Raw genomic sequence first — 144,179 nt, forward strand, 5'->3', positions numbered from 1 at the left:
ATAAATATAAACACTTTTAGGAAAATCACCCTTTAACAACAGATCTTATTGACTTACCATCCAGGCAAGTCTCTGAACAGAAAAGTATACTATGAATCGAGCTGGCTTTTACAGCACCATGCAAAACCAATGTTTTGAATCCAATTGTACTCCTTAAAATAGCAGCACAAGCTTTAGGTCAATTAACCTTAAAAAGAAGAAAACACAGAGGTACTATCTGGGTCTTCCCCTGCCAGCCTCTGCATCCAGAGCTATAAAATCTGTGCAGGACCAGCACTGCAGGATCCCTTTGCATAGAGACAGATGTGCCTTTTCCTTTTTCTCTGACGTCGGGCAGAGAGAGAGAGGGAGAGAGAGAGAGGGAGAGCGACTGAGAGTGTTTTATCATAAAACCCCCTAATAAAATAATAATAACTTCATTATGGCGCTCTCAGGCCTTGCTCTAGTCAGGGGGCTGCATTGCTCTTTTGGCTCCAAGACTCACTTTCCCCAGCAGTTTAAAGCCTGCAAGTTCAGCGTATTCCAGGAGGCAAAGAGGGTGAAATGGAGCACGGGGAAGTGCTCCAAGTCGCTGCTTTTTAAATAGAAGCAGAAGGACCCCGAGCCGGGCAAGGCTCAACTTTCTCCCAAGGAGCAGCAGCTGCAAAGCAAGGAGATAACTAAGCAATATATAACCCCCCACCCCTCGCCAGTTCAGTGCCTGTTTAATTTTAATGCACGAAACGCGTAGCTGACATAATTAAAAGTTAACTCACCGCAGTCTTCGGGGCCGTTCTCCGGCGGCCGGAGCCCGGGGGCGGCGGGACCGGCGCGGCGCATTTCAGCACCGCGGAGAGCGCCCGCGGATCGGCGCCCCCGCCCGGCCCGGCCCGCAGCGACCCGGCAATGCCCGACCCGGCAATGCCCGGCCCGACCCGGCAATGCCCGACCCAGCAATGCCCGGCCCGGCAATGCCCGACCCGGCAATGCCCGACCCGGCCCGCCACGGCAATGCCCGGCCCGTTCGGGGGTTAGTCCCCTGCCCGCGGGGACGGCTGTTGCCGCGGCTGCTTCTGGGTTTCTCGGTGCCTCTCCCTCGCATAGCTGCTGTCCTGCGAGGCTGGCACCACCGGAAGATAACGCGGAAATCGCTTTGGGCAACCGCTAGCATTTCTGTAGTAGCCCCTCTCATCTAGCTACCAAAGGGCAGCATTAAAAACAACCCAAAGCATGAAATAACGTGCAGAGGTGAGCGACAATATATCATTAAAAAATATATATATAGCAAAGTCCTTAAAGTATCTCTCTCACATACATTCAAACATATTAGTAGTAGTAGTTACTAGGTCTGCAAAGGAAAGTCTAAATAAATATAATTTTGGATAGCATTTCTGCTGCTTGCTGTGTATCTTAAAGCAAAACTGTTTCTGTGCTGCACACACAAACACATCTCTTCTCATTTTTTCCCATAACAATAAAACTTAGGATTGAACTGATGACCAAAATCACTGAATGGACATTTTCCCTCAGAGCTTTCAGTTCTGAGGGGATTGTCTGCAAAACTCAAGAAACTCTGAATGGCTCAAGTTTGAACAAATGACTCACATGTCTTTTCTTGTCCAAACACTTCCTTTCCCATGATTCCCAATATCTGACCCCTCCCCCCCATACACACACACGCAAAAGACTAGCAGCTAAAAGGTTATTTTACCTTAATTCATGTGCAGTAAAATGTATTTTCCAATTAACCAAATTTGCCGATTTGTCCCGCTTGGACACTCTTATAATTTATAATGTAAAAGTGTTCTTTCTTTATCTAAAGACCAAGGTGACTGCTTTTAATTTTCTGTAACCTCTTTACACTTGATGTTCACCAGACTCATAATGTTAATTGGCTTCATATACGGATCATCAGTTTAATGAAGGAATAAATCCTATGTTGCTTTATGTCCCTCTGTTTTAACAATGATTGCTTTAATGAAGAATGTGACGTGTTTGAAATCAAAGCTGCAGCAGACATTAGAGGGTTTTTTTTTTATTATGACTGAAATGCTTATTTAAGGCTAAAACCATGAGGTTTCTGTATTTCAAAAGCTTGTACTTAAATAATTTCCCATGGAAAATACTGCCACATTCTGCAGCAGAGAACTTTTTATTTCTAACTGTGACCAGGGACTAAGTAACACAGTTTTGTAATATAAACATCCCAATTAAGTTATTAAAATATTTCTGAGCTGAATTTATACCACTGCAGTTTTCATTCAGAGTTTAGGTAAAACTCCTACTGAGTTCAGGCAGACATAACTACCTAAATAAAGATTCTCTGTGGGTAGCAAATACATTTCTTTGTTGTCCTATTGCATTTTCACTGTTCGCATGTAGATGAAGAAAAGGGGGGGGGAGAAAGAATTGTCAGTTCACATATAAAAGCTCTGGATTGCTGTAATCTATTTCTCCCCACGGGGATTTTAAGATTTCGGGAGCAAGGGTAAAATGTAATGAAACATGGGCTCCTAGAGGTAGGTGACTGCAAATCAGAACATCAATTAGGCCAAGCTGGAAAGCAGCAATTAGACCAAACTGTATGTGCCGGTTATACTAGCAGGTTTAAAATGTACAAAGCAAATGCATTCTGATAATTGAACTTTTACGTCTCTGGTCCCACTTACAATGAAAGTAAACCTTTTTTCTTTTCTCTAATGGGGACTGGATATACTGGGTATATTTTTTCTCATTTAAAAACTGCTGTCTGGACTGAAATTACATGATTCTTAGACAAGGTAACAGGCAACATAGAAAAGGAAAATCTCTAATCAAAGCCTGGGCCTGGGCTGAGCAACCAACACACTTGGCCAGAAGTTTCAAGGCATGGCAGGGGAAAGGCAGGGGAGGGGAAGAAGGATATTAGCTTAAATTGCATACCACTGAAAAGTCCTTCAGTGTGCCAGGCCTGACCCCATGACCTCTTAGGTCTGTGTCCCTGTAAGTTTTATAGTTGCTCAACCCAGGCCACATCAAGTTTAAACTAAACACACACACACACACACACACACACACAAAGATAAAACTTACTCAGCAATCTCATGTAGTTATGTTGCCTGTGAGTGCTGTGTGTTTCCTTTCAGAGTCAGTCAGGCCTATACTCCTATGGCCTGAACTGTATGAATATGCAGAAGATAGCCCATAAACCATACTTCACCCTTCCTCTCTATGTAGAACAAGAAGATATTCTGTGGCATCTTTAGTGGTGCAGAGGATTAGTCTGCCAGGAAGCTTTATTCAATACCAACAGTTCTCTGCCTGGAGCTATGCCTTTACCAAACACATGCCTGGTCCCTTTGTTGCTTACCATTTGGAGTGATTCAGAGAGTGCAGACTGGGGGTACATCAGGATTTGCTGGGACAAATCAGCACTGTTTTTCAGCAGGAATATTGGGGTTTTCTAGTGAAGATGTCATATAAAGATATTTCTTCTTAGAAGTGCCCTTTGCCTCTGAAATGAGTCTCCTAACCAAGATTTGTGAGAAAGACTTTCATGGGAGCAGCTGTAAGAGTGAGGCAAAGTAGTAGCATTATTTGAAGTAGGAAAATGAGGTTAAGAAAGACTAAATTTCCTCAGGTTTTTCACACTGGACAACTACTGCAGAAGACAGCAATGGATTTAGAGCATTTAAGTTAATATCTTAACCACCTGACCTTTCCTTTGGAGACTAATTTTTGCTAGAAGCTGTTGGTCCGGCTTCCTGGAATCCAATGTTTTTTGAAATCTAATAGATTTTACAAAAATGTGGATGATATATTTATTGACACTATTTGCTCTAGTCAAAGACAAAAAAGACAATTTGCCCAAAAAGGTATGCAGAGCTACAAGAAGCTTGAGAGCACAGTAGCTCAAAGTTAAAAATGGAAAGACACTTGATATCTCAGATTTAGGTTTGCACTCTCTTTGGGTGGTCCTTATTTCACCATGGCCATATCACTTTATTTGGAATTTTTCAGATGCTTGAAGTCTGCAGGATCTGGCCCTTGAAATTTACATCAGCTGTACTGTTGTACATTCTTTCAAAGCACCAATATTTGGGAAAAATAATCTAATATTCTCAAATATAGCTGATCAGTGTTAGGTTCTAGATCCATATAAAGCCCCTAAAATAATGACCACTTTTCAAAAATACTGACTATTATGAAGAGACTACCTGGGTTATTCCAGATACTCTGAAAAGAGCTCATGTTTTCCAGAGTCATCATCTCTTGACTTCTCCAAGACTTCTTGTGTGAACAAGATAAGGGGCAATAGGCTTTCTAGCAGAATAAACCTGTCTCATGTCTTTAGCTGGGTACAGTGATGGTCCAGCACCATGTTTATGCTAGTTGGATGGGCATTTTTATGCTGTCATGGCCTTGTTCTTGGCCAAGTGAGATATAGCCACATCTTTGTCTTACTATCAACAATGTAATTCCTTGTGCTAATTCTGTGAAATAGCACAAACAAGGATAAAACCATGCTTTCCCCCTCTTTTTTTCCTTCTTCTCATGGTGGATGGATGACAGCTTAAATGAAACTGTGGCTAAAGTTCAAGTCAAGTTCATTCCTGCCCTACTTCTTCACATTTGATCTATGAAAAACTAGAACTAGACTTTTCTCCATTCAAATCCCTCTAGAGGTGTTTCCAAAGATCTGGATGCTCTGGACCAGAGCATTTCTAATGAAAGACATTACTGAAACACCACTGATAATGGTATTCACGGATGTTCAGAGATTTGTTGATTCAGAGAATGAGATGGAACCATTTAAACAAGCTGAATATTACATGAATGAAGGGAAGGAGGAAATCATAACACATTCTTTGGACTTAAGAACAAGGCAATGAAGGTCCATGCAAAATTTAGAGGCAGGGTCCTAAAGCATTCTAAAAAATAAGTCAATTGAGAGACCATCCATGCAGCCTTTCAGCCTTCACTTCCAGCTTCATGAATCTTATCTTTCCCAACATATTTTCTTGAACCAGGACCACAAAGACCGTCCCCCTTCCTGTGTCCTCTCCCTCATTTTCTTACCTTAAAATACTGGTCCAATCTCTGTTTCATGTACTTTGGAGTATTTGGTGAGATAAATCTGGAAGTTTTGAGACAGGGCCTTACAAAGGAACAGGTTATCACATATTACGGTACTTGCAAGGTCACTTATCTATCAACGGAAGGGACATAAACTACCTTGTGAGCATATGTATATATAGGGAGAGTCAGAGCAAGAGTTACCATGAAGTGCATTGCTCATGATAGGATGTAGTGAAGAAGCAGATGTTAGGTGGCCTTGAGGAGCACAGGGCTCTCACCAGCTGATGGACTTCTTGTGCCTATTGGCCTTGTTCAAGGAGCAAGTGGTATTCATGAGCTGTCCTCCAATAAATGACAGAAGTGGAATGGCCATGGTCATGCTGTTAATTCATTTATGCTGGATGGGAGCAGAGAACCCTGCTGGCACTCTCTGGGGTATATTTAGGGTTTGTAATGTTCAAACTCTTTTTTTTTTTTTAATCAAGACATATTTTCTCAGCCTGACTTTGGGCAAGTTACGCTTACACTTTCAAAATTTATGTTCACATTTTATATGTACATTTGAGTTGTAATCACAAATCTCAGAACACATCTCTTGCAGTCCAAAATGAAAAGGAAGTTGTTCTGAATATTTTAATTACCTTGTTTTTAAACAGAAAATGTTGAACTGTGAACACTGAAGCTGTTCACTGGAAAAGCATCTATTTTCATAAGATTTCCCTTTTGAAATTTTGGGGGAAAAATAGAAGTTTTGAAAATGACAAAATGCTCTTGTAAAGAAAAAAGCCCTAAAATTATTTCTATTTACAAATGTAAAATTAATGTTGCTAAAATCAGATTAAAGGATTGTGGAACTACAAAATATTTCAATCTATAAAGTTTTCCTTACAGCTTTTTGGCATACAAGAATTTTGAAATTTGATTTGAGTGCTTGATCCTGCTTTGATGCTTTGATTCTCACAGAATAAGGAAAAAACATTTCCTGCCAATCCTGCCCAGTATCAAAGTAACTGAAGAGCCTGCCACAGGAAGGCTCAGCCTGAAGTTAAGCGGGGATTGAATTGCCATCTGTCCTCCGCTATCTAAAGAGAGGCTAGAGAGAAGATGAAGCCAGACTCTTTGCAGATGTGCACAGTGAAAGGATGACAGGCACCAGGCCCAAGCTGCAGTGAAGGAAATTCTGATTAGACATATGGAAAGAAATTTTCGCACTGGGAGTGGGTGAGCACTGTAATAGGGGCCCACAGAGGTTGTTGGAGCTCTACCCTTGGAGATTCATAATTCAGCTGCTCAGGTCCCTGAGCACGACTTTGAAATCAACCCTGCTTTCAGCAGAAAGTTGGATTAGATGATCTCCAGAGGTCCTTTCCAACCTAAATTTTTCTGTGAATTTATTCTTGAGTAGTTTTTGATAAATCAAGCATAAGTGTATTTTATGAATGTCAAACTAAATCAGTTCTTCCGTTCCCCAGACCTGCTGCATAATCCTGTTCTTTTTGTGATATTTAAAACAAAACTTTCAATAAATAAATGGAAACAATTTCCAGAGATGTATTGGCTTATTTAGTTAGTTTAGATATAAAGAATGGAGTATCTAATATGCTCAAGGCATTATTTTTTTAAACAGAGATGATGCCTTAGAAGATGCCTGCCCTCTTCTGTCCAGAAACCAGGGTTTTAATGCCTATCCCTCCATTCTTTTTCTCACATCATCAACTGTTCTAATACTGATTTTGTTCTGCTGAATTCCCACACCTTTCACTGATAGCTTGGGTCCAGCAGTAAAATGGGAATCTCAAAGATGGCAATGGAGACCTAGAATTCATTGCTTATTATGAAAATTTTGATCTTTTGTTCTCAGTAGCTCTTTGGCCTGTAGGTCTTTCTGCAATAGTTGTGTGGGCACTAAAGTAATTTTTATTTCAAATTTGAATTTGTGTCTTTGTTCTGAAGCTTTTCCTGTCAGGAAAGCTGGACCAAGGCTGAGTGCGATTTAAATCTGGGGAATTTTAGATATGTTTTTGGAAATTATATTGATTTTTTTGTCTATGGCTTTTGAGGACATGGTTCCATGACTATCAACACTGGTTTAGCAAATTCAGTAGCAAATTTGTTGTGGACTAGGTATGGGCAAAGAATTTTACTTCTTTCAGCCTAGCGGAACCACAAAGTACAGAGTTTATATTGACTTTTAAGTTTATATACTGTTTTTATGCTGCCTGACAATTCTAACCGATAGTTCGAAGTTAAAAAACAAGATTTTTTGAGCAGTTCTGAACCAGTAGATTGGGATTTATGCCATAACAGTGCTTTATGTTATGAAGCCATGGCACTTTTTGATCCTAAAATTGGATTTGCAGTATCATCAAATCATGGTTTCAGTTAAATGTCAATCACTTTTCGGTAACAAGCAATTTTCCTACTTGCAGGCAGAACTTACAGCTCTTGTTTTTCACACAAAAAACACAGACTGTGATCTAGCTCTGAATTAGAGCAGTTAGTATCTGCATGAATCTATGCTGGCACATATCCCTGTAACAACAGAAATTTAGCAGACCCTCTTATTCTGTGAATGGCTTCTAGCAATAAACCCGGGAGGAAGAAAGAAAACATTTAATAAGCTGCTTTAAGGCACAATTGTCTCATTCACCAAAGGTCAGTTCACACCTGCTAACTACTCTCCCTGGAGGTGAGCTACCTCAACACCAGCAGGGGACAAACGGCCTAGGCGTGACATATTTTTGTCCAAAGCCATTGAAATGCATCCCCTGGATGTGGCAATGTTCTCAAATTAGCCCTGAGTGCTCCACCTCAGTTATGGGTGAGTGGCACCATCCTTTGGGAAGCAGTTTAGGATGAACCAGGAGGGAGGGTGCCTCTGTATGAACATGAATGCACGTGCCTATGAGTGTACGTAAGAAAGAACAACATGCAAAACATTTATGTGTACATATTTGCAAATGGGTGCATGCATGACCTTAAAGGATCTGGAGCTCAGCTGGACACGAACTGGAGAGTTCAATGTCTGTAAGAAGGCCCTTAGACATATGATAGACACTCAGCTTCTCTCCTCCTTTCAGGAGACAAAGCTCCAGGGCTATGAACCAAATACTACCCTCTGCAGATCCTTCAAGTAAATCACACACATGCCACTTTTCCTGCAAGGAACGTAAGGCCATAACCATAATAACTACCCCAGTCAGTTTGGAAACAACTCAGACCCTTCCTGACTGGATGCTCCATGCTGAATATCATTTTCAAGGTCCACAGAGTAGAGAGAATAGAGCATAGGCCTGTCAGCTGGTTACAGCACTGCATGTGCTCCAGCTTCCTCAAGCAGCAGGTTTAAGTTAGCCTCCTCCTCACAAAGGAAACCACCCCAACCGGTTACACCAGGCCAATCCCTTCTGCCTTAGCAGCCACCAGGACATCCCCAGCATATCTCTCCCCACTCTTCAGTGCCAGCAAGCACATTCCCATTATCTGCATCACAAGGAGCACCACAAAAATCCCTTAAAACCAATACCTCTACAAGCAGGAGACCTATGGAAGTCTGCTCTCTTGTGGATTTGTGCCCCTTTTGCCATTAGCTTTCCCTCACAACATACCCAGGTCCCACCTACATCCCACTGCAGTGCTGCCTTGGCCTATAGGTTTTGTGCTCTCCTCACCCCAAGCATTAATTAGTATCATCACTCACACCTGACATACCTGGGTCTCTTTACTTCCAAACCTGGGCCAACATCTGTACTATGGGATAGGGCATAGCCCTATAGCTTTACCATAGGGCTGGATTCTCTTGCAAGGCACTGACTGAGTCTTTCCGCCTCTGAAAGCCTGCTTTCCATGAGCCTGTAGGAGTAAAGGGCAAGTTGTGTGATTTACCAGAGGAAAATAACAGATGTCACACTGATCCCGTGCAGTGGAGATAATGCAAAGACTCATGGTCTGGGAGAGACCCAGCCAGCAACCCCGCGTGCGCAGCTGAACGCATGCAGATCCACCAGCGTGAACGGGTACTAGGGCATGCTGCTCCCAGCCATGACTTTCATATAGGGATCTCCTCTGTTTACCTCTGAATTTCAGTCTCTTGGATGTAGATAGCTCATAGGGGTACCCTGTATGTGAGCTCTGCAGTCACTCCCTTTTGTTTCCGCTATTTACAGGGTGAGCTCTTCAGGGTTAGGTGTGTCCTTAATTGGTATCTGCACAGCATCTATCCCAAAGGGGTTTTGCTATTGCTCTCACTTTCTCTTGTTGCTGTTGTGATTAAAAAGGAATAATAATGGATAACCTGACTGCATTACTGGTTCTTTTCCAGACTGTCCATTCTGGAGACTCAGTCTATTCCCTCCAAAACCCTAGCTGCTGCTTTTTGTATGCCATCTAAACATATGGTGCTGTGATTAAACCAAGGCTCCAAAGTGCAGTATTTCTTATTTTGGTGTTCTTATTCATTCCAGTTAAATAATAGCAAGAAAATGTACTTTTATCCAAAAAAAAAAAAACAGGGCCTGACTTGTGCTTAATTGTTATTCTAATTACAAGTCCTGGTGTAGTGTAAATTTTTTCCCTTGGCATTATTATGAACCTCATTTCCTTACAAAGTCCAGGATAAACAATTCCAATATATTTTGTTTTAATTATCAGGGTTTAATGGGGCATAATGAGACTATGTTGAGTGGTGCAGAAAAAAATAATAATTTAATGTGTGCAAAACTACTGAGAGCTTCTAGCTTGACTGTGCATATTTCACCTATTGTGGTGCAGCACTGTTAGCTAATATTCAATGTGCCCATCATTTATTTATTAATTATACCTGCTTTTCAATGGAAAAATCTGCCTTTTTTTTCTGGCATCTGAAACAGGAAGAAACCCATTAAGATAGCCTGAAAAAAAATAGGTAATTCTCTGAGTTGGGCAGTGAAGGATGTAGCAGATACGCTACTGATGGTGCTAGAAGAAGCATTTGTCGTGTTACAGACATAAAACTGGAGTGCGCTGGATGCAGAAGCTGTATCAGCCAGTACGTTCCAAACACAGTCCTTCTCCCAGCATTACTTCACAGTGAAAACTTTTGGCTTCATTTCGAAGGATCTCTACTAAAACAAGCATAGATAACATCAGTCGAAGTCACCTTCCAGAAATGACCTTGCCTGGACTTTCACTATAGACACATTTTCCCAGTGCCAAGCTATGGTTTCTACAGACTTAAAATGCCACAGACACTTTTGCAGTAAAAGGGAAATACAGCAAAACAGCAACCTGGGAAATAAATCAGTAAGGCGAGATTATGACCCTTTACTCTTTCCAAGTCCCTTTGCCACTAGCACTGAATCCAATGGCTGGGAGTGGCTAATGGCCCCATTAACCCAAGTAGTTAGCACTACCCAGCTACTAGGCTTGTATTTCACCTTACTAAGGTGACCATATATTGTCTTTTTTTTTTAGTTCTACCCAGAAATTTTACCCAGGCAAAGATTTTGGCCATTTGCCTGGGAATCCTGAATACCAGGCAGTGTGGTCAGCATGGAAATGATGTTTTTTTTCTGCAGAAAGGATGAATGCTTTGGTCCTCTCATACTGGGCACATACAGCAGGTCTGAAACTTTCAGATGTACTGCACTCTCTGTTCCTGTCCAGTATAGCTCACACACCCACAGGTGTACCAGCAGTCTGTTGGATGGAAATACAGAAGCCCTATCATGCAGTTTGATTTTTCTGGCTTGGAGGAATCAAGATTTTTATCCCTAACAGATACAAGGTTTCTGAATGCTCCACTGTCTCTTCTAACCTGGACTGAGCAGAGAGTCCTTTGCCTTAACTGCTGCTCCCAATACCTTCAACCTGAGCAATTTCAGTCCTACTCTTTGTCATTGTCAGGTCTGTTCTGACATTGCAGTGTCTAATCTCTGCTGACTACTTAAAACAGCCTTTGTCACCTTTCAGAGAAGAAACTATGTGGGAGAAACCCTTTATCTCCACATTCACCCATGCACATTTGCACAGCGTCCTTTCTAATTCTTGCCTTGCTCAGGCTCCTCCACCCCACACTGTTGCAGGCTGTATGTCCAAGTAAGTACGTCTGGCCTACACATACAGGACACAGTTTTCTCATCCACATATTATCACGCGTGAATAACAGCATTTCTTTTGTTCTTGCTTTCTAACTTACTGCAATTTTAATGAAAGCATTCCAAGATATCACAATATGTGTGCAAATAAGGCCTTAAACACCAAGAAAAGGGAAAGCATCTCAGGGATGTGAAATTCATAAACACCAAATGTGTCCAACTCTAAAGGGCTTAATCTCCATGCCTCGTTCACCTGAGAGTTACAAGAAGCTTCAATGTGAGTTTTGCCTCAGGAATAATTACTGGATCCTGCCTGAAGGGAAGCTTATTTTACTTATCCATTATATTCTGACATGGAGGCAGAAGGTTTGATTCAATGCTCATTGAAGCCATTGGGAATGACCTCTCCTCCAGAAAGAATTTGATCCACAACTTTAGGAAGAAGGTTCAAATACAGCGTGACAAAACAGACCAATGTTACATTATATACTTTTATTTGAAAATTAATTTTATATAACAGATTAAGTTAATATACTCCAAATATTTGGGTTTTAAATAAAAATAAATTTATTACAGGAATCGGTATTTACAGAAAAACATTTACATAAATATTTTTCTGGTCCTTTTTTCATCTCACTGTAGTAAAAAATTCTCCATAAAGTTTCTACCCATGGGAGGTGTCACATTCTGTCAGGTGTCAGCCTCCTTCAATGAGTAATGGAGGCAAGAAACCTAACTGGGCTTAAGTTACAACTCAGTCATTTGACTGAGGAACTGCTATGGTCTGATTACCTGCATTAAAATGTAACAAGACATGAAGACCTCAGGGGTCCCCTTCCATGCCTGTGTCCTATGTGCCACGGAAAAATGAAAGGGAAGTATCAGTGAGCATCTCCCATCAAACTTTCCTTAGATACAGGACCAGGGCAGCATCCAACATGTTCTCACAGACCTCCAAAGTTTGCTCTTTTTCTTCCTTCCTCCTATACTATACAGGTTCCTAGCCAAGCTGAGGATCCCACTGTACAGCCACTGTACAAACACACACTGAAAGACAGACTGTTTCCCCACAGACAGCTGAACAGCCACAGCAGAGCATGGTGGAAGAAAATGAATATAAAGAGGGGGACTGGCTGGCCCTTCACCGTACAGAAGAGCAATCCCAAGGTCAGGTTTCCTAATTCCCAGATAGCTACTAGCTGTGTGTTCCTTTGGATTTCTTGGTGGCCAGCAAGTCCCAGAGGACTTATTTCTTGCAAGTCCCTCTGCATTCAGTAGGACTGCAGATAGAAAAGTGGGGTGAAGTGCATTTCTGGCAAATGCATGAATTGCAGATGGAAGAGGCCTCTGATGAGAGCTCTGAGCAAACACGCATTCTCAAAGCTCTGTGTAAGAGTGTACAACCTCATTGGATCATGCCGCCAAAGCTGAATAACGTTCTGTTACTGAGGGACCTGCATCCCTGTCTTGGTCTGAGGCAGGAGGAGCCTGTTGAGATGCCTCAATATACTAAACAGGATCTTAATTTGAATGTTCACTTAATGTGTTTGGATTCTTTTATATATCAAGTTCCAGTTTCTCATGGCTTCCCCTGGCTCTTAGGCAGTCAAACTGCTTTCCATGCAGGTCAGCACACCCACTAGAAGCTCTTTGAAAGCCAGCCTTACACTTCTTTCCACATGGCCATGGTGGGGGTAGAAGGATTTGAAGCACAGCTGAGCTTCTGGTTCTCCTGCCCCATAATTTGAAATGCCATTTCCCTCAATATCTTCAGCAGCAAATGGGGTACTGAATCCAGGTACATGTCAAATGTAGACAAAGAAAAAAAAAAAAGAGAGAGGCCCTGTTAATGACATCCACACCTTGTTGCCACCATGTCTTTATAATTTTTAAGAACCACATTCTCTTTGTCATCAAAGTAGAGAAGATTGAGGGACTTCAATTCATCTGGCACACAGCACGGTGTGCTAATATCTTGAGACAACTTAAGTGTATGGACTATGGACTGGACAGTGGCATGGTTGGTTGCATTTTGACTTTCCCCTAAGGGGAACAGACAGGTTCCTCTGCAATAAAATGCATTGTATCCACTTGGGTAAATGATCCATCCTGACCAGCCAATAGCACGGAAGTCAACGTAGAGTTCCCTTCGGTGACATGCCGTTACCTGGCTTTTGGTGGAAGGCAATGCAGCAGCCCGAGGTCTCCTGCTCATGCTTGCATTGCTGTTTTCATTGACATGAGTTTGGCGAGGCACATGTAACAAAGCGTTATTTCTGGCAGGGTTCAGCTCTGTTTCTGAAAGGGAGTTGTACGTTAACCTTTCTCAAAAGAAATCCATTTCTTTTCTAAGCACAGTGAATTAACTGTTCTACAAGAAAGTCTATCTCATGAATTTACATCAAAATCTTCAGAATGGATTCTAAAACGACAAACTATGAAAGTGCTGAAAGGTGTGTGTATTCCATTACCATTTCAGCTGTATTTCACAAACTGCCCATCTTCCCCAAAAGGGAACCCCCCTTTTGTGGCCTGAAAAGCCACAGCTCAGCAGAAACATAAAGCAAAAATCCCAGCATAGTACCTCACACAAAACTTGCTACTGATTAAATCAGGATCTAGGATTTCACTATAATAATTTTCATTTGAAAACAAAACTCAACAGGTCAGCCTCATTTTTTTAATCAATTTCACCATCTGGCTCTTAATATCCATGCAAGTCTTAACTAGTTTCTTCCTAATATGCAAATGCAATCATTTGCTCCTCCCTCCCCCCCAAAATCTCCAGACATGAAACAGAATCATTTTTGCCCCTCCTCCTAGCTCTTCCCCTTTACATGTATCAGGCTGTAAAATTCAGCCTTATTTGGTTTTATTGGGATACCAGTGGGAGCAGTAAGAGACTGTTCTGTAATTTAAGGATGAGGGTGTTGTCTTTGATGAAAACAGCCTTTAGTAACAATACTAATTAGTCACTGAAGTTAAATAGGTGCTTAAAAACCAAGCCAAGGACAGAGAGGTTTAAGCTGCTTATCTAACAACCCCTTCCACTCTTGAAAACCGCACTTAATAACTCTACTTTCAGTCGCATTACCAGCATTTTCACAAAGTTTTCCAGGTCACTGAGGTTTCTAGCCTAAACTGAATCTACAGTTTTCACCACAACAAATATACGTATATATGTATAAATTCCTGTCCTTTTACAAGCAAAATAAATCAAACTCAACTTTGAATATTCCCTGCAAATACCTTTTTTTTTTTTTTTTGAGGGTAGAGATGACTTAAAGGTCTTGAGTAACCTGCTAGTAAGAACTGTATCAAAGCAAACTCTGGTCAGTCATAAAACTGGACAGGGATTCAACACTGCAAGTAAATACTGAGATGAGGTATATATCAAGTAGCAGAAGGTAACAGAAGATGAATAGGAATTTCATATTCTAAAACAGAGCTGCTGTTCTGTGAACCTACTTGTGGAAGAGGGTACAAAGCTGGAAGACCTCCGTTTGTGGCTGTTTGTGAAGAGGACAAGGAGAGCATTTCTACTCTCCTGCAGAGATCCCTGGCTCTTAGCAAACTTCACCAGGTTGTGCTCAATTCTGTTGTTGAATACATGTGTTGTAGTTATCAAAAAGCCATGGTTGGAGCTGCTGTTTCCAACCCATTTGGAAACCTGGTAATGAAAAGGAGATGAGAAAATATTGTTTCAACAATCCCATTACAGCATTAGGATTAAGCAATGTTCATATTGAGAAAAGGGAACAGGCTATGACAGTGTAAGAACATACATATATTATCACAGAAGTGAGGTGGCGGTACAGTTAAGACTGAATTGAGTTTAGTGTTTAAGCCAATAATTCAACATTTAAAAATACAAAATACAGTATATATCCCCAAAATTATATTTACAGGAAAATAATTAATTTTCTGATAATTTCTAGTGAATAGATGAGTCTAGGAGTTAAAAAATTAACATTAAAATTGAATCTTTCCCAGTTTTAGCCAGAACTTTATTTTCCCTAGTAATCTTAGTTACAGGATAACATGAACTCTCCAGATTTTCCATAGCACTAAAACTCATTTAAATCTCACACATACATGGCATTTGAAGAAATTAGCTTGCAATCAAGCAAATTTACTTTATCTAATTGTTATAACTGCAAGCTAATAGATAAAGCCAGGTCATTCTCAAGCAAGGCTACTGTGACCTAAGATGCAACTCTGCCAATCAGCCAAGCACTCTGTTGAATCTGATCTTAAAGCTTGAACAATTAAAAACACTATCAGAGATTATATATTTAAACCCGAGACTTTTTTTTTTAAACTCTGTTTATTTGCTATTAAAAGGAATTCAGATACTGATAGTTTAAGGATATCTACAAGACAAATCTTTAAACTAAAAAATTAGGAATTTTACAGCTGAAGTTAAAATGAAAAACAATCCAAACATGATAAATTCCAGAAACACAATGTTAAAGCACCAAAACAACCACACATCTGCTCTGTAGTAATACCATGAGGATAAGAAAGAAAAACTAAAACCTACTCTTGTCCCACAAACAATGTCATCTACTTTGGCAGCATCAGCACTAACATGTTTTAATCACAGTGACATGTTTGGCCTCATGTCCCTGTTGACTGGGTTTTGGTTACTCGATTCTCATCATGTCTGTGCTGCCAACAACAAATAAACATTTCTCCTTTAATTTAGGTAGCACCACGTGTACCTCTGAGTGTAGAAGGAAAGTTTATCTCTTTGCTGCTGCCCTGGAGCTTGGCTTGACCCAGCATAAAGGCAACGTTGGAGTTGCGACCTGACCATTCTCATAACAGATTTTGAATTAAAAATGAAAGTCGAATTTCTCTGCTTACTGTCTGTGTGACATTGAACACCTCCCAGCCCTCCGTGTACAAGGACAATAATCTTGATGAGATGAGCTGTTTTTTCTGTGGCTTACTTCCACTCTCCAAGAGTTCATACACTTCCACCTTGAAAAGAGCAATACAACAAAACTGGATGAAAATAATTGTTGTTTTTTTTTCAGCAAAAAGATGAGAATCGAGATTATATTCATTTCTGCCACATCACAGCTGGATAGCTATTCTGGGGTCCCAAACTAGGCAAAAAGCTGCTTTTAGCCAGCTTAACAGGAAAGTAAGTACAGGTACATACATCTACTGTTAGATGTGTTCAGAGGTAGGATACTAGACCATTTAAACATACGGTCTCACTCTGAATGAGTACTTGTTTGCTACTATATTATATGTATTTACCTTTAATCAGCAGCCAATTTTACTACTAACTAAGTGTTAAGCGAGCACCACAAGCACAAGGAAAACTACCCCTGCCCTCTACCCATCCTGGGGGGTGACACAAGCATTTGTGTGACAGAGTGGTGAACTGCACCAGAAAACAGATCCAAGTAGAAACTTTTTTTTCTTTCTTTCTTTCTTTCTTGCAGGTTAGTTTTCATGTGAATTAGGGAACTTTTGTGGCTACTCAAATGCTTGTGCTACATGGAAGGAACACTGCAGGGTGGGATCAAGACAAGACACTGAGGGGTGGGGAAGGAAGAAGTATTTGCTTACTTTGATGGCTTTTATTGTTTGTGGAATTACAGCCTAACAAATCAGAGCGTATTTATTTTCAGATCATAATGAAAACATGAAATACGCAGCATAGCATTTGTAGTTGCACATAATCCCCAAGCATTAAGAAAATAGTATCAAAAAGAAGTATATAAAGCACATATAAAAATATCCTGACCATCCTTTTCTCTTTTGAATATATGACGCTATCTAAATCTCCTGTTACTCTGCGCCTGTGTCCTCAAGTTTGCAAAAAGTCTGACCCCAGCTTTTGGAACAGATGAACTGAACTCCAGAGTACTCATCCACCCTATTTTCCTATGAATCCCTGTTATGATGATTTTATCTATCTATTTATCTATCTATCTATATCTATATATCTGAGTGGTGCAAGCAGACAAATTTGAATCTGGGTTTCAAAATATCTCAATACTCTGAAACGTATGGCTACGGTCTGAACTAATTTTTAAGCAAAAATGCCCTGTCAGTTTTACCAAGATAAAACTGTAGATTGTGCGATGACTTTGGTATGTTTAGGGATAGCTTACCACCAGATAGTGAAAAGGACAGCATACTGCCTAACCCAAAACCTTGCATGCACTTCTTTGCATGCTGGAGGCAAAGAAAGAAACTGCCTTCTACTTTGAGGATGATAAACAAGCAAACAAAAGTAAAACAGGTTTATCTGGTAAATGGTCACACTTGCCACTTCGCTCCTTCTCATTTTCTTTCAGTATTATTAACAATAAAAGCACAAGCGAATACTTAATTGACAGATTATTTCCCCACTTACTTTGCAAAAGTGTGGCAAATCAGATCTCCTAGCCATGGCTTTCTTCTTCAGCTTGAAAACTCTGAACTCGGCTTTCAGCATCTGTTCGCCTTTCTCAATCGCGCTGATGTCGAAGTAGAAGTGATACTGATCTACGTGAACTGGGAACAGAACATGCTTCAGGAACAGTTTAAGCTCTCAAAAGATAAAATACACCATTATGTTTTCCGTAGTGGTAGTCAGATCTGTTCAAAAGTGTGTTAAAACTGGTAACAGCGGACCCGAGGTGGAAAGTAAAAACGGCTCCCCGCAGCACGCCCAAATAAATCCCTAAGCAAGCGGCATGGAGGCACGTCCCCGCGTGGGAAACGTGAAAACCCTGCTGCGGGAAGAGGGAAACGGCTCCTTCGCGGCTGCCCGGCCCCGCGGCCGCCTCGCCCCGGCCCCGGCCCCGGCTCACCTCGGTCCTCGAAGCTCCGCACCACGTTGCCCTGCAGCAGGCCGGGGGCCCGGGTGATGCCGTTGGCGTCCGCCACCTTGTTGAAGAGGTCCACCATGAACTGGGGCGGCTTCTTGCGGGGCAGCACGTCGGGCGGCAGCTCCTCGATGTCGAAGACCTCCCGCAGCCGCTGCAGGGCGGCCGCCAGCACCTCCTCCCGCGGCCCGGGGGCCAGCGGCAGCCCCGCCGCCGCCGGGGGCCGGCTCAGCAGCCAGGACAGGCACAGGCACAGGCACAGGCACAGGCACAGCGCCGGCCCCAGCCCCATGGCCGGCTGCGGCCCCGGCGGGCGGCGCTGCGCGGCCCCCGCGGCGGCGGGGACCCTGCGGGCAGCCCGAGCCGCGGCCGCCGCTGCGCTGCTGGCGCTGCCCCGCTCCGCCGCCTCGGGCTGCCCCGCGGGCACAGGAGCGCGCACACGCCTGGGCCGCGCTCGCCCCCGCCGCCGCGGCCCCGCGGGGTGGCCGCGCCCCACGCCCCGGCCACCAAGGACCGCCAAAGGCTCGGCCGGGCACCGCCGCTTCGCTTTTCTTTTTCTTTTTTCGCACGGCTTTGATTCAGGCATTGCTGATGCCAGGCGCTGTTCGAAGGTACTGTTTCCTGTCACTGCCACAATCGTACAAAATAATCTCTGTAACTTCCAGCTTTACGGCCTAAAGAATTCCTTCAAGATGAGTCGTTCCTATAGCCCCAGGTACAAAGGCGGACCCAACCAGGCTGCAGGAACTAGAGCTTGTGGTTCTGCTGGAAGTCTCTAATTCAGGCCCTAAGGCTGGCCGGGATGAGGTTTTAGGAACCAAGTCCTGATTTCTACTGTTACAATGCAGCAAGAGCAGCCAAGTTTCAAAGTAATTAGAGACTGAGAGGGGGGAGAAGGAAAGATACTGTGCGAACATATGCATTTTGAAAGTCTTTTTGAAAGCTTAAATTATTCTGACAATGAAACAAGCTTCCAGTAGTTTACAGTTTTTTTCCTTGGCTGATGAAGAGAATTCTGTCCACCCCACCCCGGCATCCTGCATACTAGTCCTTTTAAGACAGTCTGACTGTTTTATAAAGAACAATGTAAAATTCCTGATAGCTCACATGCCTTGTCCCTCAGCTTGTGCTTGTGCCACATGACCCAGAGTTCCCTTTCCCCAAAGAAAAGAAAAGGAAAGTAGGTTATGTGTCAGGTATAAATGTCTCCTTTCCTTAGGCACACTATGTGAGACTAAGGAGTACTTGCACCAAGCAAGAAGCATGTGGGGAGGGAGCAAGGCAGTGAAGAAGTGGCTACAGCTGTGCTAATTAGGCTATCTGACCCACTCTCAAATTGGCCTTTTGAAGAAAAAAGGTATAATCTAGATTATTCAAACAGTTCTGATGTAGGAAACTCACTCACCTTTTGCTGCTTTAAGACTGAAGTTCCTGGGGCACTTATTTAGCCATGGGGTTTTTGGCTTCAGGCTCCCTCCTACTGCCACTCCTTCGAGCTTCCAGCTGTTGCTGTAGCCACATGGCTGAAAGAATTTTTGGATAGTTATTATTGCAATGTTTTTTTCCCCAGCAGGCCAGTTTGCCACATGAGGTGCAGTGCAAGTGCTGATGGAGGAAAATGAGAAGCACCTTTGGGTTAATCAAACCACTTTAAAGAGCACTATTGCAGCACATGAATCTAAAGCCAACTTTGATGCTCAAAACTCTCAGTTGCCTTGTAAGGGCTGTAAGATGTCTCAGCTAACGGCAGTGCTGGTTTAAGTAATAACCATTGCTACTACCTGCACCAGAGCATTGAAGGAGACTAGTAATATATGGGAAATCATCACTAGACTGTTTTTCAGTTATCCTAAAAACTCTGTTTCCACTCCACTGCTTCTTTACATGCTCATCCTCACAAATGCCACCCTGCCCTTGGGCCTCTTCATTTACTGCTAGTATCTTCCCTACACATATACTTCCATTCCTTCTCCCATGGTGCTGCTTCCAGACATTAATGTCTGGAAATGCATAGCTAGGATTCCCAAACAACCTTAAGTCTGCCCTAGAGGGAAAGATTTATGAAAATGTCCTCCCTGTTTAATATAAGCTGGGACCACAAACAATGAAATGCCTCAATCATAGTAGTACAACCACAGAAATTTCAGCCTACTGTTAGCCAAACATAACCCACTGAGTGCTGTGTTCTTTTATTTTCATATTTCTGATTAGGCAAAGAACATAATGAAAGCCTCACTCCCTATTCTTTCATAAGACTGCATGACTCACCACTTATGTAAGCCTTACACAAGAGCTGGTCTTGACTCCACTGATGGTACTGCATACTGATTTGCAACTAGTGCAAGGCTTCAACCTCCTTGTTCTGCACAAGCAAAATAGAAGGTTATCTCAACTTACATGTTATGACCAGAACAGTTCTGGGAATGCAGGAGAAGTATGGAATCTGTAGGGAACTATGATATTTAGTTAATGACATAACATTATAGGTGAATTCTCTAAAACGTTCAGCACTGGTATCATTTTTCCTTCTCCCTCTTTCAAATGAGTGAACAGCTTGGTCTATACAATTCAAAATCATTTGGCTTTCAAGCATAGCTTATAGTTGAGAATTATATGATTCTTGCATGGTCTGTCACTTTATCTTTGATGCCATTATAATTAATATGGGACAGCAGTACTGAAATACCATGGCTGTCACATCTTATTATTAGCAGGCAGAGAAAAGTTTATTTGGGAGCTTCCATTGAGAATTTCAGAGCCTTAACAGATCTGTATTTAAATGAAAGTCCAACCTTGCCATACAGAGATAAAGAATATACTTCCCCTTCCCCTTAGTTTACCAATATTTGTTTCATTTTAGCACTGACAATAAAGAAACCAGTGGATAGAGGCAGCTGGAAGTTGCTTCTTTCTCCCCGCAGCTGCCCTGACACTTCTCACACACTCTTTGCATCCAATTTCTGTTATTCTTAGCTCAGTAACTCACAATTAATGTCTTCTTTCTGGAAATAAGACTAGTTTTCTGCTCCCTCAACACAGCTTGACACACTGTAGTCTTTACTGTGGCTTTTGCAGGCAGGGAGCAAGAACATGCTTGCAGCGTAGCAGCTGTCTTGTCCTCATTTAAAAAAGAAGAGAGGAATGACCCTTGTCAGACTTGACTTTGCTTTTAACTATAGTAGAGGCAGCAAAAACAAGATTGCCAACAAAATTTAGGAATTACTAAGGAAAGCATCATCTTCTAAGTCTCAGCTGAAGGAACACAACTATGCCACATCAGTGATACCATGTGAAGCAGGAGTGTTGACCTCACCCCAGAGCCTAGAATAGCAGTCCCTTGAGGGGCAGGTAGATTGAGAGAGCTACTGAGTTTGTAAGAGTATATTCAGCATTTAGCTTGAACATTGGAACAGGAAAATTATAAATGGCCCTAAGTAGCAAAGAGTGTTTTTACCATGTATCTAATATATAAATACCTTTCCCTGAGGAGATAAACTCCCAAGTGCAGACTTGCCAGCACATCCTGACTCCAAGGCACGTGCCCTACTCAAGTCCTTCAAAAAAGTGGACTGTCAGCATTCTGTATGATAGTTTTGTGCAAAGTACAGTTGCTGAAATCATGATCCAGACAATAAGTTGCTATATTATCTCTGCTTTTCCATCCAGGGCTTCTTTGCACTCTGCCATCACTTCCTGAAGCATCTCCAAAGGCTTGAAAAATTTTCTGCCTTCCCCAAAGACTGTGCCTTGGTTAGATGAGGAAACCAAGGGAGAAAGTGGTGAAGTACCTCATCCAAGGTCACCCAGCAATTCATAGCAGTGGAATCCAGATCTACTTTTTCTTAAAAGATCAAAACAGGTAGATTACTCCACATTTTAAACCATCTCAGTGACTATGCTACCTAATTCAAACCATCAGGAAAATTTAGGAAGTAATTAAGTAATTTCTTGGCTGATACACTGGAGCCAAACCCAAGTTTGGATAAAGCTGCCACAGAGTCTCTTTACATCTCATCTTCACATATCACCTGAGAAAGCACAGCCACTAGCACAAGAGAACCTACATCGTGCTGGATTGTTTCCTCACCGATTTTATTATTCATGTACCCAGTTCCTCCTTTTAAGGATATAATAATTACGTTGGAGCAAAGCATTACCCTTTTGAAAGGGCATTAGTCTAAGTTACTGTTTCCTCTAAGTTTGTCAACTTAGTTGCTTAAATTACTGATTCCTGTGACAACTTTCCCCAAAAGATGCATTCTGTAACAATAACTATCATGGTGCTTTTTCTAGTTATGTGATGCCCACCTGGACATTTTGTTCAACTGAGAATGTCCAAAATAAGCAATGGATTTATCTAAAAGTATGTTGTATCTTTATATGCAGAATTGTTTTTTTTTTGTGGTGGTTCTCAATAAGTAACATTTTAAGGTCTATTGGAAAATTCCATCCCTTGCCATGAATGCTGTCATGAAGGCTCCCCTCCCTCATTTTCACAGTTACACAATAGTATTGTTTACTGAACAAATTTTGTGCATCTGCTCAGTCTTAGTAAATGTCAAACACACTGCCTCTGTAAAAGTATTTTCTTTACATACTAGTGATGGAACATTACTGATCCAGTAATATCCATTCACTACTGAACTGAGTTAGCTGGAAAAGCCCTAGATTCAATTGCAGACTAACATCAGTATAACCAAGAACTCATCACACACAACTTCATTAACTATGTTGTGATTACCAAGAATGTGAAAAATCAAGATGTAGTCTTTTAAGGTTGGCTGCTAAAGTCACTATCATCATCTATTGACATGGTTTTTGAAAAGCACATCTCAAAAACTGTCTCTGAAATCCAGACAACAGCGGAACCCACGAGGTCATTCTTTGTGAAAATCAACCAAAAAAACCCATGCAACAGACTATTTCTTTTCAATAGCACAACTCACTTGTAACTGTCCTTTCCATACAGCAATGTCAATAAACACACGGAAATTGGAGAAAAGTCAGCATTCAGTGATTGTTTCAATCATGTACATACAGCATCCCTCATTTCCATGTCCCAGAGACACATTTTTTGGTTCTGATGAAGGCTTCTATCAGAAAGCTAGGTCTTCAAGAAATGACACAATAGGTCCATCAATATCAGTGGAGCTACATTTACAACAGCTGAGGATCTGGAAACTTCTTAGCCCTAATGACTTAGTGGCTCAAAGAAGTGAAGTGCTGGAGGGTTTTATGAACAGTAACAACAATTCCATCATATCTTGAAAATTTTGTCCCTTCTGCTGCAGCTCCTTGTAAGAAGAATAATTGTACTACTAATATGACAGTCAAGATCAGCTAAGTTCTAGCAATTTTGGAATCAAAAAGTCAAATAAAGGCGACATTAGAGTGCAAGTGTTTATAGCTGACTCATCTGAAGCCAAGACTTACAAATATAAGTCTCATTCCTCACAGGTTTAGTTGGGAGGATCACATTTATTAGCTGTAGTAGACTCATTTCTCCACATGGTGTAGCCCTTTGAGAAGATGCTGAGCCACAGTGTTAGGTTATGCATTTAGAAATGCTCCCTTCCATTTTTATCACCATTTACCTCCATCTATCCAGTCAGCATCTTTCTAATACTTCTTTTGTGAAGGACCATTGTTGTTTAGAAGAGTCAGACACACACATACAACATTCAGCACAATCACTTTTCTCTAGGTTAGAATTTATGCTAGATTCTCTAGGGTAGTTATTACATCAGAAATGAGTTTTATACAGCCAACCCACTCAAGTGTTCAGCAAATGGATGAACAAAGGAAAAACAAAACAAAACAATGCACACCTGGAAGAATGTGGAAGAAGGAAGGGACAGAGGGGGAAAACCAGAACATCTTATTAAACAAAGCTGGAACTCTCCCCCTCCCTCCCCCCCTCCTTTTTTTAAACAAATGTTTATGTTTTGAAACCAGAAGGAAGAGTTATGGTAATTTCTAACTTCACCTGTTGACGTGTCGCATGTTTAATCAGCAAATAGCATCTCCAGCCGACACTCCCCATAACCCTCTACAGAACAATCCAAGTTTTTGTTCTTCAGCTTTCTAGATTTCATTCAACCATGTTCACCTACTGAGCTGTGTGGGTAATAGGGTACACCTTATATATTTGTGCATGAAATTTCTGGATTACCATGGGGTTCAGTAGCTTTTAGTGTCTTTACAGAAAATAACATTTCAGTAGTTCCTTGTGGTTTTCCTTTTTTTTGAAAGATAATACTCACCGTTTCATGCTGTAATGGCTTTCCTTAATAAGATTTTATGTATTTCTTCAACTGGATTCCTAAATTAACACCTTTATTTTGATCAGTCTTTATCCCCTTCTTGCTAAGAAAATAAAATACAAAATACATGCATTCCATATTTGGAATCACACACAAATTAAGTAACTACTACTGACTATAGCATTGAATAACTGGAGATTGAGAAGGCTAAAAACCAAGCTTTTGAAAGTGTTATGTATCTATAAAATATTTGATGGTGAATACGTATGTCTATGCAACATTATTAGCTGGGAATTGTTGTTTCAGATCTATTTCAAAGATATTGAGAGAAATTCACTTTACACACAGGTAAAGCTAAACAAACACAAATCAGATGAGAGTGGGAGTATTCTGACTAAGAGTGGAAGTATTCCAGGGTAAGAGTAGGAGTATTCTGAAACAACTTTTCTACTCCAGCTATATTCCAGAACCACCACCACCTGCAAATCAATCCACAGACCTTTAATCTCTCTCTCTCTCACACACACACACTTGAAATGAAATGCTTAAAAATATTTTCTGAATATTATACTAATAGCCATTCAGACTTTTAAATCTCCACCAATACCGGGAAAATCTAGTTGCTAGAATTCATAATTTGAAGTTTCATGGAATAAAGAAAATGTACTTAAACATAATATGAATAACTTGGTCACAGAGCCACGGCACACAGGAAAAGACTGTTTCCCCAAACCATCCTACCCATCCCAGTAAGACTTCTAGAACAGATTTTTGGTTTTCTTATTTTAATAACTCCATAAAAGCCAAAGATTTATAAAAGCACATGCAAGTCCATTTACATCAAGAGACCATCAGTGAGAAGTTACAAACTTTCCTTAGGACGGGAACTATGTCTTTAAGACTGAAAGTAGTAAATAAAAGAGGACACATGAACTGACAGCTAAGGTGACAAGAGCAGCTTTGCTGACAGCTGAATTCCTGGATTGCTTCAGGGGGAAAAAAGCTCAAAACCAATTAAAATTCCCTATAGCTCTGGAGAAGAACAGCAAAATGGGTTTGTTTATGCTCTTTTACTGATCCATTATAAGTCATATCAACAGATTTACCATTTTCTAAGCATTTTTGTAATTGAAAGCTAGGTTTTTCATTTCATCTCTCTCCTGAAAGCCCTTATGAACATAAACTGGATCAGAAAAACAGATGTCAGAAAAAGGTGCAACAATTTTGCCTCCAAACTCCATAAGGAAGAGAAACATATTCCTGGACTGTCTGCCCTCTCCAATTCCAGTCGGAAAAGCCAACTACTATGACCAGTTATTGAAACAGTGACGCATCACCTTCTGCAAATCTCTACTGATTCTTTAGCAGAGAGCAAAAACAATAGGAAAAGCTCCTGGAAGTATCTTAAAGACCACCTTTCTTTAGCACAGCAAAGCAACACAGTTTGTACTCTTGCTTCACCACTCATCTTTCAAATTTTGTTTGTACTTTCACTTGAAGTAAAAAAGATACTTTAACCTTGAAGAAAAAAAAAAGTAGCTCAGCTTTTCCCTATAGCTTAGAGAGAAGGACATTAGCCACATTCAGCTGTTACTAGTTTAAACCATACAGTAACTTAATGTTGCTGCAAAAATGTGCAAGAATGTCATTTTGTTCTCACAATCTATTCTTTTTTTGCACAGAGATTTCTTTACCTAGCACATTAATGCCTTGAAGACAGACCCAATACAGTGGCCGGGTTTGCAAAGTTAAGCTGATTCTTTCCTCCTCCTCGGAAGGAAATGGGTATTAATTTAGACCTTGTCTGACTGGCAGGGAGACTGAAATGTTTCCTATTTACAGAATACATATGACTTGTAACTTCTGAATATGCTCCCACTATGCCTCCGTCTGGCCAAAAGTGATTATATTTAGTGACATACAGGGAACTCATTCCCCCTCTCATGAACTAACATCTCAGTCTTTGTCAAGGTAAAAGACTAAGTGCTAACAGGGAACTGCAAAGTTTTTTCATGTCAATTACAATGAGATCCGCAAATGTATTTCACAGGATCCCACTATCAGTCCACAATGTGCAAACATCACAGCTGTTGTTGCCTCAGTGGTAAAAAAGTATTGTGCAATTGCCAATGGTGTACAGGACTGTAATTGAATCAATGATTATGGGGTAAATGGGTTTTCCATAATCCAGTCAGTTTTCCATAATTATCAAACTTCAGAGACATCTCAATACTCTGACAGGCTCTCAATTTTTGAGATTAAACTTCCATGGCAGTAAAATTACTTCCAAGAAAATTAGTCATGTAAGTTACACTGCATATGCTAGCTTCTGGCAACAATGAAAGCAGCAACATCAAAAGCAAATTCCCACCACCGATGCAATCTTCTTACAATGATTTTGTAACATCAGTACAAGTGAATTTCTCTTACATTGACCACCTCTATCTTCTTATTATTCATGTTTCTTTTGGTGGTACATTGTGTGCCCCATGACCATTCAAGTACCATACAGCAAATTGAGAAAAAGTTCTTGGAATTTCACAGAAATCAAATAAAAGTCTCACAACCCATGGCAACATCCATGGCTCTTATTGCAATGAAAAGTCAGTACGTGTGTTCATCATGCATTTATATTTTCTTTTAAAGAAAAGGTGCTGATGCTTGGTATTGTTTTCATCTGTGAGGTAGATGGCACTTTCATATAAATAGCATAAATCAAAGTGAAGTCAGTCCTGAGCCTGCAATGAGTGCTGCACCACTGACTGCTCAAGTCAACTATTAAATCATGACCATTAAATAATTCCTCATTTTGAAAGATAAATAATAAGTCTTTGAAAGCAGATTGTTGGTCAAGTACATGCACAGGTGCCTTCCCTTAGCAAAGGTCAGCGGAATTCTGGCTTCAGTCTCCAGACACCTTCACCATTTGGGCTCCTATGGAAGGTGCAAAGATTGCGGAGGAGTTCTCGAAAGACACAAGACTGTGCCGCTGGCAGTTTGGACTCGAATTCCTGCAGTATTTCCTGAGTACTAGCCTCGCCATCCACATGAGCTTGGAATGCTATGAAGTTCCGTACATCCACTAGCAATTCATCGTATTCTGTTGAACCTGGGGCTGGAGCTGGGGCTTGCTGAAGGTTCTCATCTCCCTCATTCTCTGTCCTTTGTGGCAAAATAAGGTGGTTTCTTGCCCTCATCTTCGATAATAAAGATGAAGAATCTAGTGTGCTGGATGATGATTCTCCAGTCTCTGATTTCCCATCGAAGTGCCCATTGGAATTACTCCTCTTGTCATTTTCTTTCTTTACTGTACCTGTATCCTGCAAATAAACATAAGGACTATGGAAAAAGTTGGATTTTGAGACCCACAGAATCTGTTTAGTGGAATCTACCTACCATTTAGGCTTAAACAACAAATGCGAACATACAGGAGCTATCCCTCTCAAATATGTAATAAACAGGTAATACGCTCTAGTCTCAGATTATGTACTTTAGCCTCGAGGAAGCCAAAAAAGGCAGCACTGGTCTTGAAACAGGGCAAGCAGAGAATGTTTTAATTTGTGACTGCTGTATCTGATTAGACTTTATCAAGATGCCATATCAAAAAAAGAAAAATCAAGTTCATGGGGTGACTAAAATTCTGGAGTTCTATAGAACTGTAAGGCAAGTAGGTATGGGCCACATGCACTTATTGTATACAGATCAGATTTCTTGTGTAAATCAAAACATTTAATTCATCATCTAATAGAAGAGAAATGCCTGCTCCTTCGTCTCACCTTGCACTTGCTTCCAGGTGATGCACAAGCAGAATGTGGAGAAAGCAGCATAGGATTTCTTTTCTGACCAAACCGACTCCTAAAAACGTGCAAACATAGTAACTCATTAAAACATCCTTCTCAAAATGATTAGGATACGTTTAACAAAAACTCTAATTAGATTCCGCTTTGAGAGTTCAAGAATCCTCTGCCAACCTCTCTCTCCTCTACTGTGCAAAAGTAAAGCTTTCTCTGTATGTCAAGATGGACTAGTTGCTGGTCTTGTAATATGCCTTTACATGCTTATTAAATGTAAAGCACAAAACCCCACTTTGATATATGCTACTGCAAATACCAAGTGCAAAAAAAGACAAATCCATGGCATCGTAAGGAACTCTTCTCTTTGGAAAAGCAGTGCAAAAACTGAACTTACTTTATTCCTGATGGTGCACCTGAAAGACCACTTGTGCCTGTCCAGGTTGGCACACCAGAAGCAGCTCCTAAACATCGCTGTCGAGAGACTTTTAAGGCTCTTAAGGCATCCTGGGCCACTCGGTTTGCTTCTGCTTCCACCAGCACATAATCTGCACTGGAAGCTTCCATAATGGCATCATGCTTCATAACACTGTGTACCCCTAACAGAACATAAGAAAAGGTGAGGGAAGAAATCTGTTAATTTACAGGTTAATCTGTAAAAATAAACAAACACTATTTAAGTGAATGCCACAATCACTCCCCCCCCCCCCCTTTTTCAGATTGTTTATATTCTGCACTTCAGTACAGTCATTTCTAGTAAGAGATACCTCTTGCATCAAGTGAGCAACCAACTGACAGCAAACCACTTCTGGTGTGCTAATGAGGTCATTATTCATAACAGATTTAGCAATTATGTGTTTAAACTGATCATTTCTATTGTCATGGACAAGACAGACAGAAGTGAAGCCCTTGTGTAAATAAAGGCTGATTACATCCTTATTTCCAGAAGAAACAACATATTACTTCTATATCCAAAAGTGTTTCTGGAATGCTGTACATCTCCCGAACACTTTAACAACGAACATTTTAACTTTTCATTACAATAACTAAATAGATAGAACCCATCTTCTGTACTGTAGGTTTAACCACCAGAATAAGGAAACCGCTCCTTCCCTCACTTGCTAAGTTTTATACACCTCAATTTAAATAGTCTGGCACTGTTGAATAACTGAATAACAAAGGTTACCTGATTTTTTGAAAAGTTTCTCCAAGACATAATCATCATTTTTCTTTAGCCCTTTCTCCTTCTCTTCACTGTCCTCCTTTCTATACTGCTTTTGCTTTACTAGATGAGGAATACGCTCTCCTTCAAATTTGGCATCTTTGTGATGTTTCTTCCTCTTAGACTTATCTTTGTGGCTCTCGTGTGGCAGCATATCCACCCTGTGCTTTGTTTTTGAGGTGCATTTATAATGATGATTATTCAATTGGCCATCTTCAGTTTTAGCATCCTGCTCTTCCCAAGAGCCAGCTGCACCACATGCAAGACCAAAACCTCCCTCGGCATTTACATTAGCTGCTCCATGTACTTCACCAGTTACCACGGTGCCCAGACATTCTGCATTCTCTGAAGAACCTGCATTATCTGGCAATGACTGGGACACAGACTTCTCAGCTCTTTCCAAGCTCTTCTCCTTGCTTTTACTCCATGAATTTATATTAGTAGTAGCTTGTGCATTATCTTTTGCATAGCTATTTTGGTCAAAGGTTTCCAAATCTCCTTTCATTTCGTCACTTGACTTTATTGCTTTAGAAGAAGAATTTGCCATGTGGCTGGTTGAACTGGATGGCTTGCTGTACTTTCGTGAGCTGCTTTCTGCAAGATGGAGACCACCTTCGGAAGTGTCATTATCAGGTGGCTTTTTAAGTTTCCGTTTCAACTGGTGTTTTGGGACTTGAACATCTGAACCAGTACCTGAGGGATGAATGAAATCAACATCAATTTCTCAAACACTTCAAACATTTTTGCTTTTAACAGATTGGAAAAAAAAATTATACCTGCAAAAATTGCACTAGTTTCTGTCCCCTGAGACACATCCGGGCTGCTCAGAGTAAAAAGCTCATAAAGATCATTGGATTTGAAAAAGCGCCTTTGCTTAGGGTCTTTCAGCACTCTGTTCGTTAAAAACTGTTTGAAGATTTGTCTAAAAAAAAAAAAAAAAAAAGTACTCTGTGTATGAAACAACGTCTAGCTATGTTTAAGTATTGAATAGATTACTTAAACAGAAAACTGTATCAGCACAAATGTTACCCTGCAGAACAATTAAGCAGTGGGAAGATGATGATAGTTTTCAAAAGACAATCTCGAGTTAGTGACTTTCAAACAACCCACTAAATTGTTAAACACAGGGATTTATTGCATAGCAACAATCCCTTAACACAACAGGTAACCACCATTCTGAAATGTCCTATGAGGCATCCCTTATCTAAGTAATAAATAACTTCACAGCTAGAGACTTTTTTTGTCCATTAAAATTGAAAAGCCTACATATATTACAATAAAACCATCAAAAAGCTCTTTCAAAGAAAAACAAGATCTTGTTAAAATGACAACATTTAAATAGTTCAGTTGGTTGGAGGAACCAAAAGCAGCAGAGGAGCTCAGTCTGATGGTGAGGAATATATGACAACCACTGAAAAGAGAAATCAGTTAGGGTGAGAGAAAGGGGAAAAAAGATCCCATCTATAGAGGATGGAAGGGAACAAATTTGGTGGAAAACTAAGCTGCAAAAGTCTGTTGGTATTGGTAAATCTATTCCTATGCCATGCTTATACTAGATAGCTTTTGATTGCAAGTTATAAGCACTGTTTTCCTGTCCAAAAAATATATCCTCAAATAAAGATAGAAACCAGTCCCATGGTTTTGGTCTGCTGGCACCAAGCAGGAAAATTACATCCAAATCCAGCTGGCAAAATCTACCTTCAAAAAAAGTTTCCAGCTACCATAATACATTCATCAGAAGACTTTTATAATCTGTAAGAATTAACTGAGCTTCATAGCTTCCTACAAGGCTGATCTCATACTTGCAGGGAAGAAAACAGAAGCAAAAATAGAAGACAACTTGCTTGAAGTTTGAAGTCCACTGCACTGCTCTGGTAATAAAATGAATTTCTGATGGCTGTCCTAACCCTTTGAGCCCACTTCCTCGATGTGGTCAGTGTTTTTCAAACCAACATATGCCAGAGGGAATTAAGCCAACTAACAGCGGATGCTTTGTGTCCATGTGGTAAAGCAGATTAAAAAAAAAAAAAAAACAAACACTGAATAAGTGTGGGTATTTCATTATTTAGAGCTTTTCATTCATCTGCATTTTCAAAGAGGCTATTCCAGTTCTAAAGTGTAATGCCTAGCCAGAGGATTCCCAAGTACATTCATTTGGAATTCATGTGAATGAAGCTAACTACTCAAACAGTTGAATGAGAAAGCAAACAAAAAGATTTAATTGATTTAGAAATGCAAACACTTTAAGGCTTTAGCTACATTCTGGAATAAATAACCTGACTATGAACAGGCTGCTCTTAAGGGCTTAATTCTTGCACTTCGGAACAATTTTGGAATAGAATCAAACTGTGTTTGCAGAGCAGCAAATGCATGTATGTACCACATACATCTTTACATATCCTAGGGAGAGCATAAAGAACTTGTTGATTTCAAATTGCATCTCATTGTCATGTCTCATATTCTAAACAAGAGAGTCATTTTTCTGGTCTCAGCCTCATGCTTTCCCATTTACAGTGAATTCTGTATGTGCTGGACACAACTGCAGCTGCTGGACAGATTGATGAAGTATGTTTGGCATGTGGGGTCTCGGAGCTAGAGAAGCAGCAGCACAGTCCCGTAGCTGGGAATGTAATACTAGAAGGCCGACTTCCCAACAGAAATTTTGTAAGCTTTCCCTGTCACATGCCCCATCATGACCAAGGTTAGGGGTTACATGCCATGTGAGCACATGCACAGATGTGCCACTGTTATATGACCTGAGACTCGCTACAAAAATTTTCTTGAGCGTAGGCATGTAATCCAAAGAATCAGTTCAACTGACCTGTGGTATATCTTCTCTTCAATAGTACCTGCAGTGAGAAGCCTGTACACAGTCACCTGTTTCTTTTGGCCTATTCTCCAAGCACGCTCCCGAGCCTAGAACAAAAAAGGTTTGATTAGCAGACATTAACCTTCCAGACATGCATTTGACAGGGAGCTATTGATACTATTGATATTGATGCTACTGAGCATTGTTTTAGATCTAGGTTGGGCATTTAACAAATAGTTCAAGAAGTTATATATTTCTATAGCATTAGGAAAACAAACTCAGAAGCAGAGGAAAAAATATTTAGAAAGATTACATATGTAGAAAGACAAAACTCCAATTGTACTAAGAAATCTATGCAAAATCTCAAAGAACAAGTTGGTTTGTTAAAATTAGAACTCATACCTAGGATGCTGTACTTCATATAGACTTGTTCCAAAAGAGACCTATTTCAGAAGTCACTTTTCTTTAATGTGTACATTTCCTATAAACTTTTTCTCTCTTTTTCTTAACTGAAAGGTTTCCTAGAAACATATTGAACCAACAACTAAAATGGACCTGTGCAGTGAGACTGCACACTTGCAGATCCTGAACCTGCGTAGGCTGTCTTAAGGAAATTGTTTTTTCCTCTCAAACACATAAGCCCCATAAACTCTGAAGTGATCTGATAACCTAGAGTCCATCACACATCATCAGATAAAGAACAATTTCTCTAAAATAAGCATAATGGCAGCCTCGAGAGCACAGTTACATAACATGATTTAGTGACAAAGAGGGTTCTGCTGTCTCCCAGTTCTTGCTCCCAATGGTTGCTCTGTTTTTGCTACCCTGCATAGATCACCACCCCCTCAAGTCATGCCTGTTCAACAGCTTGTATAGCTGTACTCTACCTTTGGAAACATGTAGTTTGTTTATTTATTTAAAAAAACCTAGATCATTTTGACTGCTTGTCTGACTACACTCTAAACTGCATATTTGAATTGACAATATTGAAGAGTGGTAAGGTACGATAGCGTAAAAAGGATGTGGTGGGAACCACTTAAACCAGCTTTACCATGAAAGCAATCATAATGTGGAACTGCAGCCTAAGTGACCATTTCTGGCAACAGCAACTTAAGGAAGAGCAACATATTGCTTTAACACATAATTTATTGAGAAAAATGTCATTCCATCTTCAGTTTTATTTTCAACTTAGCTGGTAAATGGAATGTAATGAACCAAACACACCTGTGTGTCTGTACTAGGATTCCAGTCGGGATCATAAATAATAACCCGGTCAGCACCTGTCAAGTTGACTCCAATGCCACCAACACGAGTTGTCAGAAGAAAGATAAATATGGATTTGTCCTATAATACAAGAGAAACTTAATAAAACAGGAATTACCAAAGCACAAGCCTGTTCTTGTTACTTCCTGGATTCTTTTATTAAAATGTTGATTTTAAATTAAATAAAAAAAGGGAAAAAAGTTAATCTCAATTTACCAGTATTATTTGCAAAAATGCAAAGGGAGTCAAGAGGAGGATTAAGTTTCCATGTTTGCCTAATAGCTCTTTTGACAAATAAAAGTAGTTTGGTCTAAACTTCATTTACTGTTTTCCAGTTAAAGCTTCTTTTCCCCTTGCTCAATTGTGGGTTTTTTTCTTAGTACAAAATCTAACTTAAGTATGAGGAAAAAATGGTGACTTCTCTTCATCTCACAAGGCAAGTGGTTTCATTTGATTGAACTTCCCAGATTCATTTGTCAAAACTGAAGTACCGTATTTAAAAACAGATCAAAAAGGAATGCCGAGAACCCTGAACTAAACCCAGGTACCATATCCACTAATAGGCATTTGTGTGGGATACAACATCTCACCTCATTATATCTTGTTATAAGGGGCTGTCTGGAAGCTATTGTTGTGGTGCCATCCATCCTGAGGTAGGAAAAGTTTCTGTCTCTCACAAAGACTTCAAGGATCTGCAGCATCTGTTATGACAGAAAAAAAAATTAATGAAATCCAGACATGAAGACTAAGTGACCAATCAAGTCATAAGAATTTCTGGTACTAACTGCATTGCTAGTCAAGCAAATGAGGAAAAAAAAACCTCTTAGAAAAGAAACAACAATTTGTGAAACCTAAACGAGCAGAAAATTCATTAACTTATGCAATTGAGAGGAAGGAAGAAAAAAAGAGTAGTTATTTTGCTGCTGGAGTGCAAGAGTGGAATGTTTTTTGGGGAACGTGCAAGTGTTGGTAATGTTGGTGTGGAAGGTTAGGAGCTATGGTCTCAAGACAATTTAACCAGATAAGTGGTGGAGCAGTCCACAGAACCCACAGAAACAAGGCAAAGTCATGAATATTTAGGAAAAACAAAGGAAGGTCAGTGGTTGTGCTATTTAAGTCCATAATTCTGAGGTCTACCTGTGCACATGCACTAAACGAAGTGAGCAAAATCACTAGCAGTTCTATTCTGAAACTACAAAGTAGGGATAATAAATACATCACCGCTGCTTCAGCCTGCTATTATATGGGTGTAACTGATACAAGCTTTGATCCAGTACACTGAATTGGGGCAACACGTGTCACAGCACAAGCGTTGTTACAATAAAGCTTACTGAACTAGGGAATTGGTCTCTAATTCCTAATTACTCCAATTATTCCAAACAAAAACATTAGACATTTTGGTATTTTCAGAGACATGTTAATTTTCTGAGAAAGACACCACAAAAGAGTAACTGTTTCTAATTACAAATCTTTCGGGATACACACACACTTTTCACTTTTAGTAACAATGAAAACAATCTAAAAACAGTTCATCTTACCTGTCTTGACTGAGTAAATAACAACACTCTATGACCTTGCTTGTGCCAGATTTTCAGCAAGGACTCTACCACTATCATTTTTCCAGAACGTTTCCAATATCCAAACTGATCTGCTTCCTCCACTTCTGCATCTGGTACGCACTTCAAAGTCCTGGGACCACCAGAGAAGAGATCAGGGTGGTTGCAAATCTTTCTCAGGGCTACCAGTCCCGAGAAAATCTAAAGAATAGAGGAGAAAAAGAAAATTTTTTTTTTGGACAAAAACTTCTATCTATATGGGTTGTGGTTAAGGAAAAGAAACAGTAATGGATTAACCTAATCATCATCAAGAAGGGCAGTTTTAATGTTGGGTTGCTCTTTAGAAGAGCCAACAGACACTAATACTTATTTCACTGAATATTTTGGGAAAAATCAGTAAAGACAGGGTCAATGAAATTCTACACTATTTGGGAGCCTATTATGACAAGAAGATTAAGAGACTTCTGCAACAATTTGCACATTAGCAAAGGCAGTCCCTTGCTGTACCTCAGTATTAAACTTCCTATTCTAAAGGATCCTCCCCCCTAAGCATGTTATTTGAAATTAGTTTTTTTCCCCACGCACATGCTGGTAGATAAAACTGAGAGAAGAAATAGCTTGAGGATGGCAAGTATTTCCACTAGAATGCACAGTAACATGAAGAATAGGTAAGTCAGTATATTTAAACAAACATAAGGAGCTGAAATTGACCACTTTTAATGCCATATTAGAAGGGTTCTTTTCAGTTATTCCTTAAATATTATTCATTCTTCTGATATAATGGAAACTCATACAAAGAGAACTAGTTTGAAAGAAGCAACCCTGCCAATCTTCCACCACTAGAAGTTGGATGAGTCAGCACAATTTATGGTTTATTAGTGCAACATATCACACAATGGAGTTCTGTTTTTTTCAGCTGGGATTCACTGGTGCCATCACAAAACTTCTAATAAAAGCGTCCACATTTACTATCCAAAATTTTCAGAACTCTAGCAAATTTGAGAGCCAATTTTGAAACATCTTAGAGGAATCTCTGCAGATAGTCTTGTACAAGCTGCCTTTTGAAGATCAAGCTCCTTAAAACCATTTTCACTGGGATAACTAAAATTGCTAGCTACTTTTGAAAAACTTGACCACCATATCTGTGCAAGATCAGCATATATGGGGGAAGAGTGTCAAAAGAGTGGTCAGGTCACCTTCTGCTCTGTATGGCACTGCGACACACATGGCTGTACTGACCATAGAGCTAACTGGAGCCACTAGGGATGGGGGAAGAGGGGAGGGAGAAGAGGAGGCATAGGTTAACTGGAATTCTACCGTTTTCACTGCATAGCTTTTATCAAAGTTTCCTGATTATTTCACTTCGTAGTTCACGAGACATAGAAATGTGTAGTAAATAATGCATTGCAACCAAGAAATATTACTTCTTGTCTTAAAAGAGATCTGTGTCCTGCAGCTAAAATGGGAGCGGAAAATGTCCACAGAAGTCAAATGAACCAGATGTGTGAAACGTAGGAGTCACAGGAATTAACAGGCATTTTAGAATGTATTTCACATTACTGCTGGCACCCTGACCACAGCCATTTCAACACTTGCATCGTGAGGATCGACACAAGAGATGTTGAAGTGATTACCCAGACAGTAACAAGGAAGGCTGCTATTTGCTTTGCTATATCATGACAATCTGTGAAATCATCAGCTGTCACAGGAAGAAGTTACCATCTCTCAACTGCATTCTTGTCAGAACAAGTTACTTTTTTCCTTTAATTCACATTTGCAGTTTGTTAAAAGCACACATACCGTAAATTACAGCAGGCCATCTAACAAGTTGTAATTTGTTCCAAGGACCACAGACATTTCAAAGCCCATTCCACTTCTACTTTTATCTTGTCACCCCACTGTATAGGGAACATTAACACTAAGAACTCCACAAAACAGTTGTGAGATAAAAAAGAGCAGACATTCATAAGAGCAGAACTGAGATCAATGTGTTTGGTTCCCTTTCTGCTCAGAAATCAGCTAGAAGTATATGAAGGTCAATCCATGACTTCATGCATCGAACTCCACTTGTCATCATTGACCTTAATTAATGCCAACCTGCATGTCTCCATTGAGAATCTGGTAAACTTCTTTAGAGTCGATGAAATTTTGATAGACTTGACGCTGCTCATCTGTCAAACGACAAAACAGGACCTACCAAAAAAAACAAGAACACCTCAAACCCAAGCTGTAATCTCCAGATACAGTAAGTTTTAAACTTTCACAATGTGGAATATGCTACAATGAAACTTCAGACAGGTCTGACACACTGAAATACTAAATTAAAAGATATTACACAGAGATCACTACAGATTAAAAAAAAAAAACTGTCAGAATTTTTAGAGAATGAACACAATCACTAAGATGAGTTTCAGCATCTTTTCTATGCCCTTTTCCAGTTGTTAATTTTTCCCTCAAATTCGTTTGATTTTGGAAGTGCTGCCATTTTCCAGTTTCAGTTAAGTAACTGTGCAGTGTTAGCATTCTCTCAAAGCTATTTTTATAGAATATGCTTTCCTGTGTGTCTGCTATGTCCCTTACAACTTGCAAATTCTCTTAGTACCTCACAGGAAAACAACAGGTTAGCACATATAATCTGTTCTGTCATTAGCCTTTGAGCGTGAGCAAATAACGATTTTTCAGATAGTCTGATGGGCTAAAATGGAACAAAATCACTTCCTCACATCCTGCAAGACACCCAACATTATGTCATAAGTCAAACGTATATAGAGCTCTGTGACTGACAAGAAGAAAAATCAAATTCTTTTAGTCTACTTATGATTGCATGCTTTAGAGTAAGTAGCCCAGATTCTTTGAAGTATACTGAAATGAGAATTTGATTTAAAAAGCACATGAGACTGCAGAGCAGAAACAGAGAATCTATCCTGTTTATTTATTGTCTGCCTTCAGCACTTAAGAAGGTTTACTAACATGTCTACCTCTCTTTTAGAGGGAGGGCAAAAGAAGGAAAAGAGTCAGGACAAGACAAGAAAGCCTGAAGCACCTGAGAGGAAGAAAAATCTAACCCTTATTACAAGCGAGTATTTGTAGGAGTTTCAGTTGTTCAAAGCATTCTCTTTTAAATCATCCTCTCCAACTCTAATTTGAGTCAAAATATTTCCTAAAAACATCTAAACTCTTTGTAGACCAAATAATAAATTTCAGATCAAAAGACTAACATTTTGGAAACTTATTAGAATATGCAGGTCCAGCTAGCTTGCAATATGAACTATTGCCATCAAGTATTTTTCTACTATTTGCTGTCCAAGTTAACCTTTTACCAGCAAACAACTTTGAAGTGTCCATCAAGAGATGAACCACAGGAAAAACCCCACAGACAGCTCACTTCTATGCACTTATGGCCTATGAGGGCAGCACTAAGAGTACAGTCAAAAGCATAAAATAGACCTGACTACACTTTATTATACCCTTCAATTTAGATGGAAGCATAGTTGTTTAGGCCCTGCAGGACTAAAGCCATTGCACACTCAGAAAACAGGTGAAAAGAGTAAGCAACTTAAAAGTTCTCCATCTTATCCTTTGTTAAACAGTATTTGATCTGCCAATAGTCTGCTAAAGTCCGTGAAAGATGATGGTTTGGGGAGGAAAAGGACTAAAATCTAATAGTAAAGGTAAGCAAACCTGTTCATTTTTATCTGGAAGTGAAAGGCTCATTTTTACATCAGCCTTCATTCTTCGCAGTAAATAGGGGTTTATGGTGTCTCGTAACACACATGCACATTTGTATGCAGTTTTTACCTGAAGAAGGAAGAAAAGGCACAAAATTGTATTTTGGTTCTTGATATCAGTTTTAGCAACAGACAAAATTCACTAATTAGTAATAGGAAAATCCTCATAAAATGAGATACTATAAACAGACACAGTTAATTGTTCAACACAACATAAACTGCAATAAATCTCATGTTAGCAACAATAACATTGAATAGTCTCCCTCAGATATTAGTAATTTATCTTTCCTAATTTAGCAGGATTTATTAAGAGAGAACAGAAATAAGAGATTTTTTGGCTAGCAAGAGCTGATTTCCCCTTTTAGAAACCAACCTATGAGTATAAACCAAAATTCACATGGAAAGAATACTAATACATATACTGAAGATCAAAAGGAAGCCTAGAGCAATGGTGGTTACTAGACAATAAGTGAAGATTAGTGCCCACTTGAGACTAAAAAAAAATCGGTACAAGAAAATCCCCATGATCACAGAAACAAAAGGTCACTCTGGCCTTAAATGGAGCATATGGTTCCATAATGGGTAATGGATGTGTGAGATGGGTATTAACTGTACATAATGGCTAATACCACCTTCATTTCTCTTAACACAAAACAAAGAATACAATAAATTATTGATACGTAAAAACCAAATTGGCTATCCAATTTAGTAAATTACTAAGCCTTCGACAAGGGAAGCACTTAAACTCAGAGAAAATAAAATTTTAGAAATTTACATGCATAAAACATTAAAAAGAATGTTAAAATGGAAACAACTTTATTAGCATTTATATGGAACTTTTAATCTATACAGACTATCACTATACAGACAATTTCTCTATCAGCTAACATGAAAAACGTTTAAGGAGTCATAAATATTAAGAACCAAAACTATGAAGATGAACACACATACTTTTTGCTTTTGAAATCAAATAGTTTAAATACTTTTAGGTTTCTAGTAGCTATTTTAATCTTTTTAATGAAAATAGTTTTCAGGTTGGATTTCAGCATTACTCTATAGCATCTAAAATAATTTACTAAAGCTTGAAATCAAATAGGAAAAATTCTATTTAATTACATCAAAATATAAGATTAATCACACTCCCCTACACATGCTTATTTTTACTTTAAATCAGAGAATACTTCTAATGACTTAAATTTAAGGTTTTCAATGGGCAACACTTGTGTATATGCAAAGCCTGAACAGAAGAAATGGTCTCATTTAGTTAACAGTCCTCTTCACACGCATAGAAGTAAACACACATGTAACTATTTATGGGATCAGTGTCTAGAACATACAGTATGTGGAACCAATAAAAGTCAATTTTGAAACAACATAGCAAACTCTTTCCTTCAACCAAAGTATTATCAAGTACTTAAGATATTTTGGTTGCATTTACCTGCACAGGAGAGGCATTGGAATATCCTCCCATAGTTATGGGAACAGAAAATTGCTCCATGAACACAGGCAGTGTTCCCAATTTCCCTGGGAACACAAAGTCAAAGAGGGACCAGAGCTCCTTTAGGTTATTTTGCATTGGGGAGCCAGACAAGATGATTCGATGGGGTGTGCGGAACTATTGATATATATTAAAAAAAAAAAAAAAAAAAAAAAAAAAAAAAAAAAAAAAAACAATTTCACCACCAGTGAATTTTCTAATTTTAAAATACGTAGCCTAATACTTCTGAAATAAACAAGAGCTTTTTGCAGGATATTGTCCATAAACTGTTAGCAGAAACTGTACTTATTTTGCAGAACATGAACACTAAAAAGCAATTTCATATTTGTCCCTAATGCCAAATTATTACACAATATAACATTTCTGATTCTTTTCTCTATCTTAACTCTGTACATTCATAGATCATTGTGATCTATGCTTTTGTTCTTTAATAAGAGTCAAACTTGTACTTTTATGATAAAACAATACAAAGCTATTAGGTCTTGAACTCCATCCCAATCCCCCAAGCACTGAAAACCTTCCATTTGTTTTATGATAAAGTACCTGCTTGCATGCAAGTGTGACTGCAGCATTTGGATTTCGGATTTTGTGACCCTCATCCAAAATCACATAATGCCAATCATAGCTGTGGATGTTATCCTGCATCAGTCGAATGTATGAATAGGACGTAATTAAAATTCCATGGCATGAAGCAATTTCACGAATTAGTTTCACCTAAAACCAAAAGGTGCATATTGTCAGTAACATACTGAGACAAAAAAAATCTGTCCTAATGAAGTACAGGTTTGCTGTCCAAGATATGTACCAAAAATTTTGAAAAAGTAGATAATTCACTTCACCAAGAATATAAGTCTGGACAAGACTTAGAGTACATGACTCAACTCATCTGTAAAAGAATGAAGCACTCTATATTGTGATATAACAGATCAGAATTTGATTTAAAGTCTGGTCAGAAGGAAATGGTATTTTTTTCCCCAAAGGCCATGTCTGAAACATACAAATATGAAATCTGACTGAGGTAACTGGTTACTTCAAGTTCTTCTACATTTATCTCTCAAACCTAGCTTTGCAAACTGCATCAAAGACACAATACAATGGAAGAGGAAAATAAACAAATAAATTGGAAAAAAAAATCACAAAAATCTATTTGATTAATCCTAAATTCTATCCCACCCTTCTTATTAATAGGGTTAATATATCTGTTATTCATCACCAAATTGTTTGCTTCTCTTGTAAGATATACCTTTTCCCTAGTTTTCAGTAGTTTTTTAGGTTGTAAATTATGTGGGGCAAGGACAGTCTGTATCACTTTCCTTAGGTACTTCCACAGCATTCACAGTATTCAAGAATCTCATCTTTCCTACGTTTATCCTCCACATATAATTGATGTAATGAAATGCCATTATCTTCTGTTAGAAATGAAGGAAAAGAACATAGAACCTAGGGCCTAAATCCATCAGGCGTTTAGGTGTTTAACTGCCATGGAAATCACTGGAGTTAGATGCTAAAATATCTTTGCTTATCAGGGCAAAAATGACTTGGCAGAAGCTCATACAGGAAAGGGAAAACAAAACCAAATTCCTTTTTTCCTCAAATGGATGTGTAAACATAAAACTAATAGACCATCTTTTCTCTGTTACCTTATGTTTACACAGCAACTAGCAAAATAGGACTGTCTTCAGCTGCTGCTGTTATATAAAAAAAATCAATCTACTCAGTGTGTATGAAAAAGTTACTTACATCAATAACTACCAATTCCAAACTTTTTCTTACTTTAAATTACTCTCAAAGTAGTCAAACTACAGCCAGAGGTATTCCACCCCTACAGTCAGAGGATGTCAGTGCTACTTCAAAATCTCTGGGACTTTGAGCCCATCCTATATTTAGAGTTTCATAAACTTCATGCCTGTTTATGTATGAATTCATCACTGGAATGTATTAACAGCTACTCAGTAATTTTCTAAGAGCTGCATATATTAGTTCCTGACATAGGACCTGATCCTACACTAGCAAAATGAATGGCAGTTTTACGATTGATTTAGTGGATGCCATATTAGCATGCTGGGGCAAAAACAGAAAAGATGATGGGCTGTGAGGCAGCTTTGAATTATATAAACACTCGATATAAAAAAAACAAAAACCAAAAAACCCCCCCCCAAACCCCAACAGATTTTGCTAAAGGAAAGACAGAAGTGTTAAACAACAACCACATTTTTAAGATATTTGCACAGTCTAAAACATCAAGAATGCTTATTATTAGAAGTACCTTAAAAAAAAAAGGGGGGGGGGTCAATTTCCTTCTTGTAGTATTTCTTGCTATTACTCTTTCTCATAAAGACATAACCCAAAGAATCAAATAGTTCTCTTGCACTTAACTGTTCTAGATTTTCTACTCTCTGATTATCATTTCCTGATAAAACCATAGCACATAATTTAAAGTTGGCATCATCTTTATTTTCTCAGAAGGATACACAATCTTTAGAATAATCTGTATTACGGAAGCAGTAGGATTCCTAGACAGGTATGAACCTCCAGAGCTTAATTTTACCTGGTGCATTCCCCACAGTCTGCAACTGTGCCCTACAGTCTCAGCAATGGCTTATCATAGAATATTGCAGACATCCCCACCCAAACACTTAAGACAAATCATCTCGGGTGATTTCAAATTAAAAGCTTGTGAAATATGTAACCTCTCCTAGTTTTTGCAATTAATAGGGTATGTCTGCAATTAGACTGACTTACAGAATGCTACACTATTGTCATTAAAAGATGTTTTGTGAAAGTGCTGCTGTTATTACGGAGACTCAAGAGACCAATCCCTCCTAGAGGGCAAACAGTGGACTAGCAGAAAACAACAGCCATAAATCACATTGTCAGGTAGCAGAGAGAACAGGAGTGAAACACAGGCACATGAAGGCCATTCACTGTAAACACACCACAGAAGAATCCTAGTCAGGATTTACTGAACCTGTAATTAATTAAAACTTCCTTCAAGCTAAATCTTTAATAAACAAGGATTTGTGCTGACAATGAAGAAATATAACACAATTTTAACAACTCACTCTACAACATTTATTAACTATCATTTTACTGTTATAGGTTACATAGCTTTAGTTGCAGCCCTTGGAATACTTTAAATCTTTTAAAATATGGTAATAAATTTAAAGCTAAACTGGACGCACACTGTTTTGATGTTGTGGCATTTCAGAATTTATGCTATTTTATCATTTATTCTTTAGTTCACAGTGCCTATTTCAAAGATGTTTTATTAGTTTTTTATTTTTTTCCTCAGGGAATAAACTTCAATATTTCAGGGCACCACCTGTTAAACTGAAAACCCTGAGAAAAAATTCAGCTTAACAGACAGATCCTATTAATGCCAAAAAGGTTAAACAGCAGTTTGGTGGTTTGAAGTTTTGAATGCTGGTCTTTAAAGAGATGCTCACAAATAAAGGCACATGCGAGTGGAATAATTTTAATCTTGTAGTTTTGTTCAACAGAGTATTTCAGGCTTTTACAGTTCAAGAACAGAGTTCTCTCCTAACATTAGGAGAAATTAGTTGATTGGGTTGCATTGCCTTCACTGGTACACAGATGCACTGTACAAAGTTGAGAAGATTTTTGACAGGCAACATTTCTTAAGGCTAAAATGATGCATCATAGGAACATGTCTCTAAGCCAACATTTTCTTCCCGTTGAGCACCTAGTTGTAGCTAGTTTTTCTCCTTTTGAAGCTACATAAATACAGTTGTTTTGAATGAAACCTACAGAAATAAGGTTTAATTTATCCTTTTAGCAGCTAAAGTAGATTTTTTTTTAAGAGAACCTGAACTCTTCTATAATACTGTGTATTAAAAATGGTAATAATCTTAAACAGAGATGTGTACATAAAAGTGATGTCAAGAAATACACCAGTGATAACTATGATATTCTCTAAACATCAGATATCTATTTATAAAGCAAGTCTGAATCCACCAAGATATCTAGTTATTTACACAATCATATATCACTTGTCAATCAAAAATGCATTCTTCAGCAGGTCTTTTCGCTATCTCATAAAAAACCATTAAACCCAGAGAACCATAAATTCAACTGATAAAATCTCTTTACTATTTCCCCACCCTGAATAAAACAATTTAAATGACATCACGAAGAGGCTACAAAAGAACACATTACAATGTTTAATAATGTAAAAGTTGCAATAAACACAGGCATACCTCATTTTATTGTGCTTTGGATAGATATATATATATATATACATACATACACACACACACACATATATATTTTTAAACCAATTGAAGGTTTGTGGCAACCCTGCATCGAGCAAGTCTATTGGTGCCATTTTTCCAACAGCATGTGCTCACTTTGTGTCTGTGTGTCACATTTTGGTAATTCTCGCAATATTTCAAACTTTTTCATTATTATTGTATTTGTTATGGTGATCTGTGATCAGTGATCTTTGATGTTACTCTTGTAATTGTTTTTGGGGGCCATGAACCGCACCCATATAAGACGGAGAACTAAATCGATAAATGCTGTGTGTGTTCTGACTGCTCCACCGACCGGCCGTTCCCCCGTCTCTCTCCTTCTCCTCGGGCCTCTCTATTCCCTGAGACACAACAATATTGAAATTAGGGCAATTAATAACCCTACAATGGCCTCTAAGTGTTCAAGTGAAAGGAAGAGTCACACGTCTCTCACTTTAAATCAAAAGCTAGAAATGATGAAGCTTAGTGAGGAAGGCATGTTGAAAGCTGAGATAGACCAAAAGCTCGGCCTCTTGCGCCAAACAGTTAGCCAAGTTGTGAATGCAAAGGAAAAGTTCTCGAAAGAAATTAAAAGTGCTACTCCAGTGAACACACGAATGATAAGAAAGCGAAACAGCCTTCTTGCTGATATGGAGAAAGTTTTAGTGGTCTGGATAGAAGATCAAACCAGCCACAACATTCCCTTAAACCAAAGCCTCATCCAGAGCAAGGCCCTCGCTCTCTTCAATTCTGTGAAGGCTGAGAGAGGTGAGGAAGCTGCAGAAGAAAAGTTGGAAGCTAGCAGAGGTTGGTTCATGAGGTTTAAGGAAAGAAGCCATCTCCATAACATAAAAGTGCAAGGTGAAGCAGCAAGTGCTGATGTAGAAGCTGCAGCAAGTTATCCAGAAGATCTAGCTAAGAGAATTGATGAAAATGTCTACGCTAAACAACAGATTTTCAGTGTAGACAAAACAGCCTTATATCGGAAGGAGATGCCATCTAGGACTTTCATAGCTAGAGAGAAGTCAATGCCTAGCTTCAAAGCTTCAAAGGACAGGCTGACAGCAAGAGAACTAGAACTGACAGCAAGAGAACTAGAATTAGAAATGGAGCCTGAAGATGTGACTGAATTGCTGCAATCTCATGATAAAACTTTAACGGATGAGGAATTGCTTCTTATGGATGAGCAAAGAAAGTGGTTTCTTGAGATGGAATCTACTCCTGATGAAGATGCTGTGAACACTGTTGAAATGACAACAAAGGATTTAGAATGTTACATAAAGTTAATTGGTAAAGCAGCGGCAGGGTTTGAGAGGATTGACTCCAATTGTGAAAGAAGTTCTATTGCGGATAAAATGCTATCAAACAGCATCGCATGCTACAGAGAAATCCTTCATGAAAGGAAGAGTCAATTGATGCGGCAAACTTCATGCTGTCTTATTTTAAGAAATTGCCACAGCTACCGCAACCTTCAGCAACCACCACCCCGATCAGTCAGCAGCCATCAACATCAAGGCAAGACCCTCCATCAGCAAAAAGATTATGACTCGCTGAAGGCTCAGATGATGGTTAGCATTTTTTAGCAATAAGGTATTTTTTTAATTAAGGTATGCACATTGTTTTTTTAGACATAACGCTATTTCACACTTAATAGACTCAGTGTAAACATAACTTTCATATGCACTGGGAAACCAAAAAATTTGTGCGACTCGCTTTATTGCAGTGGTCTGGAACCGAATCCACAATATCTCTGAGGTATGCCTGTATATAGTAAGTGCTCTAACTTTTTAACAGGAATGTTATTTGCTGTGGCATGATATTAAGTTTATCTAAGTTTGGTACTTAAGACAGAAATACAGTCTTTGGCTAAAATACAGGTTCTATATCCAGTTATGCCAATAATAGTAACCTCTGTAGTTATTTTCTTTATATGTAGATTAAGTATTCTACTGTGGAGGTAGGCAGCTTAAATTTCTACAAAGAAGTGTGCAAAGTTATTCTCAAATAGATGGTGCTACAGATGCAACTCTCATGAAGCAACAATTGCTTCTGAAGGCTGTATTTTGCATCCAGCATTTGACCAGAAAAAAGCAATGTAAAGTTATGGCTTTACAGATTGTATCTAATCACCACCAGAGAGAATCATTAAGTTCAGTGACAGCTCTTCTGAAGTTCAGGAAATTAAAAGTTCAGCATTGACCTTAAAGATACAGCCTCTCTCCATTTTGGACGTTAAACCTAGATAACCAATATTCATGCTGTCTCTTAGATTCTATGGTTTATAAACGCTAATGTGCAGTCAAAATTTTTGAAGCAACAGGACAAGTTGTTTGTACAGAAGGCTCTTCCCCCCCCCCCCTACACTTGGAGGGCTTTTTCTCCATATCTTATGTTCTATACTATAAATAAAACATCATTTATGACATGTTATATCGGATTTACTACCTTATTCTCTCTCATCCTTAGGGGTCTCAGAGTACTTTGTAGTCACAAGTCCCTTTAAACTAGATGAAAGTTTGAGTTTAAACCACTGTAGGATATTAATAGCATACAACAGCACCACTGGACACATTTGGCTACAAATGCTGTACCTTGTTCAAAGTAGAAGTTGACTTCATGGAGGAGGACTACTACTTAAATCTGATTCTTCCTACTACTTCCAGCTTAAGCACATTTTTCATAAGAGAAGCAAATTATCTTGTCTAATCACAAACAGGAAAAAAAAAAGCTTGATATTTCATGCAAAGAGTCTCAGAACTAGCTCCAAACTCTTGGAAACCTATCCAACTTGCTATTTTATCTTCCCTCCATCACCTATAACACCATCTGTCTTTCCTTGTGGAAAGCTAGAGACCTTTAAACTATTAATCATACTTTAAGGGGTGAAACAGGAACTTAAAACTTATCTCCCATATTACCAAACTGTCTACCAATGTTACTTCAGCAAAGGAATGAAGCAGTCTGTCTTTTGAAGCATCGCATATGCTAAAAACCTAGACTAATACTATGGGAGCAGGAGTATTATCTAAGCAGGATGCTTCAAGGACTCATCTGAAGCAGGCTGACCAAACTGGTGGCCAATCTGGTGCTCACAATTCAGGGTGTTATTTCATACTATTATTGTGGAAAACCCTAAAGCTGCTTGCAAAGAAAACCAAAAATGGACTGGGAGAAGGAGGATATACTGAGGGAATGATGGCTTAGCCTTCACTTATCACTCTGCTCAGAATTCCTTTAGTGACATTAAAGAAATGGTAGGTGCTAGCTGATTCATATTAAAAATAATTTCGCTTCCACTGTGAATCACCAATCCAGAAAGGGATGCCTACCTCAACACTGGAACATGAAGGGGGGGGGGGGGTGAGTGGGGTCAAATTTAGCAAGAAAAACAGATTCAGTGCTCTTCAAACAGGCAAAACCATTTATCAATAACAGACCAATAACTGAATAATGCATGCTGCAGGGACTTGTAATTGATATAGAGCCATATTCCTGAGGGAATAAAATAAATCTGGTTACATGTGAAGACAGAGTGCTCCATTGCAAATGAAAATGCAGACAACTGGCACTGCAAGTAAAATTGAGTAACTTTATGCCTAATTTTCACTAGCAGGTATCTGTACTCTGATATTTGGTTCTCACCTTTAAAACTTAGATAACCAAGCAAGCAATAATATCAATAAATGGACAATAGTTTAGAGCAGCACATGAAATATTTTCTAAAAAAAGTCATGCCAGAGTGCTATTCCTTTACCAGTTCTGACAAAAGAATGCTGGTAGGAAAAAACTAGGAACAAGAATATTTTTAAAACAGGTCACAGAATCAAAAAACCCTGCTCTGTTCTTCCACATTTATTTTCTGAACTAGAGGCTCAGTGTCACTAACCAAAATGAAGCACAAGGCTTTGGCCAATATTAATTTATGAGAAAACAATTAGCTCAGAAGAGATTTTTCCCACTCTTCTCTGTGAAGAAATAAATTTATGAACAAGTCCAAAGAACTGAGAGGTAGGATTAATCATGTCAGTTTAATCACCAACACTTGGACATCTTAGAAGGTGCAATTTCTAAAACAATAAATACCTGTCCATAAAGAATATAATTTTACCAGTGTGGTGATACTGAAAGATTTAGTATTTGCAAATATTTCAGGATTTCTGACAGTGAAGTAGTAATAAGTACTTAAAACTTAGTTTTTTCTCTTAAGTGAGATGTTTCTATCAATTGGAATTTCAGGTGCTGCCTCTTGCTGCTATGAAATAATGTCCGCCCAGTAGGACACATGTCATTACTCAACTGGTTTTTCCTCCAAAAATCTCTTCCATTAGTTTTAAGATTAACCTTTCTTTGTTTCTTAGAAATCATTTGTCCCTCTCATTCATAGGTCTGTACAGATCAAGTTGCCCTACTGTGTTTTAACCATGAACACTCTGCTGTCCAGCAAGTACAGGATAAAACTTTTCTAAAAATCCATTAAGACCTTCACTCTCCAACATCCAGTTAATTTAAGTAACAATTACATTCCTCTATTGGTCCAGACCAGTTTAATCTCTGCTAGCCCAGGGGCTGATGTAATCTTTGACTCCAAAACAGGGAACAACATTAAGTTTCCAGACTCTATCTGCTTTCAAGTTAGCTGTCAAGCACAAAACTCTTCTCATTTACATGTTAGCAAACCACAATACACTAACAGAATAACAGGCCAATACTGGAACTGTCAGTTTAATTCCAAGTAAGTCTGTGCAATACTGGGACAACAGGTGCACAGTGATTTGGCTACTGGCCATGTAAAATTAATCTCTATTGAAGAATACATGTTCTTATGCACTCTAATGACAGTTTTCTTATTTATTTCTTAAACTTATTGTTAGCCAGAGCATAAAGCCAGCATGGTCTCTGGATGAATACTATACAATCTGAACAGATGCAAAGCAGTCTCCTCTAATGTCACAGGTAATCAGAAGATGGAACCGTCATAACAAGATTAGATCAGCACTAATGTATTCATAAAAAGAGTGGAGGTCGAAAAGAAATTCTAGGTAGGAATAAAATTTCATGTGACAAAATTTCTGTGTACAAGTGGTATTTATGCTAGTAAATTAGTAGCAAATTCCTTTCTTCCAAGTATAAGGACATCTAGAATGAGAAAGTACTTTTTAAATTTACTTTAGTCATAAGCTTGCTCTTTTTTGATTAAGTAGTAACTTGCGAAAAACGTACATGAGTTGAAGACCACATCAACAGCAACACTTTTGTTTAAAGCATCCTCTTTCAGCTATCAAAAGATGAAGAACAAGTGCAAAATTGGAGAACTGAACCTATTTAACGTTAACAGCTGGTATCCAAATTCTTTAAGCTGTTGAGAACAGGTTTGTGGGATGACAATGGGAAGATGAAGACCTGAAAACTTGACTTGACTGTTCCTCTATTCCTGTAGATGGAAAGATTTGAGCCAGTCTCATTAATTAACAAATACCCCAAAATAAACATACATAATTTAATTTAGGAAGACATGCAAGCATGTTATTGAGGTCAACAGACTTTTAGGGCTTGAAGACATACCAAGTTAATTGAACAACAGGAAGCTATTAGCACATTAGAGTGTTCTATTCTTTTTTGCCTGTACTGTAACTGTATCGATTATCTCACAATATGTTTAATCAAGTGCAATTAAGCAGCATACAATTTTAACATTATTACAAGAAATTCAATAAATATTTAAAGAGAAATTTAAAAATGGTTTGCTGAATCCTGCAAATCCCTTTAAGCATCTGAAATATGAGGCCAAGGGGGAAAAAAAAAAAAATCTAAGTTTTCCTTGCTGTGCTCCTTCAAGCTACAAAGGATTGAAGCTTCACAGAAGTCAGGCTTATCATTTTAAAAAAAGGAATAAAAACACACACAGTAAGGCATTGGTTAAGGAAATAAAAAGGCAGAAAGACATCCCTTGAAGAAAAAACAAAAAAACAACCCCCCCCCACCCCCAAAACACAAAACAGACAAAAGCAAAACCAAAGTTACACTGTCTTTAAAGGAAATGAGACTAGGTGATATCAACTGACATACTGACCAATTGATGAGAACTTATCATGCCTGTGCAAATGAAATGAATCAAACAGTAAACCAATGATATTCTGATGCACAAAAAAGCATGGAAAAAATTCACCAGTACTAGAAATAGGTATGCCAATAGGTTCTTAGATTTATCAGTGGCAGCAAAAACAGCTGATAATAACACAGACTGTTTCATAATTGTAAAGTAGATAGTGGAAAGAGATGGATCATGCATTTGAAGACAGCGAGGCACTTACTGAAGAGACTCTTCATGGAAAATTACAGAGAAGGTCTGCAAATTTATCAAAAATATAGAAGGCTTTCCATATTGAATCCAGAGAATGGAGGATACTCTCAGCATCTTTCTTTTTGAATATCTGAACTATAGATTGCAAACAAATTTTTTTTGCATAGGATGCATATATGTGTGCTTAGGTTTTCACTGCACTGTAAAAGTGACTAGAGGAAACTACATAATCTTAAATATTGACTCTTAAATATTGACATCGGTGGCCTTGTGGAAATTGAGACAGAGAAAAAAAGTACACATTAAATTCAACATGAGGGTTTTTTGAAAGTCTTTCTAGTCTCTCTGAGAGTGAACAACCTTCAGACATGTCTACCTTCAGCACAAACAATCTCAGTGAAAACATTCAAGAAAGTCAGCTAGCATTACATGAACACCACCTGAATGCCAAGGTAAAAATACACAATGTATCATATTATGTTGGCTACTGTACATACGTACATAGACTTTTCAAGGGAAAGAACATGTTAACATTAAAACCATTGTACATTTTGTGTTTCCATGACAAATTGAGGTATATCTAACACTGCAGAGGCACCATAGCAAGTTTTAAATACACCAGATCAGTTCATAAGCAGTCTAGTCATGGCAGCATGGACTTCCATACAAGCACAGCTCTCTGAACGAGAAATCTACTACTATGTCTGATTAGTTCAGGTAACTATTCTACACCACAATGCAAGTGTACTCCTTGTTATCTTTTTGTGCAGTTTCCTAAAAAAAAAAAAAAAAAATTTATACATGCAGTGAACATTTTATCCTTTTAAAGCAATCAGAGAAAGAGCACAAATTTTACAGATCAGGAAAAGGGGATACTTTTCTTTAGCTAACACACAAAAGAAGAGACAAGCTTTTGGAATATCAGTCGTTACCTTTTTGTTGGTGTAAGAACCAGTTTCATGGAGAATGGCGACTCTAAATGGAGGCCACCAAGTATGAAATTCTTTTACCCACTGATGCATCACAGTAGCTGGACAAACAATCACTGTTGGACCCAACCCCTGGTACCTAAAATAAAATATTCAAGAATAAAACCTCAATGTGAAATAAATACTCAATATTAAGTGGCCCATTAAAATAACCTGACACAATAGTTCAAGTGGAATATGAGAGCTATGGAAATTGATTGGCATTTTCTTTTTCTAGAAGTCTATTTTTTCAAAGCAAGATGAAAGGAGCACAGCTATAAGAACCTATCCATTGAACAATTAATGTATGCATCTATCAATATAAGTACATAAATAGAAAAGTTCCAAACAATATGGCAAAAGGAACTTCCTCCTGTGATAATACAAATCAGGTTTGGGATGACTGTTTTTTTTTTTTTTTTTTTTTTTTAAGAGAAATGAAATCATTAACAAACAACCATTTTATTACTTCTATTCCTAGAAAAACATGCAGCTATAGTCTCGCAAATAGACTTATTACACATGGGTGTTTTGTTTTATGTCAGTAATACACCGTAGCATTATAACCTTAATTCACAGACAGCAAGATAAGACAGATGCTAAAGCAGCAGAATATACCATCCATAAAAGAAGCTGACATTAGAGCTGGGCTAAAACTTCATCATCTCCAAGTCTTTTGATCAGAATCAGATGATTCTCTCTAAGAATTACTGAGGAGATATTAGAAACAAAGCCTTTCTGTATGATACATTTAGTTCAGAACTGCTCTTACAATTAAAAAAGAAAAACAAGATCTCTTGTACAATAGCCAAACAGGAAATATTACAGTTAGAAACAAATAGCAACCAATCATATAGGAAACATGATCTGTAGGAAAAAATTAAAACATTGCTTGTTAACTCTTCACATATATTTGCTGTTTAAAAAACAGAACAAAATAAGTTTGCAAACAAAGGCAAGAGCTACAGTTATCATGTACTGATCTCTGCTTTTACATCATGCAAAATGGTCATGGATAACTGTGTACATTTCAAGTGGCAATACATAAGCAAATCAAAAGATCACACTATACATTTGAGATCACAAGCATACAGCAATAAAGAACAGCATAAAGACCCTGATTAAAAAAAACCCCCAAACCCAAAACAAAAAACCCAAACCCACTAGTAATGCTCTTCAGAAACTGATACTTAGAAATAACCTTGTTTATTAAAAGCTTATACATCTGCAGAATGACAACCTGGATGTTGCTTATCTCTTCCATCATCAAAAAGTACTATATACAAAACTTATATAGTCTAATTATAGCTCATGAGAACTCCCAGCAATTCAAGGGGAAGTCCGCTGCTTTGTCTTTCCTGATGAAGGGACCATTGGTCTGAAAGCTCATTTGCTTCTTCCAACTACCTCAACTTGTGGAACTGAAGACCTTTCCCCCCTCCAGCTACCTCAACTTTTCTAACAAATGACCTTTTCTCTCCCTACAAATCTTGTTTCTCTTATATCCTTAGATCCTCATGGCTGCAACACTTCTAATAACACCTCACATGACATCTGGCTTTCCCCAGCTGTGTGACTATTATTTTAAAGTAGCTCATTAACTGTTAAAAGTGAAGAAACATATTAATACATCCAGTAACAAAATTGTGTCATACTTCAGCTAGTCTTCAAGCTGCTTAAAAAACAGAAAAATACTGGAATCAGAAGAAGTTTACAAAAAAAGTTTCTACTCATCTTATTTTGAAGCAAGAATACTTTAGAGAATTTCACTGATAAAGTTGTCTATTTTGAATGTTTACAAAAATCTACAGCAGCTCTATTGTCTTAATACCCAAGTGCCTCCTAAATATGATAATCCTGCAGAGTAATCAAAGTAGTATTATCTCCATCTGTAAGAACTGAGGCTGCAAGAGACTATGGGAAAGGCTGCTGTGCCAGATTCATGCAGCAATACACTAGCTCCATCTGCAAACCAAGGTGATAAGATATGAGTTGAGCTGGAAGCATTTAGGCAGGTTGATCACATGACTATGTCCACTCTTAACAATTCCTACCTCTCAGCCAGACTGACCAGAAGGTCTTCTGCTTACAAGACTACAGGGATTTCAGACAGAAGCCAGCTAGTGCTAGTGCCTTCCTAGTTCAGACCGCAAATGCAGAAAATGCTCAACCATGCAAGGATCAAGTCATTTAGACCTTCTGCCTTATGAAACACAAGCAAAACCAGAATAAAAGAATTTTCACAAGAAAAAATTAAAACCTGTTTCTTCCTAGAAGTTACTATCATGGTGGACTTACTAGCTACCTGCACGAGTCAAAAAACTGAAATAAAACACAGGATCTTACACTCAGAAAGAACATTGCAACTTTTATTTTGGCCTTTTTGAAGTTGTTCTGAGTTTCGCTGCAGTTTCTAAGGTCTTAAGCTGTAACTGTTTAACAGTACCTAGAGAAATGATCCTGAAAGATTTCTATCAACTCAGCGGAGCTCCAACAAGGGCAGAGAATATAACTGCACAGAATAAGCAGTAGAGTAGCATCTTAAATCAGGCAGTTGTGTCAAAGAAATCAACTGGCCTGAATGATGGAGGACAGAGCAGTTGTTTTGTACATGAAGACTACAGTAGGAACAAAACTAAAGCAGCTGGAGAATAAAATGCTTCTGAAAGACACCAATGTTTTCTGTTTAAAGCATTATTTTACATTTCATGTCCATGACAAGCATAATTTAAATACACCTCTACATAAAGCAAGGTAAAATTTATTTTTAATATACTCCTACATTTCCTAAATTGTATGTAGTAATTTACATCAGGAAAACAGGCCAACAGAACTAGAATGCATGCACCTGTAAACCAACACCAACAAGTATCTTTTCTCATAATTTCACCTATGAAGGAGGAATTCTTACATATTGTTCAGTAACATAACATGAAAGATCCTTGGAAGAAAGGTCAGTCATTCTAACACATTTTTCAAAAGCAAGGAAAAAAAAAAAAGCAGATGGGAATTCCTCTGTATAAGTTACAGATGTTACTATTATTACTGTTTTCTTTGGCATGAATGATTCCCCACCGATCAGAAACTCTAACTTTCATTGCAAATCAGCTTGCTACTTCCTGTAAAGCATTCACCTGGTGTCTTGCCAGAACAAATATTTTAATGTAAAATTTAATAAATGGAACTAAAGGTATTATATCTAATTTAAAATTCCATATTGTGTAAACTATTGATATTAATGTAATTGAGTTTGTAAACAATCCATTTGTGGAAGCTAACCTTAGACACTGTATTGACCCAAAATATCTAGTGCGGCTCATCTGCAAAATGAAGCATCAATGCCTGGAATTCATTAAAAGTGTTACATGTTTAATTTTTCCTGCCCTACAGCTCCATTGTCTCGTAAAATTTTTCCTTTGATGTCCCCCACTAAAAGAATTAAAGGAATATTGTAATTGAAATGTCATTAATAATTCACAGGACCCTCCTCCACCAGCAATACATCTGATGAAATATTAATTGAGCTCCACAGACTGACAGTCTGCAGAGGAGCACTTGCCTGTAATTTGAACCACGAGTCCTGATCTTGCTGTAGCTCAGACCTGCCAGGAAGGCAATTATCTGGATGGTCTTGCCCAATCCCATCTCATCTCCCAGAATTCCTCCTGCCTGCTGGCAGTGCAATTCCCAGAGCCACCTAACACCTGTCTGCTGGTACCTAAAACAAGGAAAAAGAAGACGGCAAATGTTTGATAATACAGATCATAACAGAAAGTACTCATGAATTAATCATTTGGTAAGGTTCTTACAGTAACATGCTGGATGTGTGTTTTACATGAGTGCTGTATTTACTAGGTCATACATTTTTGATGCATTTAGACATTACACGTGACATTCATTCTTTATGCAATGCTAAAACATTTCTAATTAAACTGATAGTCACAGTAATTAGAGGGTATTTTATTTCATGTATATTTTAAGTGTTAAAAGTAGCTTGAGAAGCTACTCTAACAAAGCACTATCGTTTCAGAAAAGGAGTCATGTAAGGGTCTAATAAATTGTATTATTTGGAATGTATAACTTGAACTGAAAGAAAAGTTAAGACTTCTATGATGTAGGGACATTACACTCCACCGTGAAAGCAGATCTCATCTGTCAAAGTATGCTTTTTTGTTTTTAAACAAATTAATTTAATAACATTAATCTCTTTCAATAAAGAAAAAAGCCAACAAGACAAAAACGTTCTGGAAAGCAAAACAACAAAGCCTGTTCTAGTGAATGGGATGCTACAAAGCATTACTACGTGAGAATATCAGGGTAGTTACAATTTCCAGTGAAAGACTAGGAATAGAATAAGCAATAATGAAAAATTCATTCCAGTTGGAAGAAATAGATTTGAAAACAATCATTTATGACGACAAGCCAAAAAGGTGCAGATAGGGTGCTTGACTGAGAATCATTTTAGGACATGCTTTTTTATAATGATATGAAATAGTGACAGCAGTAGGAATAATACCCATCTTGAAAAGATGCATTTTAAATTGAAAACAGAACAAAAGGAAAAGAAGCAACAGTAGATTTAAAGAACAATATCAAAGACAATTAACGTGTTGCAGCATTTCTGTGTCTTGTAACTTAGAGAAAAAACAAGGTTACTGATTGTATTTCCTTGATAGCATGCATTCCTGGAGTGGAGAACATGGAATCATAGCTTTCTATGAAACAGAGATTGTTCATTTTAGGGCTTTCTCTTGCACACACTTCAAAATTCTGTTTCATTCTTTGAACAAAGAATATTTAGGAATACTGACAGCTAATGACACCAGTGTCTACGAAGTACTATTAAAATCAATTTATGATGTGAGCTGTCTTTATTTAGATGAATGTTGACACAGGAAAAAAAGGACTGAGTAGTTAGAAAAAGATGATTAAAGAATACATCTAATGGTTCAGACATCATTACACAATATGCTGGTACCTCAAATGTACTATACCAGGAAGCCCTTAAAACAAACAAACAAAAAATCCCCACCCTTTTATTAGGGTGGAATTCACCTTAAAAATGAAAGAATCTAAAAACAACTATGAAATGTTTTGCAAGATTAGCTGTGATTGGGATAAGATACTCCTGTTACTATATCTTTCTGAAGGCCAGAACATTTTCCAATGAAAATATTAAAGAACTGGAGAAAATCTTAATTCCAATCAGAAGCTGCTCCTCCAGACTAATACCCAGCACATATCTTCAAAAAACAACCACTCAAAATTCCATTATATTATTTTGTATTATTTCTTAGGATTACACCCAGTGTTTGATAGCTAGTTGCATTTATAAGCATCTCTCTTCCACTCCCCCTCTCTCTGCAGAAAGTTTCAATAGAAGATAAAATTTGGGAGAAATTCTGCTCTAAGTATAACTAAAAATGGAAAAAAAGCAGGTACTTTCACCAAATGCATTCAGATGAACAAAATACAAAAAGTGTATAAGTAACTACTACTAACCATAATAGGTCTAAATAAGCACATCAGTAGATGATAATTTACCAGGAAAAGTTTTGAAACCTGTAACTAAAAGAATTCAGAACTAATTTTTAAGATGGAAGGAGAATAGCAAGAGTCACGCTACCTTCTATAAAATCATGTTTTTTTAAAACAACAGAAAATGAAAACGTCAAAGCATTTTGGTTTGCAACACTTCCTTTTCCTAAGTCAATCTGGTGCGCTATCATAAACCTGCAGAAGCTTTTCAAAGAAGCCTGAATAGTAATTAAGACTTTTATACCTTTCATACTTCAAGAGTTCTGAATGTTATTCATCATTAAGGAAATAAAGCATCCATCCACAGCATCTCTCCATTCCCTATGCAGGAAATCTTGTGTATGCTCTACACAGATTTCAAGACTATTTAAATATAGGGCTTTAATTAACTGCATAGATTTTTATTCTCCCTTTTCTGGATGCAATACTAAAGCACATTCATGAAGCTGGATAGATTATTTCAACTCTCAAATCCTTCTAATACAGGAATACTCTATGTCAGTCCAGAGATGAATATCCTAGAGCATATCAAACAAAACCAGAAAAACATTTTTAGAGACCATCTTGTAAATACAGTTCCAAAACTCTGGGTAGACAGGGCCCATCTATATGGCTCTAGACAATTTTTGATGCTGTTATGCTTCACCTCTGCTGAAGACTGATAGCATTTGCACCCATTGCGCCAGAGTAGTTTTTACACAAACTTCCACCCTAAAATAATCTTACTGAAGTACACCTCCTAACTAAAAACAGTCTTACTAGTTGCATAGCCTTCTTTTTTTAAACATATATTTTCTATTATGCACAGGAAGGATGGAAATGATTCCACACAAAGTACATTTTCAAAATTTTTCAGTTATAAGCACCTCACAAAATGATGATAAAGTATATTTTTCTCAAGGACATAGTATTAGTTCAACTGACTTAAAAAATAAACAGAGAAAAACATTAGCTTGTGAGAACACATAAATTAAGGTGCTTTGTTATACCAGTTCTTTGTTTAATCATCTAGGCTTGCAATAATTGCAACTATACAAAAGTTTAAAAAGTCAAAAAATCATCCTAATTCACTTTTAAAAAAAATGGTTATACAAGGAGATAATCAAGGCTAACTCCTTAATCTTCTGCTTTTGTTGCACTAATTTTATATTTTTTTCATTCTAAAAATACCGTGCAAGTCTAATAAAAATGCTGCTTGGTCTTCCAAATAGTTGTTTGGATTGCATTTTACATGAGTAACCATGCTATGATTAATACTTAAAATTCACTGCTGTAGCTAGCAGTGTTTAGTTACACTGTCACTAAGACAACCTGCATTTCAGTTGTATCAGGAAAATCAATTACTGAGAGCAAGTAATGAAGAAAGATGATTTCTTGTTTATGCACAACTTCTCTTAGGCTTGGTGCAGACAGTGTAAGGCAAAGCTACTGAGTTAGCCTTGCTCACTAAGTTTAGTTTTGTTCCACAGTAGCACTAGTGGTCTTAGCTTAGTACATCTTGCTGAATATTCTTCAGAGCAGACAAACATACAAGGAAGAAACAGATCATCCCCTTTAACAGGCTTACCAGAAAAAAAGAACTTAAGAATCTATTATTTCTAGAAGTGCAAGCTAACTTCTTTGGAATTCAATTCATCAGTGCAGAAAGATCACTTACAGTATAGTGATGCACACCTCCTTGGGTCAATATACTTCCATCTTGTGTACTGAACTTGGTCAGAACTCAAAATTTAATGCCTATTGACTCTGAGCCTTCCTACATTGGAGATTTCAGCATTTAACTTACAAGTCAGACAAATCATTCAACTCATTTGATCTTTCTAACCACTTAGGAAGTTTTGCCAACTGACTCTTGTTTGCAGGGATACCCTTCATTAGTGAGGCTGATACCTCCAAGATTAATTTTTAGTTGTCTGCCTCATTTCAATTCCCTTCAGATTGCTCAGACCACGCATCCGTTCTCAGGATGATTATTTCTGCAGAACCTTTGCATAAACAACTGTAGACCACATATTGACTGCACAGGGTCCTGGCAACACAATCATTAATTCAATTCCATTTCAGAGCCAGTGCTTTGCTTCTGAAGAATTACAGGACAACAGTAATAATTTCTTTGAGGTTAAGACTAAGTGGCCCTGTTGAAAGGGATACCATGCATGCCTGTTAGAAACCATGGCTACCTACAACACTAATTGTAAGGTTTTAGAGTTAGCTTTTTGAAAGAGAAGATGGTTTTCCTGCAGTATGAAATGCTGCCAACAAAAATGAATTCAAGCAAATGATGCATCAAAGTTAGAGAGAGATTATGTAATAAGTTAACTTGTCTGAACTGTCTTTTGTAAATAGTTTACTGAGATGAAGCTGAGTTGCTTGAAAATGTCCCTGAACACAGTCTCAAAAAAAAAAAAAAAAAAAAAACCAAAAAAAACCAAACCAAACAGCAGTCCTATCCAAATCTGTGATGCATCATTAAACAACCAAAGAATGCATTGCATAGCAGTTGTCCATCTACTACAGGAAATAAGAATGCACTCTGTTTTTGAACATTTTGCCCACTGCAGTTTTAAAGAAAAACTATTTTATAATATGACTTATAAAACAACTTTTCAGAAAAAAGTTGTCCACTTTTTTTGCTGGCAGAAAATTTCACTCACTCTATCCAGTCACAGAAACACCTATATTACTTATTTTCATTTATTACAACTTGCCAGCTCTTTATCTTCAATTTAAAGTTATTCTCTCTCCTCTCCACACTTGAATTAAAAGAAAACTTACCAACAAAAGAAAGCATTTACAGAAACAGACATGAACAGCCTCTCAGTCCTTAGTTTACTAACATGTATTTCATAATATTTTCACAAGTCAGTCATTAACTGTATTTTTATATAACTGCATTTAACTTTTAATTTCATTAAGTTCTTTTTGTGCTTGCAATAAATGAGTTTTTGAGGTTTGCTCCTGCAACTTTTTTTTATAGAAACAATCCTACTGAAACCTAAATGATCATTCTCTGAATGAAAGTTGCAGCAAAGCGCGTCTGGAAATCATCACCACTGTTACTCCAATATTAGTAGCATATAGCTGTGTTTGCATAACATTAAAGTGTACAATACATACTTAAAAAGCTTTTTGAAGAGAAATCCTGGTACTTTGAAACCCTCTTCAAATTCAGTATCACTTTCATCAGAAAGTTCCTCAGCCATGTGATGTTCTTTGTCCTTCAGACCTTCTTTTTGCCACCTCCTGGAATGACACAAGGAGTCAACATTTAATTATTGCAATTAAAAGATACTACATGAAAACTAAACTGAATCTTACACCAAGCAGAAAACAACAAATAAATATATTCTGGGAAGATGACATGCATTTAAATAGTAACATGCTGAGGAGAGTTATAATTACGCAATTACAGGCCCAAAAGATTGACATGCTAAAAAGAGCATGCACTCTTGACTATTAGGTTATAAGTCTTCAGAGTTTTATAGATAGTTACAATTTTCTACAGGCAGAAATACTAATACAATGGAATCAAAGGTTAACACTATTAAAAGAAATTGGACATCTTAAATCCATAAACCCCCATTAAATTCAGTAAGGCTTGTTATTCCAAGGTAAAGACATTTTTTATGAATTTAACTAAATACTTAAATAGTTTCCTTCATCTAGAGGAATGTTACAGTAATGTATAATCTTTACAGAGGGCTCACCTGGCAATATCACTGTCTTTGGGGTGATGTCCTCCTCTAAAGCTGTTAAGCAGCCATTGTTAAGAGAGCAAGTATTCTGAGCTTTTGAAATTACACAGTGATTTCAGGTATGCAGCCTAATTGTTGTATTTGGAATCTAGGCAGTCTGTAGAATTACCTTTTTCCCTCTTCCAGAAAAAGTACCGGAGGACTGTCAACACCCAAGGAAATTATGGCCTCATTTTTGTTTTAGTGAAACAAAACCATCTACCTGTAATAGCAAACTGTACACTTGCTGCCAGCTGGAGGAACAGACTCAGTATTGACCAAATAAGTATGAAACAATCAGTTGCACTTCATGAACAATTTGGGTTTTGCTAGAATGCTCCCACAGAAGCGCCATCCACTGTAGCCAAGCTGAATTTGTATAATCTGACAAAATTCCTACATAAACAATTGTTAAACTATAGAACAGATTGAAAACTCACCCTCATGCTACTGCTCTGGGTGCAGCACAAAAGCAGCCATATTTCATCTAATAAAAGGTTGCCATGTTTGTACAGACTGAATGATTTGGGTACCCCCTTACAGACATTGTAGACATATTTATCTTCCTACCAAAATCCTCTTCTCTCCCCAGTGAACAGTCTCTCCTTCCCCAAACAGGCCAGTAAACCAAGTGTGCACTGTTGTCTAAGTCACTGTAGACATTATTACCTGAATACATGTTCCTTACTCATAACTAAAGATGCCAACTGGACTGATGCTTGGAAGGAGGAGCCCTGATAGTCTACAGGCATCCAAAATATAAGACATGAAGAGTGAAACTGTGTGAAAAAGCCATAAGTAGTAGTGATGGGATGAAAAGAAGCAAGTGAAAATTTAGGCCAAGAACTAAGATAAGCCTTCTAGCATTGAAATTTACTGTATTAAGTTACAAAAAACAAAACAAAACAAACCCTCCCAGGTGACACGCTGGAAAACTCAGTTTTTAATCATTCAACTCTGCATTGAAGAAACAGCTAGAGAATACACTCTAAAACAATCGTGCAGTGGCTGGACAGAGGAGGACTTAGCAGGCTGCAACAGTTTTCCAGTACACCTCCAGTTTCTGAATGACAGTCCTTACAGGTGAGAGAATAAACCTGTTTTCCCCTTGGTAACATTCTACCTCTCCAGCCTACCCACTATGCAAACAGCTCCCTGTTGGCTGGACAGCCATGGTAGCAAATAAAATTGCAGCATAATTGATTAACAGGGTTCTTAAAAAAGAAAACAACACCATCCTGTGGGGAAAAATATTTTTTGAAGTTATTCATCCTTCTTTTCCTATAAAGCTCTCCATTTCCCTCAAGCATTTGAAGATACAGTTTACCTAGACGTTGATATGCAAAGTATAATGCATTTCCAGCCTTGCTACAAACAATCCAAAGTGCTTTAAGTTTATGGTCTAAGTGAGTATCTTATGTTTTCAGAGCTACTAGTCCAATTTTATCTATGCCTGGAAAAAGAAGCATCATCATAAAAAGGTCAGTTAACTTATGGCATAAAGTTGACAGTACCACCAGCTACGGAAAAAAATTTAAAAACAATTTTATGTCCTGACTTAATCAGTCAAAGTAGAGAGATATAAGTAACTGTTTAGACATTTCTCAATCAACTGTCTGTAAAGCACCTACCATCCTCGACACTCCACACTTTCAACTATGGAAACAGAGAAGACACTAAGACATTTTAATCATTGCTCTAAATCTTTAAGACTTCGCCCATGCCATCTAGCTAAACCATGTTAAGAATGGATACCACTGGCGTAATGACACATACAGTGCTGTAACTGTTTCCAGCCCAATGAGTGTCTTCTCCACTAGTTAAAAATCCTCTCAGTTAAAACAGTTTAAAATAAAATGTGATTGAAGTTTTCTATCTTGAACACATTCATGGGGGGAGAACAAGGGGAATGAAGCTCTAGTGTCTCCCCTCTTATTTTTAACTAAATAAGCAGTTCAGCAGGCAATTAAACCAAAGAAACCTATCTTTGTAAGGACATATATCCTGTGTTTGCATTTTGTGGTAGGAAATAAGATGAAAACTCAAAAAGAGACTGCTCCCACTGTTAGGTTATTCAAAATCACCTCCCTCAAGGATCTGAAAATTCTCAATACAACTTAAGCTAAAGCTGTGTTTTTCTCAGTGGCAGCATTAATAGGGTCTCTCTTCCTTTCCTGACCACCTACTTTGGGAAAACTTGTAGGAACTTTATTTAAAGGCTTCTGTGTCTCTGTCAACTTTTTTTCTTTCTTTTTTTTTTTTTAAACTTGGGTTAGGAATAAGAGAAAAGGAAAGAAACACAACACTGGATACACAAAGAACAATTGTACACTCTTTGTTTTCTCATCAAAGCTAATTATGGCAGTTTTATAGATCAGCCTTTTACTTGTCTTTTGAGAAAATACTTACAGTCTGCTTTTAAGAACCCAGCCACAAATGAAGTATTTTGGTCCTGCTTTATTTAGTGAAAATAAGCACTAACATCTCCAAATATGTGCAAGTTGCAATAACTGTCAAACTTGGCTGCACTGAAAAATTAACCAGGAACACACAATACTGGACAGGTTTAGAGAGCCGGCTTCACTTGAAAAATATTTTGTCCCTCTTGCTTAAGTCACTCTGCCTTCAGAAGCAAAAATCACAATGAAGAGAAATAACAGTATATGCAGGAAAAAACAGGTGAGACAAAGACAGCTTATATTTTTCAGATTAAAACTGATGGGTTGCTAATATTTGTATGTGGGCACTCAGACTGCTATTATTTCATTAAGTGAAATCAACTTTCTAAATAAAAAAATTCCAATTATATTAATTCTAATTAAAAAAAATAAAAAAGAACTTACTATAAAATATATAAAAGGTCAGAGTTCTCCCCACAGACACTTTAACTTAGCTATATTAACACAGGAATGGAAACCTCAATCTTAGACTAGCAGTCTGTTAAGTGTTTGATTCAGGAAAATAACATTCATGTTCTAGAGGCTAACTCTAGGTCCAAAAAGGCAGATACAATACATTCCAAAGGGATACCATGAAAATGCATTTGTTTTCTTTCTGTACTACAATGTTGTGTCATCAGGCACAGGTGGTCAGTTATTCTGAATTCCAGAAAAAGATCAATGATTCAAACTGACAAATGCTGATAGTGATTGCTTCAGACTTTATCATTACCGGAATTGAGACATGTCTGAATTTGTCAGTTATTTTATCTGACTGGGTTAAAACAAGACTGAAAACAAGAAAGGAAACACTTGGTTATCACACTATAGTCAAACCATTGCAAATTACAAAGCTTCTGAAGTGACAGCTAGGTGAAGAAACCATATTAAAATCAAATTAAATAAATACAGGTGACAAACAGGGCAGTAATTTCTGCAAGAGTCATCCTCTAATTCTATATTCCAGTACGTATCACCACTAGCCAACAGTGAAACTTCATTCTCCCCTGGGAAGAAACAGATTGCCCTCTAGCGTACATTAGAAAAAGTGATCCAGAAACAATGAAGAAGAAACTTTCCTTAGTGCGATTAACAAAAGCTGATAGTTGCCCTGGGCTTAGCTGTCAATCATCATTGGCAAGAATTTAGTTACTTCACCTTAATTTAGCTGATATATCTTTTAGAATTATTAGATGCCTAGAAAATCAGTACATTTAGAATTTGAGTTAAGTTATGCTCTTAACTTTCCTAAAGAAATGTTTCTTTGACACACACTGTATCTGTTATTTTACTGTAGTGCATAACTACAAGAACCATAGAACTGAAGGTTCTGGTGCTACATCTCTATCATAGGTCTGTTCTCCCCACCAAAAAAAGAACCAGTTCAAATGAAGTAGCAGCAATTTGTTGTTAATGTCACAATAAAAAAATTGCAAAACAGGAAGAAGTTATCCAGTTTTTGAAAAGTTGTGAACTTAATGTAAACCACTGTATTAAGGTATAGTCTACAGCAAAACTTAATTATCTTCTTTAAAAAAAGTGTAAATATTCCTAATGACTGAAGCAATGGGAGGACAAACACTGTTTCCTGGAGCAGATCAGATAGTTGCCCAGTCTGGTCCTCCATGCTTCCACAGATGTCATACTTTGGAGGGAAGAATAGCAGTAGCATATATATTTTACTTAATTACAGAGTAACATATTGACCTAATAAGAAAATGCCTTACTAATCTCCGTTAAATCTTATTAGCATGCCGAAACAAACAAGAAACACAGGTTTTACTGTATTAAAGTTTCTTGAAAATACAAGCATGACCTTTGAGAAATCTACTTTTATATTGCCCATGGTCACTAACATGGGTATGATTTTATCCTGCAAGTGCAGTATGAAAGCCATATATCACACAATTAAATCTTTCTTAATGTAGGACTGTGTTCAGATACTAATCTCATTTCCCACTTATTGCAATACCCAAGAAAGAAATTCTACATCCAAAACACAGTAATGAGCACAATTTGATTTAAAAAAAAAAATACAGTCAGGAACCAAGCTGAGTGTTTAATATAGTTTGCATTTTTGAAGCACAATATGTTTTCTATTTTAGACAGCTAAGAATCCCTTACAGATTATTATAATTTGCTAAATTGAGGCATTCAGCATTACTTTTCTGATCTAACTTTTTATGGTCTATATGGGTGGATTTAATTGGTACATCCTAACAGATGAAATACATGCAGTTAGTAGCACAAGTCTCTGCAAGTAAATTGAGACTGATGTAGACAATTACACACTTGAGCTTAGAATGAAAGGTGTACTCAGTAAGTGAGCCAAAATATATCTTCATTTGTGTCTTGGCTTTGTCATTTTAAAGAGCAGTTAGATGCTCTAAGAAAATGTCTTCCAGGAAAGGTAATATTTAATCATTTTTTAATTTATAACTCTGAAACATTGAAAGATTCAGTGACTCAGATACTTCAAAGACAGCTAGCACATGAAAACTGATCTAATCAGAAGAAAATGCAACTAATTTTTTGGCCAATCCTTGCTTTTGGTTTGATTGTTTGTATCAACTGTTCTGTATACTGATAGCCACAACTTCCAGCAACTCAGTCTCTTGGATGTCACTTGGGAAGCATGGAAAGAAGAAGCTTTTTGAGTCTTGTGTGCAAGCATTTGACAGCAATTGAATGAAAAGCTATCCAAATAGCTGTACTCCACAAACTATACAAAACAGACAAGAAAATACAGATTCAGCACTTATCTCCCACAACATGGCATATAATTCCTTCCCTGAAGCAGTCGGCAGATATGTACTGGCAGCTGCCATGGGGATAGTGACTATAAGATCTCTGAAATGCTTTTTTAACTCCAAGCTATTACCTCATGTAGACATTGTATTAGTGACACCCATAATACAACACATTGATTAACTGCATTTATTATGAGCAGCAAAAGTTATTCAGTTATATTTTTATTAAATGCACAGGAAATTTTTGATAAGTATGCAGAAGGGAAAAAAAAAAAAGAATCTTGACAGATAGTCTTGACAGACTGCAGCTTTCACATCTGCAAAATCTTCAAAGAGAGTAACCTAAGAAAATCATGCGGTAGTCTTGTTGCGAATCTGACAAAGGTTTATTTCCTGCACATTTAACCTGCATAAGTTACTTGTATCTTTTGATTCTAGGTAGAAGAAGCCAAAAAAACAGGTGCAGTTCCACTCATTCAACAATTTTCAAAGAAATTGTTCTGTCATGACCTGACAGTTCCACAAGACAAGAGGCAACATGCTAACACTCCATCAGCCCCAACTTTGAACACTTCTAGACCAAAACAGTCATGCTGCACACAACAAAATATACAACTGACATCTGGCTGTTGATGGAGATCAAGCCTCTGAGACCTTTAGCTTCAACCTAGGGACTGCTTACCTAATCCAGGCCTCTGGATTCAGCTGGTAACAGCCAGTATGAAGGGAATGACGATCGACCTTTCATCAAATCCTAAATCTAAATGCTTGAGAGTCTCCTACTTATTTACTTTACCTCTTCATAATCCTGATTTTCCTTGCTATTGTTCATTATTCTTGCTTGATATAACTCATCTTAGATGTTAACCTCTTCAGAACAGAGTATTTTTCCCTGCGTGTCTGCACAGCAAAAACTACTCCAATTACAGCAACTAGAGAAAGGCAAGATCATGTAATCTAAACAAGGACCTGCACAAGGAAAAAGAACTAAAGTTACTTAGAGTGTGAACTGAATTCTGTATAGCTAACTTTCTTTTTTACTATCTCTTGATCACATCTTGCTTTGCGTGACAGGCTTACTGCTGCAGAGTAACCTTTGGAATGAAAGGAAAGAGCTCAGTGCTCCCACTTGCCTGCCCTGTTTACTGCAGAAATACCAGCTCCTATTCCAAAACAGTCTCTTGTTCTAGAGATTCTTAGCAGTCCCACAGTTAGCTAATTATCATGCTTTAACAACATCACAGTATTTTCCCCTTGACACAGACCAATCTCTTCAAGTCCCATCCCTGAAAAGTTTTAATGTTAAGGAAACTCATTTTCAATCTTTAAAAGTGTAGGACTTTATTCAGAGCCCAGCACAAGACTAAATGTTCAGAAAACTAAAGTAATCCTAAAGGATTTTCTCCTGCTCTCTCTGGGGTAAAATATACTATAATCTCACCATTCATTTGCATTCAAAAGTAAAACTGACACGAAACAAGACATAAATGTAAGCAAATGACAGCATTTCTATAGCATTCTTAATATGTTTCTTAATTCACTACATTTTATTTTCTCATGGCATTTCCCATAATGAAGATTACCTGGGGGTGTCAGCATAAAAACGTCAATGTGGACAGCTGCAGCATAACAGCTACAATAACTGTAGCTATGAAAATTTTAAGAGATGTAGTGTTTTGGTGGCAATTACAGTTATTGATATTTCTAAAATTCATTTAGGCTTTTATTGTAACTTTAGTAACCAAAAGAAATGTAGTCTATGATATGACTTTGCTAAGGATAAATTGTCACAATCTTAATGTTATTAAAAAACGCATTTGAATGAATTTAAACTGTGAGTCATATTAAAACTTTCAATCAAAATAAATTACTCTTGATGAAAACACTGAATTAAAAATGATTTAATATTGGTCTAACTTAAATGTGAGGAGAACAGTTTTATTCAGTAAAATAGTAAATATCTTACCAATTAATAGAATTAATTTTTGTTAATGCATTCAATAAAAAAAATTATTTTTAAACCTATGAACCTTGTTCAGATTAACTTCTTGCTCAAATCTCTCTGCTCCCAAGAGCAGTAAACTATGTTCTAACTTTGAAAAGCAGCATCCTGGAATTGCAAGCCTATTGCCTCAATCAGCTCCAGACCTGCCCTGGTAATCCGAGATCTGAAAGCAAAGTTAGGCTCTTCCTACCTAAGGTTTCGTTATCAGCAATAACAATTCTATAACTGGAGTTGTAGTGAGCACCTCTGCTTTCAGGAGAAACCTCTTCTTCCAGCAGTTCAGGTTCTCACCATGGGAAAAGATGAGTGTTAATACCTTTTCTTCTTGACTCCTTCTCTTCTCTTACACCACTTCATTTAAATTCACAAGCTTTTATATTTCTGTGGAAACCTAATTTGATTCTCCCAAGCATTAACTAGGTTCTTGTGCTATGGCCTTATCACTACATCAATCAGCCCTTCACTAACAGCCCTAACGTCTATTGTTCCTTCTACTCTAGAACAGTGGTTTTCAAGTTGGAAGCCATGAATTCTGGAGGACTGTAAACTAGTTGAAAAAGACATTCACAAAAGATAATTAAAAGTAAGCAAGTTGAAGGTTATTATATGAGGTTCAACACTTACACTAGAAAAGAGACAAAATGCCACTGGTTAGAGAACAATTAAACAAACAAAGCAACCATTTTAGTGAACTTGATCTTTTGGTTCCCACTGTGGCCAGAAATATCTCTCAACTTTACTGGCATGTCTAATTAGCAACTTAACAGCTGAACAAATTAGATGTCACTTCCTTGTCCCTTAGAATGTTTTCTAGGCAGTTGTGAAAATGGAAACATTGCAGTCTTCTTGTTAGGAGCTCAACAGATATGAAAAGATCTCAACATCACATTGTAGCTACAGAGATGCCATTAATATCTGGGTTATACAGCTTTCATAAATCACCAGATTAGCAACAAGTCTTTCAGCTGCCATTTTTAAAAGTAACTTGTGTTCCTGACAACTTAGTTATATTTTCCCACCTAACTATACTAGTTTATTTAATACAATATGCTGTCTCTTCTTAGAAATCTTACTAAGTTTACAACCTTAGGTCATCATAGTAGCAAAAGACACTACTACTACCACCATCACCACTACACCTCTTTAAATAACGACATTTTTACCATCACTCTCATCAAAAACAAGAGGAAAAAACACTGTCAAACAGGACAGCTCTTTTTAGGCTTAGGAATAATAGCAACATAAATGTCCAGTCCTCACTACTTAAATCATCCACTATAATTTATGCAAGAGATATTACGTCCTAATAATCAAATAATATAGGCTTTAAATCTTTCCAGTATAATTTTTTAAAAAATTAAATCTGAGATCCATTTTATATTGACTGTCAAGTAAATATGTTAGCCAGACACTTTATAAGTACTTAGGAAATTCATTCTGTGCCTGAAGAGAAAGCTATGAGTTTTGTGGGAGGATACGCTCTCCTTACAAAACAAAGTGGCTGAAAGTATGCTCCGATAAATTCATCTATGAAAGTACGGCTAGCTCTACACAACAACACTGATAACAGTATGTGATCACTGTAACTTTCACTTATACAAAAAAGTAAAAAACAGTTCTACCCAACTGAGCATATCGTAATGAGCACAGGTACACAATTAAACAACATCTGATTAAAGAGTATACACATTTGACATAAGTTCCCCTCTCTGTCCTTATACAAAAGGAAATAAAAGTTTATTTCATAGCATCTTCTAAGACAAGTTCTGCTACAGACAAAAACTTCCTGTGGCTTCAGATTTCAATAAACTAACATATTCTACAAAAATAGTATATAACTACCATTTGTTCAAGTTATTTCTTCTTCATTAGCACAATTAACTAATTAAAGCAGAAAACTAAGAATCCCATCTCAACCTAAACCAGACTTCTCTCATATTGTGTAAAAGTACCCTCCCCTGAAGAATCACAGTCTGTTTGTACTGTAATTTTACCTATCAAATGGAAAACATGACATTTACTACCTTTCAAAAATATATGATCTGCAGATGAAAGCCCTACTTAAGTAAATGGTAATTCAGCCAAATATATTGTTTTATATACTCTACTTTGGTCATATTCACAATTTTACAAACAACAAACACTGATATAGAAATAGCATATTATTGAAGGTCACTATAACAAACAGAAAAATAAAATAGCAAAGTCCTTATAATTAAGACGTACATCTGATTCCTGTTAGAGGGCTGTGATGATTCTGACCGCCTCATTTCCCTTATTTCAATTCCTAGCAGTATATTACAGACATTGCCTTTACATGTGCAACATCATTTGTTAAAGTTACTAATAAAAACTTCTAGGACTAACCTTAGTCTCTGTTTATAATAGTCTTCATCTCCATCATCTCTCCATCTCTTTATTTTGCGCTTCCCTACTGTATGCTCTTCTTCCTCCTCAGAACTTGGAAAGAAGTCAGCATCATCTTCAGCTTCTTTAAAATCTCTCTTCACCAAATACTTTCCTTTTCCTGACAAAGTCCTAAGTTCATAATCAGAATCATTCTCAGCATGAGAAGATGCCTGCTGTTCCTCATCTTCTGCTGCTTCTGGATCAAAAAGCTCCTCATCAGGTACATACTCAGACTCTCCACTATCATCATTCTGTTCATGCCTCAGCTTCTCCTTGGCCTCAAGGTATTTCTTTTCTTTTGGAATCCCTGCTTTTGACTGAATCTGAAGGGCACGCTTCTGAAGTTTGTTCATGTGTTCTTTTAAGCGCTTATCTGTTTTTGATAGAGTTCTCGCTTTACTCCTTTTCTCCTTTGTGATGGATGTGGGAGATGTGCGCTGAACATTTTTGGCTTGTGCTTTCTTCTTTGCTCTTTTCAGAAGTGATAGCTTCTTCCTTTCAGATGACAGCTTAGCTTGATCTGCTAAATACTTCTCAAAATCAGATGTTTCATTTAGCATTAACTGCCGTGGCTGTCTCTTTGGCTTCTGAGGTATTTTAGTTCCAAAAGGAGTCATCTGGCCAGTACGAATAAGCTCTTCCCACTCTGTTTCCTGAACTGGCATAAGCATACTGCCAAGATGCAGTGGACCTGATGATGGCCCAGGTTCTATAACAAAAATTGGAACATCCAGTTAACACCTTCTGAATAACTCAAACACAACAACAAGTTTGTTTTCAAGCTTCAAATGCATGCAGTTCCGTTTTTATATACAACATAAAACTCGAAATTAACATCACACAGAATATGAGAAGAGAAATTCACAAAAGGGGAAAAAACAACAAAACTGAAGGCTGAAATAGATTGTAACTTTAACTTCAAACTACTTCTCAAACTTAACATAGGAAACATTACACCCATTATCAAAATGCAAATGCTTCTGAAACAATACATACCAGCAAGAACTACCATGAAATAATAACCCTTAATGCCACATGTACTATTCTAACGCACTCCTTATGCTTTCAGTTCAACCCATGTCATGATGTTCAGCGAAAAAAACACTGAGTTCCTATATGCAGTAACACTGTTCATTTTTATTTTTATTATTGATTTTTCAGTCTTACTTGTAGGCTTGAAATTTGGCATTTCCATTTACCACACCAGGACATGGACACAAATCTTAAGAAACACATAAAAGACTATCTTCCCAGATACTTAGGAAAAAATAAAATAACCCAAAAAAGCAAACAAAAGAAAAAAACCTCCCCAACCCTCCCCTCAAAAAATACACAACCAGAACCAAAACCACCTTCCTACTCTACAACACTAGTATTTATATTATGAGTTTAAAAGCCAGATTGGCTGCACAGTACATTGCCATACAAGAGCATTTTAGTCAAATTGCATACAGTCATTAAATGTATAAATACATACTTAATGCAAAATATAATTAGTGAAACCAAAGAGGGGGAAAAGTTCTGGAATGCAGGGAGTTGACGAGGAGCTCCAGCTTGAAATCTATTATTAGGGTCCAAAACTTCAAAATAGCTATACCAGAACCACCGGCACGGCATACTACCGTATATGGTTCAATTTCATGCACTGTATTTATCACCAAAATAAGTTTAATGAGAAACAAGGCTGCATCAGACATGAAACTCCTCCCTGCCTACCCCTCATTTCCCCCGCTCCCCCCAAATTCTCAAACCATTGGAATTACTAAACTCCATTTCTTCTGTCTGGGATTCCATTCATATCTTAGCTACATTTCATCATCATACCAGATATCTTGAGTTTTACTGCATGAACCTGTGTAAAAACAAAAAGCCTCAAGATGCTTTTCTACTAAGAAAAGTTTACAAGGGTTTTGACCCCTGTAAGTTTTTCTGAGCTAGAAGAAAACAAGAGCTCCATGAGTTCTGGAACCCACTCCAGCCACATGTCTGGAACTACTGGCAGCACGCTGAGGTTACACCTCTGCAAAGAACACAGCCTAAGGGGGAGGCACAGATGTCAACAGGGTGCAAGCTTGGCCCTTGGAATACTGCAGATCAGTGATGGTGGGCAAGATATGGTCGAGCTGGAATTACAAAATCCAAGCTGTGTTTACAGATGGCAGCAAGAGAGAACACATACTGAAGTACATTTGAGCAGGAAACACTGAGACAACAAATACTCTACTCATACGAAGCCTTTCCTTAAAAAAAAAAAAAAAAGTGCAGCCTGACAAAGAGAAGCACTTCCCCCCTCCATTTCTAGTGATATTTCCCAACAATATGAAAAAACAATTTTGTTAATGCTGATTGATAGCATTCAGCATATAAAATGTAATTCAATCAAGATGTTAGTCATCTTTATCAAATTAGCTGTGAAAATTGTTAAGATTTCCAATTTATTAAGCCCGATACTCTAATGTGCATCAGCCATCCCTACTGAGCTGAACATGGATTAACTTCCATTTTTTAAAACTTCCCATGTGAATATGACAAGATCTGCAATTCTGCAGGTGCAGAGAATTAAGTGTTCTTAAATCTCTCTTTGAAAACAAACCACTGAAATTTCCTCCCATATTGGCAAAGATCTTGCCAATTAGCTTCAAACTACAAAAGGTAGTTTGTACATCAAAGTAGGACGGGACACACTGATTTCAACTTTCCCCCATACCTTCATCATCCTCGATTTCAACATCATTAATTTCATCAAGAATCCCTGTTCCAGCAAGAATTGCTTGGAGTCGCTTTTGCTTTGCTTTGATCTTCTTTAACTGTTGCTCCTTGAATGACAAGCAGGTACATCATTTAATTTTTAATCTGATTTATAAACTTGCTATCCTTTTAAACAATTCTCAAGTTATTATGTTTGCAGCATTTTCCACCAGAAAGTCAAATTCAAATGTTGACAGTATCCCTTTTGGAAAAAAAAAAAAAAAAACATGAAAAAGGGTCACCACAATACTTATAGGGCACTGCCCCACAGAATGCACAAATGTGGTGTGTATGATCATCCTTAGATATGCACACAGTAAGGTCAGATTGCTCATACACACAAATTTGAATTTCACATGCACGTTAGGCATTTTGACGTCCATCTTGTGAGGTCATTTTATGAATGCGTGGATTCCAGTAAAGCCCATTAAAGTGGGCTACTGAGATGCACAGAGAACACAAAAAAAATTGTTCTTAATTTGCAAGATTTGGCTACTATTTAATAAATTACTAAAGCCAGCTATAAAATCTAGTAATATTTACTATCGTAAAAGTTTTGAAATGCTTTGTTAGAAAGAAACTGATACTTTAAATCAGTCATCTTAATAAATGTTTGTTAACTCAGGAGTAGCTAATTTAATTGCAAAAGCTACAAAGTGAAATGCTTTTGAAAAATAGAAGTGAAAAAAATTCAACATTACAGCTGCTGTAACAAGCACAGCTCATTACTGTTATGGAAATGAATTCCACTTAGCATTTCTGCTACACCTTTTATCCAACCCTAATACCCTCAACTGCATATTTACCAGCAATGTTTTGATTCTTTGGTGGTGTTCCAAACCCATAAAGGTTAAAGATCAAGTTTATGTCAAAATGAACATTTTTGTGGAAGAAAGATTTACTAGCCTGCCCATGCCTTCATGCAACACTTTTCAAACTACAAAGGGTGAGTGTACTTGTGTACGGTACAATATACATCCCCTGTGTATGCGCTACTATCCTTGCTACCACAGTATTTATGTTATAAAACACTCCCTATATGACAGCTCTAAGGAAACAGCTGTCTTGCAATAGTCATTAATGTCCATTTTGTCTCAATAAGAGAAGATCTCATCTTTCTTTCAACAGTTTTTTAAATATTGGAAAAGAAAGAATACCTAAAGGAACTTTTACATGAAAAAACTAGCCCAAGAAGTCCAGCTTCAAATAAAGCACCTGATTCCAAACACACTGTATAATGTAACCAAACTCTTGAGGTTATTGGGACCACTCTTATAACTTACAGATTCTATACAGAGATAAATTTTTACACTTAAGGACTGTCAGAGACAGCTAACAACAGACTCCCAATCAGGTCTGAATTTCATCTGCAACTAAAGCCTGAGTAAGTTACTTCAAGTAATATGAAGACAAAATATAAAAGGTCCAATTACACGATCACTCTTCAGTGTAAGTCTGGTTTAATGCGTCTTTACCCACTATCTCCAGCTACTTGTTCCCAATACCATGCTGTAGCTCAGTACCTTCCCCCTCACTGCCTTAATTGGCCAAATGGGAAGCACAAAGTTATCAGAGTTGCTGAAATGATCAAAATTAAAAAGAAAAAAAAGAATGAATGGGTCAGTGGCAAATGGCCTAAGACTAGGAAGAAGTGTCTGGAGGCAAAAGACAATAACTTTTTCAATCAGGTTGATCATCAGAGAAAATATTAGGGTGCATTTCCCTGAAACAATGAGCTCCATTCCTGACAATGAGAAGTTTCCTTTTCCTCAAGTCTCCATTTTCCTATTCACAGCTGTGTATGTCCATTGCTTACCTTATACTGACACCTACTAGATTCCTCTACAAGCTCTTTTAACTTACTACTTTGACAGAAAAAGGCTGGAGAAGTTTCTGCCAAATCAGTGAGTTAAAATGGCTCACAGAAGGGAATGATGAACACTTGTACAAGGATACAGCAATGACAGAGGATTAGGGAAAGGAAGGTGGGGACTGAAGACTGTGACAGCCAAGACTTAGATGAACTATTAAATCATGCCCTAACAATGCTTTGCTAATGCTCCAAATACTACCAGGAGGGATTTAATTAAATCAATGCAAAGTAGTTTTCCAAGCAGGTCCTGGAACTTCAGTTGCAGAGTATGTTCTGAAACTCAGAGTAAAACAAACATAGCTGGCCCTCCCCTCAACTTCACATCTTTAAATTAGATATGAACATTTTTTGGTAGAAAATTGAACCATTAAAAAAGAGAAGGAACAGCAAGTTTAGACTGACTCTGAACTAGATTATTAAGCATGAACTAGATGACATAATCCAAATCTTAAACCAAAATACAAGTTAAGCAATGTCAGCAGGAAATTAACGTAATCTAATCACCTTGTTATATTTTTGCCGTTTTACAGAATCTAGTTTTCGGTTTACATCTTTGTTTGTGGCAGCTTGAGGTGAAAGTTGCTCAATAATTTTATTTATTTGTTTCAGAGATATTGTACACGATCTGAAAAACAAGAAGATTGCAATGTACTGTTCAGCTCTAGTAAAGAAAAAGAGTTTAAAATTATTTTAAATAATTTTCCAAATTATGCAAAAAGAGTTAATTGTCTGCACTACCTGCAAAGCAACCATTATCCCCCCTCTATGCAAAAAATAGCACTACACAGTCTCTAGCTGCTAGTGGGCAGATCATTTGACCACATCTATCTCTTCAAAATTCTGCTCATTTTAAAAACATACAGTTTACAATCCTTTCCTCAGCTTTGCTCTCTGCAAATCTACTCCTAATTTTCTTTAATCTGGATTCTATCACTCTGCTGTTGAGATGTATTCTACCAGCTTCCCAGGTATCATTTGCTGCTCCCTGATTTGTCCATTCTCTTTCAACACTTTTGAACCATCTCATCTTTTTTTTCTCATCTCTTTTCAGGCTTCTTTTTTGCTCTTTAAAGTACACCATTCTCTTGAAAGTCTCTTACCTTTTTGGCTGTTGTCTCCTTGGCCCTACAGTCCCTTACCATATATTGCTACTGTCCTCTTTCACAACGCTTTATTTAACTTTAATTAAAGTTGAAGAGAAGTAAAAACGATTGGTGTGGATGTCATCTCATCATGTACCTTTTACTATGAACTTGGTGCCAGCTACTTAAAAAAACCACACTTCTCACCTGGTTTTACCCCCAGCCATTCATTCACAACATTCTAGGACTCTTATCAACTCCATCATACTCTACTCTCATATCTTTATTTTTGCTGGTCCCTCTGCTCAACAAATCAACTAAATCTTTGCCTGTTTTCTCCAAAATCATCTTTCAGACTTGCACATTGCATCCCAGTCAGAAGAGGTTCAACAGGTCTGCTCAAATCATTTGCATCTCCACATGTAAATCCCTTATTAAGACTGTAAGTGGACAGTGAAATAGAGAGGTAAGAAAAAGATCACAGGATGTTTTTAAAATAAAAACAGGAAAAATATCAACTAATTCACAACACTGTGCACCTCTCTTTGAATAACTACATAATCTAATTACAATAGTTACATCACTCCATTCTTCTTCTCAGAAGCTATCTACTCCTTACCTCCTTGCAGTTACATAGCATTTGAAATTAGGCTCCAGTTTTGCAAAGTTACTTAATCTCACATCTCCCCATGCAAACTGGAAAATTAATCAAGTGCATAAAATTAAGTATATGCATAGGAAGAGAGCTATGCAGGAGCTGACATAGGTATTGGAGGTGTACTGTATTCCTGAGCACTAAAAAGCAACATTAATGCAGTACAGTGAAACAGAAGCACAAGTAGAATTATTTACCTGCATTAGTTCACACAGTAATTCTAAAGTGAAATTAGAAACAGAAAGGAGGACCTAAGGTCAAAATTCAAAGACTTGTGACTGCTATCCCTTGAAGTTTTTTACTGACAACATACCCAGTTAAGCATTTGATTCTTTGAAGTTCTTTGTACAAGAACACTGATGATATGGAGCCATCCAAGTCACATAAAGCACATAACCAGAAGCAGATAACCACATGAAACCTACAGAATGGGAAAAATGGCACTTTTTCTGAATATAACTTTGAATGATGGAGTACAATGCAGTTCTTAACTGCCCAGAAAACAGTAGACAAAGCAGAGAAAGAAGACATGCTCTATTCCTTATGTCTCTATTGTCCTGTTGCATAACTGAGTCAAACAGTCAAATGATACCAATGCTTCACTGATCATATATACATATACATATTTTTAAAGGTGGGTGACTCAGGACAGGAAACATGATCTAGTGGTTGCAAAACATCTCCTCCTCCTCCAGCATTTAAAAACCTGAGACACTAAACATCATTAGATACCAGTAGCAGAAAGTAACAGTAAGAAAGTACACAAAACTTACCTTAAGTCATCCAGCACTGACTGATATTCTTTCTCTGCATCAACTGTTCTTGTTGCTTTGTTAGCTTCATTAATTGCATGATCTACTTGCTGCAGGACTCCTTGCTCCAATACATCCTGATCATAGACATCAACTCCTAAACCTTTGAGCTCTGCAGCCTGAGCACTATATGAAATAGACTGAATCTGCTGCCTGTTGATATGTAAGAGGGGTTGTCCTCTTCTGGGAACCTCCAAAGGAGCAGCCATAGAAGTGGATGGCTGATTAGCAGAGCTGGGAATGCCAAGACTATTACTCTGGTCATCGCTACAAAAGCCACTTTCTTGTTCAACTCCCAAATCTTCAGTATTATGCAAGCAATTATTGCTTGCAGTGGTAACAAGGTCTTGTTCTTGGATATTGCCTGGCAGGCGGCTGTTGTCTTTTGGCATCCTCTGCTCAAACACAAGAAAGAATGATAAAAATCAAGTCATCACGAGAAGGTTCCTGTACACAAAATTCCTCAGAGAGACTGCGCTCAAATAAAAGCAAGCAAAGCAAAGAGCATGTTTCTTTATGATCAAATTCTTATTTCTAAATACCTAGTAGTCTGTTCCTCCATATGTCCTCCTTCTCCCAAAGGCTTCTCCAAACTGATTTTCACAATCAAAAAGTAGCAAACTACCTTGAAGACAACTATACAGGATATTCCTGGTATCAACACAAATAAAATAACCAGTAACAATTGTTCTCCTTGCCAGAGATTGGTCTGGGTCATGCAGATATACAGTTGAATTTCAAAAAAATACTGCTAGATGCAACACAATACATCTGAAAACTGAAAAATACATGCTCTAGATACAGGATGAAGCTCTGGCTTAGAAAACACTGATATTTACTGCTTACTGTAAACAGCTCAATGTAAGTTTTCACAGGAGTGGTGTGGTATGGCAAAATGGTCAAGGTGACTCTGGGATGCAGAAAAGGGGATGAGTCAGGTCTAAATAGGGAAGTGGTTTCGCTTCTGTATTCAGCACTGGTAAGAATATAACTAAAAAAACATATTCAACTCAAATATTCACCCTCTTCCCTTTTGACAAGATGCGAAAACATGAGGTAGATATAAGAAAGAGCTACCAGAGAAATCCAGAGATCTCCAGTGCTTCAGTGCAAATGTTACAGAACTCACTTTACCAGAAAGCTGAAAGGAATCCTGACCAGTTAACAAAAAACAGGCAAGATGTTTGAAAATGGGACCAGTGAACTTGCCAGCAAAAGCACAGCCAAGATCCACTGGCTGTAGACTGAAGTTTCATAAATTCAGCCTTATAGTAGAACATAATTTCCTAACAACAAAGATGCTTTAACAGTGAAATGACTTACCAAGGCAAGCACAGAGCTGGTTCTGCTTGGAGCCTTTAGGGTGAGGCTGCTTTTTAAAAGGATGTATTTCTGATCAGCTTTAGGAAGAAACCAGTTTTATTAATTTGCAGGAAAACATCAATTAGGCAGGTGGGCTGCAGTAACCTTTCCTTGCATGGCAGCCAGTGGATCTGAGTCCCAGCTCACCCCTTTCTTCCACCAGCTCCAAACACACGCAGTAAGTTTGGCCCTGCATTCAGACAACAGACACCATTAAAGCCTCGTGCACCGGCCAGTTTCCCGCTAGGGACCCGGGACCACATTTCCCTCCCGCTGCCTAGACTGATTTCCAAGTTAATGTATTTCATCATCTCTCGGCAAGCCCGGAGCCGGCCGGGGCTGGACGGGACAGCGGGACAGGCCCGCGGGCGAAGGGCTTCCCCCGCCACCGCCACACGACGGCGAGGCCCGCTCGGGACGGAAACGCGAGGGGTCCCCGGGGGCGCCGCTGGCCCCCGCCGCCGCGGGAAGGGGGGGCTAACCGGCCGCCCGGCCTCTGCCCGAGCCGGGCAGGCCGCCGCTCGCGGCCGCGGCGACCGGCGGCGGGGCCGTTGGCGGGGCCCGCGCGCGCGGGGGAGAGGGCGGGGGAGCGGCACGAGCCGCCGCCGGGGCCGCCGCGGGGACTCACCTCTCGTCCGCAACGGGACGCCGCGGCGCACGGCGCATGCGCGGCGCCCGCCACCAGCGCGTATCGACTCGACCGCCCACGTCTAGCGCCTCGTTGTTTCGCCAGCGCGCATGCGTCACTTCCGCAGCGCGTCACACGCGTTGGTGACGGAAGGGACGGCGGCAGGTGCGCGCGTGTGGCCCAGCGGGCGGGCGGGGCGGACATGTTGTGGGCTGAGCTAACGGCTCCCCGCTGTGGGTGGTTCCCCGCTTGGGGGTCTGCCTGGCTCCGCTGTGAGTGGCGAAGCCTCGCTAGCCCTTCCTGTGTGCCTGGGGCCGTCGTTTAGCGTGGTCCCCCTTGCCCTGTGACTTGTGGACCCCTGTTGTGGGATACCTGCTGGCGCTTTGTGTTGCTTGCTCTGATGCCCCAAATGGCGTGGTGCTCGGCCTGGGGCGAGGAGGCATGGGCCCCGATGGCAGCAAGGAGAGGGTTTTGGGGGAGCAGCAGAGCTGTGCTGTCCCCGGGGACAGCCGGCAGCTTCTAACCATATTCACGGGCCACCAGGCCTCGTTACTGTGGTTTCACCAGGCAGTGCATGGGGCCAGCTCAGGGCTGCTTGCCTTGACACCCCGGCCCACAGATCACCTTAGGCAGGTTGGCCCAGAGGTGTTGCTTGTTGGCAGATGTGCCTGCAAGGCCAGAGCCGCAGGAGAACTGCTTAGGGGGCTTATTTGAATAGTTTTGTTCTTCAGCAGGTTACTGTGCAGTGGATTAACTCAGGAGAGAAAACGCAATCTAGTGGTTGCAAAATTAGCCCAGGACTCAAAAAATCAGTGACATTGAGGTAGTCATATGACTTCATTGCACCAAGGTCCTTCCTGGGTAAAATGAGAGTAAAGGATGCTACACTAATTCATGGAAGTTAGCAGCAGGATTAGTTACAGGCAAAGTAAAAAGTTGCCTAGACAAGTTGACTTTTATGGCACAGGAAAAGGATAATAGCTCTGCTGCCTACTGGCCTCTGCTACAGCAGCAGATGCTTTGTTTTTCTCATTACATTTTCTCCAGGCCTTCACTTGCTTTCCATTATTTCTTTCCCCTTCCTTCTACCTCTCAATTCTAATGGCAGAGTCCTGGACACACCGCCTCCTCCTTTGGACAGCAGAACTGAATTTTATTTGCTGAGAACTTTGGGCCAACTCTGAAAGGATAAATACAGATTAGATTTGAAAGTATTTTGCTAATACAATGCTGATGCAGCTAGATTTGAACTCTTGGCTCCAAGGGAGAATTTATGTGATTCAATTTGATCACGGAGTTGCTGTATTCTGCAACTCCCTTTTAGTTGCCCTGTTCTGTGTGGTCTTATTGTCATCTCTTTGCAGTGAGTGCCTTGAAACAAGATGCAGATTTAAAAAAATCTATTACTGTTTTGTAAATTGTTCAGGGATGAAGACAAGGGATATAAAAATAAGTTACAGAATGATGCTATCTTATCCTTCTTGCACTTCCTTTCAACAAAATGGTACAGACCAAGAGAGAAAGAAATCTTGTTCCAGTAATGATGATACATTTATGGTGCACCTTTGATTGAAAGAAACCCCAGATCTAACTTGATTAGTCAGCCTGCATGTAGAAGATGTGATCATAACTATGCAGAAATGCCACAACTGTTTAACAGAGAAATAGCAAAGATCAGGCTTGTGTATGACCAGATGTAATGTCATTTTAGTCATGCAAGTTTAAGGATGTAGGTTAGGGTATATAGCGAGAGAAGATTTCTTTATTAAATTAGTAGTGGAGGTGGAAAAAATTGCTCTTTTCAGCAGCAGGTTTCAGACTAGTATGTGATTTGTGATTTTTTTGACTTCCTACTTATGCTCAGCAAAGGCATTGTTTGGTAATCGTGCTTTACATTCTATCCTTACAGCTCTAACAGGACAAGTTTACTAACAAACCTTTTAGAGTTTGATAGCATTTCACAGTTTGATAGTACTTTATGTCCCTGAGACTTCTGCTTTTTCCTGCTCTTCCAGTCCTAGCAGCAGTGAGGTGTGTTTTGCTTAATTCACTCACTCTTCTAGTTCAGTGTTCACCTACCTGAATCTGGTTTATTGGCGCTGTGGTATATCATTTCCTGAGCTGTGTTTATGTAGAAGTAGCTTGGGAGCAGGTGTGCTCTCAGAAACCTGTCTGCTGGGGATCCTGAGGCAGAAAGCAACAAGGGTTTTTCTAGGAGCCAGTACGAATATGGTGTGGCCAACCCTAAACTGAATATAAAGCTCCTGGCTTGATCTCAGTGGCTAGTTCTATGAGGAGTCTTTTGGGCATTTCACAACTTCACTTCCTAATACTTCCATTATCCTAAGATTTAGGGTTTGGGTTTTTTTTCATTGTCTGGCTCATCCTGGGCTCCCCTTACTCTTTATAATGGACAGATGACTAAATTCAGGATGCAGCAGTCTCTCTAGAACAGTGGTTGTCCGACATTTTCTCAACCATGTCTCTACAGTGCATCAATGGAGCCCACATTGCTGTAGTAAAACTTTGTTGGTAAATGAAGTACCCAGTGATTCAAGCATTTCAAGTGTCATTGAAACTCTTTTGCCCATTTTGTGGCATATATAACACATCTACAGTCCCCACACACTTGCTCTAAGAGTGAGAGTTCTGTTGTATTTTCTCATAAATCACCAGCACAGATAGTTGCATAAAATTTTATATCCTATTGACTTCTCTGGATTGCCAGCTCACTATGAGAAATTATACCATTTCCTTTACCCACTGGTGTTACTACCCACAGCTTGAATGAATAACTCTCAAACATGTTGATGGCCTGACTTTATTCTGAACTACAATCAAAAGTCCTTGGCTAAAGATGGTGCTTTCTCTTCCTTCCATTTCCTTTCTCCCTCCTGCCCCCAATCCCTGGAAGTCTCAAGGAAACACAGAACTGGTCCTCTAAAGTCCATAAGGCCAAGGCTTTACAGGTCAGCAGACAGATAGGACACTGCTTAGAAGGTATATTCTTGTGTGTTTCCCTTGCTTTGAAGTAGGCTATTACTGCAAATTTCGTTTACTTAGTTTTTAATGGCTAGAATGAAGGGGCTTATTTTTAACCTTTGTTGCCATCTTCTAAGTACAAGGAATGATGCTTTGTAATTGCTGAAACAATTGAAAATGTGGCGTGCCAAGCTTTCCAGCAGAGCGAGAAAGGCAGCAACCAGGGAGCATTTAAGGACAGAGCAACATCAAGCTGTTGTCAAAACTAATCTGCTGTTTGGAGGGGTAGGCTCAGTTTTCCAGAAACTGATTAATGAGGAGGAAAAGATAACTTGTCCTGGAAGAAGGAAAAAAGAGCTTTGTATTATTTGCCAGGAGAGGAGTTTTCAAATGAAAAGCTGTTTCTTTCCCAAGCTTGAATGGAAAATGAGTGAAGGTTTTCTTATATGTTAACAGATTTCTAATGTGGGAGATGGTCAATACTAAGTCCAGAAGTAAGAGGCTATACGCCAACATTAAATACTATTGCTAAGGGGCAGGTACTAGCAGAACAAAGGAATTATATTGGAATCCTGACAGTGACTCCAAACTTCCCTGGTGTAGCTTACGCATAAAGATTCCTATGTGCTTTGTATGTGAGGGGGCTACTAGAATATTTGGGACTGAAGATGATCTTTGTGAGAGTGTTCTGAAAGAATAATATAAAAATATGTCAGGCCCTCCAGGCAGAGACTGATCAATGTCATCTGTCTGTGAAACACCATACACACTGGGAATGATGTATAAATAATAAGCATGTTGTGCAATTAGTCTGTTGCAAACTGGGTCAGGCTCCCAGGTGGTGTGAATGAAGGCTGTTCTACTGAAGTCTGTTGAAGCCGGGTCTCCCAGCAGTTGAAAATCAATGTGGCTCCATTAAAATCCTAGCACAGATAGATTCTATAGACCTTGAAAGCTTATCCTGTGGTGGTCCATACTTGATGCAATAGCCTCAACATTGTTAGAGGGGCACATTTATAACACCATGGACATCATTTACCTTAAACACATAGTTGTGCCTAAGCAGGTGTGATCTGTGGTTTAAATCTGTTCCAGCCTCAGCTGTTGCCTGGAACTGTCCACTGTGAGGCTGTAAAAATACAAGATCCATATTATAAAGCAAAATGACTTTGAAGTTATATTTCCCGTGCAGTCATCTTCACAGAGAAAATTAACCTCTGATGAACTAAAGGTTCAATTCTGCTCTCAGCTACATTCATGCATGCCTTCTGATCCTTTCATGCAGTGATCAGCAGAGTTCTGTGCATCCATGTCTCAGTATTTTACTGCAGTATTGCATTTACCCTTGTTTTCTTTTTTTCCCCTATGTGTAGATGACTGTGAGGTGCACTGCAGCTACTCTGCTAAATCACTGGCAGTGTGGTTTCCTGGGTGGGACAAGTTCTTCTTGTTTGGTTAGGTTTTTTTTAATGTTGTTCATGTTGCCGCAATCTTCACCCACTAGCATGCAAGCATTAATGGTGATTCTTAATCCTTGCTGGAGCTGGTTCTGGCAATTTTTGACATAGAGTAATTATGCTCTTGAGTTGAACTAGCAAGGCTGGGAAATTAAACTGTGTGGACCTCTTCCTTTTCCATCAGCCTTGTGGGATTACTGGAAAGGATCCTGGCAGAGTATGTACAGCAACAGTTCAGAGCTCATCTGTCAGTTCTGTAGGGTTGTGAGGAAATGCAAACAGGCTTTCAAAGAAGCTCAAATAGGAGCTTGGAAAGGAAACAGTTGCTGGGCTTCTAAAGTGGGTAATGAAAAAGCATGTTCTGTAATTTATTGTCATGATGAGATGGAAATGGGCAATGTTTTCATTTTTATTCTATCATTTTAATTCAGTTTTGTACTGTAAAATGTTATCCTTGGAGTCCTGGACTCAGAATTCCATGAGAAACATGTCCAGCCTGTGGCTCTACCCAGTAATAACCTGCCTTATTTCCATGTATAAGCCCCTGGTTCATAGCAGGAGATGATTCTCCCTGGCCCCTTAATGGCCTGGTTGTTGCTGTTAATGATGTGCCGTGCTGACGGTTGGCCAAATCTTCATTCTTGCTTTTTAAATTAGGCCTTTCCTGGAGAGATTTTAATATGTATTTTGACCAACTAAAAGCTAAGAAAGGACTTCATGACATGACATTTATGGATTTCATTCTCAGGAAATCCCGTACATGAACTACAAGTGATTGCAAAGGAGCCACCACACAGAAAGGCTAACTAAGAAAAAGGTAATCTAAATCGCTACGTTTTCAGAAATGAATGACCCCAGGATTTGAACATCTTCTTCCAGCTCTCTTCATGCAAATGTATATGTGCATTAAGGCATTCTGAGATGGATGAGCCTCAGGCATGTGATTGTTACTCTTATTTATAGAGCAGTCCCAGTGGATGCAGTGCCTTGCTAAATATTTAAAGATGTTCCTTGTCCCAAAGTGCTTAGGCCTAAGGTTTTCATTTATTCATAGATTCATAGAGCTTAACACCAGACGGGACCATTAGATCATTTTTTCTGACCTCCTGTATGACACAGAGCAAAAAATTTCACTCAGTAATTCCTACATCAAGCCTATGTCTTGGAGCTGAGGTAGCCCAGACGGCTTAATAAGACATCCCATTCTGACTGAAATACATTGAACAACAGAAAATCCACTATGTATGACTTGGTAAGTTTTTGTAGGGTCTAGTTCCCCTCACTATGTAAAACACATGTTTTAGGTAGCCTGAAACATATTAGCATTAAAGAAACAGGTGCCTAAACAAGGGGCCTGTCTTTAAAAATAGAGGAGGGAAAGAGCCCAATGGAATTTTGGAAGGAACGTCACATGCAAATTTGGTAAAAACTTGGCACTGAATTTCAGGAGAACAAACCTTCCCTTACCTGCTTAGAGGTCTGCAATGGCATGGACAACTAAGGGTTCAACTAAAATTTCCCTGAGCAGTTAGTTGTGCTATGGCTGTGCCCAGAAATACTGCCATTGTGACTGAGCTGATTGGCTGGGTACCCTTGTCCTACCTGAGGCCAATTTAGAAGCTGGATATCCCAGCACTATGCTAGAGGGGTTGGTTTGCTAGGCATGAATTACCTTAATGCCCTCAGAGAGCACTGAGTTCTGTTAAAAAACAGATGACTGGTAGATTTTAGTGCATGCCAGTTTAGCTTCTGTAGTTTTCAGTCTTTTCCTGATGAAGTATCAGCTGTGGGTCTACGCTAACACTCTGGGAGGTTTCTGTGCTAGTGGTGAAAATGCTACCAACTGAGGCATGCTGACACTTTTAAAACAAAATGCTAAAACTGTGGAGTTGGGATGAAAATAGATAATAAATGATTTAGGGACTGCATTACTTCTCAGGAGGGTACAGAAATGCTGGCAGCATTGGCAGAAATGGGAATTCCATCAGCAGTAATAAAGCATCTATATCTCTTTGTACCAGCAAGTTGAGTAGCAAATATCTCTCAGAGCCATGCCAGTGTAATAAAGCTAATATATCAACTTAAGAGAGATGCTAAGCTCTTTGAAAATAATTGTGTAGTTGGCAAGCAACAATACTTTTTACTCTGTATATTACTGAGAAATAAAAATGTTTTTTTCTCCCTCCCTCTCCCTGCTGTGGCACATTTAAGAAATTAAATGCAGAAATCTAGTCCTAATGTAACATTAAGTTTGAAAAATCATGACTACAAATGGGAACACATTCCAGAAGTGAAAGTTTCTCCCACTACTTTACTGTGGTTAGATTGCTCACTGTTTACATTTCCTCCTGTGCATGTTAGCAGCAAATATTTCTGAACTAAGGTTCACATATAACCAGAGTTCCTGAGAATACCAATTTTTTAGGAAAGTTTCATGTTTATGCTTAGCTGGGCTGTGTGTTTCTCCAGAGGAAAAAAACAAGTGATCTTCTAGCCAAATCTGCTGCAGCTCATAGAGGAATGTTCCTGACCTTGCAGCCAGATCATCAGTTCAGGTTTTGTCTTTGCTATCTATCTTCTGTAACTCTGCGTGCTCAGCATTTTCAAGGCCCTGTATAGAAAGCAGACAAGTTTATTTCACTTTTAAGTACTGAGTAAGCATGTAGCAGGCTGTTGCCAGAGCAATTGGATCCAACTGCTGGAGTCAGAGAGGGGAGTAGAACCTAGAAGTTCAGTAAGTCTTTGCAAACAGAATCACAGAATCACAGAATCGCTGAGGTTGGAAGGGACCTCTGGAGATCATCTAGTCCAACTCCCCTGCTCAAGCAGGGTCACCTAGAGCACATTGCACAGGATTGCATCCAGGCGGGTTTTGAATATCTCCAGAGAAGGAGACTACACAACCTCTCTGGGCAACCTGTTCCAGTGCTCTGTCACCCTCGCAGTGAAAAAGTTTTTCCTCATGTTCAGATGGAAGTGTCTGTGTTTCAGTTTGTGCCCGTTGCCTCGTGTCCTGTCGCTGGGCACCACTGAAAAGAGTCTGGTCCCATCCTCTCGACACCCTCCCTTCAGATACTTGTACACGAGCCTTTCACGTTTTGTGTACTTCACAGCTGTTCAGTGGGCATCTCATCAGCAGGCATTGGCCCTCATTCCCTTCCCAGAGCCAGGATTTTCTGCTACTGTCTTACCCAGACAGTAGCAGACTGCTACTTTCTCACCTGTTGATGACCTGTGTTAAGTCTCCTTGTAGTGACTAATACTTACTATGATTCCTACAGCTCATTGGCAGAGAGTCATGTTAAGACCATATTTGAACTGTCAGATCATGGCAGGAAGAGAAGCATGTAATATTCAAGTGCTCGAAAATCTTTCCACCTCCTCAAAAAATATGCTGACAGGCAGACCCAATAGCTGCCATCTGCCTGCTTCAACACTAGAGGGAGTCATCGTCTAAAAGAAATCACAAAGGCTTCTGAAATAGCACAATTTAAAATGATTTATGTGTCTTGGAAGGGAACAAAACACTGATTTCTTTTTAAAGCCTCTGTTTTTATTGGAATACATTATGGGAGGCCTCATTTGTTGCCCAGAATGCTCTTGGTCAGAGTGAAATTCAACCTTCATGATGAGGCAGGCAGATTCAGCTTGCACTGCTCTTCTTTGTCTTAGCTGGGCTCTCCTGGGAGAACTTTATGCACAGGGCCTGGAGGTAGTTCAGTCTCTATAAATAGCTCATTGCTGAATTCTTGTGTGAGCAGATTTTGAAGGCTGTGCCAAAGTATAAAGAGTTGTGTTGTTCTAGTTCACTTCAGAGTGACACGCTCAAACAGATTCCACTGTCTGGCCTCTGTTTGTACTCAAAACAGAGGCCAAAAAAGTGACATCTCAGTGCCTCACTCTGTATTTATTTCTCCCGAATTGCAAACCTATAAGCAAAACAATAGGGGTTGACTTAATGAGGGGAGGTAGGGAGGGTTGTGGTTCCTCAGGAGGCTGTTACCCTCCCCATTAGATCCTCCTGTTGCAGTGTGGATCCTGCACCAGATGAGAGGAAGATGATGCACAGCTCCCTCATTTATAGTAGGGTTACTGCTATTTTGCTGGGTTGCACAAAAGGGCCATACAAAAGTTTGAATAGCTATGTGAGGACTCAGCAGCAGTGGAAGGTAACCCAGAGTGGTGTAAGAGATATATTGTGCTGAGTAGAGAGTGGGAAGTTATATTTCTAAGGTAGGGACCAGGTAGCTGAAAGTCCTGCAAGTTAATTCCACCAAAGCGGGGGAAGAAGTCTGATGCCTTTTTTTTTTTTTTTTTTTTCCTTCTTATCCTCAGGAGTAAAGGTTGTTCATGGAGAAGGGAAGTAGAGTAGCCTAAATCCCGGAAACTCTGGATATTCTGCCCATATCTATTCAATGAGCTCTGCTCAGTGGAGATGCTTCTTTCTTTCTTCCTCTCCCAGACTTATATCCCCCGGCCTCAGATGCAGAGCACAGGTACACCTCGGAGGGAAAGGGGAAAAAAATGCTATGATACAGTTTTCCCCAGTCAGGTAGACGGGATGAAAAACAGAGTTGGGGAGGGGGAATTGGGACAGAACAGATGTGAGGGGAAATGTTGTGGGGACTGGAGAGGAAAGAACAGATGCGGAGACTGGGGGAAGGACTGCTATGAGATCTGGGGACCAGAATTAATTGCTGAACAGGGCAGCACAGAGGTGTATGGGTGGCTGTTTTCAAAGGACTTAAATCATTGAATTTAAGTGTGGTATAGCATACATGGTGAGGGGCCCAAGTGCTTTAAGATCTTTGTGATGAAGGTCTTGAGAGACAGAAGGTCTGTTGTAAGAAGGTACGAGTTACAGACACTTCAAATGGATGGCAGGAATTTAAAAGAATAATAAAATGTGTGAGTTACAGCTATTGAGACCCTGTTTAGAGTCACTTATACTGTTGTCTGAATATAGCCTTTAACAAGTTACAGGCAGTGCCCTTTGTCCTTTTGGCAACACTTTAAATGTACGGAGTTCTTGCTAAAGTGGGACTTTATCCACGGTTCCTTGTGCGCTATACTGCTCCAGCTCAGCCATGTATCACTTCTAATAAAGGAACTTTCCCAGTGTCTGTCTGCAGTTTCATTCTGTTGAATCCCTTGGACACCTCATCATTTGTTATTCTCACCTAAGGCCTTGAGATATGTTTTGTTAAACAACTAAAAGAAAATTGCATTGGGAAAGCTGCTGATGTGGTTCCTTTTGCCTTTCAGACTGTAATCCTGCAGATCTGTAGTTATTATAGCAGATCTCTGTTTAGAGCAAGGAAGATTTCTCAAGGTGCTGGTTAAGACTTCCTGGTTTGTGCTGCAAATTGTTAATCAGTCCATGACAGCATAAATAAAATTAAAGGGTTTAATTAAAACTAATGAATGAGTGAATGGAGAATACACAGCATGTTCTTCTTGCAGACCCCTGGTGCTCTGAATAATTAAAATGTCACAGAGTAGGAGATGTCTTAGCAGAAAATGTTGGAGCTGCAAAAATAGAGGCCTCTGAACTTTGGTAGTTTGGGAGGGTTTTGTTTTTTAAATTGGTTGAAATCAGTTTATGTAAGTTAGAGTAAAGATGCAAAAATATATACAACTTCGATTTTCATTAGGAAGGAGTTGAAGTCAGATGCTTAGTGACAAACAAACCCTGCTTCATTTTGAATCAGTGTTTGCATGTCTCCAAAGATCTATTTCCATACTATTTTAGTTCTAAGCCCATATCACCAAGAGGATTATTTTCTTCTTTTGACTCATCTATGACTGTATTCTTGCAAAGCTCAGTTGTTATTACAAGCTATTACACTGTTATTATTCATTACTGTTCTATCTAAATCAAAGACAAGCATTCTTTTGGACTTGAAAACAAACAAAACCACTGCCTGAACTGGATCTGTCTTTGGCTCAGGTTTGGTGTATGTGACATGATCAAATGACAGGCCAGGAAAATTGCTTTAGCTGGACTGTTTTATCCAGGGGGCACAAAATGGGAATTAGAAGGATGAGGCCACAAGGCTGAGCAGATTGTTGGAAAACTCAAGATTACGGATTGGGCCCAGAATATCAGTTGTAGGAATAATGGGAAAGCATCTTCCATCTTGCTGCTTTATGGTGGCTTCCTTTTTGTCTGCGATACATGTTTGATACCACCCCTCTGTGATCTGCTCTAAGGCTGGCTTTCTCCTTCTCCTTAGCTCTGGATCTTTCCCTGGATCCCCTGACCCCGTGACATCTTCTGAGGCAAGGAGCCCATTGGAGGGTGAAATAGGATCTGGATAAATGTCCTGGCTGCTGACATCACTGATGAAATAATAATGCCCCTACAGCCTCCCTTCTGTGGCATAATGACCCAAGGTGAGCCTCAGTGAGGGACATTACTGAGTGTAGAGGTTTAACTACATGTGCTGGGAGGTTTAAAAGGTACAATACCTCCATCAAGTGCCCCTAGAGGCCATTATCTAATGGTAGGCAGTACTGGTTGCAAGTTAAAGTGGGGTGAAAAGGTGAAAATCATCTATGAGGTAAATGGCTATTTTCTTGTATAATCCTAGCTCTGTATGATGTAATTTCCTAAGATGGCCGAGTAAGTTAATTTACCTTGAGAATTTCCACCAATTTAGTCTGATAGGTTAAGAACAGAAGAACAGTGCAACTTCCAAATGGCACCATGGAGTCTTTGATGTCCAGACTGGGTATACAAAACCTCACTACTAATGATATCCACAAAATATTCCCTCTCAATGCTTGGCTGTCTGTTTAGGGGAAGATCAGACTAGATTATGATAAAGGTCCCTTTGAGCCTTAAACATTTATAAAGGAGTGAGTACTTTGCCAGGAACTCAAGTGATTTCTTAATGTTACATTAAATAATATTTAAAGTAACCCTAACATATTTGTAGTTGGCTTAATGCTTTGGCATTATGAATAGTGTGGAGAAAAGGTATCTCAAAAAGTTTTTCTCTGAGAAAAAAGGCTTTTGAAGAATATGGAGTTTTTATGCTTAAAGTTTTCTCTTTTCATATATGTTTTTGGCTTATTTTGGTCAAAAATTCTTTTATTTTGGAAGCAAAACAAAATTGCATTCATGGAGATTCTACCTAGGAAAATACGTTTCCCTGCACCTTATTTTGGATGTGTTTGAGTGGAGGGGGAAGTTATATTCAAGAAAATGCAGACCTTTCAGTGTGCTACAAAATCCCAAATATTCATGGATTATGAAAGCAGACTAGACTTTCTGGTTCACCCTATAATACTAGAGGCCTTAGTTATCCATGAAAATAGTAATTAATAACCAACAATTGGAGTTAATAAGTTATGGTCGCTCCCGCACGTAAATTATGCTGATTTATGTGAATTCTTAGACTTTAATGGATATATTAATAATTAACTACAAATTAAAAATAATCACAAGTGCAAATGAGAAAATATATTCCCACTTGTTACTTTATGATTCAGTTTCGATTAAAAGGCTCAGTACCCATTTTCAATCACTGAGGCTTGTGTGCGGCTCCTGGTGACACCAGTGTATTTTTGGGGTGACTCTTATAATGTCAGTGGAATTACTCCAGATTTACACAGATCTAGCCAAAAGCAAAATAGAGTCCATGGACCAAAGCATTCCGTTCTCTTCAAAGGGAAGATGCTCACATCTGTAATAAAATATCCTAGGTCAGCCTGGATTAAGCCTAGCTATTTGGCGTCGCTGGGACTCTGTGAATGAATCTTGTTAGATTTCAGCCTAAATGGTTGAAATCCATAAGCAGCCTTCCGTAGACTTCACTGCAACAGATCCAGCCCTTTAGATTATTAAAGATTCTTCATATGCAAAGAAGCTTTTCATTACAGCAAGCTGTAGTTAATGTTGTGAAAATTGGTTGAGCTTTTCATAAGCACACATCTAAGAAGAAGTAATATTTTATAGGCTATTATATTTCCTAAATTCCAGAAGCTGCCAAATATGATTACAATGTAGCTAGAAGGAGAAAGGGATGAGATGTTTGGGATTCTCTCCATGCTGGACTATTTTTGCAAGACAATAGGGAGAGTTCTGGTGTAGCTATATGCTCCTGCTCTATTTATCAGCACAGTACATTTTTCTAAAAGTGGATCAAACAGTTGCCTCTTCAGTTTGTTTTCATGCTAGTTGGGAAGTGACCAAGAGCCAAAATTTCAGATCAAGATTCTTCAGTGAATAGTCCCATAATAGCTTTTAACTTAGACTAGTTCAGTTTAATGCTTGCTACCAAAACACAGTCGGATATATGGCATTACACTTCTAGGAGGTAGGAGCTCTGGCCTGTATTTTGCCTTTTGGCCAGGTATAGCAGTGCCTATACAAAAGGTATTGCTGTGCTTTCTTTCAGGGCAAATAGTTGGAACTTCAAGCCAGTCAGTTCTATATTAAAACTTATGTCTTAGTTAAGTCCATTCAGGACTTTGGCACAACTCTTCCCCATTCTTACATATTGTGTGATTAGAGAATAATAGAAAGTAAATCTGGGACTGGTTTACAGAGGTCACTTCCTCCTCCAGCAGAGCCTAAGATTTTTATCTGATGGGTTATTTGCCTCCTTTCTGTGTAAGGGAATGGTAGCATGGTGCAGCCTTTCCCCTGCCTATAGGGCAGGTAGATTGACACTCCTGGAAACATCTGTCTCACTGAGTATCAGGATCACTGCTGTCCTGCACCTGTGTAGGAAACAGTACTCCCAGAGCTCCTGGATCAGAGCAGATGGCAGCACTATGCATTCACTTTACAGAAGGGCTGGAGAATGATTGTCCAAGAATAGATGGCTGACACAGCTGTGACTGCCAGCATTCAGCATGCATCCAAGTTGCTCCCAGGATTTGTCCTAGTGAATCATGCTGGAAGGGTCCACAAGTTGGGCAACCTGATCTGGCTGACGGCACTTCCTCACAGCTCCTGCATCCACAGGAAGCTTGCAAAAGTTTTTTCAACGTACCCATGAGCAACCATGTAGGGAAGGGGGGATTTTTCTTTTGACTGGATAGGATCCACCCCAGGGCTCTAACTGTTAGGGAAGCCTTTTTGTCCTCCAAATCTTTTGGATGAAGGTATACTGCTATATAGTCTTTCTCCCTGTAGAATATCTAGGGGACAAGATTCTTTTATAACCAGAAGTGTTATGACAAAATTAAATAAAAAATAAAATTTATTTTCAAATAACTTCATGACAGCTAAATTTATTAGAATTCAGTCAGCCTAAAGAAACAACAGAGCCCTGTTGCATGGGTCATGTACAACTATGATATACCCAAGCCTGAGAGAATACTGGGTAAGGAATAATCTTAGACTTTTCTATCTGGATGATGGAGAAAAAGAGCAAAGATGGCTTTGTTGTCTTTAAATCCAATATATTTGCCAAATGTATTTCTTTTATGCTGTCTTTCCCCTAGTCTGAATAAAGTCTGGCACTGCTTTATTCCGCATAAATCTTATTCAGACCCTGGTTAGCAGGGAATGGCCAGCCTCTGGTTCAAGCCTGACTCCTGTGCTGCGGTTTATGTTGTGTGACTGGGTCAGAGATCTCAACTACTGAAGGAAGGGAATCAGCAGGGCCTTCTGAGGCAGAAGGTGCTCTAGTATTCACTGCTCACCCAGCCCAGGGCTATGTGGCACTTGTGCAGACATGTACTTGGTGGGCTGTTGCCCTTTCCTATGTGTGAACTACTGCCAGAACTCCCCTTCCCCCTGGTTTTCTGAAGTATTATCCTTTGGCTGTTGGGAATAAATAGAACTTGCTACATATGTTGTATGTGACTTGCAGAGTAAGGAATTTCATCTTTTATGTTTTGTATAATGGGGGCTGGAATATGTTTGTAAGGACTGGCCATCTGATGGGCCTTCCTGAGAGATGACAAAACTACAAAGACTGAGCTTGCTAGCGGAACAAAGATATTATACACCACCTAAAGCACTCTAGTCTGTATTCAGCAAAGAGGCCCTTCTCATCATGTCATAGAATAAATGAGGCCAGAAGGGGCCTCTGGAGGTTATCTCTGCTCAAAGCGGATTATTAGATCAGGGCCGAGCTTTGAATATCCCCAAGGATGGAGGTTCTGGAGCCTGTCTGGGCCCCTCTCACAGTGTTTGAGCATCCCTACTGTGCTTTTTTCTTTTCCTAATATCTAACCAGAATTGCCCTTGTTGCAACTTGTATGTTGCTGATCATAATATTCATCTGATTTTAGATTATGCCAGCGGGCCATGGAGTCATGCAGCTGTGAATCAACACCAATAACTAGAATAGGCTCAATACCTAATTCTATAAAGAAATCCCCTTAAAAGGGACATGAGACCAAAACTAGTATTAATAGAGCCTTTCAGTGTGCACCTCCAGTGGCACATCAGAGAGTTGTCAGTATCCCTAATACAATTTACACTGTATCAAAAACACAAACCTCAGCAAGTACAGAAAGTGAAAGCAATTTTGGAATGATCTGTGCTGGAGCAATTCCCTCCACAATAGGTCTAAACTAACCCAAACTGATGCTTTTTACACAAATGATTATAAATAGAAGCCAAAATTTTGTCAAACCAATAGTGCAAATGTAACATATTGGCCCCTTGGTGTCATTTGAAGAAAATTAATGCAGAGGGCCAAAGAGACAGAGTCTGCAATATGTAATGCTCCGGAGACATGGCTGAGATTTTGTTCCTAGTATAGCAGAAATAAATGCTCTTGGCAAGTCATAAGGGAGAAATAAGACATGTGCGTAAGTAAGATTAATCAGTAAAGCCAATGTCTATCTCATGAGTCATCTCTGACATCAAAAAGCCCAAGGTTGTTGCATGTCAAATTTGTGCTACCACAGGAAAAGAAAAAATAACAAAGAATCTCCCAAGCAAATTGTGCTCTAGATTTGGAGAACAAGCAAGCACTAGTGGTGATGGGGGCAGGGGAAGAATGGAGGCCTTTCTCTCTCCTCCTCAACAGAAAATGAAATGTGGACTCATGGACTGCGGGCATTAGTGGGGCCAGGTCCTACTAATGGTTTGCACATACTGACATACGGTGGAAAGACTGACTTTCTCAGCCTTTACTCAGGTAAACTCTCGAAGAACTAAATGGGAGTGAAACTGGACAAAGAGCCTGATTCTTTCTGATGGGATTGCTAGATCTGTTCGATCAAAGGCAAGGAAACTTTTCCTCAGTGAGGGTCAAATAGGCTTTTCCAACACCTTTGGTGAGCCACCATCGTGTGATTGAATAATGGGGGGGGAGAATGGGCACAGAAGTGTACAGCTTTGGCCCCCAGGCTGCAGGTTCCCTGCTCATCTCCCCTTTCACACAGTGTGGGCATGGGTAGACTGATGCAGAACTGCCTCTTCTCTGAGGTACTAAACAAGGAGGGCTTGATGTGTGCTGCCTTGCCTTACTTTGCAGCAAACCACTGTGCCAGCTGTTTGTCCTTCCTGCAAGGACAGGGAGCTGTAGAGTGAGAGGTGCTCGATTTCTGCAGCAGCATTCTCTGCTTTCCTCCTCAATTTCCTGGAACAGTCCAGGTTTGTGATGCACTGGGGATGGCTTTACTTTGCAGCAAGAACAGGGCTGTCTGCAGAGTTCAGCAGAACATCAGCAGAACCAAGAGCTGTTCTTTCAGATCATGGGACTGTGATCATGGTCTGGCTCTTGTAAAAGAACATCTGTGTTGAAGGGGGCAGATATATGGCCTGTTTATCCCTTTTGTGCTTTTTTTCCTACCTCTTCCCTCCCCAGCACATTTCTAGTTCTTACTTTCAGACCTCAGTGAACCTGTCAAGCACAAGCCACCCTCATTGTGAGCAAGGCAAGGACAGATAGTGCTTTAAGTATAATGGAGCTGACTGTGGGTTGGCTGCATCTCCAGGGCAATCCCATGTTGAGCTTCCCCCCAGGAGATGCAGCACTGTGATGCTCCCAAATGGGCACAAGCCCTGAAGGCACAATCTGGCTATAGTGTTTTTGTGACAGTGGTCATGTGGGCTAGTTCACCTGGGACTGAAAGATGAGGCCTCGTGTACTGAAAAAACATGGGTCTGTTCAGATTGAGCTAAAGTGAGCTCTGTAGGTGGAGTTTGTAACAGGCATATATCCTTTTGGGAATGAGCACAGGGCTTGGGTGGGGAGGTGAACTGAGACTGGCCAGACAGTTGTGTATAGGAAACAGTCACATAAGTATCAAGTGTCGGGAATCCTGGGCACCGGGACAGGAAGGTGGGTGGATAGGGATCCCTGTTTCATTTCCGTAGCAAGGCTCTTACCAGCCGTTGCTGTAGAAAGTGCTGTGGAATAACATTTGCTGCTGCAGTGTCAAAACTGAGCTGTTGAGGTAGGGTTTCAGCTTGCTCAGTGTATGTGCAAAATGCTGTCCTGCTCCCCTCAGGCTGAGATAAGGCTAACCGCTATCTTGCTCTTCAGGATGACTTTTTCCCCTCTGGCCAATTCCCTTTCTCATCTGCCAGCTTCCCCAGAACAGGAAAACAGCGTGGTACCCAAATACAACTTAGAAGATTAACCACTGCACAGCAAAATAGGACTCAGCAGAATAAAATTGGAAGGGGAAGACCCACCCTACTTGCATCACAAGCTCGTCTACTGTGCAGCATTTCCAAATGGTTTCTGCTGTTGAGGCCAGTAGGAAAAGACACCAGCACCCACTGCCTCCTGCTGGACAGCAGTGAGGCAAAGGCACAGCAGGGCTAGCTGATGAGACGGCAATAGCAGCAATGGGATGATGAATGCCTGCCAGCGGGCCAGGCAGCCCCAGCCAGCCAGTGTGCTGGAGCCCAGGGCCTTGCTAGTGTTGCAGCTGAGGGCAGAGTGCCAGGCTCCCTATGTGTGTATTTGCAAGACACTGTTGTCCAGTTTATGAGGTTGTGAGGGGAAGTTTTTTGAGCACTGTGTCCAAACCAGTGTGCAGACATAGAGACTTTTAAAAGCAGCAAGACTTAAGGCTAGCTCTCCTGTGTGTGGGAGCTTTTAACGTAGGAATGTGCTAGCTGTTGTCTCATTCATGTTAAGCATCTTGAATGGAAAGTACAGACAAGTTAAGGAGAGGAACTGGTTGCCAAATGCATTGCTAGATAAAAGATGCAAAAATGGAGTTAAAGATGAAGTTTCATATCAGTCATTTAAAGGTTAAAATCATTCAGGGATGTTGTAATTAGCTGTGTAGTTCCAGGAAATTCTGAATAAAAATTATATTGACAAGATATCCCATCATGTTAAGAATGCACAATTAGAACTTTTGTCTTCAAGTGAAAAGGAAGAAAAGAAAAAACGAAAGCCCAATAAAGACAATAAACTAAGATTTAAAAATCAGTGTCCCCCAGCCTAGTGCTAAAAGCTGTGAGAAGGGAAAGTCCGACTCATACGGTTTCTGCATGGATTTATGCAGTTAATGGACCTAGCAGCTACCCTGCTGTTACTTTCTCTGCCTGTGTGGAGCCACTGTGTGCTCCTTGGATGCAGGAAGAGAATGGATGTACCTAAGTACTGATAAACTTATCTGCTTCTGGAGGCCCGGCATAGTGCAAGTGCCCTGGGACAAAGTACTTGCACTGCATTAGAGAGTTCAGCGATTTGTGCCTCTCTGTTTTCTGGGCCAGCTTTGTATTGTCTCATAGCAGAGACATCCTGTGCTCTGCAGCTGTCATAACACTTGCAAACCACCCACTCTTCACAGGAGCAATTACATGTAACCTAACCCCATGCTGTGTGTGCAAGCTGATCTCTCCCACCGCCCTAATTCAGACTCCAGAATCCCTTTGTTTGTCAGTGCTGTCACCTCTCTAGCAATCACAGTAGACCAGCTTCATTATTTTCCAATTTGTGCTCTGGACTATGAGACCTCGGACCTGCCTGTCACCTCCCATGAGAATTCCACTTAAGGAACTCAGACAGGGTGCTATCCGCTTGAGATTCCCTCGCTAACCTCTTCTGGATTAATTAACAGGCCAATTTATTTTTCTTCTAATTTTATGAAGTTACTTGTCATCCATATTTTTTGCTTCTGGTTTAATTCTGTCTCCCATCTTCTTTTCCACAGCAGAAATTTGGATGACAACTTATTGACACTAATTTATTTGAGCGCTTATTTCAGTTTACCATCACCATCCTTTCAATTTTTCTGCTGCCACATCTCTTACTGTATCCTGGGCCAGTTTGAGTGGAGACCAAGAAGGAGAGCTGTGGCAAAAAAGGACCTCCCATGGAATCCAGTTAGTTTTATATTGTTTCATCCTGCATTTTTAGATCAGGAAATTTGCTATGATGGGCAGACCTTTCCAGAGGGGCTGCAGTTGTGGCCAATTTAGGTTTGATTTGTGCTGAAAAGTTCTGATTGGAATGCAGATTTTGGTTGCTCTGAAGTTTAATGTTTGGATCCACTCAGGATTTAGCTAGGGGGAAAAAAACCCCAACAGAATTGTTTCTAGAATAAATATGTGTGAAGTGTTCAGGTTTGACCAGAAGAGCTTTTCTGTTTCTTGGGAAACTCATTATAGTTCAAACCAAAACAAAGCTTGTATTGGTTTTTTAGTTCACTAATGTCAGTGATAATTTAGTTCACAGTTATCACTGATAACTTATTTATCCAACTTTACTCTGCATAGTTTCTGTAAAAGTTCTCTGGAAAACAACTGGAGCTGGAAATGTCCCAAAGAGACATTCATGTGATAAAAATAATCCTTCTTCAACTCATTTCTTGGGAAGTTAAGTGCCTTTCTCAAGGCTATTAAGGATCTGAACCACTGGTGTCACTTCCAAAAACTGAACTCCGGTTACCTGCAGGAGTGCCTTTGCTGGGGCGCTCTGCTCCTCTGTTACATTTGTACCTCAGTCAGGTCGTTCTGACGTTGTTGTGGGTGAAGGCTGAAAGAGCCTTTCTACCTATTTGGCTTTGAAGGCAGTATTCCAGGGAGAGCACTGGTGCCGCAGATTGTGGCAGTGTCCTGTGTTGTTGAACTCTGCCTGGGCCAGCCTCCTGGGATGTAGGGACAGCATTAACTTCATTTTTATGCCTTTGTGGTGTGTATAATAAACACAAACTGCAATTGGGCAAGAAATAGTGAAAAACTACTTAGGATTTCTTTCCTGTTTCTCTGACCAAAAGTGTTAGCCAGCACTGATATAAGTGTTCCTGAGGGAGTTACGTTTCACAGTTAAAAATAGGATGTACTGGCCAATGCTTGAAATCTAAAATTAGGCACCTAAATAGAGATCTAAATAGAGTCTAAAGATAAGATCAGTTTGGAGTAGGAATCCTCAGAAACAGAATTCTGGGGTCAAACATACACATTCTGGGCAAGCCAGACATCTTATGGGGCCATTTGCGGAGTGACACAAAGATACAGGTGCTGGTATTGTAGCCTCTTCCTCCCCCTTCTATACTGAGACATACAGGAAAATGCTGTTGTTGCTTTTGTATGTGTGGGGGAGAAAGAGGCAGAGGGGCTGATGAATTTGCTCAATGCCATGCAGAGACAATGGCCAGGTGCCCAGTTTGACCTTGGTTTTACCAGGTTGGAATGGTTGCTCTTCTGTGTACTGGACCTTTTCTGGGTGATTGGTTAGTGGTCAGCTAAAGGCAGAATTGGAAAACAGCTGCAGCTTGGTTGTGCCATGAAGTCACTAAACCCAGAGACTGTCAGAAGGGAGGAAGAATGGCAGTGAACCATTAGGATGGCATGGACTGTCTGCCCTTCAGGAGCTGGCCCTTGGGTCACGTACATTCAAGCCACATTCAAGCCAGGATCTTCTCCCTAAGTGTAAATGGGCTGCCTCTGCATGGGGACTGTAGTTGTGGTTGGTCCTTGTGCAGTGGGTTTGGGTCCCATCCTACTCCCTGCAGGGCTATATCAGAGCTAGGCATAGCCTACCTGTGCATAGCTAGGGGAATTGCCTGAGGGAAATCATGGATTCCGGGGTGGGGAAGGTGCATCTGACCAAGGGTTATATAAAGGGAAGAGATGGGAAATACAGCAATTTTTCTGGCCAATAGATGGTGCTCTTCAGCTGATTTTCTGCCTTGAGCAGAGTGTTCTATAACAGCTTGAAGCAAACCCTTTCACATTGTTAGCTCCAGTAAATTTTGTCTGAACTGGGTTGAACTGCCCCATTATGAAAATCAGAACAAGCTTTGGAAGCTCTTTTCAGAGTGGGCCAGTCCGATTAGCAAGGCAGATTTTTTTTCCATTTGTAATTATGATTTTATTTAAACTTAAACAATTGTTACACAATAAAAAAACACCCGCCCCCATGTACAGTTTGCTTCTGGCGGCCTGACAACATGTGACTCTTAAATTACACAATGACAAGCCAGTGGCATTACAGTATCAAATAGGAACATAGCATGTTCTAAACTTACTAAAGCCCTAAGTAATCAGACTGTGACAAACTAACACAACTAGACAGTAAATCAAAGCAAGAATAGTTCCTTCCTGGCACTTTGGATCCTTGTGATGTAGGGTCACATCTGATTTAGGCCAACTGACAGCTGTGTTCTGAGTGAAGATAGTGCTGCTATGCTTTCTTCTGCTCCCAGCTGGGTGCTTATGCTATTTCTGGGTCAGCAGTGACAATAGTGTGGCCACTGAATGAGGTGGATCGGCTCAGGGCAGGCTTGCTAGATCAGCAAGTGGGTCCAGTCTGTCCCACACCCACCCAGTGGTGTAGTCTAATAGAGGAATGTAGGGGGTATTTTGCTAATGCACTTTTGGGTTTTTTTTTTCTTCAGTAGCCTGGGCTTACACTGTCTGATCATACAACTGCTCCTCAGTTTTGCCTCTTTTTACTTCTCTGAAAGTATTTTGGTTAATGTACTTTTCTTGAAAGGTAGTTTGTGTCTCCTGCTCTTGCTCCCAGCTGTGTCATCCTATCACCTTTCTTCTGCCAGCTCTGCTGCTTTTTGGGGACATCTGTGACCTGATTCAGTTCACTAATCTAGGTGAAAATTATCTGTGGAGAAAGGCAGCAAGACCTTCCCTCTTTTAGCAACAGTGAGCCAGGAGATCAGATTAGCTGCTCATGAAACTGCAGCTGGAATCTCCAGGAGCTCGATCTTGCTCTCATTGAGGTCGATGGCAAAATTCCACTTGACTTGAATGCCACAGGAGCAATCTCTGTGCTCCAGTCTTGCACGTGCTTATAAAGAACAGCACAGGCATAGGTTTTGTGCCTCCTCGGAGTTAAGCATACCAATATGTGCTTCATAGAAGCTACCTGTTGCCTGTGATGCCTCACCCTTAGGAAAGCAATATTTTAAAGAACTCACAGCTGCTTACAGGAAGGCAGTATATCACAAGGAGGAGATGTGTTGCATCAAAGACAGTGCTACATCTGAGATTAACTTCCCAGCTGTCTCTTGATTTACTTATAATCAAGGGCATGTGAGCTGCAACTTCCTTTCTTTACTTTTCCTTGTCAGGAGGACCTGTTTAATGCAAAGCTAGGAAGCATGACAGGACATTTTGTTATGCTTTGTTGGTGGTTTATGTGGCCAGCACTAGCCTAAGTCACTTTATTGGAGGTGTGGAGCACAGCCTCCACCATTAGCTCAGGAGAAAGTATCCAATCTGTTCAAGCTGGCAGGAGTTTCTTGTTAACAGCCCTTCCCTCAAAAGTGTTATCACAGCGATCTAATGCATTTTTATGGGTATGAAATCTTCCCCTGATTACCGAGCTGAAAGGAACATGAGAGCAATTTGTTCCGGTTAATAATCAGGAGGCTTAACTTGAAATGAGTTGGAGTGAAAGCAAGTGTAAACCAGATGCAGAAAGAAGAGAGTTGCAACCTACTGAGGAAGTGCTTGAGGTTTCTTGAGCAGATTTTTCTTTAAAACAAAAAATAACATGTTGAAAGTGCACATCAAATCCCTGATGCTTTGTCTTTCCACTGCAAAGGCATAAGTGTGTGCTGCTGAGAACAGGGAGAAGCATTCCTTTGAATAGCATGTGTGGGAGAAAATGAAAATGGTTGAACTGTGCCATTATAACTCTGGAATGGGCCTCTCTTGTGGCTGTTATGAGGTTGCCAGAACAGCACAGACTGTTGCTTTTTCTTTACCTGATGGCCAATAAAGAAAGTTCTTATCAAGACTATCTTGAGTTTTACGTGACTTTGTTTCTGATTCTTGTAGTCTATGCCAACTGATAAATTTAGAAGAGGTGCTTAGATGGATGAATATCTTAGTTTCTAACTATCTACAAAAGTAATAGATCAAAATAAAATCAAATCAGTTCTCTTTTTCTCCAAGATATTGGTCTATTTGATTACGTACCCAAAAGGTCCTGATTTCCTGGTGATATCCTGGAGGTATTTGGAATAATTCAAGGTTCAAGTATAGAAGTATATTGAGGTGAAGAGGGGCAATTCTCTACAGTGTTTAGTCTTACTTGTGTTATGATTTCCATGTTAGGAAGCATCAGTGACCTGTCCTGAAGGAATCTAAAGCATGGAGCCTGGCTAATGGCAAATCCTGCTCTTAGCTCAATAGATACGTTATTGGTTCTGTTAACTAAAACTACAGATTGGTCTGAGACACAAAGTTAGTCAGTGTCTAGATTCACCAGAATTTATGGAGGCTCAGATCATCTTTTCAAAGGCAGATTTAGCAACAGCGCATAGATTCAGAAGCTAGATGGTGTTGACAGCTGACTTGGAGTTGCATCTAACAGCAGCATTTTTCTAAATATTGGATCAGTGCCTGAAAGGGAATCCTAGCCCTGGTTGTCTTAACAGAACACACAGCCATTGCTCAGCTCTGTGTATTTTTGTTGTTACCTTATAAGTTCACTGGTACTGCTGTTCTTTGTCAGAAGGTTTAATATATCCCAGAGCACCCATGAGTGTCTGTCTACTGGAGGCTGTGTGTCCACTCTGTAGTGTTTATTTCCCTGGAGCTGAGTGGGTGGTAGCCATCAGAAAAGGAGTTCACCCTCTTTCTGATTAGAGTAGTTTTTTTCCTCTCTAACATACTTGTCTCTCATCTCGCATTTAACTGAGTCTAACGGATCCTCTCTTTGGAAGCTAGTTGTGAGGCATGGGGCACATCCTTCTTTCCATAAATCTCAGTCTTAACAGAACTTCACATGACTGCTGACACTCCTAGTGCAGAGCTTTGGCTGTGAGGCCAAGTCTGGCCAAGGAGGCCACACAGCTCTAGCTTGCCTGAAGCTGTATATAAAGCATGAGGCCTTCTCTTTAACACTTGCTTTTTATTTTCTGCTACTTCCTTTCTTTGGAGGGTAATGTTGTAGCTACCAGTTTGGCTTGGTGGGTCCTACCCAGTGCAGAATGTCCCTGGTCTGCTTGGGCTCTGCTAGCTTGGATCCTATATCAACATACAAGAAGGATTTATTGCCACTGGCAGATTCAAACTTGTTGTTTAATCTTCAAGATTTTTTACTATTCAGGTGGGACTGGCCAGAGTTTCTTGGCTGCTAAAGATCATTTATCTGCCAATTATCTGGGTGAATTATAGATTTTAGCAGTACAATAGTAGTTAAGCAGGGCTTGCTTTCTTCCAGCTCATTAAGCCACTTAGTGTTGCATTAATCTCCAGATCACGTCAGCCATACAATAATGTGACCATTTACATTTGTTGAGAACTAAACCTTTGCTGAAACACAAAACATCCATGGCTTAGTGACCATTAGAGGTGCAGGTTATTATATTTATTTAACAGAAGGAACATAAATCTGGGCAGAGGAACTTTGGGAAAACATCTCTTAAAGTAAGGCCACATTCTACTGTGCATTTGGGTATATTAGTAAAGCAGTGACTAAAAAATGGTTGTCAAGGAGAAGGAATTCATTGTTCCTCAGATCCTGAGAAGTCTCAGCCACTTCAGGAGAGGCCATGAATAGAAGTGTGATCCTTTGTCTCAGGTAATGGCCCTCTTACCTGCTCCCTGTTGCAGCACAGCGTGCGTGCACAGACAGGGAGGGTGGCAGGTGAAGCAGGTACAGCATTAATCTGGGGGCAAGCTGCATGGTGGGACACATTTTTTCTCCAGGGTGTGTGTAATGGATAATGAATAGTACATGTTGTGGAAGTGGTTCATTTCAGAATGTTTTATAGATCACAGACTTTGGGGTGATCCTGAAGACTGGTTTCCTGATACTATATTTTCCCCACTTCATCAACCCACTTTTTGTGAGGAAAAGCAAAATGTTTCTAATCTTCTTGAGAAGCTGCCCGCAGGCACAAGATGAAATCTGTTGGTGAGAATTGCCTAGTCTGATAAGGATGGCCTCACTTGAAGAGATGTGGTAATTCTGTGTGACTCATCTGATGAAATTGATGCCCTCTCTTCCTTTGGTCTGGCCCAGCTGGGGCATTCTGAGTAGCCCAAGTTCCAAGATCAAAGTTCATTCACTTGGTAGCTTTTGCTGTAGTTGTGCTTCACAGTTTTTTGGAAGACACTTTGCAGGTGAGTTTGCATTTAAGGTAGAGTTGAAAGCAGAAGAAAGGTACAAATGAGCTGTGGTTTAGAGCTGACTGGGAAGAGCTGTGTCCAGGGAAAGGACTCTGATACTGACACTTGTGGCACAGCAAAGCTAGAGATAGAGACCCTAAGCCAGAGGTAGAGGCCATGCTGTGTCCTGAGCTAATGGGGGAGGCTATGCTCTCCATCTCAGTACAGTAGTGCTGTACACATAAACCTGCAGGAAGATATGAGGAAATATTCTGTCATATTGCCTAGCTTTGCATTAAACAGGTCCTTTCAACAGGGAAGAATAAGGGAAGCTGCAACTCACACTGCCTCTGATGACAAGTAAAACAAGAGGCAGCTGTGAAGTTAGCAGGGTCCATTGGAAAAATGGGGATATGAGGAGTGGATGCAGGGAATTATTTGAAATGAGATGTTTCCTCTTGACTCCCTCCTTGCTTCCCTCCTTTCTGCAGGGACAGTTCTACTGACATCTTTTGCCAATCGAAAAACTGTAGTTCAATAAAACTCCATTTTCCAACAGTAAAATACTGAATACAAACCACAGTGGCCGTGCTGACCCTGCTACTTGTCCCAAAAGCCTCTTTATAGTAAACAAAGTTGGATCAATATGAAATTTTTGGGTCAAGCTCAGTTTTTCCTCTTTTACTAAAAGGATACTCCTAAGTATCCTTTAGAAGGATACCAGCTAAGTCACCAGCCCTGCCTTTTTACACCAGTCCAACACCTGTGGAGAACATTGCCTGATCTGTCATAACTAACCAGTCCCATGGTGACTGACAGAAAAATAATTTGAAGAGAAGCATTTTCAAATACAGAATGTGATGTCTCACATGTTTCAAACTGCTGTTTTTTCTGGTACAACAGAAATATTCTTTAGGGACAAATAGGCTGTGTTAAAGGCTGTGTAATTTTTAAGTAAGATTAATCAGTATCCTTTGCTCCTACTCACTGAGTCATTCTTTGCCTTCAGAAACACCAGGCGGTTGCAATCTGCTCCTCAAGTTCATTCTACGGTTGGTTCACAACAAGCCCCTGAACCTGCAGTACATCACTAGCTCTGGCAGTGTGTGGGTAAACATCCTCTGAGAAACTAAAGCATGGGGCTGAAGGAAATTCGCTGTGTTTCTGTTGCTGAGGGAACCAGAGTGCTGTTTAATCTTCCATTTCCTAAATGGAGAACTGGTCCACAGTGACCCAACATTATTGTCATCTGGAAGATTTGAGACTATTTCCTAGTCTGATGTCTGAACTGGAAGCGAAAGGGATGGGATCCAGTTGTCACAGCTGGTGCAAATTGGATCTTGTGCTTAAGCATGAACGGAGTTATGACAACTGAGTGGGAGCTCCTTCTAAATCGGAGGGATTGCCAGATGTAGCCAGAGTCTGTAGCTCTCCTCCACAGCTCCCTTCTTGATATCTGCAGTCTGACCTCGGGGACAGGGTCTTAGTTAAAGTGTGCTGTTTCACTTTGTGTATGCAGTCTCAGTGACTGTACAGTGATATCAGAAAAGCCAGGCAGAGCTGAGTGTCAGCAGGATATTCATGGATGCCTTCTCTTTCAATCACTGGAACAGATATCCTGCCTGGTTTAACTTTACAGAAACTCACGTGATGTTACCATGGCTGAGCTATATGTGATGTTTGGGGGAAAAAAAAAAAAAAGGTTTTGAGTGAGAGGGCAAGACACTCTTTGGGTCCCAACCTGCTAAACCACTAGTTCTTTTCTGTTACCACTCTCTCTAGTTATGTTAGCAGCTGCCTAGGCACTGAGCAACCACTCAAGACTCGATAGCGGTTGTGGAGGCCAGAAGCTGTTGGGAAAGTTCTGATGCTGTCCTGGGCAGTGGTGTGAGACCGGGGCATGCATGTGCTCACGCACGCATGCTGGCCAGCGTGCTACAGTGTTTCCCAAAGGGCCGTGCAAAAAATAACTTAAAGAAGGAAATGGTCTTGTTAAAAATATTTTCAGAATGCAAAATAATTCTCATCCAAGAAAAGGTATTGCTTTGGAAAGAAGCCAGAAACAAAATACACACATGACCTGCAATGACCACAGCTTCTCTCTGCTGACCCTGGCTTGCTTCTAACCCCCTCAGAGAATGTAGTATTGATTAGAGAGAAGGCCAGCAGCTTCTATTCTTAATTATCTGTGCAGTGAAAAGATCAGATTGGCAGGGTGATGAGCTCCGATAGCTCCTTGGCTCAATGAAGAGATTGCCCAGAAAAACAATCCGACCCTGCTCTTACAGGTTTCCTTGTGATGGGGAGGAGATGGAAAGCTGCAGAAAAATCTGCTCAGTAAACAGAGCAAAACATGTAAAATCCATCTCTTCTCCAAATACAAATGTATTGTTATTTAATCAAGGATAGTTATTCTAGCAAGGAAGAGCCAGTCTTTACTGGATTGTGTCAAAGCAATTATTTTTAAGATTCACAGAAAGAGAAAGCATTACAAGATTCATTTAGGAATTTTTACAAGGAGTAGACCCTTCTGTAAATATTATGTAAGCATCTTCAATCTGCACACACTACTAGAGTCAAACCAACAATGTGTCTTTGCCAGAAGTCCAATGCATCACTCTTCATAGTTAATGAGATTCTTTCTCTTGACTGAACAAGTCTTAGACAAAATCTCAACTCCTTTTAGTGAAGGATGGGAGGAAAAAAGGATTGGCAAAATAAGAAACTTCCCAAAGAAAACAAGCAATTTAATTTGTGCAAAATTATATGCCAAACTTAAATTTAGAGCTGTCTGGGCATTTTTCAGCAGAAATACTGAATTGTAGCAACTATGGTATCTTGTGGGAATATCAGGTTTGGGGAAATTTTTGTTCAGAGGAGGTTTTCAGTTTCAGGATAACATTTCTGATGAAAATGAAATACTCACCTGTAGAATTCAAATATCTGGATGATTGGGACATTTATTCTTGGTCTTAGCTCAACAGAGCTGGGATTTGAGCTTACATCTTCCATGTATCAAATGATTACTTGCATGAAAATACTGCATTGTCTCTCCCAGGTTGGAGACTAGATCAAGTTTGCCTTGATCTTCCTGCAAAGTATTGACAAAGCTGCTGTTAAAATATCCAGTAATGAGGATTTCACAGTTTCCCTTGCCAACATTTTGAGGACTTTTCTGCCATGACAGTTACTTTTCCCTAGCATTTCCTCAAAATATCTTTCTCCCAGTTTTTCTCTCTGTCCTACATAGGGTGGCCATGCAAAACAAGTGATCATCTTTTTTATAACAACCTTTTGCTGAAGCTCATTACCTTTAACATTCCTTGCTTGGTTGCAGAAAGGTGCACTGAATCTCTGTTGCTGTACATCAGCTTTCAGTACCTGTGTCAATTCAATGATTTCCTTTCATGCCAGTGGATTTCCACTCTAATCAAACTGGGGGGAAGAATCTCCCTTCTTGCCACACTGTTGCAGTATCAGAATGGCTTGAGCAATTGGATTCTTCTAGGCACCCTGGAAAGCCCACGTCCGTCCCTAGCTGAATTGTAGTGCTTCTCCCAAGACTCTAAACAGAGGAACTTAAAGCCCAACCAAGATGAGTCTCAGTGCTCCAGCTATCTTACCACTGCATGCACTACCACCTATAGAGGATCAGAAATCAACCTCTGTAGCAGACTCTTGTCTCAGACCCTTGAATTGTTCGAGGAGACTCTGTCTGAGGTCATAAGCAGTGTTTTTCTGAGAGCGAGGGTCTCCCGAGTACGATGCTGCATATTCTGTCTCTAGTCTGGTGCTCTTCCAGGTGGCTCTCATTGGGGAACAGCCAGCTTGCATGAAGGCTATTGCTTCCTGGCCTTCAGTGATGCCTACTAGTGGGATGGGCTGGAATGTGTGTTCAGATGTACCTATGGAAGTAGGTGTATGGGTACTCAACTTCCCCTCTTGTCTCTTAACTCTCCATTTGCTTTACAATATCAGTGTCAGGGCAGTTGAAAGGGCAAAGGGAAACTCCACATAAACAGCTGGAGAGAGAAGAACTTTCATTCCCTCTACAAAATAATTCTACCATAAAACACCAAAGAGTCCTAACCAGCCCTTCCCTTCCCCCGTCTCCCCCAAGCCCCTGATTTGCCTGATTAGATTCTGGATAGCAGATTTTCTGAAGACAAGGAGAAGAAATTCTCAACTGACCCTTGTGGAAGACCTTGCAGCTGCCTGTCTGAGCTTGTTAGAGTGGCATCATTGTGACCCTGGTCCTCTATCTTCCAAGGCATTTTGTCTTGATTCAGCAATTCCCCATCACTGGGAAAGGTGAAGGTAGCTTTTCTGAAAAGCTGGGCTTGGGCTTGTGTATCTCAGCTAAGGCTGGCCTTTGCAAATCTAGTCAGGTAGCAGCAGCAGGAATGGGTTGTACCTACCTAGTGGTCATAGTGGAATTGATGTAGTTAAAAAAGCTTCTGGAAATACTTCTGATAAGAATTGTATCAGTTGTTTTAATGGGACATCTTTCAAGAAAAAAATCTTTCAGCATGAGCAGTTTTGCCTCCATGACAGCACAGGTGGGTCAGGCAGAGTGTTTTGTCATCCGTGTTCTAGGGAATGCATGACTTTTCAGAGCCCTGACAAACAGCACACGCCCAATTCTATTGGAGCTAATTAGCCACCAGTGGAGGAGTGTCTTCAAAATGATGTATTCCCCTCACTGAACCCACAGGGCTGCCCTTGTTTCACATCTGTGTCTGATTACACATCTTGAACTGTAAGGCAGCTGTCTTACAGGTTCATTTTCTGTAGGAACTCAGGAAATTACTCAGAAAAGCCACTGACACTACCTACCACTTACTGCCAAATCTCTTTCACTCGTCAAGTGAAGAAGTCTATTGCAGGGAACTGTTGGCATGCAACATGGTCAACAGCAGCCTAACAATTAGCCTGGAATTTATAAAGTTCTGCTGAATGATTGCAATTTACCCTAAGTGTTACCACTTGATGTGTATTCTAATGGCATATGAAGCAACCCCCCAAGGACTATTGCCCTTCTCTCCCACTATCAAATAAGAAGTGATTCTACAAATTACAGTGAAATCACAGTGGGATTGATTAAGTGTAAGAGGGATAATATATGAATGAGGATGTAAAGTGATATTTACATGCAGGGCATTACTATAGTGAGACCTATTCAGCTACAGAAAAGTCTCATTAGGGAACTGATTTTTGTAATGTTGCTTCAAAATGTTGGCATTGTTTTTTACTGTGAGGAGCAGCCTTCAAAGAACTGCAAAAATGACTTTTTCACTTCTGTAGTCCGTTTTAATTCAGGAAAAGATAAGTGACTTGGAACAACTTAAACTCACTCCTTTTCTAGTTATTTTCCTGATAAAAATGAATTGAAGGACAAAAGGTGATTTCTTAAGTGCCTTGCCAACAACTATACAGTAATTACTTCCAGAGGGCATGCAGCCCACCAGTGTTGACTTGAATGAGAATTTAGAGCTTTTGATGATGTTGGTTGACTTTTCCCTTTGATTTCAGCCTTACTGCTTTGGGCTATGATCTCTCAGATCTCAATGTTAAGCAAGATTCAATTCCACCAAAACTTGGCTGGGAAGCAGCCAAGAGCAGGTGTTTCAGGAAATAGTGTTGGTTTACTGAGATATTTTATGTATTAAATCAGCGTCCCAGCAAAGTGTTACAGTCACTGTGCTACTGAAATTGCTTTGGTGGAGATATAAACACCAAAATCTTGTTTTTAAAAGCATAACCTTGTTTGCTGGGATGTACTTGCCAGATAAGCTTTGGTAACTTTTCTCATGAGTTTTCTTCTTGATTTCTGCACTCTAGCTGTTATAATGCTCTATGATTCAGATGACTAGTGATATACAAAAGAGGTCAAAAACCAGGTCAATGCAAATTATTCACAAACAGATCAGAGGCTGAAATTTGTTTATATGAAACATTGACCAAATGGATTAGACTGATAAATTTGTAAGAATCAAGGGATAATGGGAATCCTTAGAGCCACCATTGTCCTCAGTTTGAGTTTGCACTGGCCACAAACTGGCCTCACAGAGTGGATTGGGTCCATTATATAAACAGGAGTTGTGTGTGTGCTAGCATGAAGGAACAAGTCTTCTGAATGTTGCCAAGTTACCTAGAAGACAGGATATATATGTTCTATATATCCTATATGTTCTATATGTTCCACATATAGAACCCCAGAAAGCCAAGATCATTAACTTTTTTTTGAATTCTTTTTGTTGTTTTTTCATCATGTTTCAAACCTTGTGTTAGATGCAAGGAAATGACAAGGATATAAAAAAGAGTAAGGTCTCTTATGAAAAAACATGACTCTAGAATTGAGATCCTCAAAACCAAGTTCCTGAAATCACTATTGGTACAAGGAAGAAAAACAAAAGGGGTGGGAACCTCCTTGGCAGGAAAGGATAGGAAAAAGTATAAAAAATATATATTCCAGGATGAAATGAGCAATCATTAAATACCACCATTTTGCCAGAAAGTTCCACAGATAATATTTATTCCTATTCTGGAAATAATAAATCATTCAGTGTTTTCATTTCTTAAACTTCCTTCCTCAGATTCATTGCACTGGAACTCCCTTCTGTCAAACCAGTAATACAATTTTATAATAAGTAGCCTTTGACATTACTCTCAAAACAAATGAGAAATTTCTGATACTTGGTGGAAAATGTTATACTGATAGATGTTTCAAGAGGTAAAGAAAGAGGATCTGGGGGAGTGCAGATAAATGGACACTTTGCAATCCAGCTTTCAGTGACTGGTGTCTGTCTGCATACTCCCAGCCATGTTTTGCAATTTATTCCATCAAAATTTTAGGCTAGTGCTGCAGTGCTGGGGTCTTGCCCCATGCCTGCTAACCTTTGCACAGACTTCAGGGTGTATGGGGTGAGCCCATGACAAATATCTGTCTGGAAAGCACCTGAGAACAAAAAAAAAGGAACTCAAAAGTTGTATGTAATGTTGACTAAAAGATGACATTCAACTCATGGATCCTGTTTGTGAGTAACCTCAGGCTGGCACACTCCATGGCACTGAAGGACTTCGGTGTTCTGACAGGCACAAAGCACTCATATGCAATCCTGCCTGCATGAGTCAAAGCTAGCGTAAGCTTCCAGCTTCAGAGCATGGCTGGAAAGCTTAATTTCATACTGCAACTTGTGATGTTTAGCTCCAGAGATCCCAAAGCTTGTCAAGATGGAATCTGTTTTCCCAGCTTTTTGTATCTCTTTGACCTTTGTCTCCTTTCAGAGACAGCAGATTTCAGTGCACATCTCCAGTTAAAATTGGTGCAGACTTGAACTGGAGAGAGGCAGGTTAGGGCTGTAACCCTGAAGGGCAGCAGAGGGAAGCTGGGGCTTGCATGGCTGGTTTAGCAAGTTCCCCTTGGCTTGATCAAGACTGAGGGGGAGTTGGGGGGGCAGGTCTGCAGAGGACGGAGGTGAAGGTATCAGGCCACAAAAGGCAGAGAAAAATTAAAATGATAAACCCTTTGAATTGTCAGATGATTCATCTAATCAGAGGAAGCAGAGAAAAGCAAGCCAGCTGCCCGAAGTAGAGGGCCAGAAGAAAAAAGTGTTGTCATCCAACATGTATGTAATAGTCAATAAAAACAATAATTCCTCCAGTGTTTTGGGTGAAAGTGAGTGTTTAAATTCTCCTATTACTTCTTTGGTGGTGCTAGGAGAAGGACCAGGAATAGCTCCTCCTATGTAGAGCCCTCTTCTCTGCTGGCCATGTGCATGATTATGGATGGTCTGTTCCTACTGAGGACAGAGAACTCCCATCTTCCTAGCTGACTATGACTGGAAGTGGTGAGCCCTATTGCGGTGTAAGTGGAGGTGTAAACAACTGCAAAAGAGAAGAATTCATGAATCCAATAACAGCTGCCTAGCTTTTAAAGCTTTACAAGATTTCCTGGAAGCTAGAGAGCTGTAATCAACCAAGACTGAGTATTGAACAAATGAGTTGCAGTGTTTGGGTTGGTTTTTTTATTTTTGCTTTTATTTTAAAAATTATTTGTTGGAGGGAGAGACTGAATTAAATCAAATTGCTAAAAGACCACAGGGGAGCTCTAAGTGATCTTTTTTAGATGGAGTACATGAACTTTGGCTCCCTTTGGTTGGGGGTCTTTGGAGTCTTTAATCTCTGTTGCTGTTTATTTTTCATAGCTGTCACTCTGTGTAATTCTAATTATTAGTTTTGTTAGTGGAGTCATGAAATGCCCTGTTGACTTAGAGTCCAGTGTTTGGGAACCTTAAGTTGACTGGCTGAGTTGTGACAAGTGCATATCATTTGAGTCTCCACAAACTCCTCTGCAAGGTTTGAAACAGCCGTGACAATTATTCGGCCAGCTGAAAAAGACACAGTACCAAAATTAATAAAATGCGTTCCAGAAAAGCAATTTCCTTTGCCTTTCCCTGTCCTACTTCCCTGCTTTATTTCACCTTTTGTCCTTCAAAAAGTGAATTTTCAAATGAAATAATGTATGCTACATGATACAGCTTTGGGTTTTTAAGTGAGCTTAGAGTTGAAATCAGAGAGGTGGTGGGGATTCAGTTTGACCTCAGCACTTGCCAGGCATGTAAAAAGCAAGTAGACACTGCACAGTCACTAAAGGGAGCTGAAGAAGTGTGACATAACAGTCAGAGCAGGGGTGGCTGAGTGGTCCTAAGTCCACCAGCTAAGTAATATGTGAGCTGCCCTTCCTCCTCAGGCTCTGCACCTTGCAGTCCACACCAGGGCCATCCATATGATGCTGCTTTTTCTTAGCTTTTTAAGCATGACACTAAAGATGTATTCTGGACTCCCAGCAGAGTTCCCCTTTAAGAAGTAATATATGCATGTCTTTTACCTCCTGACCCAGACTTCACAGACTTGTTTGTACTTACAGGTAGGTAAAAGAAGTAGAGTGCGGATATCTAGCAGAGAAGACCAAGACTCAGAGATGATGAGATGGTGCTGACTTCATATGTGGGAGTTTAAAAAAATTCCCATGATTGCATTGGATGGTGATCACAAGGAGTCAAGATAAGGGTTTTGCACCTCAGATGGTCACTGAATCATAGCTTAAGGGCTTCTTTGAGGTTGGTCACAGTGATCAGTGTGGACATGCTGTTGGACTGAGGAGCCCAGCCTTTACTTTCAGATGTGGTCACGACTAGCATGCAAGTGCCTAACTCTTTATTTTTGCAAATGCTAACTAGTCCTACTCTTACACTATTTACTGTCTGTGTTGAGGCTGTGATACTAAATTTAGAATGTTCCTACTAGTGTAATGGGCACTTAATTGCCACATGGACTTGCTGTGACTGCAAGCAGGCAGAGCCAGAGATATAAATCTGTATGAGTATCTCAGCCAAAGGCAGTAGTTTATTGGCCTCAAATGGAGGTCAGAATATGGCCCTGAGATATTTATGTCCTGCATATATCAATGTGATATATCAAATGCTCTTAAATAATCAGCTGACGTTTACAGATGTAAATGAATTCTTGACTGTCTGCACCTCCTGACCACAGCACAAAGACATCTGTCAGGCTTGATCCATCAAACTGAAATTACCTGGGTTGTCCTGGTTCTCTGTCCACATATGGCCTTTAGACTCTGCGCAGGGAAGGATGGCCTTTTGTTAGAGAGCCAGCTGATATGATGTACTGTCAAGATATGATCTGCAATTTTTGAGCTTTGCTCTGAGCTTAGCCACTGGCTCTAGCTGTGAGCAGTAGCAATTCATCACCTCTTGCTGGTACAGGACAGCCTAGCAAAGAGATCTTTGCCAGGGATATCCAAGGGTCCCCAGCTAGTATCTGCACCCAGCTTGCATTTCTGAGCAACTAGTGTTATGTCAAGCTAGATCCCCCCTTTACTTACGCTCCCCAAGCTGTATGAGGTAGACTTTTTAATTATTATTTTTCAACACTACCAAAACATTGTGCAGTTGCTCAAGGAATCAGGGCTGGGCCAACGGAATTCTGAATATCTACAAAGAACTTCTAACTGAGATTAGTTATTTGCTTACTTATGCATTGAACATACATAGCCCTAGGCAAACTGTGTTGAAGAGCAAGCTAGACAAACAGCTAACACTGCTAATATTGACCCAGAACTCCATCTAGCTTTACAGACCCCTTTAAAAGGAAGCAATCGAGAGAAAGTTCCATGAGATCCTGAAGGCTGCTTGTTTGTTTTTTCACATGCTGCTCAGCTTGGGAGGTGAAAATACCTTTGTCAGTTTTATTTCCTCTTTTTCAGGCATTGGTCAGTTGTTGATGGCTTTGCATTTTCAGTGCTGGAAGGGCAGTGCTGAAATACATCTTCAAAAATCATGAAAAACATTCTGGTTAAAGAAGGTTTTGGATGATTTTTTAAAAGCTTATTTATCCAATGTGAGTGTCAGCTCTCATTGCTGAGCTTTGTTTTAAGATTTTTCAAATAACCTAATTATTCCTACATGTGATTGTCACTCATCACCTTTGGTGACACACAAATTGTCTAGCAGGTAATTTTCCAGTCTGAAATGTACAAAGTGGATTTTCCAAATCTTTCTCAGCTTGATGATGCTTTCTGGACAGTGGTATATAAATGCCATTTCCAAGTGGGATTGCTGTTATTATTCCCAGATGTTCCAGTTCTTTAGTTGCCTAAATATAGTTGTTGGTGAGGGTTTTTTAGGCTTTCAGGGCAGAGGGTCAGCTTGAAAGGGATTTAGAATTGTAAAGTAAACAATTTCTGGATTTTGAGCCTTATCAGCTCTCACTTTGAGTGTGATGGGAAAGCCTTTAAGCTGCTCTTGTCAACCCAGGGAGATAAAACTGGCATTTCTGAGGTCTCTCATAGAAAAAAAAAAAAAGTTGAGGTCCAAGTCACAGTTTAGGTCACAACTTTCATTGGTGTACATTAGCCCCACTCCACTGGCATCAGTAGACCTGAACTGCCTCACTCTAGTAGGTCCCAGCAGCACTTTACATTTTCTTGTCTCTTCTACTTTTCATGGTCCTCTTTCCTCTCTTGTTTGTGATGGGGCATTCTCTAGTCTACTTTTAAATCTTTTCTTATAGAGCTGTAATTGGATCCCTCTTTACCCGATCTTCCTCTTCCTCTTGCTTCTCCCTCTGAAAATAAAAAAGAAAAAAAAAGTCTACTTTTCACCTATAAACCAGAAAGAGCTAGAGAAGCATTTGGCAAAATTGCTTTCTTTTCAGTCAAAAGGTTATGACAAACATTCCGTTTTCTACAGAAAGCAGGCATTTTTCATATACTCAGAAATTTTCACTTACTCAAGGATCTGAGTTCTGTCCAGAAAAGAGTTTTGACAAATTCTTCAACCAGTCCTAATTTTTCTTCATCAGGATTTTATTTTCTTCTCCATTGTTTCTGTTTCTATAACCTCTTGAGCAAAGTAAGATCCCTATAAACATTTGAGTATAAGATGAACTTTCCAACCTATGGTATTTAGGTGGATTAAAAGCAAGGTGGAATAAGTTTGCCGGTGCCTGATTTTTGACAACTCTGGCCTAGACGCTTCCTTTATAGGTCAGTAAAAGCCTTGTTATATGTTTGTAGAGTCAGCTGAAAAAGCTGTCTTTCCTCATAGACTGAACTAGTGCAATCCTGAAGCTCTCTGAAGTCACTGAGATAAAGACCAGGCCTTGAGAGAGAGCACAAAAAATACCCTAAATGCACAGCCCTGGTCCTTGGATACATCAACATCTTTTGAAGCAAATGGCAGAGGGAATAAATAGAATTCTGTGTCTAGATTCAGACCACACCAGATAGCTCAGCATTGCTCTGATCTGTGAATGCTGCCATCAGTAATAAATTCTGGTCTATCCCCATCATTTCAGAATATGCAATATCAATGTCCGAAACCCAGCCAGTGAGGCCATCCAAGAAATGTTCCAGGCTTGGAAATGGGGAAAGCTGGTAGGGCTTTTTCTCTACAACAGAGGACAGTGTCAGCTGAAAGATTCCCAGACACCTTCTGTGCCTGCTGCATGTTTAAGAGGATGTATATATGCAAATATTTTTAGGCCACTTACTTCCTTCTAGCTGGTATCTAATGACCACAGGTTGGATCTTGGTGTGGGAGACGCCTGTAATACTTGCAGAGTATTGTCTAGTTTTCAGTATGTCTCCCGTTATCTTGCCTGACCAGCCTAATCTAGTTCACAACGTTTCTTATTCCACCCAAGGTTTTTTCTTACTTGCAGGGTATTGTTGCTGGGGGGAGTTGGGAGACAATCAAGTAGCAAAATATAATCAAAACCTGGGAAATGCATGCAGTCTGTTTGAAACAGACTTGTTCCTGGGAGAAGGATTGTGTCTAGCCAGTAAATGGTACATGAGATGAAAAGAATTTCTCTATGAGAAGATTTCTGGTAATTTAATTACTACTAACTGCCATCCAGTGCTGCTAGCGGAAATGGCTACAGTTTTCAGCCAACCTGCTGTGAAGAGTGAATGGGGCATGAGGGTAAATTTAATATATTCTGGCTTAGTGATTAGCATTTGAGTTCAACATTGTAGCCTTTAATGGGAGCTCTGTGACTGAGTGTTCTCTAGTAGCATTGGTTTCCATGACAGCTTCTGTGTCAACTGTTTTTCACACATGCTTTATAACTTACTGTACAGCATGTGTTTAGTTTCACAGTCTCTGCTACAGTTTTCAGGAAACCTGTGACATCTACTGAACCCTGTGTGGCATGGAGTGATTGCCTGCCATAAGGAATAAGAGAACAATAAACAATCCATGTAGGAAAGGTGGGGAATGCAGCCTGGTATGTTAAAAATTTGAGTTTGTCACATCAGAATACACCTGGCAGGACTGCCAGGCTCAGGAACATTTGTGAGGCCTTGGACTCAGAGGAAGTGGTTGCTAGTGATGGTCTTCTGTTCCTTTTTGAACTAACCGTTGTTAGATTTTCAATCTCTGTCACATTCTCCAAACCCTTTGCAAATTCTGCCTGAGGGCTCTCTCATGTGTATGCCTATTTTTTTCCCATGCCCTGTGTGTCCTACTCCAAAAGCTCCTCACTCATGCCGGAAAGATATTTCTAAAAATACCAAAGGAAAATAGTGCCAGGCCTGGCACTTCTATACATGCTGGTGCTGGGTTCAGTCTTGCAACTCTGGCTGAGTTCTCCCCATGTGCTTGCTGGGGAAACCTCTTTTGGGAGCAGGAGGATGTCTGGCCTTGTTCCACTTCCCCCCAGCTTGGATGGCCTGAAAGGAACAGCAGCTGCAGCCTCTTTTGGGGAATTCCCGTGCTGAGAGTCTCCCACTGTGAACCCAAGACAGACAGGCTGAGGAGAGCATGTGGCTGCATCTCTGAATAACGCTTCCTTGCCGATTGCAGCCTGACAGTTCAGGTTCAAGCAGGGCATAGGCTATTCTGCCTTGGCACAGTTGAGGGCATCAGTAAGGTTTAATTTGCTCTCTGAGAGTAGAGGAAGATGTACCAAAGGACAGAAGTCAACTGGAACTCCCCTAACAGAATCTGAGAAAAGTAAATGGTGGATCTGCACCAAAGCATTGAGACTCCGGCTGAGTGTTCATGTTTTGCCTGAATTAGAGCAGCCAGAATTGGCCTGGAGCGCAGTTCAGAAAACAATCCTTTGTCCAAGCCCCTTGGAGAGGAGCTTTCCAAAAAGGCATTGTTTGTTCTCAGTGAGGGAGCGCTGGCTACTGCTCATTTAGAATAGAATTCCTATGAAATACCTGCTTCCTCTGTATGAATAATACCCAACAATTAATGTTATGGCAGGAAATATGTGGGAGATTGTTAACAAATGTTTTGTTGCCGAGTACATTGTGCGGTCCAGCCAAAATGAGCTGTAATTCCCACCCAGTCTGATTATTTCTGCTGTGGCCTAGACCTGTTCCTTGCTCTCCTTTCAAATAAGGTTAACGCCTTCAAAGATTTGGAACTTCCTACGTCATCATGGCCAACATCAACAGGCAGCGCTCTGCCTGTTGATGTCACTCAGCGTTGCTTTCTTGACCATTACCTGAAGGGCCATGCAGTCTTTTTTGGCCCTTTCCAGGTCTGTCTTGGTAGTAGCATTAGTGCCCACATGCATGTAGTGATACCTGATCTAAATTGACAAATCTGTAATCTTATATATATATCGCCTAGCTCCAAACCTCTGGACTGGCCATTCCCACTGCCAAACATGCTCCGTAGAAGCCACAGGGCGATCTGCTGCCTCCTCCACCAGCTCTGCTACATATGAGGGTGGAGGTAAAGCTGGGCTTTCACATGACCTCTGAGGACCTGGAAGTGCATCCGGTTGCCCCCCCCAGAAACATTTTCATTGCTGCAGTAACCATCAAGTCCCTTCTAGGGGGGCCATCTTCTACCCTAGTGGAAGACATGTTCACTGGCCCATCAGGTCAGAAAAGCAGTTTGCATTTTAAGTTTCAGCCAGTTTTCAATCCACCTCACTGTCTGCTCATCTAGCCTGTACTTCATCAGCTTGCCTATGAGGATGTTATGGGAGGCAGTGTAGAAGGCCTTACTGATGACAAAGTAGACAACATTCACTGCTCTCTCCTCATCCACCCAGCCAGTCATTCTATCGTAGAAGGCTATCAGGTTGGTTAAGCATGATTTCATGATTGTTTTTGTGAATCCATGCTGACTACTCCTGATCATCTTCTTGTCCTTCATGTGCTTGGAAATGGTATCCAGGATTAGCTGCTCCATCACCTTTCCAGGGATTGAGGTGAGGCTGACTGGCCTGTAGTTCCCTGGGTCCTCCTTCTTGTCCTTTTTTGAAGGTTAGAGTGATGTTTGCTTTCTTACAGTCCTCAGGCACGTCTCCTGATCACCGTGACCTTTCAAAGATGAGAGAAAGATTGAAAGAGGAACAGAAAGACAAGTGATGGAGAGCAGTATTCTAGCCTGGGATAGGCTAATTTATCATCTGCCAGGTTCTGTTAGATCTTTCAGCCTCTGGGAGGGAGTTTATTCAAAAGTGAAAGCCTTCTGGTGTTGGAAGATTAGTGAAGATTAGTGAAGCCTGATGCAGGAAATTTTGTGTACCTGAATAACCTCAGATAATTTAAAGATGTAAAGATTGCAGCATGAGCTGCTTAACACTCCAGATCCAGTCAGACACTATTTCACACCCAACTGTAACCTCCTCCCTGGCACCCATACAGCCTTGGTTTTGTGTTCCCTGACTCCCACACAGCACAAGACAGACTCAGCCTGGATGTGCTGCCAGACCAGCTGTGGAGGAGAGATGCAGAGCCTGTGATGACTGTGGTCAGACATGGTCTTTGAGAACCCTGGGTGCTCTGGTGGGCTTGCAACCCCACTTGGCCCTGGACCCCACAGGCCCCCATGCTTGCTAGAAGTCACTGTGCTACAGCCCTCCCAGCAAAATCTTTGTCTGGGGCCTGGTTAGCCTGTGGGCAAAACAACCCCAGGGACCACTGGGATTTATGTAAGTTGTGCTAAAGCCCCTTAATATGTGGTGAGGGCACTGTCTGGCAGTTTGTAACCTGGTGGTTATGTCATGCTGTGTCAGGGGTGAGGTCTAAACCTGACTCTTTGTGGGGTGCCTGGTGAGGTGCTGCCATATGTGGGCATGGGCATGGGATAGTGTGAAGGAGCACTGCTGACAGTGTTGTAAGAAAAACATGGTGTTATCTCAAAACCTCCCTGGACAAGATGTCCAAACCTGGGTGAGGCACAGGGGAAGGAGAGAAGGAGGCATGCATTAGAAAAATTTGGTGTGCTGGGGAAGCAAGTGGGTACCAAGGGCCTGTGGATATGGGGCAGAGTGGCATTGCAAGGTAGAGTTTGTGGGGAAGAGGGATGAGTGTAACTGTGTGAGACTGGAGGGCTCAGGGGACTGCTCATGAGAATGCATGTGTGGGAAGGAGGGAAGTGTCAGAGCAAGAACTGCAGGGAGGTGTGAGTGCCTGCAAGCGAGTGGGGGCCGTCTGGGAGCACTGGGCAAAGCGGGGGAGTGCGCTGGGGTGGGCATGTGGGAGCGGAGCAGAGGTAGAGCATGTGCGCTTTGGATTTCTGAGTGAGAACAAACCAGGTCCACATGCTGGGGAAAGATGTAACTGGCACCAAGGCTGGTCTGAGGCGACCCCGTGGCAGGGTGAGAATGCATGTTGTGCTAGGGTAGAAGAGCATGGCGACTGCAGGGGCGGGAGTGTGTCCATGAGCTTCAGGAGGCTGCAGGTCAGTGAGGAGCAGCTTGTGGCCTCCAAGCTTTTCTTCTCACACTTCATTTCACTGTGTCTCATCCTCGGGCTGGTTAGCCTTGCAGTCACGAACCCTGTACATGGCAGACCCTCCAGGAGAGCTGAGCCAGGGAAGCCCTGTTTGCTCTCTCTGCATTCAGGGTCGGTTAACCCAGAGCCCATAACCGTGTGTGGCTGCAGCTCCACCCAGACAGAGCTGTTTATTTTTGAAGTGGCTGGGAGATGCTGTGAGAGAGGTGGGTAAAGTTCAGCTGGGATTATTTTTAATACCCTGCGTCTAGAGGGAAATGCAGAGGTCCTCTTGATTAGAGCTGCTTTTTCCATCCTAAATGTATCTGTTTACACTGTGTGAAATCCCTGCCATATTTTATATCTCCCTGTTCATTTCCACTCTCCCATTTTGGCTGCCCCTCAAAATGCTTAGTTTGGAGCCAAGACACTATGGCAGGCAATGCACTTTGCCTGGTCAGCAGGAGGACCCAGCCCCTCTCTCCTCGGTGCTCCTGTAAGCTATCTTTATGGCTTGTTCCCCATCTTCCCTGGAGGATGAAATCTACCTTCTAGCAGGCAATTCATCATCATACTTGGTGACAACACAAAGCTCTCCTGTTGAGATATCTGAGTGCGTCCCCTGGCTGAGATAGTACTTTCCACAAAGCTTGGGGAATTAGGCTGTATTGTACTGGGCTGCAGCTTTGCTCTGGACCCCTCTGCCAGGCTCCAGAACTGTCAGCAAGAGTGGAGTCAGCAAGACAGCTAGGCTGGACCATGAGGACCTGTGCTCACCTCCATGCTCTGCCTCTGGCCTGACTTGGGTTGGCTCACTTGGGCTACTCTTGGCCTTTGTTTCCCCCTCTGTAAAATGGGATTAACAGCACTGCCCTGTCTCTTGGGGATGCTGAGGAGATAAATGCGTTAATGTTGGCATTACTTGTACAGGGTGTTAAGGAGGGCCACAGAAGTTAAGAGAGAGATTAATGGACAGCCAGATTTTCCCCTCGCTCACACCTCCACTCTCTGAAACCACTGGGATGTTACCAAGGTCTGATATTTGTAAGCACTTGAGTGTGTGTGCATGTGTGTGTGTGTGTATGCGCATGTGTCACACTGTAGCATCGCTCTTACTGTATTCAAAACAGATGTTGAGATGACAATTTGATCCCCTCCTGCTCTGGCTAAGCTGAGTGGGCGGAATCTGGACTCTAGTTCACAGCCGAATGTCCGGCCAAGAATCTCCAGGCCTTTCTCTGACATTAACAGGACCCCCTGGAAGTTTGGGAAATGTTGTTATATCAGTGTACAGCTGGAGAAGCCAGAGCACATGGAACAAAGTGGACTTGCTCTGAATAGAAGGGAGAGCTGGAGCATGAAGTCTGTAGGTGTAACTTCCTTGGCCAAACCACTAGATGGAGACTTTCCTACCAGATTTTGAAAAACGTGTGTACGAAAATGCATTTCCTAGTGGTTTCTCAAGGACCTGACAGTGAAAGTACAGAGATTCTTCACACTGGTTTCACAACGAACCAGATCCAGATAGCAGTGTGGGAAGGGCCTTCTTGGCTTAGTAACAAGATATAGGGGAGCAGCATTTAAAACAATTGGTCATTTGAGCCCTCCCCATGCACTGAGTGCCCTCTCACCCAAACTGGGAAGAAGTACAGTGGTTCAGAGCTCCCAGGCATCATGTTCACTAGTGCACGTGAGGGGATGCTCCACCACCTCTGCAAATCCCAGGGAGCCCAGAGGTGACTGCTTGCAACAGCAGTTTGTGCAGCTCTAAGTTAGTGTGCACTGCTCTGTGGCACAGTAGTGGTGATATCCCCAAGGCCCAGAGCAGCTCATTCTCAGCCACCTCCACCCTGCGTCTGGCAGCTCGCTCCATTCTGCCTCAGCACAGAGGACCATAAATACGGATTAGCATCTCCTCAGAAACTTCATTTTGCTTAGACAAGACTTCTTTGGAGGGGGGGAAAAAGGCAAATGTTGCTCAGTGACTTCAGCTGTGCCTGGTGGCTATTATATCCCGTTATTTTAATGAACATTTGACTTTATTTGCCTCTGCTCTCTAGACTCATTCTTCAAGCAGAAGGATATTAATGAGTTTGACTTCATTCCAGTTCTCCCTTCCCCTACTTCCCCGTTTTTTTCCCCAGTCCTGGCAATGAGGTCAGACATGTCCTCTGAATCAGTGTCCAGTCATACACTGGTATGTCTGTCCCTAATGTTCTGCAGAGTTTCAGGCTGAGATGCTTGAGATTGCTATGAGTCACTGAAAGAGGATCTGTAGCTCTGATCCTTTGAGGAGCAGATGCTGTAGGTGCTCTGCCTCTTCAAGATGACAACCTCACATCCAAGAAGATGAGAAGCCTAATAAGTAATCAGCAGCAAATGTACAAATTAGGTCCGTTTCTTATGGAAGGTGAAGTGTCTGATGCTCACTGAATCACAGGTGTTAAAAAGGCAAAGGATGCAGGTCAGCTAATCCCCCAGGCTGCTGGCCTGTGGCATGCTTGTGTCCAATTCTGAGAACTGCTAATCCCACAGAGGAAGAATTTTAACAAGTGTATGGTTTCCAGGACTGATTAGGCTATACACCCAGTAGCTGCATCTTATTTCGCAGAAACCAGGGAAATAAAATTTACTGCTCCAGAAGCTCAGATTGCTGGTCTTGTATGCTAGGAGAATCCTTTGTTGCCCTTTGCAGTACAGAAGGTCAAGAACACACAGTTTTGTAGTCCTGCAGTTCTGATTTCATCCAGTTCAGGGTGAATGCACTTGTCTGTGACTGCACACAGATGTGCCCCCCACCAGATTCAGCTCAGCCCACTCACTGGTGTGAAGTGACAAACCATGATTAAATAAAGGAAGCAAATGAAGGGTGTTCACAATAGAAAAACCTGAAAAAATGCTGCTTTTGTGGAACACAAGGGTCCAGAAAACTGTTTAATTGAGTTTAGTTTTGCCCTTAAGTCAGGGGGAGACTTCTCTAAAAGCAATCTCTGAGAGTTGTGTGTGGGGATCAGGGGTTTGTGCAGCCCATTTCCCTAGCTTGAGTTGGACTGGTGTTAGCAGAGGCACAGAAAATCTCCCACAGGTCTGGGTCACTGCCAGAACAGGGCTTGCTTTCACTGGCACATGTTAGCTGGAGTTCCTTTAAAGTCATGGAACATATGGGTGTGAAGGAGACCCAGATATGAAATCTTATTCCCTGCTCCTTACCCTCTTCCTGAATTCTGGTGAAGGGACAGATTTACCATGGGAGAAGATGTGGCCTAGGGACCTGCAGCTCTTCCTCTTAAGACTGATTAATGCAGTGCTCGTACTGGAAGAGGAGTCATACAGCTGCACACATTCCCCATGTCCAGCTAGAGCTAATACCCATGCTCAAAATGTCTGTACTTCTCCTTTCTTGGAAATGGCCTGTAATTCACAGCTCTAAAATACTAGCTGGAAAGGGTTTTATGTTTTTTGTCCCCCCTGCCTCACCCCCAGGTTGATAATGCCCATTGGCAAAAGTCCAGCAAATAGCAGATGAGATGGTGAATGCAGTTGGAGATCAACTCTAGGGCTGAACTTCCTCTTGCCCTAGGGGTACATGCATGTGTATAGGAGTAATATCTCCCAAGCTTCTGAGGGATCACAAAGTGCTTTGAAGAATGGAAACAAAAGAAAACAATTATGCTCAGGAATTGCTTTTGTCACTGTTGAAATGCTGCCCCATCTCTGGGATGCAGCAGGGCAGCCTATTTACCAGCAAAGTTGTGCAGCAAAGCAGCATACGAAGGGAACTAAATCACCAGCAGGAATGTGGAAGGGGCTAGACAACACTTTCCTAATCATTACATAGCCAGGATATCAGTGTTGGCATCATGCTACTCACATGTGTCACAAGATCACCAATAGCACAAGCGCTTAAGACCTTGCTGTCTGAAAGAAGGTATTTGCAATGGCACAAAGCTCCTAGTGTTGCGCTGGATCCTGTAGGGCTGAAGAGGAAGGGGAGTTTGCTTTCAGTTTGTGTTGCAGTTGGGGCAGTTCAGTTTTGCAGAACAGTGATTCAGGAATGATTTGGGAAAACACTCCCTGTTAAATCTCCCTCCTCAGATCCCTGCACATCCATGTAGGGCATTTCCAGAAATAGGGTCACTTGGGAGATATGAATAGGTGTGAACACACAGTGGTCCTGCTGCAGCAAGCCCATAGATCTTTTTTATTCTTTACTCCTCTTAATTTCTATATAGTACTCTCCAAAATGCTGTCAAATTCTGAGTTACAGGCAGTCTCCTCAAATCTCCTTGTTTTGAGCTCTAAATCCAGGACAAAGTGTATTAGAACCTTGCAGTATGACAGAAGGCATCCCTAAAAACCTATCCATTAAGGAGGAGTAAATCACTACAAAAAAAGACTTTGACTAGTGCTTTAAATGCGAGGTAAGAATCATGGTGAGACCAGTAGAAGAGAAAGACTATAGACATGAGTTCAATATTCAGCTTTACAACTGGCTTTTGAGGTGGCTTTGAGCAAGTCACTGCTTTTAGTTGTGCCTCAGTTCCCATCCCCCCCTGTAAAATATTATTGACTTCATCTCTAAAATGTTTTGAGCTTGAGGTAAGATCTGAGCCTTATTATTCACTTTCTGGTGGCACCGGAGATTCAGAGCAATCTCTTAATATAAACACCCACCTCATCAAATTAAAAAGAAACTCTTGCACTGTTTTCCTGCTGGGTAGTAAACCATTACACTTGTTGGGATTTAAGGTAAAAATTAATGATTTCCTTCCTGTTCTAAAGGAAGCTCTACTTCCGGAATCTGGGAAATTCTTTTCTTAAACATTCCATGTAAATGTAATTCTTTTAAAAAATAATATGCATGGCTTAAGTCATCATAAGTACAATGGTTATTGTATATAAAAGAATTGGGGCAGTATTTTATAACTAGGTAAGTGCTATATTTAAGAAACTGAATAAATCATGTTCAAATTTGCTGATGTTAAAAATGTCAGATGCCCCCAGGGAAGGTGAAGAGGGTGTGCTAAGGGCCATGAGTGGCTGAAGAGCACAGTCTTATAAAAATACTGCAGTACAATATGGAATTCATTTTATTAAAAAAAAAAATAAAAAATTGAACATTGTTTCATTGTTTCCTGCACTTGCAATCCAAAAGACTTATATTGTTCTGATCTGTACTGCAGTCCCAAAGGGTTTCAAAAGATCCTTCATAGGAAGTGAACTTTTACTTATTGTTAGCTGGTTGATTTGCTCTGCTGGAGGTACTTTAGTGTGGAGGGCTTTGGGGAGTGGGAGAAGGACATTCCTTGTACTAGATTTTTTGGAAGCTCCACCTGGCCATTCTTGCCACCTCTTCAGTGCAGAAAGCCCTTTATTCTGAAAGCTTGGGCACCCTCCATAAGATGTCAGGATGGCAAGCATCAAGGAATGACAAAACTCTAGCGTGACTTGCAATTCATGCTCCAAGGGAGACCATGCTGGGGGGGCCTGGTTTGAACTTCAGAGCGAGCCGGCACTGGGTTCCTCCTTCAGAGAGCAAATGGTCTAGCCCAAGAGAATAGGAATTAAGACCAAACAACAAACATCTGTGTGAGGTGGGCAATGTCTCATGACTCTCAGGGGCCCTTCAGCTCTGACCCTTTGTGGATGTGTGTGGTGCAGGCATTCATTGTGCAGACTAGCTCTGTGACTCAAGTCCATCTGAAACCTTGTGGTTTGGGTTTTGGAGATCTGTTCAGTCACTGATATTGGCCACGATAGCTGTAGTTATTTTAGCATTGTCTGTGAACAGAAGGATCTCAAGGGAGCTAGGTGCTAACTCCCAAAAGAGCCACTGCTTGTGTGGCTTTAGTACTTAAGTCCTTTATCTTCTCAGGGAAATCACACTTTAAAGGATTTATGGTTTAATTCTATACTCCCTTCAGGTTTAATACTGCTTTGAATTACCTTGTCGCCTAACTCCAAGCCCTCCTCACAAAATACAATAAAACACAACAAAATGCTCCTTTCCAACCTGTCCCAGCAGCTATTGATAATTGTGTCTGCTGGTAAGTCTTGTCAGAAGGTTACTGGGCCAGGACTGGGATGGGAATGAACCATAAATAAGAGTCCATTCCCAGGTCTATTTGAGTTAAGGTCTTCAGGGGGTAGGAGGTTTTTCCACAGGGGCTTGCACTTATATAACATCATCCTGGACCATATTGCCCACATCTGTAATGCTTCTCCTTATGCAATGGTGTGGCAGAGGAGAACTACTGGAGCTGCTAGGCTGCCTGTGAAAGCCTACGAGAGGAGCTCAGTGGGTCAGCAAAGCCCCAGATGAATGCTTCCATTAGCACCTGAAATGCATTGGAATGTCTTCCGGTGGTATGAATGACCCCCTCTGTGCAAATCCACAGCATGCAATGGGCTTTGTATGGCAGAACATGCAGCTGTTGCTTGAAAATTTGTACCCAAAGTCCTTGGACACTCCACTATCTAAAAGGTCCACTGCAAACAAGATGCCCAGCTCTCCTTACATCTTTGAATGTGCCAGGCAAGGCATTTCCATGGACCTGAACTATGTTAAATAGTAATTGGTGCCAGAACCTGCTCTGTCCTCTTCTGTTCAGCATATAAGTCTCTGATTGCTTCTCAGGGATGTATGCATGCATCCAAGCCAATGTGGCTTAAAAGACTCTTCCTTACAGGGCTGTATTGGTTTTATTTCATTTCTAATGTCAGCTGCAAAAACAGTCCTTCATTTTAGAACTGTAACCATAGCATCAGTGGAATTAAGTTGTTAGAACCACTCAATGTATCTTTAAATAGAAAGCCCACACTCATCTGATATGCAGTTGGCATCACTTTTTGAAAGGATGAACTTTGACCTTTGCCCCCAAATCACGAACAGGACTAGGGTATATGAAACTTTCACTTTGGAGTGAGTCCAACCTAGGCTGTAACCAAATCTGAAATACTTTTTTCTATGAGTAACTCTTACTCATCCAAGGAGTTCTGTTCACTTCAGTTGCATTACTAATGTGATTATGGGCTGCAAAACTGAATGCTGTGTATGTGATTTGTAATTTGTGGAGGCCCCTGGAAAAATTTCTTCTTACTTAATTTTAATTAAGTCTGGCAAGTTCTTTTTGCCTCAGTAAGAAGACCAGACCACAGAAGAACTGGTGAAATAATCATGGCCAATCCCTACCACACATTGTTGCATGTTAACAACATGTTACACAGCTATGAGTGGTGGGTTCGTGAGAGGCCTGGAAAAAAAAAATCAAGGATTTAAATTAAGAGGCACTTAACGTGGGGAAAATAATAGGATTTCATCTTATGTAATATATAGCAATTTTGTTTGAGTTAAGGCTGATGGATGTTTTAAGCTTCAGGATCTATAAGTTCTTCAGCATTTCCGGAAAATTGGTAGATCTGATGTAAACCACAGCAGAACTACTCAGAGAATCCTAGCAGTCAGTTACTAGAGAAGACACCATCCAAACTGCAGCAGAGACATACAGAGCATCAATGTCTCGCTCCCCTGCAGCTGCCTCCTGCAGAGCATTAGCTGTTTGCTGGAAGACACAGAACAGGAGTGTGTCCCTGGCACACTTCACTGAGCCCCTCTTTCTAGGCCTGATCTGCTAGTGCTTGCTCTTCTTCCCACTCAAGCACTGCTGAGCTGTGTGCCAGGAGACCCCTCACCTCTGAGCTGAGCAGCTAGAGGGTGTTGAATCATAGGTACCCATGGGTTCATCTGGGACAGCTGGTGAAATCACTGTCCTTGCTTGTTTGTCTCATTGCTCTGTTGGAGGCTGTTTCCAGCATGTCTGGAAAAGCCTTTAATACTGTAAACTGTAGTAGTTCAGGAACAGTTTCATGTACAGTTAAGCCACCCCTACTGCAGAGGCAGCAGCCTCTGAGAGCATGAGGGAGTGGAGAGGTTGGGAAGGGTGACCCAGGCTGCCACCCCAATCCGTCTTCTGTTGCTTGTGAGCAAGTTCTCCCAGCTCCCACCACAGGTGTCAGGGATGGTTATGGGTATAAGGGGACCTCACTAAGGTTCCCTTGTGTATGCCTAACCTCAGCTGGCAAAACATCTTCTAGGGGCTGTGGGTACATATGAGAGCATCCTCTAAGGATTGGTTGGGATGAAGGTGGTTAAGAGCCCACAACACATATTTTGCATTGTAGACTACTAGGTCAAGGCACAGACTGTGGTTTTTGGAGGTAAAGGCAGTTTCTTACTGAGTGCTGATGACAGTTTCAGTAGTTCTATATTGGCATAAACTACAGATGACCAGACTCTTCCTTCCTACTCCCAAATCCCTGTCCCATTGTAGCTTTCAGTGACTAAGCCACAGGAATCTAAATAGACAAATCTTGGAGACCAAAGTCTGGGAAGGGCAAAGAACCTGGAGCTTAAATCTTTAAAAACTGATTAAATCTACAAAAGTGTTTGTTTGTAGACAGATTTAGCATGAATATGTTTTATGCCCCATTTGCCCTGAAGTCTGTCTCCCTCAGTTGCCTCTCTACAACTGTGTATGCAGAAGGGTGAGGGAGGGAGGTTCATGAGAAATTGTGTAATGATATGAACATTTGTAATTGCAGGCAGGTATTCCTTTCTGCCTCCTAAAGGTACGAGAGGAAAAACCATGACTCTGAATTTTCTCTTGCCTGTTAATGCAGAACTGCCACTCTTTCTCACTGTAGATCAGCTTTACAGGTGTCTGACCTGGGGCAGTTTTGATTCAAATTGCCAGGATATAGATTTCACATGAGAATGTGGCTATGAAAGAGTATTGACTTAAAGCCACTGGTGAAAGTGAATTAAAATGTGATTCTTACACAAACACAACAGAACAGTACCGTGGTACAGGCCATTCTTGTCCTCTGTTTGCTTAGGATAATAAGAATATTATGGAGAGCAGATTGTCTCCGCATCATCATGTTGTGTCTGCATTTCTGTTATAAACCCCATTTTGACCTTCCTTCTCTGATGCTGAGTTTCACGAGTACTTGATTAAGTTGTCCTGGCTTCATGCCACTCTTTTCTGCCCCCAACATGCCTTCCTTTGTCCTTTCCTTTGTACCAGCACAGCTCTTTGCACACCCTGAGGAGGAGTGGACTGGGGAACTGATCACAACTAAACATTATGTAAATTTTCCTGGGTTAAAAACTTCCACTCTGCTTTCACCAAAGCTTTTTCCTGTCCAAGTTCAACATCTTAAATAGAGGCTGTGCAAAAATGGGATATTTTGTCTCAAGTAAAACCTTCATAGATCAGTATTAATTTTCATTCCAAGCTGTGAGAAGGAGACCAAAAAACTACCTTGTTTCTCACAAGAAAAGAACTGTTAGGAAAAATGGGGAGTCAAAAATCTCAAAATGGATGAAGGATGCAGCCTACAAAGTGTTCAGGTGTGCTGCACCCTGCTTTGTACAGCAGCGGGGAGACACCAGGCCCAAAGGCAGAGGAATATTAAACTAACTTGGAGTAGAACGCTTCTGTTCAGTTGGCTAAGACAAAATGTTTTGATTTCACCTTAATGAGCCTGAAATGGAATAGTCAGCTCTCAGTTAACTGTGGGTGGATTATTTGTGGTGAAAAGGGACCTTTTTTAACATTGTATCATATGAACAGCTGGCTCTGGAAATGAAGTTTGTGTCTTCTACTTGGCTGCAGAGAAGCCTTGCTGCCATGAAATATATTGGTGTGCTTTAATTGCAAAATTGTTCAATCTATCTTCTGATAACCTACAACTGTAATGTTTTTTGCAGCAGTGCTAAGCCTCACAGTATCTGTTTACTCCTTTTTAAAGCACCACCTATGGGAATCAAGTGACTGAGAGAATTTCAGCTCCTCTTAGAAAACATACATAAGCCCTGTAGAACGGAAGAGGAACTCTGAAACAGGAACCTAAACATTCACGCCAGAAGGAAGGTAAATATTTAATTATTTTTAAATGTTCTAATTTTTGGAGAATGGAGCAGAAGGGATGTCTCAGTCTGATTTTCATCATCTGGGATGTCAGTACTAATTGCTGGTTCAATGAGGAGAATGTGACTTAACAAATAGCTAAGTAAAAGTTCAGATATACACAGAAGTTAGTGTATGATAATACAGCAGTGCACATCAGCTCAGTTGTGGTGACTGAGTGTGCCTTTAGTCCTAAAGTGGAAAATGTGATATCATTTCAGTTAGCTTAGTCCTCAGAGAAAGAGAATATTGAGCTAAAATTAACAGATTCATAGCTCATGGCCAGAAGGGACCATTATGATAATCGATCTGACCTCATGCATAACAAAGGTCACAGAAACTCATTCAGAAATTCCTTCAACCAGTCTATAACTTGTAGCATTTTTTGAAAGATATGCACTCTTTAAATAACGACTTCATGTGACTCTTAACCTATTTAGAGATCTCTGAAGAACTGAGTTTATTTACATGCTGCAGTTACATTTTTTAATTTGAATTTTCACAAATTACAAATAGAAATATGTAGCACTTTTTTTTTTCATTTTTGTCTTGGGACATAAAATATTTTTGTCTTGCACTGGGATATACATATGATTGCAGGATACTTGCATCAAGCACACATTTTTGCTGTGGCTGCCAGTGGAGTCCACAGTGACCAAGTCTGATATTAAAACAAAAGTGTAATAAGAATATGCTTACAAAGTCCCAGGTGGCTAATGTGGCCACATGAACAAATTTCTGAGCCAGGTCATGGGAACCCTGTGATGAAATTGGCTAGAAAGAGGAAAGTGAAATAGAGAAAGAAATCATCCTTTCTGGGGAAGGCAGCTTCACGTGCCAAAAGTAAACTTGCACCATGAAAGAGCACAAGCAGGGTTTAAAATAAGATAAAGGACTTTTGTGAAAGTGTAATAAATTGCAAATTGTAACAAATTAGTGTAACAAAGTGTAGCAGATTACAAATAGAAATATGTAGCACTGGTTTTGTGTGCATTTATCTGCCTATTTAATAGGTAACACATGAGGTCACATGTACATCCTTGAGATCTGTGCTACTGTATCAGATATGAAACTCATTCATATTTTTTATCTTGACAAAAATCTCTGGGCTTTGAAGATTTTTTAACAAAAAAACCCAAATTCCAAACTCAGACTGTAAACTCTGTGAGGTAGGGATAGTTTTTACAAGATACTTATACAGTGCCCAGCACAATGGAGATCCAACATCAGATGAGGCTGTAGATACAGAGCCGATCTGAATAATAATCGTTTGGACTATGAATTCATTGGTGTCTGTGAATCAGTGCTGTGTGGAGATGACTTCATTTTCCCAGTGACTTGCCTCCCCTGAGGCTGAGAGAAGAGCAAGGGCTTATCCCAGTGAAGTTTCATTTCTGATCACAGAACTTCAGCTGCGCCATCTCCCATCCCCTGCAAAATAGCGCAGGGGCTGGAAAATAATCCAACGTTAAACAGCATCACAGTGCTGGAAGCCTTTTCCTGCTGCCAGTTTTATGACCTTAATTAACACAGGTCAATCCATAATCAGATCAACACTGGGAGATAACAATGAATCTTGCTGAGGGCAGCTTTAATAGGAGCCTAAGCCCCCAAAGAAGTGGACAGTACCGGCATTTTAAGTGCACGTGTGGGGTTGAAAGGGAACAGATGTCCAGCTGGGGCTGCTGCCTGTAAGGGTAAGTCTGCAGGGCTGTTGAATTTCCAGAGAGAAACCTGTTTTGACGTCTTAATGGCAAAAGTGTCTGTCAGAGGCCGATGGAGTGGTGACAAATACTGCCTCCCTCCCTGTGTGATCTATGGGCAAGATGGGGGTGCTTTCAGGTTCAGCATCTGGTAGGATGCCATCACCACCTAGCTGGGGTGCTGAATGGGTTGAGGAGAAAGGGAAGGAAGACTGTAGGAGTGACTGTTCAGAGTGCATGAGAAACTGAAGGTGAAATATAGATGGAAAAGAAGAATTTCAGGCTTTCCCACCATGGCTTCAGCTGGTAACTTGCCAGGAGCCAAGCAGAGAGTGCATGGAGTGGAACAGACAGCCACTGCCCTCATCTTTAATACAGCCAAGGAATGACAGCAGGAATGGCAGGCCCCGGGACTTGCTGTCTTGCTAGCCTGTAAGGACTAGTTCCCTAAGTGTGTGGGGGCTCATTTTCTTCCAGGGGACCTTCTGTGGCCATTCCAACTGGGAGAGGCTGCAGTCTGCAATTAGGGATGCAAGGTTGCTTTCAGTTTCCTGGGCCTTAATTTGGGCATCTCCCATTTAAGTGCGTTTCTGCTTTGAAAAGTGAGACAAGCAAATGGCTCTCAGCAGTGCCTCGGTTATTGCTGCACAGAGAGACCAAGCTGTAGGCACCCCCTTTGCCAGGAGGGAAATATATGCCTTTCCAGTTGCTCACCCTGCGAACTCAGCTGAAATCTGATGGTCAAGCTGGCTGATTCCTTGCGCAAAGAGATTACCAGCAAAAAACTGCAGACAAATTGTACTTACTTGTCCAGTTTTCTGAGGCAGGCTTTCCTTGTTGTTCCTGACTGGAACTTAGTAGACAATTCTGCCAGTGCACAAGCAGGACTAGACTCCAGGCTGTCTGTCCTTGACTAACTCACTAGCTTAGTTATCTTATGTGTCTGGGTCTGCAGGACTGTGAAATGGAAGGGTGTTTTGGAGTAAACTGCTGCAACTCTGATTTTCACAAAAGGCAGATCAGATTTTGCAGAGAATCATCACCTGTGTAATGAAGAGTGATTGACGGGCCTGAGAAGGGACCTCACATTGAAAACTCTTCTAGTTCTGGGGACTGCAAGACCCTGATCCTTCATGCAGATGTGTCTGTCCTTCTGAAGCAGAGGATATGAGGAGTCCTCTCCTTTGTAATCAGTGTCTTGGTGCTCTGTTCAGCAGGCTTGGAGGATATCCAACTCCTGCTTTTCCTGAGCTATAGTCAATGATAGGCTATAACTAGAGCAATGGAAAGGAACCTGCATTATAATGGGAGATTTTTTAAGGCTGTGTGTGAAGGCCCTCTACATCATACTGACTGAATAGGAAGCAAAAGAAAATCAGATGGAGAAAAGATTTTTTAAATGATGTTGTTCAGCTTCTGGCTGAAGTGTCATTGTTCTTCTATGGGGTCTTGAAATGTGGTTTGGGCAGAGTTCAGCTGAGATGATCAGCAAAAGGGAGTAAACAGTGATGCTGGGACTGACTTTGAGACTGTGTGGTGAATAAAGAAGCCCATCAGGATCATTCCTGTATTCTGCATATCTCCAGTATTCAGTGTATCTCCCAGCCATAGTTAAGCTTTTGTCAAGAGATGGAGGGATTGGAAGGAGGGAGGATTGGGTACATCCCAGCATGAGAGCACTGGGCCATGATATCCTCATATATTCACAAGGGACTGCTGTAACCTCACTCCCTGAAGCTTCTGTGACTTCATTAGGGAACCAATCTTGCCAGTAGCTGAAGGATGAATATCACTTCAGGCTGGAACAGCAAGCATTTTTTTGATACAGTGACTGAAACAAGCAATTGTTGTAAGTATAGTAAACAGATACAGAGAGGAAAAAAAAGGATTTTGGATCAAAATTCAGATCTACCTGCAACAAAGGTTTTGCTTTGCTCTTGAATTAGTTTGATCATGTTAAAACTTTTTTGCCTTTTTTTTCAAGTGTAGATCATTTTAAATGAAAATTTCCATTTTGAAAACAAACTCTGACCTAAATATAATTTAAAAAAATGTCATCATGAAGTGTTTCAGCATTTTCAAAATGAGACTTTTCATTTTAAAAAAAGCCATTAGAATTAAAAAGAAAAATTTTTGGTCAAAACTATTTGACCTAATTTTGCCGATAGTTGCCAAGCTCCTTTGAGGGCATGGCCTGGTCTACAATAAGAGGATGGATTGTATAGAGTTTGCACTAGGGTCTCTGTAATCCCAATGATACAGAGCAGAAAATGTGAAAGTGTGTAGACTTGATATAGATGTATACTTTGGATTACCAGTTTGTTGCTTTGTGATTGGTTGCCTCATGAAGACCTTGCTGTATCCTCTCTAGTGAGCATTTGGTATCATAAATCATTGGACTAACTGCCTGCCAAAATAGCTAATAGCCAGATCTTCAGAAGATGGAGCCATGCAGCTGTTTCTGCGTTAGGCTATTGTAGCACCTAACGTGGCTGGCCACAGCTGCCCTGGAAACCACGGACACCAGGAATGTGGGGTGCCAATGGTCTCCTGTTGAGACTCAACCCTATAGGTCTGTATTTCAACCTGTGGTAGTATTTGCACTGCCAAAGTGCTTTCCTTGACTAGAGTCCATTTAGACAATCTCCTAACCACTGCCCCATGTTGCTGGGTACCTCTCAGAGGGATATTGCCAAGGGGGTGGGTAGGCAAACCACTGCTGTTTTCCTTTTTAGTCTCCTTCCTGTGGTTCGTCTCTAAGGGTTGTATGTATTTCCACCCTAAAGGAGCCTTCAGGTACACAATACTTAGGAATAGGGCAACAGACCTATTTTGGTTTATAGCATATAACTTCTGCTCTTCCCCAGAGCCTCATAAACAAATTTCTTATTGAGTTGCTCCCAAAATAGGTCCTGCTCTCTTAACTACCCATTTGCATTGCTTTGCATTTGTTTTTTCTCTTCAGGTGGTAGGTTTTCTTTCAGTTCAGCCCCATGGGTAGCAAGAAAGCTCAGGAAGTACTTGCAATGTCCTGCCAACCAGAGCTGGATTTATTATAGATCAAAATAAGAATTGTCTGAATGACTGGAAAGCTTAATCACGGGGAGTGTATGAACGTTTGGCAAAAGCACGCAGGAGGGTCTCCTCATCTGCAAATCTGATCAGGCAGGGAGTAACAGAGTATTATAAATAGTAATTGTAAGAATTAGTGTGGAGTAGAAAGGCCTAAGTTGGGAACATTTATACCTGGGGTTTGTTTTGAGGGGATACATTCGTGATGCCTGAAGCCTGGTATAGGGTTTGTTTCCAGGCTTCCCCCTCCAACAGCTGGGAGCTTTAGTTGACTGGGCTCACACTGCAATAGCTGTTTGGTTTTTTTTTTTGCCAACTTGAGCCATGTAAATGCCATCAAATCTAAAGCAGTCATTGAGGCTGTCTCTATAGTCAAAAGAAAGAGACCAGCGTCTCCAGAAAGATCGTTTCAGAGCTGTCCTTCTACCAATGATCTGAATAGACTCTGGATGTGTCTGTGTTGTCCTCTGACTGTATAGAGACCCTTGATATTTGATCTAGATATGACTCTTCATTTTTAAGTGGCTTAATTTAGAGTTCCTGCTTTACGTGTCTTAAAGCCCCAGCAGTGCCTGATCTAGCTAGTCACCATTTGCCAAGCTAATTTGCCATTTTCCCTTGCCTTTTTATAGTCTATGTCTTACTTTCAACTTCATCCAGTTTGGATAGGGTCAGGGTCAGGCAGCACTCATGCAGGAGGTGAATCCTCAGCCTGGGACCATTCCCTTTGTGCCAGTCCAGCACCGCAAAGGGATGGAACAGATGTACAAGGACAGAGCCAAGCATCACATGATGGCTAGAGATCCTTCCAGCAGCCCCTACTGAAATAACACATCAGGGACATGTCCTGGGCCTGTAAAGGGAACAGGGTATGTGAGGCCAAATTCAGAGCACTCCTGAAGTCCCCAGGCAGAGGACGATGCCTTGAAGGCTCCACCAGTGAGGGTGGCCTCATGGCTCCTTCCCCTTGGATGCCCTGGAAAAAGGCCATCCATGGTGGGGTCTCTCCCTGGTGGTCAGAGAGGATGAATAGGGTGGAAGCCAACAAAAAAGCCCAGAGTTGAAGGCCAGTGGGACCTCCAGGAGCACATTGCTTCTGCAATACACCAAGGGCTCATTACTTGGACCCTGCAACATTGCAGTGTAAGCCATGGTCCACACAGAAATGTGCAGTCACCATCCTTACCTTAATTTGACTTTGGAGTGGGGGGGAGTGCTGATGGAAGCGCTCCAGGAAAACAATTGGTAGGACTGGGTAGCAGATGTTGCGCTTATTTAGATAGTCTTGTTTATGAAGCATTTCACAAATGCAGTGCCAGCTGGGTCTCTGTGATGTGTGGCAGGAGGGAAAGTGGTAACCTACCTCGGTGCCCAGGGCTCTTTGGACAGACTGGGGAGGAGTGGCACCCTGAGGTGCCAGGGAAGTCACCAGGGAGCTGAGAGCAGTGGCATGGTGGGGACTGTGGGCTGCACCAGCGGTTCCCTCCTGCTGTGCTGCCAGCCCTGGGGCAGAGCAGGTGGCACACTGGGCAGGCACCAGCCATGCTTTTGGCAGGGGGAGTGGTGGCAGGAAGTGCTTGTACACAGGGTGGGCCTTGAGAGCAAAAATCAGAAGCCCATCTGCTCTCTGCTGAGGAGGCAAGAGCATGGAAAGCCAGATGCAGCTAGCAAAAGTAGCCCCTTTCACACTGGGTTTCCCTGGAGAGTTCAGATTACCAGTGCAGTTTGGATGGTGAAGGCCTTGTTTTTTACCCCCACTCACCAGCTCTCCTTTCAAGCAGGGATGCTGCTGCAGTCACATTGTACCCACCCAGGGCATGGGCAGCTAAGCTCAACTCTGGGGGCTAGCAGGGCTGACCCTGGCCTGCACGCTAGAAACGGTTTGTACAACTAGGTGGGAGGGGAGCTGGGAAACGCAAGCTGGGTCCTTGTGCTGGTGCAGTTGAAAGCCAAGGCAGGTTTTTACCAAAGTAAGAGCAAATACTTGGCTCTGATATCTAGGACATTGGCTCCTCTGGTAATAAGCCACAACTGGTAACATAAAATAAATAAGAGTCGGGTGCATAGCTGCAGTTTCACAGCAAAACACTGTACATGTTGGGAATCATGCTCCAGCTTTCTTCATCTCTGAGGGCCAGAATGAAGCAGGATCGCATAGGTAATATGCTCTGTGAAATGCATTTGGGACTGCAGGAATGCTTCTCGGGTTTTAATACCCTCCATTTCAAAGCTGCCTTTCCTGTCCAGCCAAATTTCCCACTGACTTCAGAACAGGATCCTCCAACCATTTATATTAAATCTTTTCCTCTTATCAACCAAAATAATTCATTGCTATATTAGGAGGAAGAATGTAAACAGAAGATAAATCTGCCACTCTGAAATGTTTCAAAGATAACAGATGAAACATTAATTTAGCCCCTGGGCCAAATCTTTTTTTGAAAAAAGAAAAAAAAAGAAATGCTTTATTTACAGAAAGTGGCCTTTGATATATAGCATAAATTTATTACAAGTGTGTTTTTTCCAATGGTGATGGGATTTCCAACAGCAATAGGATATGTTTTAATAATTAAAGGGGTTTAACTTCTCTATGCAGACAGCCAGCTTCTGTTCTCACTTACAGACTACAAATCAGGCATAGCTTCAGTAATGCTGCTCTTAGCTTGGTGCAAAACCAAGGTTTGTGAGACTAGCAGCAGGCCCTTTGTGGTTTTGAATTGTGGTGACTTTTGGTTGCTTTCCAGGGTTAACTGTAGAAGGAATCTGGCAGTGCCAGGGGGGAGTCGAGCTTGCTGTGGTTTCTAGGCTGCTGTGCAAAGTACAGATGCTGGGATAAGCAACCAAGCTGAACCTCTGAATTTCCCTAAGGGATCTAATCTGGGGAAGAGGATCAAGCTCAGAATTTGAATCTGGCATTTCTCTCTGGCCACCCCATAACATGGGAAACTCAGACACAAGTTTAATTCAGCTTTTTTAGAATGCATATTTGCAATGTACGGACCTTGTGGCAGATGCCCTGCAAAAATAAGTAATGTATTGGACCTGGTGGTTTGATTCAGATCCCTTTCAGGCATGAATGTGAACACTCAGTTCAGCTGGACATCATCGCTACTTTTTCTTCCTGTTGTGGAGGCACCCTTTGCTCTTGTAGCTTCTTCTGACTCCTTTCAAGCACCAGACAGATCTTGCTTGTCTCTGCTACCTGAGTTCACCATCAGCAATCCCAAGGGGACACTATCTCATCTCACATCAGCACCAGAAAGAGGCTAGCCAAAGTCGGCTGTTCATGGCATTGCTGTGTGCATCTGGATTCATGTTTTAACACTGATCTTTGATTGCGTGGCATTATCATAGGTTACCGAAATGGTCCCAGCCAAGAATCAGGTCCTCATTTTGCTTGGCGTGGGAGGGCCACAGTGCATCATAAGTCCAGGGAAAGGCTGCTACTGAAGGGAAAGTAGGGTGGCTGAAGGGATTTATTAGTGCTGTCTCCATGAACCTTCCAAAATCTGATTAAGAACTTGGCTGATTATCTCTGCTTCCTTGTAAGCATAGCAAGAGAGCCCTCTCACCCTTGGGAACAAACAGATTTCTCCTTGTCCCAAGGCTTTTCTGAAGTGGCAAGTCTACTGTGCTTGATATGCAGATAGGAAACTGAGACCCAGGGGCCTTTCTTCAGGAAAGCACTTACTTATGTGCTTGACTTTGAATCAAGGCTAGAGCAATTTAAAACCTAATAATTCTTTATTTATATACAGAGGGGAAGTCCCATCAACATTACTGGGGCTTAGGAGCCGACATGTCCTTTAGGGGTTGGTGGTAGCTTTTGCACAAATACACAGGAAATAGAAATTGTTCATAATTCTGACATATAGTCTGTCTGGTCCTTCTCCTGTTTCCAGTATGAAATGCCGCAAAGAAAGTCATAAGAAATCACAGAAAAATTATTGTGAACAATAATGGAAAAAATTATGAGAGGGTGCACCATTATTCTAATTTCTGTTAATTGGTGCTTAGCTAATGCCCCAAAGTAGATAAGAGCTTATATCTCTTCTGTATTTTAAAGTAATTTCCAGCTAATCTTAATGTGGCTGTTCTCATTATTTGTATGTATGTGTAATTGTCTCCTGACTCCCACTAAGCCTTTGGCCTCAGTCTAGAGGACCCTATGGAAATGAGTTCCACAAGATAATGATGTGTTTGGTAATGAGACTGTTATGACACAGCCAAGAAATGAAAACAGATCACTGGTGTGTCCATCCAGGGCCTTCCTATCATTTACTTTCCTTTATAATAAGTCTTAACATAGGCAATAAGATTGGTGTGATAGATTCTGAAGTTCAAAGCTCTGGATTTGCATTCCTGAGAGAGTTACCTGGCAGATCAGCTATGAAGGGAGATTGGTTTTAAATGGGACATTTTAGAAAGTATGTATGTGCTGCAACTGGGCAGTTTAACAGTCCTCCTTCTCCTTTTAGCCCTCAGGAAAAAAAAAAAGCAAGCTATTTTTCTTAGGTGTTTCCTGCAAATTTCTCCCAACTGGGAGGCTATTGTAATGTGGCTACTTGTGCCAAGGGGCAACCCAAGAAGGACAAAGGCTCATGTGTGAATCTGTTTCAGGCTGCAATGTAGTGTCTTCCTTTCCTTCCCTGTTGTACAGGAAGGCTTGAGGGCTTGCAAATGTAAGAGCAGAGAGAGGAGGAATTTAATGAATGGTGGCATGACCTTATGCAGGAGCCAAATTAAGCAAAGTTTACAATCCCTGCCTTGGTTGAAGAATAATGTTTTTCACCAGTGAAAAAAGATACTGATCTGTCCATTCAATCAGGGGTATGGAAAGCAGCTATTTTTAAGTGAGCTCTGTCTAATTCCACATTATTCCTACTCTCTGAGGGAGCTGCTTCCAGCCCAGTCTCCAATATGACTAGAAATTAAAATCTTTAAAAATAAGCCTGCTGTGTGGCCTGCAGATATATGTAGATTAATTCAGGTATCCCATACAGAACCTCTCAGCTCTGCCACTGATTTCCAGGTAACAAAGGGCATGTCCCTTGACTATTCTGGCCCAGTTTTACACCACTAGAGCATTGCCATGGATTTCATTGGGTAGCATCCAATCTTAGGTTAGGGCAGTTATTCTTCATAGAGACTGGTGTTTTTGCTGCACTGAGAATTTGGCACTTACTCGAAACACTGACTGCTGTTGTCATGTGAACAGCTCCATTTATATCTTTCTTTACATTTTGTGCTTCCAGCTTTTTATAACTGTAGAGAAAGTGCCCAAAGTCTGTTTCCCACCCGAATCATAACAGAAGAGTGACTTCATGGTGATTCCTGGCCTTTTCTCCATTCAGCAGGAGGATCCTCTGCGTTTGATCTGTATCTGGTCTCCTGCTGGAAAGACCAAAACATTTTGAGCAAAACAGCATTAACAGGAAGCCTGGTCCTTCCAGCCAGAGCAGTGACTGAGAGCATGTGGGGCTTTAAATAATGCAGTCTGCATTAGGTTTAACAGGCAGAGTGGCCATTGTTATGCAGTTAGCATGTTCTGCATAAAATGAAATTGCCCTCAGTTCTTTTGTAATGAGCAGAGTATGATTTGTGCCGGCACAAATGGCTCTCACATGTTTTTATTGGTGTAAATGAGGCATTCAAGTATGAAACAAGGCAGTTGCAAATAAGCTGATCAGCTTGATAGCTGAGGCAGAAAGCTTTGGATAAGAGTAACAGCTTTGGATAAAGAAATGCCACACCACTGAGCCCCAGAAAGGCTAGCACTCTTGTGAAATAGAGCTTTAAAACACCTTCTGTAGATAGAGCTGGTTAGAAAACCATGTTGTGACATTTTAAAAGAAAATAAAAGCTTTTTGTCAAAAAAGAAAATTTTCACCAAAATGAAATATTTTGTAATTGCAGATTCTGATTCTCTTGAACAGGTTTTGCTGAAAGCGTTTTGTTTCCACATGGAAATGTTACTGCCACTCAGAAAGCAATGCTTCCACATAGTTCTACAGCTCTGTTCCAACTGGCAAGGGTTAGAATAAAAAAAAATTAGCTGGTTTTCAACTGAAAAAAGCTCAAAGACAGTCAGAGATGGGGAACAGAGTAGGTCTTTGTCTTCTCACCCTTCCCCCTGCTCAATTTTTTCTAATTTTCCTCCAGGGCAGCCATCATTTCTTGACAGGGAAATTTGAAATCAAGAGTTTTCTTAGAAATGATCTTTTTCCTAGAGAACAGAATTTTGTTTCTTAGAATCTCAGTGAAGGTACCATCTTCTGGACCCCATCTTCCCTTATTTAGGACAGCTTCCACACCAGATCAGAATAAGGTACCTTTTTGCACTGAAATTCTTTCATGCAGTTGACTCAGCTGTGATCAGCAGGTATTTCAGTCAAACAACTGCTGTGTTACTGGGTTGGTTTATCCAAAAGATCAGAATGGGTAGAAGAGCGTTTTTGATCTTAGCAAAAAGGGAAAAGAGAAAAAGTTAAGTATTCCAAATGAAAGGGAAAGTAATCTTGTTAACACAGTGGTGATTTAAGCAGACAGTGAGTTCAGAGATACTGTTTCTCATTTAGTCTGTCCAGCGCTGCCCTGCAAGCATGCTGGCTGTGTGTTTGTGGGGTGCCCCTCAACTAATGAGTATCTATACTCTTGGCAGGGTTTATTGGCTTGTGTGGGTGCTGCATGAATTCAACTTCTGGACGTGACTTGTTCTGTCTACCCAGTCCACTGCCTTATAATAGCTTAGTTTTCTGCCAAATCAATTATCTCCTCTTCTCAGTGACCTTTCCTTTTGCTACTACACCCTGCCCGTGTGCAGTGCTCCAACCTTCTCTACATATGTTTTATATTATCCATGTTGGTGCTTTGTTTAGATCAGCCTTCCCCCATTACTCTGTATAATCAGTAGCATAGACACTGAACTTCAGGCTGCTGATTCATCTAACACACAACTGAGCTGATGAATCACGTAGAGCTAATCACAAAAGTATCTCTCTTTCCCACCATGGAAACTTTGGTTTTCTTTTCAAGAATCCTCTTCAAACCCTGTAAACTCAAAATACTTTTGTTTCTGCAAATTTTTGGCAGAAAATAGAAACCAGACACTACCAACTACTACCTTTTTGCCTCAAACCTGCCTCTTTCCACCAACCTTGCCACCAAATAAATTTGTGACAAACATTTTGAATTTGTTAAGCTATGAGCTTTTGAAGCAAAAATAGTAAAAGATGAGACATTTTATAACAATGTTGTTAAATCAGAACTGCAAATGTCCAGAGAAAAAGGTTTGCTGGAAATAAACCATAATAACAGCTGTCACGTTGTACTTAGTTATAGCTCTCTTACATGAGGAAGTGTCATAAAGGAAGTGAGACTAGTTTAGTGGACTATGATGGAGATCTCTTGGACTAGAGAATTCTCTAAATCCAATGTTGCAAACCTCACATTTGGCATATTAAAAATCTAGATCAGAATTTTAGTCTTTATCTATTTCAGACCCCACAGAAAATGGACCATTAAATCACTTGGAAAATCTCATGTGTAAACTCCAGTAGAATGTGGTGGGTCTGAAATTTCTCCACATGTAGAAGGTTTTGATCTCTAATTCCTATAATGGCCCATCTTTGCTCTGTAAGAACCACTTTTGACTCTACTGTGCAACTCCCCCCCCAGCACATGTTCATCTTAACTCATCCTTCTTTGTGAGACTGTTGTGATTTCTGGAAGGAGTTTCCCCTTTCCTCTGTAGAAAGATGATACAACAGTGTCGGGAGATGTCACAAAGCCAACTTCATGTTATATATATGTACACTATGGTTCTGAAATTACGCTCAAGTTCCTTTTCTCCTTAGGCCAAAATCATAAGATGTGTAATAAAAGTATTGCTGTGAACGTGTGTCTGCTTGAATTCATAGCTGTCATTGTGACATGTAAAGCAGCTGTTAGAACTTCATGACATCAAGATCAACATAATTCACATCCTCTGGCTAACTCTGTAGAATATTTGAATATTTTATAATTTTCCCTGTATTGCTTCCTCTGTCTCCCTACTGCTTGTAAGGTCTATGGACAGTCATTGCCAAAGGATGAATCAGCATCTGGGTTCAGCCAGTATCCCAAGATTATTCATGCTGCCTATTACCTTGAGATGGTCTTGAATTCCACAGTGACCCCAGCCAACCCCCTAGCTGTCAGTAGAAACAGCCACCAGCTCCATTTGGAGCCATACTCTTTATTTAAAGATTAAACAGGAGTGAAAAAGCTGGACTTCCTCTTCCCCAAAGCTGTCTGTGGCCTCAGTTGTGTTTGATCACGGTTCAGGTTCCTGTCTGGAAGCAATGTGCAGTCCCAGGCTATGGCAGGTGGATACTGGCTACCTGTCTATAAATAATTAGTCTTTGTGACCTTATTAGTATGACTGTTTTTGTTTTTCCCATCTGTCTCAGGACCTTGACTGGAGGATGGGACAAGGAATGTAGGGTCTGTAATGCACAAGTCCAAGGGAGACATCCCTGTATATTAAAATGCATCCCTTAAGCCTGGTCTCACGTTCTGATGTAGAAGAACGTCTCAGAGATTATCTATGGTCCAACCTGAGCAGAAAGTGTAAAAATAGCTATAATTCTTTCTTT

At 40.3% G+C, this 144,179-nt stretch overlaps 2 protein-coding genes across 5 annotated transcripts; both read right to left on the minus strand.

The window, feature by feature from the left end:
- Positions 1-12,957: 12,957 nt before the first annotated feature.
- LOC106497809 (bone morphogenetic protein 2-like) lies at positions 12,958-18,236 on the minus strand. The gene is made up of 5 exons (XM_067299603.1): positions 17,930-18,236; positions 17,491-17,630; positions 15,981-16,097; positions 14,580-14,781; positions 12,958-13,409 (listed from the first exon to the last, which is right to left on the minus strand). Exons 1-5 carry the CDS (start codon positions 18,234-18,236, stop codon positions 12,958-12,960), a joined length of 1,218 nt encoding a protein of 405 aa, XP_067155704.1.
- A 6,747-nt stretch (positions 18,237-24,983) lies between these two features.
- Positions 24,984-79,700, minus strand: ERCC6 (ERCC excision repair 6, chromatin remodeling factor). Of its 4 annotated transcripts, XM_067300027.1 has the most exons (23): positions 79,628-79,700; positions 78,961-79,189; positions 77,599-78,032; positions 77,139-77,246; positions 75,593-75,713; positions 73,175-73,283; positions 70,426-71,176; positions 60,249-60,374; positions 55,153-55,311; positions 51,558-51,693; positions 40,618-40,788; positions 40,015-40,191; positions 38,530-38,646; positions 36,946-37,041; positions 34,831-35,049; positions 33,883-33,993; positions 33,254-33,373; positions 32,042-32,136; positions 29,997-30,142; positions 29,185-29,913; positions 28,396-28,597; positions 27,984-28,062; positions 24,984-27,527 (listed from the first exon to the last, which is right to left on the minus strand). In XM_067300027.1, the coding sequence occupies exons 3-23, from the start codon at positions 78,027-78,029 to the stop codon at positions 27,093-27,095; spliced, it is 4,638 nt and encodes a 1,545-aa protein (XP_067156128.1). In that variant the 5' UTR covers positions 78,030-78,032; positions 78,961-79,189; positions 79,628-79,700; the 3' UTR covers positions 24,984-27,092. The 4 variants fall into 4 exon arrangements, with proteins under 4 accessions (XP_067156128.1, XP_067156127.1, XP_067156129.1 ...); XM_067300026.1 differs by lacking the exon at positions 79,628-79,700 and having other exon boundaries at positions 78,961-79,256; XM_067300028.1 differs by lacking the exons at positions 77,139-77,246; positions 79,628-79,700 and having other exon boundaries at positions 78,961-79,256.
- Between the last annotated feature and the right edge of the window lie 64,479 nt (positions 79,701-144,179).

The sequence above is a fragment of the Apteryx mantelli genome, chromosome 7, assembly GCF_036417845.1.
Source record: "Apteryx mantelli isolate bAptMan1 chromosome 7, bAptMan1.hap1, whole genome shotgun sequence".
In the NCBI taxonomy this organism is placed as follows: Eukaryota; Metazoa; Chordata; class Aves; order Apterygiformes; family Apterygidae; genus Apteryx; species Apteryx mantelli.

Bases quoted from the DNA above. Each gene is read 5' to 3' on its own strand.
- LOC106497809 (XM_067299603.1), bottom strand. From the start codon at position 18,236: ATGGGGCTGGGGCCGGCGCTGTGCCTGTGCCTGTGCCTGTGCCTGTGC. The intron at 16,098-17,490 runs GTAAGTGGGGAA...GCTCTTTTCAAG, and splicing joins ATTTGCCACACTTTTGCAAA to GTGGAAGTGTATGAACTCTT. The intron at 13,410-14,579 runs GTAGGTTCACAG...ACTCCCTTTCAG, and splicing joins CTTTGTACCCTCTTCCACAA to AAACAGAGCTGAACCCTGCC.
- ERCC6 (XM_067300027.1), bottom strand. From the start codon at position 78,029: ATGCCAAAAGACAACAGCCGCCTGCCAGGCAATATCCAAGAACAAGAC. The intron at 71,177-73,174 runs GTATGGGGGAAA...TTTTTGTTATAG, and splicing joins TGAAATCGAGGATGATGAAG to AACCTGGGCCATCATCAGGT. The intron at 29,914-29,996 runs GTATAATTTTTT...TTCATCCCTCAG, and splicing joins AACTAGTGCAATTTTTGCAG to GTACTGGTTCAGATGTTCAA.